The 136524-nt window shown below is 41.8% G+C and overlaps 4 protein-coding genes across 5 annotated transcripts in view; 1 reads left to right on the forward strand and 3 right to left on the reverse strand.

The window, feature by feature from the left end:
- Mocs2B (Molybdenum cofactor synthesis 2B) overlaps positions 1-38951 on the reverse strand; it is a 148116-nt gene extending 109165 nt beyond the window's left edge. The window contains exons 1-2 of one of the 2 annotated variants that reach the window (XM_068362975.1): positions 38756-38951; positions 10498-10766 (exon numbers count right to left, since the gene is read on the reverse strand). The gene's annotated coding sequence lies outside the window, so the exon portion shown is untranslated. Of the gene's footprint in view, positions 1-10497; positions 10767-23814; positions 23836-38755 lie in introns of those variants that run through there. The other variant, XM_068362976.1, reaches the window with a different exon arrangement.
- On the reverse strand, positions 10472-37074 carry Mocs2A (Molybdenum cofactor synthesis 2A). Its single transcript, XM_068363185.1, has 2 exons — positions 37010-37074; positions 10472-10766 (listed from the first exon to the last, which is right to left on the reverse strand). Exons 1-2 carry the CDS (start codon positions 37072-37074, stop codon positions 10472-10474), a joined length of 360 nt encoding a protein of 119 aa, XP_068219286.1.
- An 11110-nt stretch (positions 38952-50061) lies between the features above and the next one.
- On the forward strand, positions 50062-98141 carry LOC137630885 (ras-related protein Rab-9A-like). The gene is made up of 7 exons (XM_068362418.1): positions 50062-50266; positions 60498-60554; positions 73350-73499; positions 83846-84037; positions 92090-92248; positions 95125-95211; positions 97986-98141. The coding sequence occupies exons 2-6, from the start codon at positions 60501-60503 to the stop codon at positions 95200-95202; spliced, it is 633 nt and encodes a 210-aa protein (XP_068218519.1). The 5' UTR covers positions 50062-50266; positions 60498-60500; the 3' UTR covers positions 95203-95211; positions 97986-98141.
- Positions 98142-133857: 35716 nt separating this feature from the next.
- The window catches only part of LOC137631222 (hatching enzyme 1.2-like), a 17142-nt gene continuing 14475 nt past the window's right edge, over positions 133858-136524 (reverse strand). Inside the window, 4 exon segments of the mRNA XM_068362987.1 lie at positions 133858-134112; positions 134532-134648; positions 135653-135719; positions 135721-135852. Of these exon segments, the coding sequence (XP_068219088.1) occupies positions 133991-134112; positions 134532-134648; positions 135653-135719; positions 135721-135852 (438 nt within the window). The 3' untranslated portion in view covers positions 133858-133990.

Raw genomic sequence — 136524 nt, forward strand, 5'->3', positions numbered from 1 at the left:
GCTGCCTCACTTCACTTAGAGGTAGGACTTGTCTTGGGGGACAGGGCTGGCGGGCAAATATGTGTAAATAGCTAAGGTTTGTATGGTTAGGAAAAATACAAATTATCTCCAAATTTGTCATTTGTTCCGTAACCGAAATACAAACCACGCTATTTACATAGGGTGACTTTCCCATAGGCAGGGTGGAAAGTCCCCAGCCTTACTGGCTTTGGCTTACCCGGGGACTCAGAATCCGAGTGAGCAGCACTTCGAGAAAAAGAGTCCCTGTGCCTCGCAAGTTTCTTGCTACGCAAGAAACGAGCGGCCTACATAAGTTGTGTGTGGAGAGATGAAGTGTGACTCGTCCTAGGAAGTTGACCTGAAGTCCTTTATATGGAATTCTAGGCTAGGACATCCCCATACCACCTCGTCAGGGTATGGGGGACGCGACAGTATTGTACTTAATACTAGGAACACAAGGAAGCATGGTTTACCTGCAGAGGTTTGGGGTCAGCTATGCAGAGACCCATGATGCTGCATTCCCCAAGAGAGGGGAGGATGAAGAAAGAAGTAAGGGCCAGACATACTCTTTCATTCACGCAGACTAAAACCGGGTAACAGTGCCCTCAACCTTCTGCTACTTGTCCATTAAGGAGCCTAAGGTTAGACCAGCTGTTGTGCAGCCACCACAGGGCCGATAGAAAAAGTATCGAGGCTCCTGTGGGTCACGTCCTGCAGGTAGTGGGCTGTGAAGGTCGTCTGACGCTTCCAGACTCCAGCTTTTAGCACCTGCGTCACAGAGAAGTTTCTCTTGAAGGCCAGGGACGTGGCGATGCCCCTGACATCATGTGACCTAGGGCGACGTGACGGAGGAGGGTCTGGATTCAAGGCATGATGGATGGTCCGTCGAATCCAGGCCGAGATGGTATTCTTGGTGACCCTCCTCTTTGTCTTTCCCGTGCTCACGAACAGGGCTCGCACCTGGGGACGAACTGCAGCTGTTCTCCTCAGATAACGTCTCAGACTTCTTACTGGGCAGAGTAGCAGATGATCTGGGTCATCTGTTACGGAACGGAGACTCACAACCCTGAAGGAGTCGAACCGTGGGTCCGGCACTCCAGGGTTCTGAGTCTTGGCAACAAACTCAGGGACGAACCTGAACGTTACCTCCCCCCATCCCCTTGAATGGGCGATGTCGTATGAGAGACCATGAAGTTCACTGACTCGCTTGGCCGAAGCCAGAGCGAGCAGGAATACCGTCTTCCAAGTCAGGTGTTGGTCAGAGGCCTGGCGTAATGGTTCGAACGGAGATCTCTTCAGAGCCCTGAGGACCCGAACCACGTTCCAAGGAGGCGGTCTCACTTCCGACTGAGGGCAGGTAAGCTCGTAGCTACGTATGAGCAAGGTAAGTTCCAGCGAGGAGGAAATGTCTATTCCTTTCAGCCTGAAGGCAAGGCTTGAGGCTGAGCGATAGCCTTTCACCGCCGAGACCGAAAGGCGCATTTCCTCCCGCAAATAAACGAGGAACTCCGCTATTGCTGGAATAGAAGCATCGAGGGGAGAGATACCCCTCCCACAACACCAACCACAGAAGACTCTCCACTTCGCCTGGTAGACCCCTGCAGATGACTTTCGCAGGTGTCGAGACATCCTTTCCGCAACTTGTTGCGAAAAGCCTCTCTCAGTGAGGAGACACTGGATAGTCTCCAGGCTTGAAGCCGAAGCGATGCTACGGCTTTGTGGAAGATGTTGCAATGTGGTTGTCTGAGTAGCTCGTGTCGTGGGGGAAGCTCTCTCGGGGGTTGCATCAGGAGCTGCAGAAGGTCCGGAAACCACTCTGCATGATGCCATAGCAGAGCTATTAAGGTCATCGACAGGTTGACCGATAGTCTGGTCTTGTTGAGCACCCTTCTCATCAGACAGAACGGTGGGAAGGCGTAGACGTCGATGTTGTCCCACCGTTGTTGGAAGGCATCTTGCCAGAGTGCCTTGGGGTCCGGGACTGGGGAGCAGTACAGCGGCAGCTTGAAATTCAAGGCTGTTGCGAACAGGTCCACTGTCGGGGAACCCCACAAAGTCAGGACTTTGTTGGCTACCTGAGGATCCAAAGACCACTCGGTACTCACTATCTGCGAAGCTCTGCTCAGATTGTCGGCGAGCACATTCCTTTTCCCAGGACTGAAGCGAGCTGATAGACGTATCGAGTGGACTTCGGTCCATCTTAGTATCTCTACTGCAAGATGGGATAGCTGTTGTGAAAAGGTACCTCCCTGCTTGTTGATATAAGCCACTACCATGGTGTTGTCGCTCATCACCACCACAGAGTGGCCCGCCAGGGTCTGTTGGAACTGTTGAAGGGCCAGGGAAACGCCCTTCAGCTCTAGCATGTTGATGTGGAGGTACTTTTCTGATTCTGACCATAGGCCTGAGGCCCTCTGGTTCAGAACGTGGGCCCCCCACCCTTCTTTTGATGCGTCCGAAAACAGCATCAAATCCGGGGGAAGGACGAGAAGACCCATTCCCTTTCGAAGATTGTCATCGGTCAGCCACCATTGCAGGTCCGTTCGTTCCGCAGGTCCTATCGAAACCAGGAAGTCCGGGGAATTGATGCCTTGATCCCACCGGGACTTGAGCCGCCACTGCAGGGATCTCATCCTGAGGCGGCCGTTGGGAACCAGACGGGCCAAGGAGGCTAGGTGACCTAAAAGACGTAACCACGATTGGGCTGGAAGATCTTCTCGACTGAGGAAAGGCTTTGCAACCCTCCTCAGCCTTGCTATCCTGTCATCTGATGGAAAGGCTCTGTGGAGATTGGTGTCTAATATCATACCTAGATATACCAGTTGTTGTGTTGGGAGCAGAGAGGACTTCTCGAGATTTACCACGATCCCTAGATCTTAGCAAATTCCCAGAAGCCTGTCTCGGTGTCGAAGAAGGGTCGACTCCGAGTCTGCCAGGATCAGCCAGTCGTCCAGATAACGAAGGAGATGGATGCCGTTCCTGTGCGCCCACGAAGATATCAGTGTGAACACTCTGGTGAACACCTGAGGTGCTGTGGAGAGACCGAAACACAGCACCTTGAACTGGTAGATCTTGTTGTCTAGGCTGAATCGTAGGTACTTCCTGGAAGACGGATGGATTGGGATCTGGAAGTACGTGTCCTTCAGATCCAGTGTGCACATGAAGTCTTGCGGTCTCACTGCAAGTCTGACCGTGTCTACTGTCTCCATGCTGAACGAAGTTTGCTTGACAAACTTGTTCAGGGCTGAGAGGTCGATGACGGGTCTCCAGCCTCCAGACGCCTTCTTTACAAGAAAGAGTCGACTGAAGAAGTCTGGGGAGCCGTCCACGACCTCCTGGAGAGCCTCCTTCTTGAGCATGGTCTCGACTTCTGCCCGAAGGGCTAGCCCCTTTGCCGATCCCGTGGCATAGGCGCTCAACGACACTGGATTCGCTGTCAGGGGAGGTTGAGATGAAATGAACGGGACGCGATATTCTTGTCCGATCACAGAGATTGTCCAGGAATCGGCACCTGAGCACGCAACTTTGTAGGCATCCCCCCACAGGTGGACACGCTGGGGGATTGCCAATCCTAGCGCTTGCGGCCTCGGCCACTCCTCCTAGGATTTTTGCCTCCCCTGGAGGACTTTCCGCCCTTCTTGTCTTTGACAGGAAAGGGCTGCGGTTTAGACACCTTGGTCTTAGCTGCCGGAGCCTGCTTCGGTGTCCTGCGAGGCTGCTGTTGTTGTTGAGGAGCTGGAGGTTTGTAGGGCCGAGATGTAAGGGCCTTCTGGAGGAGCGAATCGTGACTCGTCTTCCTCCACCTCTCAGCTGTCCGTTCTACGTCCTTGGGCTCAAACAGGTTTCCTCCAAGGATGGAGATTCCTCCATCCTTGGAGGAAACCTGAGCTTGCTGACATCCATATCGGGGACCTTCGGGTGGAACCTCTCGGTCACCGCATCACGACGCTTGAGAATCGAGTTAGCCCACAGGTTAGTGACCTAGTGAGCTAAAAACTCGATGGAGCGCGTGCCCGAGAGGAGGAAAGTCTCCAGCGCCTTCCTATTGCTCTCCTTGGACAGGTCCTCAGAGCGCAATAGGATGCCCAGAGACCCTAGCCAGACATCCAGCCACGAAGTGGCCTGCATGGCACACTTCGCGACCTTCTCCTGGCTCAGGATCTCCGACGCCGAGAATGTCACCTGCCGGGCGTTGAGTTTCTCTAAAGAGAGCCCCTGGTGAGCTCTTCCATGGAGTGGTGGAGGGGAAGAGCTAAACAAGGCTCCTCCATGATCTCGAAGTACCTCCTCTGCTGCACGCGAGGAGGTGGGAGGAGCTTGTTCCCGGCAGAAGAACGGCTGGAGGAGGCAAGCTCGGAAAGCTGGCCCTCGACCTTGTCCCTGGCGCTCTTCACCCCCTGGGACCAGGACAGGGCTGCAATGGTCTTGGGGGGCTTCTGAATGCCATAAACCTGGTCAAGGACCGTATCCTTGCCTTCGCGAGGGGCGGTCTCGGGGTCCTTGAAACTATTGACTTGCCTCATTAGTCCAAGGACCTGCCAGAAGGCGTGCTCCGATTCGCGCTGCTCTCCTCCTTGTGGACTGGCAGCTAGGTCTCCTGTCCCCATTGGCTCTTCTTGGGGGGAAACGCGGACGTTCTCCCGGGGAAAGGTTGGCTCTGGACGAAACCTCGACGATGATTTGGGTAACATCTTCGAGTCCTTGGGCTCCCTCCTGGGAGGGATACAGGACTCCAGCAAAGAGGTCTGCAAGGTCCCTCCTACGCGAGACGTTTCTCTTCCTTGAGGTGGGGTTCCTCCCATTGGTGCCGTGGGAGTGTGTCTCACCTCACTGGATTCTCCCGAGGACAGGAAAGGTTCGTCCACAGGAGAAGGAGAAAATGCCTGCGAGGGGGAAGGGGCCTTCCCGACGGACCTCTTGGGAGCCAGCTTAACTCTGGGAGAAGTCACCGCGAAATCCACTCCTCTCCTTCTCTTCAGCGGGGGCGAGGGAGCCTTTGGTTTCAGTCCCAGATCAGCGAGGGCTGGCTTCATAGCCTGCACCACCGCTTTCATCAGGGAACCAAACCAATGCTGGCGGCTGACTGACGCAGTGTCAGCGACCCCGCTGGAGGGAAGGGGATCGGTTGATCCTTCGGAGTGGATACTACAGGGCCTGCCTGGAAAGAAGAAAGGGAAGAAAAATGTTGTCCAGACCTCTCCGATGACTCTTCCTGCTCCTGGGCGCGTGCTCAGCGCTTCCGCGATGGTGATCGCGAGGACGATGTGAAAAAAAATTAATAAAAGTTGGGGAAAATACAAACCATTTCCACATATAACAAGCTTGGGTTATGTATGTTTTAAAGTAACTCTCATTATCAATTCCCTTTTGTCATAATGTCTGATATTCTGCCCCAGTACTGTACTATAATGATTTTCCATATATTCACTGTAAAGATTTCAATTTTTTTTAAATAGGTTTACATATTTTGCCAGCAACAAATTCATTTATTTTTATAACAGAAAGTCATGAATAGAAGCATTATTTATATTTTTAAGGGGTATTGTAATATTTTTTGGTCCTACCAGTTGTCTAACCACATTTGTTTTTGCAGCACGCCCTACTCTCTGTAGGGTTTTAGAGAGGCAACTAGAAGTTGAGTTAAGACGTGGCACAAGAAAAAATGATGGGAAGGGTACTGAATGATTCCTACAACTGAATAGGGTTAATCAGCTTAGTATAAACTTCCTTTACCCTACTGAATGAACAGTGTATAGAAAAGTGAGTAAATCCATCCCTGGAATTGAATGTACAGTATCGCAAAATGGGATTACAGTATCTCGTTTGATAGAAATAAATGATGCATTGCTCAAAATGGGTGAAACGGGAGAAGGGGAAGATATGAACTCAATTTTCAATGCTCAGCTAGAAGATGTTGTCATTAGAGAAGTTTTGACATCAGGCACGGCCTTTCTTCAGTATTTTCAGTTCAGTTGAAAAAGAGCTTCGACAGTTGAAAACCTTGCGAATCCAAGATTTCATTAACAAGGATCAAGATATTGCTACTCCACATCACCAGATCACAAAAGGTGATTCCATACTGGAACTTAGTGATGGACAGTTTTTTTAAATGTTTGCCCCAGAACCAAGTGAACGTAAAGGAGCCTAAAACCGTCTTTTTGCGGAAGACCACAAACTTTTAAGTGTCATAAACATTAATAGTAAACTGGAACTATTGAAATGGCATACTGGTACTTGCCCAAATAGATCCACGGTTAGGTGTGTCTTTGTTAATACTTGTACTGAATAGGAACACTTATGAGTGTCCCCCCAGTGGAAATCTTGATCGGTTAATTTGTTTATCTTATTACCCGGATGCTGAAGTTTGACGTAAAGGAATGCTAATTTTGCCTTTAATTTTCTATTTGGATTGATGGGTCCATGCTAACATAACCCTAACAATTTTGTCAAATAAATATTATTTTCTTGTGTTTTATGAATACAGCATATCATTCCTGTTCCTACACCAATGTGCCCCCCTTCCCCAGCCACTGTTTTTTAAGATCTCGTAAGTACAGTAATTTATCATAATTCTTTCCTCCCACACTGTGTTCCGTTATTAATTATAAGATTCACTTTCACCTAATGTTCCTATACCTTTATTTATAAGCCAGCTAGCCCAATGAAAGGTATGATAAAAAGTAAGATTCTAGCTGGGTCCCCTTGCCCAGTATAAATCAAGGGGTGGTGCCCAGAGCTCCGTTCTCTTGACCTGTTACTTAGGTTTCTTTGAGTATTTCACCGTTGTATACAGAATTTGTTGTGTAGTGAACGTCGGGTTGTGGTCGGCATTCGGACAATAGGCAGTTCGGGTCCTACCTCTGGCCACAGTCTGCAAACCACTACAACGATCTGGAAGTACGCGGCCCCGGTACCTCGCAAGGCTGGGCGCGCTGCGAAAACCGGCGGGAATCGCGCGATGGCAGAATCGCCGGGGCGCGCGATGGCAGAATCGCCGGGGCGCGCGATGGCAGAATCGCCGGGGCGCGCGATGGCAGAATCGTCGGGGCGCGCGTTGGCAGAATCGCCGGGGCGCGCGATGGCAGAATCGCCGGGGCGCGCGATGACAGAATCGCCGGGGCGCGCGCGGGCGACCGTTGGCGCGCGGAGATGAGGGCGCGCTGGCGAGTTAGCGCGTGGGCACGTGAGCGCGCGGGCGAGTGGGCGCACAGGTGAGGGTGTGTGTGAATGCACAGGTGAGCGCGAGTGCCTGGGGCGATCAGGAGAACGATGGCGCGTAGGCGAACGATGGAGCCTAGGCGAGAGTAAGCGCGTTGGCGAGCGATGGGGCGTTGGCGAGCGATGGCGCGTTAGCGAGTGATGGCGCGTTGGCGAACGATGGCGTGTTGGCGAGCGATGGGGCGTTGGTGATCGATGACGCGTGGAGCGCGCGGGCGACCGACTGCGCACAGGTGAGTTGGCGCGTGGGCGAGTCGGAGCCCTGTGGCGATCATACGCGTGGACGCATTGGTGAGCGTTCGCGCGCAGGCGAAGGATCGCGCAGGCGCATAGGAGAACGCTGGCGTGTAGGAGATCGCTGGCGCGTAGGATGGCGCGCCGTGGCTGATGTTCTCAAAGGTGAAGTCTCGTGGGCGGGTTCAGGAGATGACTTGTGGGCGCGCGGGCGCGCATGCACTTTGGTGCACGCTGGAGACTGGAGCGCAGGCGGCGGTCGACGCGTACGGGAACGCTGGCGAGGCAACGGAACAATGTCCTTGGCTGCGCCCAGATCCGAAGATCGTGGGCGCGCTGGGCGCGCATCAGGAACTGGGCGCGCAGTAGTGCGCTGACGCACAGGAGGTTGACGGCGCTCAGGAGACTGTTGACGCGCAGCAGGGGCTGAAGTGCGCGTGCGTGCAGGAGCGCTGGCGAGAAAAGTCTGACGACTCATCTGCCGTAGAGCGCTTGCGCGCAGGAGGGCGCTGGCGAGCAAGAGAGCGCTGGCGAGCAAGAGAGCGCTGGCGAGCAGGCGAGCGCTGGCGATCAGGAGAGCGCTGGCGATCAGGAGAGCGTTGGCGAGCAAGAGAGCGCTGGCGATTAGGAGAGCGCTGGCGAGGAGAGTCAGGAGACTCTACAGCAGGAGAGCGCTGGCGCGCAGGAGAGCGCTGGCGAGCAGGCGGGTGCTGGCGATCAGGAGAGCGGTGGCGCTTGCGCGCTACTGAAGGGCACACAGGTGAAACCTGGCGCGGAAGGGCCTCACCCACATTGTGGGATAAGCCCTTTTGCCCCGAAGGGACCGGTGCTTGCGTAGGCAAGGAAGATCTGGCAGGCGCAGGATATCGTGAACGATCTGCAGAGAGGTCTAGTGGAGTTACTGCTACGGTCTGCTCCCGACGAGAAGAGTCCTTCACAGGGGACGACGAGGATGACGACCCGAAGAGGAGGCACCTCTTAACTCCCTTGTAAGGAGAAGGAAGGCCTCGGCGACGAAGAGGAGGGCGAGCCTTACGGCGAAGACGACCTCGAGGCAGGGTATCACCGTCGTCGGTCCTCCAAAGAGGAGTCTCTGTTAGTGCACTCCCCCGAGGGGGAGCAACACTCGCAGGAGAGACCGTTGGACCCAGCTTCCCCCTCGAAGGATGTTCGGAGGGGGAACCTGGGCCTTCAGCAACATCCGCAACAGTAGCAGCAGGGGTTTGACCCGACCCGTCGGACGCCTCTGCCACAACAACGTCGACAATAGCTGGTATTACCGGCGACTGTTGGACAGCTGCCCCCAACAGGGCTTCCTTGGAGGGCATGCCCTTAAGCCCCAAGGACGAAGATAACGAGGACGAGGAGGAAGAGGAGGAGGAGGAGGAGGAGGAGGAGGAGGAGGAGGAGGAGGAGGAGGAGGAGGAGGAGGAGGAGGAGGTATCGTGATGATCACGCTTGCGACGTTGTTTCGTAGTAACGCAAGCGAGGGGCGAAGTAGGCTCCGCAGGAGCTGACGTTATTACCTCCGCTGACACTTCAGCGGCCGCCGATTGAGCTGACGGGATATCGGCGAGGTCCGGAACTCCCGAGGGTTCCAAAACAGAAGGGACCTGAGGTAAAACTGTGCCTGCGAGGAACTGGTTCCACACCTCCACCGAAGGAGAACCAGGAAGTCCAAGGACAACATACCGCTCGCACGTTATCTGGAAGAGAAGCGGTAATAGAATTATTTTCGATGACGGAAGAAACTATCCCACTGGGGGGGGGACTTGATACTCCTGCCCCAGGGGAATGGGTGTTAAGTCAATGATGCCGCTCTTTCTTGACTTCCCCCCGGAGGAAGGAGGCAAGGAAGAGTCTGAAGGAAGAGATTGAGAGGCCGAAGAAGAGGCCCGAGACTCCTTACCTTTCGACGGCGAACCTGGAGGTAATGAATCCTTCTTGGATTTCTTCTTCTTCCTCTTCATGAACTTATCCCACTGCGTAGGCGACCATTCCTTACATACTTGGCAGGGGGCGCCTTCAGCACACCTATGACCTCTGCATGAAGGGCATAGGGAATGAGGGTCCACCTCCGGTGGTGACATAAATGTGCCACAAGAGTTCGGGGGAATCCCGGGACATTTTCTCATATTAGAGGACATCACATCTAATTTAAAGAGTAAAAGAAAAAGTTAATGAAAAAAAAAAAAAAAACAATTAAAGAAAGGCTAGTCTGCCAGTCAAACAAAACCAGGAGCAGAGGTGTTACCACTGCGACGGCTAGAATTCGATTGAAGGTACTCTGTAGCTACCGGCCGGCAGTCCCCCACCCCCACCAGGGGGATTAACTATCGGCCCGGTCGTTAATGACCTTGTTAAGGTTTTCTGCCGTATTTTCCAGCTCGCGCTAGAATATCTCCTATAGTAAAGAATGAGGGTTTGTATTTAGTGTAGGAACAAAGTGAGGGTTCAGCAGCAAGAGTGACCATGGTATAAGGACACTCTACATATCATTTACACCTCAACTACTGAAAACAGCTATTGCAAAAGATATACAGTATCCTATGCATGGGAGATTGGAAATCATACTACATCAGAACAAACATCAATTAAAAATCTACCAGTAGCAAATTAGTTCATTAATTCCAAGTAATTAAGGAAACAGCAATTAAACCAATACAACATGATTAAGAAACAAAGAAACAACTCTATGAAAAATTAAACTTCTATGGCAAGCTAAACCAAAGTATGAAAAGTATATTAAAGTTATAAGTGAACCAAAATGAAACATAACTGGTTATGAAACAATACAGTATTACAATTAATAAAATCCAGAAATCAGGACAAAACAAAAAATAAGCTTTCTGAAAGATAGCTTTCACAGAGTGGTGACTAAATAGATTCAGTTTATAAGGTCACTTAGATAGAGGATTTCATTATACACTGTAGCACTATCAATTATTCATAAGAGATTGTTTATATCCTTCAGTCATTTGAGCTTAAGACCTTTTGGCAATCTAAAATAAAAACCAAATCATGAATGGCCTGCAAAAGATTTACCTCCACTAATGGGTGGAATAATAGCAACTTCGTCTCCTGCAGAGAGTGTCAAGCCTTGCCCCGGCTCACAATACTGTTGATTATGAGAGAGTATTACACTGTCCTTGATACTAGAGATTTCACCAAAGGAACGCACAACTTGAGAAAGTAGCTCTTCGGGCGTTGTGTTCACAGGTACAGTTAGAACGGAACGATCAACTCCTGCCAAATCTTTAGCACCAGCAAAGAATAGAATGTTGACTGATACCTCACTTTCCGTCATTTGACCTCTGTGGAAAAGAAATCTTTTTAAAAAAACTTATAGATACTGTAATACAAATTAAATAAAAACATACAAACTTACATAGTATGACTAATTTTACATAATGTATGCCAAGGATGATAATACAATGGACAAAATTTTTGTGAAGAAAAAAATTACTCCCCCCCCCCCCCCCCCCCCCGAGCAACATCACTGCTTATTTTGTTTTTCCAATAGTGTAAAAACTGTATCCAAATAGACAAGTACAGTATATTAAGAGCTAAAGGCCCATTTAAAGGAGAATAAAACATTCCAAAAAGGGTATGTACTACGACTAGTATGTCGAACAATCTCACACCACAACTATATCTTTGGATTTGAGTTCCATTCCATGTACAAAGGGTAGGAATAGACCAATCCATTAAAAATCCGAGCATTTTAGCCTCATCACATCATCAATATTATTGGAGGTTTCTATGGCAAGGTTAAACGTTTGATAAGTATCTTCAATTCTCTTTAATCTTGTGTATTTTCTACCTGAATTCCTATCTGCCCTTGTTATTTTTTCATGATCTTTAAGATATTGCCACTGGTTAGCAACTACAACTTATCACTGAACTAATCACCTTTCTTCTCTTGTCATCAACATTTGAAATTACAATTTCCTAACTTTTGAATGCCACAAATGTTACCACCTCATTTATCATATGTTTTTCCCAGCATTCTACAGCAAATGAATCTTGAAATTTTTCTCAAATTTCTTTGTACAGTAGTCCTTACACTTGTAAGAGGCTTCAGGATTCAAGCCTTCTGTTAACCCTTTTACCCCCAAAGGACGTACTGGTACGTTTCACAAAAGCCATCCCTTTACCCCCATGGACGTACCGGTACGTCCTTGCAAAAAAATGCTATAAAAATTAGTTTTTAATATTTTTTGATATTTTTTTTAGAAAATTCAGGCATTTTCCAAGAGAATGAGACCAACCTGACCTCTCTATGACAAAAATTAAGGCTGTTAGAGCAATTTAAAAAAAATACACTGCAAAATGTGTCGGGAAAAAAATAACCCCCTGGGGGTTAAGGGTTGGAAATTTCCAAATACCCCGGGGGTAAAAGGGTTAAGTAACAAAGAAAATCCTTCAAATATAGCCTGCAGCTGAGTACTCTTTTAACCATTCCTGGAGTATGATTCATTCCCATTAAGAGCAGCACACATTAATATGACATATTGGTAGATAATTTGTATTTTTCCTAACTATACAAACCTTTGCTATTTATCAGGGGTTATACTTTTGGCGGAGCTGAGATGACGAGCCATTAAAATTTAGAGGGTTAACTACCCACACTTCTAGTTAGGGGGGGTAGGAGGGGTAGCTTGCTACCACTCCCGTTCACACACCTGTGATTTGGTCACTTTGCTTGGAGGTAGGACTTCAAGGGGGATAGGGATGGCGGCCTAGTTTGTATAAATAGCTAAGGTTTGTATAGTTAGGAAAAATACAAATTATCTACGAATTTGTCATTTGTTCCGTAACTGGAATACAAACCACGCTATTTATTAGGGGTGACTCACCCATTAGGAAGGGTGGACATCCCTGCCAATCTGGCTTTTGGCTTAACCCGGTGGCTCCTTATCTGAGTATGTCAGTACTCAAAAATAAGGAGTACTCCTTATTTTTGAGTACAGTACTAAAACCTTACTACGCAAGGTCCGCGGCCTACACAAGCTGTGTTGAGATATATAGAAGTGTGACCGTCCAGGTAAAGTTATTCCGAGTCTTTAGAAGGAAAATGTTATTTTTATAATAAAATAAATTTTTGAATATACTTACCCGGTGATTATAATAGCTGCAACTCTGTTGCTCGACAGAAAACTCTAAGGTAAAATTCGCCAGCGATCGCTACACAGGTTGCGGGTGTGCCCAACAGCGCCATCTGTCGTCCAGATACCCAGTACTCAATGAAAACAAAGAACTCAATTTTCTCCTCGTCCCACTGCGTCTCTATTGGGGAGGAAGGGAGGGTCCTTTAATTTATAATCACCGGGTAAGTATATTCAAAAATTTATTTTATTATAAAAATAACATTTTTCAATATTTAACTTAGCCGGTGATTATAATAGCTGATTCACACCCAGGTGGGTGGGTAGAGACCAGCAAAATATGTTTACATTATTATGAGCTAATAATTTTTATTTCATTTTAGAAGTTATCAAAATAACAAAAACAAAATAAATAGGTACCTGGTAAGGAAGTCGACTTGAACAATTACTCTGCCTTTTTAAGTACGTCTTCCTTACGGAGCCTCGCGATCCTCTTAGGATGCTGATCGACCCCTAGGATCTGAAGTATCAAGGGTTGCAACCCATACAACAGGACCTCATCAAAACCCCTAATCTAGGCGCTTCTCAAGAAATGACTTTGACCACCCGCCAAATCAACCAGGATGCGAAAGGCTTCTTAGCCTTCCGGACAACCCAAAAACAACAATAAAAACATTTCAAGAGAAAGATTAAAAAGGTTATGGAATTAGGGAATTGTAGTGGTTGAGCCCTCACCCACTACTGCACTCGCTGCTACGAATGGTCCCAGTGTGTAGCAGTTCTTGTAAAGAGACTGGACATCTTTCAAGTAAAATGACGCGAACACTGACTTGCTTCTCCAATAGGTTGCGTCCATTATACTTTGCAGAGATCTATTTTGCTTAAAGGCCACGGAAGTTGTTACAGCTCTAACTTCGTGCGTCTTCACCTTAAGCAAAGTTCGGTCTTCCTCACTCAGATGTGAATGAGCTTCTCGTATTAACAATCTGATAAAATCTGACCAAGCATTCTTTGACAAAGGCAAGGATGGTTTCTTAACTGAACACCATAAAGCTTCAGATTGGCCTTGTAAAGGTTTAATACGCTTTAAATAGAACTTAAGAGCTCTAACAGGGCATAAGACTCTTTCTAGTTCATTGCCTACGATCTCCGATAAGCTGGGGATATCGAAAGATTTAGGCCAAGGCCGAGAAGGCAGCTCATTTTTGGCTAGAAAACCAAGTTGTAGCGAACAAGTGGCTTTTTCTGACGAAAATCCTATGTTCTTGCTGAAGGCATGAATCTCACTGACTCTTTTAGCCGAGGCTAAGCATACCAGGAAAAGAGTCTTAAGAGTGAGATCTTTCAGGGAGGCTGATTGTAACGGCTCCAACCTGTCTGATATGAAGAATCTTAGTACCACGTCTAAATTCCATCCAGGGGTAGCCAAACGACGCTCCTTGGTAGTCTCAAAAGACTTAAGGAGGTCTTGCAGATCTTTATGTTTGGAAAGATCTAAGCCTCTATGCCGGAAGACCGATGCCAACATGCTTCTGTAGCCCTTGATAGTGGGAGCTGAAAGGGATCGTCCTTTTCTCAGGTATAAGAGAAAAACAGCTATTTGAGCTACAGAGGTACTGGTCGAGGATACAGAAACTGACTTGCACCAGTCTCGGAAGACTTCCCACTTCGATTGGTAGACTCTAATGGAAGCTCTCCTTGCTCTAGCAATCGCACTGGCTGCTTCCTTCGAAAAGCCTCTAGCTCTCGAGAGTCTTTCGATAGTCTGAAGGCAGTCAGACGAAGAGCGTGGAGGCTTTGGAGTACCTTCTTTACGTGTGGCTGACGTAGAAGGTCTACCCTTAGAGGAAGACTACTGGGAACGTCTTCTAACCATCGAAGTATCTCGGTGAACCATTCTCTCGCGGGCCAGAGGGAAGCAACTAACGTCAACCTTGTCCCTTCGTGAGAGGCGAACTTCTGCAGTACCTTGTTGACAATCTTGAACGGTGGGAATGCGTAGAGATCCAGATGTGACCAATCTAGGAGGAAAGCATCTATATGTATTGCTGCTGGGTCCGGGACTGGAGAGCAATAGATTGGAAGCCTCTTGGTCAGCGAGGTTGCAAAGAGATCCATGGATGGTTTTACCCCAAGTAGCCCAAAGTCTCTTGCACACATCCTTGTGGAGGGTCCATTCGGTTGGAATTACTTGCCCTTTCCGACTGAGATAATCTGCTATGACGTTCAAGTCGCCTTGGATGAACCTCGTTACTAGGGAGATGTCTTGACCTTTTGACCAGATGAGCAGGTCCCTTGTGATCTCGTACAACGTCAGTGAGTGGGTACCTCCTTGTTTGGAGATGTACGCCAAGGCCGTGGTGATGTCCGAGTTAACTTCCACCACTTTGCCTCGAAGGAGAGACTTGAAGCTTTTCAAGGCCAGATGTACTGCCAACAGCTCCTTGCAGTTGATATGCATGCTCCTCTGACTCGAGTTCCACAGTCCTGAGCATTCCCGACCGTCTAGTGCCGCGCCCTAGCCCACGTCCGATGCGTCCGAGAAGAGAACGTGGTCGGGAGTCTGAACAGCCAGGGGAAGACCCTCTCTTAGGTTGATATTGTCCTTCCACCAAGTCAGACAAGACTTTATCTTTTCGGAAACCGGGATCGAGACCGCTTCTAGCGTCTTGTCCTTTTTCCAGTGAAAAGCTAGATGGTATGGAAGAGGACGGAGGTGTAGTCTTCCTAGTGACACAAATTGTTCCACGGATGACAGCGTCCCTACCAGACTCATCCACAGCCTGACTGAGCAGCGTTCCTTCTTCAGCATCTTCTGGATGGATAGCAGGGCTTGATCTATTCTGGGGGCTGATCGTCTTGTTGTTCAGCAACGTCCTCATCAGAGGGTTCCTCATCCGAAAACTGATGAGGAAACGGCAACGGAGTGGGCAACGTCTGGCTCGCTGAGTCCGGTCGCACTGGTGGATGCGTGACGGAGCCGGACGCAATATCATGGAACTGCTGCACAGTCTGTGAACTGTCAACAACCATGGGTGCGCGAGGAAGCACAGCGTCAACCCGAGACTGTCTAGACCGTCTGGGTTGTGCAGTCAACACCCTACCGGGTTGCTGAGGTTGACGCACTGCGTCAAAACAAGTCACCTCTGCTGGTTGTTGAACGTCCTGAACGTCAACAACCACCTCCGAGCGTCGCTTAACGTCAACGTGCGGCTAGCAACCCACACTGGGTCGCATCGGTGGAGGAACCACCTCAACTGGCAGACGCGAGTAGGTTACCTCAGCGTCAACAGGCCGCACAACCGACCGGTTGGAAGGTTGTTGGCCAGAAGGTTCGGTAGCAACCTTCTCCGCATTAAAGTCCTCTATCAAGGACGCAAGCTTGGACTGCATGTCTTGCAGCAAAGCCCATTTAGGGTCTACGGTAGCAGGTGTGGCAACAGACGGGGTTAGCGGCTGAGGCGGTACCGTTTACCATCCCTGAAAGCCTTGTTATGCGTGACATAATTGTACAGCAAAACTTCAAAGGCTCGAAAACAGCTGTGAAGTTGACCTGTAAACAACTTGGAGCGTCTCCTGGCCAGGCGCCAGGGAGAGTCTACGAGAATTGAGAAGTCTATCTGGGCAGAGGCATGAACTCCCAAGCCGAGAACTTCTCTCGTGTCATATCAGACTCTCGCTCTATAAACCAGTTTAAAAGAAGGGAAAGCAAAGGCTGTATCCCCCAAACTCCTCCTGGTGAAAAACCAGTCGCCTAGCCAACGTAAAGCTCTCTAGGAGAGCGAGAGAGCACTAGCTTAAAAACAACGGCTTCGAAGTAGCTAGGCCTAGTGTAAGCTCTGACGTTTAGGCGAACGAGGAGCAGCAGTTACAAAAAGATCCGGACAAAGATCCTTAAAAAAATCATCATGATTTAATTAAAGTCCATAGGAGGCTAAGCAGCTTTAGGCTCCTCTCCATCTGACAGAGTCCTCAAGGGAATATCAGTAGGAGGGGGAACAGCAACTTCCTCATCTACAGGAACCTTGCCCGATAAAAGCTGAGTCTCAAGCAAGGGAGAGACCTACCGTGGTGGCAATGCTTTACAAGCAGAGTCCACACTCACTGGTGCATTAGTAGCGGACCAGAACGCAACGTCATGTAACTGCTTGACAGTCTGTGAACTGTCAACAACTGAACTGTCAACCACAACAGGTGCGCGAGGACGCACAGCGTCCACTCGAGACTGATTTGACTGCCTAGACTGAGCAGTCAAAACAACTCTAGAATGCGGAGGTTGATGCACAGCGTCAAAACAAGTCAACTCCGATTGTTAGTGAACGTCTTGAACGTCAACAGGAGCCTCAGCAAGTGGCCTAACGTCCAAATGCGGCTGAAAAACCACACGAGACCGCATCGAGTGTGGTTCTAAACAACCTGACTGACGTGACTAAGCTACGCCAACGTCAACAGTAAGCACAAAGGAACGTTAGGTTGGCCTGAAAGCCAGGATATCGATGAGATAAACGGCTAGACTCAACGGACTAATCGGCAAAATAGTCTTCCATAAGGGAGGCAAGCATATACTGCATGTCTTGCCATACAACCCATTAAGGATCAACGGAAATGGTTGTGGTAAGAGACGAGGGTAACGTCTGTGACCGCAACACTTTGCCTACAAAAAGAGACTCTCGGAGTCTGTGTTACGCTTTTGTTAGGCAGCGAGCAGTTATCCGATGACTGCAAAGGGTCAGAGCTGTCCTAATGGTTGTAACCAGGACGCTGGACCTGTCCTGAAAGGACTGACTTTCGCTTAAGGGCTTCGAAACCTTGTGACAGGTTTCTTATGCGAAAAGCCTTCGGATGACGAGGAGAAACAACGTCTCTCTCGTCTTATGGTAGGGGAGATCTTGGTAAGATACACCCGATACCATAGAGGGAAAACGTCTGTTCGTTGGTCAAGGCCTCTCGAACCCATAAGTCGTTTGACATTACTTCTCCCCTGGGCTTGGGAGCATGTAAGAGGTCCCGGACTAGGTGAACGACAGGCACGAACAGACGAACCCTCGGACGCAACACTGTAACACTTTGCGCATATCACTTTATCACTTCGATTTTCTGTTTTGCACTTATTTCACTGAAATTTTTACTGATTTCTACCTGAAACACGCAATTCTACCCTTCATTAAAAGGTAGTAATTGCGAAATCAGTCGTATAATGCAAGCTCATTAATACCAGCAAAAAACAGAAAACATATTTAAAGATAAAAAAAAAAATCAGTGGCTGGGAAAGAGACTAAACACTAGTTCATATAACTACGTTTTCAATCTCTCACCGCACATAGCCTGGGGACGAGAATAAAAAACTAAAACGTTTTATCCTTCCTCCCCGTACAGCGACTAGGGACGAGAGTAACACGAGAACAACGTTACCCGCTTGAACGGAACGTTTTCTCTCCTCTCTCTCCCTCCGTCTCTATCTCTCTCTCTCTTTCTCTCTTGATTTCGCACCTAAGAGAAGAGCCCAATTATATTTCGTCAAAAAAAACATGTTATTTGACTAAAGGAAAAAACTGAAAGGTTTTTCAAATAAAAAGTTCCTTTAAAATAGAATTTAAAACATTTAAGCTAAGAAAGAATGAACAAAACGTCAGAATCGATTTACTCTTACTGCAAAGTGAAACCGTGATACACTCTCTCTCTATCGTAACGATAGAGCGCATGTTGAACGTCCTGAACGTCAACAACTGCGTAGCATAAATAAACTAAACGTTAGTTCATCTTTGAAAACAGTACGAAGACTATCAAAGAAATTCTTTCATAAAATTTAAAAAGTTTTAAATCCTTAGCTCTTTAAAAGCTAATTACGATATAAAGGGCTCAACGTTGATTAACTTCGGTTTCCAAGTTAGGACCGCCTACTCTCAGGAAAGGTCTATATAAACAAAACATTAAAATTATTTTTATATATTTATAATAAATGGAAAGTTAATCGAAGAGGCCTAATAAAGGCGGAGAGATATAAAATATATAGAGGAAAATCTATAACGTGATATAATTACTAAAAGCCTAAACACACTTCCGCTAAGGGAAGGGTCGGCCATTTAAAAGTGAAAGAAAGTCCATACTCTCTGTGTCACCATAATTAAATCTATCCAAAACGAGTTCAAGATTTAAGATGAAGATAAAACACCTGCATAGCGAAAGCTCAAAACTAGAATAGTGTACTTCACCAATTAGTTGTGAAAACAAATCCAGTTTAGCAACAGCGAATAAGCACGTCTTGTCGGGAGCACGACAGAGAGAAAATTGAGTTCTTTGTTTACATTGAGTACTGGGTATCTGGACGACAGATGGCGCTGTTGGGCACACCCGCAACCTGTGTAGCGATCGCTGGCGAATTTTACCTTAGAGTTTTCTGTCGAGCAACAGAGTTGCAGCTATTATAATCACCGGCTAAGTTAAATATTGAAAAAACTGTTGTAACCAAGACTTTCCCAATACCACCTCGCTAGGGTATGGGGACGCAACAGTATTAGTTTAAATACTAGGTACACAAGGGAGCATGGTTTATCTGCAGTGGTTTGAGGTCAGCTTGTGCAGAGAACCCAGGATGCTGCTTTCCCCAAGAGAGGGAAGGATGAAGAAAAGAATAAGAGCCAGTCAAACCTTTTCATTCACACAGACTAAAACCGGGTAATAATGCCCTCAACCTTCTGCTACTTGTCCAATAAGGAGCTTGGTGTTAAACCAACTGTTGTGCAGCCACCACAGGACCGATAGAAAACATATATTCTCCTGTGGGTCACGTCTTGCAGGTAGTGGGATGTGAACGTGGTTTGACATTTTTACATCCCAGCCTGAAGAACCTGCGTCACTCAGAAGTTTCTCTTGAATGCCAAGGATGTAGCTATGCCCGACATCATGAGGTCTGGGGTGACGTGAAGGAAGAGGGTTTGGATTCAGTGCATGGTCTATGACCTTGCAGATCCATGCTGGTATTGTGTTCTTGGTGACCCTCCTCTTGGTCCTTCCTGTGCTGACGAAGAGTGCAGGCACACGAGGACGGGGTGCGGATGTTCTCTTAAGGTACAGCCTCAAACCCCTCACTGGACAGAGTAAGAGATGATCAGGGTCATCTGTTACAGAACGAAGACTCAAAATCTGGAAGGAGTCGAATCATGGATCCGCTACTCCCGGGTTCTGAGTCTTGGCAATAAACTCAGGCACGAAGCTGAATGTTACCTCTCCCCATCCCCTTGAATGGGCGATGTCGTATGAAAGACCATGAAGTTCACAGACTCGTTTGGCAGAAGCCAAAGCTAGCAGGCACATCGTCTTCCAAGTTAGGTGGCAATCTGTTGAATTGAATTGAATTGAATATAGGATTTAGGCATTAAGCCAAGCACTGGGACATCAAAGGCCATTCAGCGCTATATAACGAAAATCATTCAATCATATCTGTACACTCACACCATTTAGTATCATTTTAACCTTTAATACAAATCGTAACACTTTTATACAATAAAATCTAGATGTGAAATAAATAGGGATTAAAAGGGTAAAATAAATAAATAAATTAATAAAAACAATTATAGCTCGTAATATAACCCAATACTTCGTATAAATTTTCTCAAGTTCAGGGTATTACAGTTTTCCCCCAGTATATCTCTTAAAGGTTTGTCCTGGAGTAAATGTGTCCTCCTCTGAAGATTAAAAACAGGACAATCGACTAAAATATGTTTAACATCCATTGTCACTTGACAGGTATTACAAAGAGGGGCCTGTCTCCCTTCCCCACTCTTCATTAAATAATTGTGCGTTGCATGTGTATGGCCAATATGCAGCCTAGTTAAAATAATGGTATCCCTTCGCTGGAGGAAGCAATACCATCTCTCAAGGACCGGGGTTGGCCAATATTAAATTCATCTACGCTACTACTTGACGATCTCTCGGGAGAGACCCAACGAGTAGGAGCTTCGGAGGAGAGTCGGGAGACGGAAGAAGAGGCCTTGGGTTTTTCCCCTTTCGAAGGAGCCTTCGAAGGAGAAATATCTCGCTTAGACTTCTTCTTCCGCCGTCGCCCAAAGCTCTCCCACTGGGAGGCAGACCACTCCCTACACTCACTACACTTATTGTTACAATCACACCGTTGACCTCTGAAAGCGGGACGAAGGGTGTGGGGGTCGTTCTCCACCGCCGACATAAAAGTTCCGCAGGGCCGGCCGGTGAGTCCAGAGCAGGACCGCATGCTTGCAAAAGTCAAAACACAAGCACACTCTAGAACAAAGAAAAAGCAAAAACAGATTAATGGCAGTCCAATAAAGGTGAAGGATGAAGAGCGGCAACGTCCGTTTACCATCTGAGCCAAAAGTAAAGTGAGCTAAATTACAGGTGTGAATGGGAGCGGTACCAAGCTACACCCCCCTACCCCCCCTAACTAGCGGTGTGGGTAATTAACCCTTGCTAAACTTCAATGGCTCGTCATTCCAGCTACAACGAAAGTAATACCCCTAATAAATAACGTGGTTTGTATTCCAGTTATGGAACAAAATTATATTTGAGGGTTTTTAATAATACGCAAAATTGTGTAGAATTGTAGATCTTTCACATGGATGCAACCTCTTTCCTATAAATATATTAGTATGTGATGTGCAAATGAATAAATAATTGCCCCCTTTTTTTTTTTCCAGAGCAAAAATACCAGATTTTCCGACCCACTTATGTTGACGTTTTTCATTGTTACGATGTAACAAATAAAAATAAGGAAAAATTGAAGATATCATTGCAAAGCCGATTCAATTTCCAATAAAATGAATAAATAAAAAATATACGTATCGAGGGAAAAATATGACAAATTCGGGGATAATTTTCATTTTTCTCTAACTAATACAAACCTGGAGTTATGTGGATTATATTTCAGCGACAGCTGAAAGGTAGCCATTAGACTTTAATTGTGAGGTGGCAACCCTGACTAACCGCTTTAGCAGGTAATCTCGGGGTGAGGCAGGAGAGCACCCGGAGGGCGAGTCATGAGGGACAGGCCTCGAAAGACTAACAGGAGTCAGTTTCACCCTGGGTGATGTTACCGCATCTGAGACTCTTCTTTTTTTCTTCAAGGGAGAAGCAGCCAATGTTCCTTGCAGGAGATCTGCTGGTGCCGTCGGATGTTGCGAGGTCTCCGAAGTGCAAAATGATAAAGCAGGCCCTGAAGCTTGAACAACTGCTCTGACCATGGCACTCAACCAAGGCTGTCTGCTGACAGTGGCACTGTCAGAAAGAGCTCCTCAAGAGAAAGGGATCCACGGATCCCTGTAAGGAGTCTCGACCGATGATTGACGCGGTGGATCCGCCTTCGAAGATGGAATCTTCGGATTCTTGAACCCTTCTGTGGGGCCTCTTCCCTTTTTCCCGGCGGGCGCAGCGTAATGCTTTTGCAGGAAATGGAATGGTGACCTGTTGAAATTTTTGCCCTTTAGTTCTTTTAGACTCTTTCGCAAGTGCGCAGGAGAGTGCTCGCCACTGGCGAGCACTGGTGAGCAGGCGAATGCTGGTGCACAGGGGACTGCGGGTACACAGGGGACTGCGGGTGCGCAGGTAAGCGCTGACGAGCTGGAGAGCGCTGGCGTGCAGGAGAGCACTTATGAGCTGGAGAGAACTGACGAGTAGGTGAGCGAAGACACGCAGGAGCTCTGGTGAGCGTGGTTGAGCTGGCAAGCGCTGATGCTTAGAACGGCGTGAACGCGCTGGAGAGCACCGGCGATCATGGGGCATTGGAGAGCGCTGATGCGCTGGAGAGTGCTGAAGCAGTGAGGAGCGCTGACGCACTGGAGCGTTGACGCGCTGGTGTGCTGTAGAGCGCTGACGAGATGTTGGTGAGGGGGATCGTGAGCGATTCACAGAAGAGTCCAAGGCCAAAGTCTGAGGACTAGCGGCAGCGTCATCAAGAAAAGGTACAGGAACGGGCGAAGGTCGTGGGCCAGAAGACGATAGAAGAGGATGCTCCTCTGCAGGGGAGGGCTGCGAAGACGAGGCTGAAGAGACGAAGAGGCGCCTTGTCACCGATGATGAAGGGCGACCTCTTAGGGGAAGGGAGGGCGGGCCCTGCGAGATCGATGACAACCTCTGGAGGGACAGTGGATCAGCAAGCTGACCTTTAGAAGCAGTAGTCCTCCGCAGAGAAGACTCAATGAGTGAACTCCTCCTCTGAGGAGAAACACTCGCAGGAGACACAAGACGGAAGATTTTCCTCCCCTATTGAAGGATGATCAGGAACGAGGGAAGCGCAGTCGGCAGCAACAGCTGAAGTGTCTGAAGAGGCAGGGACAATGGCAGTGGCAGCAGAACGCCTAAGACACCACTACATCGACACACCACAGAGGATCCACCTCCGAAGTTGACGAAGGCTGCACACTAGCACCGTGGATGGTGAGCTCCAGCAAGGAGTCCTTGGAGGGCGCACCCGGAAGCCCCAAGGACGACCACACCTGAATAAAAGGAGAAAGACACAAGGCCTCACCCTGGGAGAGAGGTGGGGCTGCTTCGCCAGGGGAAGCAACACTATCTCTCGAGGACCAGAGTTGTCCATCAATTGAAGGGCCTACGCTACTACTCAACGGTCTCTTGGAAGAGGCCAATCGAATAGGAGCTTCGGAGGAAGGTTGGGAAGCTGAAGAAGCCTTAGGTTTATTCACTTTCGAAGAAACCTTTGAAGAAGATATATCCCGCTTTGATTTCTTCTTTTGCCGGCGCCAAAACCTTCCCCACTGGGAAGCAGACCACTCCCGACACTCGCTACACTTATTTTCACTATCACACTATTAACCTCTGCAGGCGGGACAAAGGGTGAGACGATCGGTGTCCACTACCGACACGAAAGTACCGCAGGGGTGGCCTATAAGTCCAGGGCAGGTACGGATGATCGGCAGAAGTCAACAAAAACCCACACTAATAAAGAGAAAGCACAAACAAAAAGCATTAATAGCAGTCCAAAATAACTTGGTGAAGATAAAGAAAGGCAACGACTGTTCACCATCCGAGCCAAAAGCAAAGGGAGCTAAATCATAGGCGTGTGAGTGGGAGTGGTAGCAAGCTACCCCCCCCCCCACCCCAACTCCCACTAACTAGCGAAATGGGTATTTAACACTTGCTAAAATTTTAATGGCTTGTCCTTTCAGATACCCCTAATAAATAGCATGGGTATGTATTCCAGTTACGGAACAACTATAAAATCAGTCTATGGCTTATAAATTTTACTAAAAATAACTAGCCTCACTATAACAGCTGTGGTTTTGAAAAGACTAAACCTCGTGATAATTATAAATCCACTCTCAGCTGAAGCTCATGATTAATGCTAGTCATGCTGATAATAGATTCCTTTGTCCTTTGTCCTATGTCCTCTCTCTCTCTCTCTCACAATACTGTAGACTCACTCACACACACACACACACACATCTCTCTCTCTCTCTCTCTCTCTCTCTCTCTCTCTCTCTCTCTCTCTCTCTCTCTCTCTCTCTCTCTCTCTCTCTCTCTCTCTCTCTCTAATCCATGAGAAAATTTATAAATGCATTATATCACACTAACATTTAAGATTCTTATGATGGAACAATGGAACTATAAATTATACCTATTAACCAGAATTCAGTTCCTAGTAATATTAAAAAAAATCTCACAGGAAGCAACATTGTGAGACATTCAGAAGTCTATATCTTAAGGAGCAGCAAGCCTGGATTTTGTAATGGAAGATCAATCTTAAACAACCTTTTAGACCCCAGTGTTTTTGATGAATCAAAGTGAATGAAGAATTTACTTCAGTGAAATTATACTTTTATCCTCGGGTTAGATTTCGCTAGTCATCTCTATCTTGAGCTTTTAATCGAATACTTCTCCATTCATCATCTCCTACTCCGCGCTTCATAGTCCTCAGCCATGTAGGCCTGGGTCTTCCAATTCTTCTAGTGCCTTGTGGAGCCCAACTGAACGTTTGGTGAACTAATCTCTCTTGGGGAGTGCAAAGAACATGTCCAAACCATCTCCATCTACCCCTCCCCATGATCTCATCCACATAAGGCACTTGAGTAATCTCTCATAGCTTCATTTCTAATCCTGTCCTGCCATTTAACTCCAAATATCCTACTGAGGGCTTTGTTCTCAAGTCTACTAGATCTATTGGAGATTTTGTTTCATTGTCATACCATAACTCATGTCCATAGACTAACACCGATCTCACTAAACTGATATATAGTCTGATTTTTATATGTAATTTCAGGCAATTTTATTTCCAAATTTTACTTAACCTAGTCATTGTATGATTTGCTTTTCTCAATCTTTCACTGAACTCTAATTCTAAAGACCCTGTATTGGAGATAAGAGTTCCTAAATTCTACCTCATTAATCCTTTCTCCATCAATTATTTCTTTTTTCAGGTTTTCTGGCATCCTGACATCTAAGGTCATCGACGCCGATATCGTTTATTGTAAATAAAGAATAAAAGAATATTCAATTAAAACCATAAAAGCAAATATGTCATTTTAAAAGCTAAATAGCTTTCAGAAGACCTGTTTCTGAATTGAAGCTAAAAATACCACTAGCATGGTAGGACACATGTCCAAGAATCTTGGCAAGGATTAACCTGCCACCCTCACCTCAAGCCTCAAACAGATATATATTTCTCTTGCTACTATAAGCGGAGCATTCGGTCAACAAATGCCTTGCTGTCAAGGGTACCAAACAGTCGTAACTATATGGCTGGTATTGTCTAGTAAGCAGAAATTCATGTGTCAAAGAGTAGGCTCCCACTTTCGGAGCATATTATACTTCCAAGGAGATATAACATTCGTTATTTCTCGCATCTCATTTCTAACTAAACTACCCCAATGCTGTTGCCAATTATTGGAAATCAAATTCTTAATGGTGGGTAAACAATCATCACAAAGAATGGGATACCTTCTTGGTAGCAACTCGTCTGCAGCATTCTTAGCCAATAATTCTGCTCTCACATTTCAAGACACACTCCTTGCATCACTGAAAGTGGTAAAACTACAGGTATTCCCCTTTCTCCAACGCTATTTTCCCAATAGCAATCAGTATGCCACATAGTTCGGCCGTATTGAAGATCATAGTTCCTAAATACTTGAATAATTGTACCTCATTAATCCTTTCTCCTTCCAATGATATTTCATCTTCCATTGCATACTCCATTCTCCTCATCTCTGTCTTTCTCCTATTTATCTTCAGCCCAATCTCATGTGATATTTCATGCACTCTGGAAAGCAAGCATTGCAAATCCTGTGGTGTTCTGCTAATAAGGACAGCATCATCAGCATACTCTGGGTGTGCTAAATTACTATCACCAATCCAGCCCAATCCTTCTCCACCATCACTAACTGTTCTACGCATTACAAAATCCATGAAGAGAATAAACAATATAGCTGACAACACATTACCTTGGAGTACTCCACTGTTCACTGGAAATTCATTTGAAAAGACTCCATTAACACTAACTTTGCACTTGCTAGACTCATGAACAGACTTAATCAAATTTACATATTTATGAGGAATTCCATATTAACGCAAGACTCTCCACAAAACTAGCTGGTGCACACTATCAAAGGCTTTTTCATAGTCCACAAATGCCATCAAAAGGGTATTTCTATATTCCACTCATTGCTGTACATGTCTCAAAATGAAAATTTGGTCAGTGCAACTTCTATGTTTCTAAATCCTGCTTGATTCTCTCTATGCTTTTCATCAATGGAAAGGCTATAAAATGGAAAAAAAATATACTACTGCTCGTGTGTGAATATTTTGGCTGCAGTATACAAATAATCATTGTCATTAAGGAAACTATGCACACCTTATGTGAAAATGAAAATGAAGGCAAAATTGTACTTCATGGATTACATGACAAAAAATCAGTAATCTTCAAAGTAATTTCTATTTTTCTTAGCTATACAAATATAGGTCCTTAAATTAGGAAGATTCTTTCAGCGAGACCTGGAGACAGTCATTAAAAACTTAAGATAGTACCTGGTAATCCATCTAGTGAAAGGTGGGGGGGGAGGAGTCTCACTCCTTTTTGCAGCAGGGAGCTTCACTTTTGACCTTTTGGCCCTAGAATGAGAAGGATAGTTGAGGAATGAATTTGAATTAAAGAACTCCAGTTTGTATAACTAAGAAAACTACAAATTATTTTAAAATTTGTGATCTTTTCCTATCCAATACACAAACCCTCATCCTCTAAAATAATAAGGAGACTCACTGCTTGATGGGTTGGAAGTCCCCTTAGAACTGAACTGGATGGGTCATTTTCTTTTCTGGAACTGACCACCACTTGTCCTCCTGTATAGGAGCTAAGCAGTGACCCCAGTAAAATTCTATCTGTCTTTCATAAGGAAGAAAGACTGATAGGGCCTGGCCTATACATGGGTGCATGTACACAATCAAAATAGAGATATCCTTCCCCATAGGTGATATCAGTTTGGAAAGATATATCTGTATGATGATCAATGGATTGGTATAAATTACACCGTCACCTTGTTAAGGGGGGGATGGGAGAGGTATTTCTTTAGCCATAAAGAATGAAGCTCAAAAGTATAACTTATCAGCATCAAGTCCAATACAGTAAGTAACGATTCGACTGCTTATTCCTCAAGAGGGAGAACAAAAGAATGATGGCGAAGAGTCAGTCAGTCATTCATTCATTCATTCCAGAATTATAGTACATCAACGTGTTACCATAGACGAGCTCCATTCTGTCTTGTGTGGTAACTGGGCTGGAATAGGGGAGCAGAACATGGGGAGCTTCCTGTTTTGCCAGGTGGAAACCAGGATGATCTCCAGAGAGCCCCACAGGGCAAGAAGCCTCTCTGTTACATGAGGATGTAGAGACCACTTTGATCCTACAACCTATTCCTGGCAACAGATTGTCTGCAAGCATATTCTTCTTGCTCCAAATGTACATTGCTGACCAATCTATAGCGTGAAACACTGCCCAGATATGCATCTGCTTTGTAAGCTCGCAATGAGGGCACGAGACCGTGCTCCCTTGCTCGTTGGTGTAAGACACAACATTGGTGTTGTTGCTAATCAACAGTACTGAGTACCTCCTCAAATGCTAAGTCACCCTGCGATTTTGAGGATGTTGATGTGCAGATGTATTTCTTATCTGGACCAAACACAAAAGACTACCATGTCATCTTGGTGTACTCCCCACCCTTCCATCTACGCACATGAGAACAGTTGCATGTCCGGAGGTGGAGAGTATAGTGGGACTCCTCTGGTGAGGTTTTCCTTGTCAAGCCACCAGGTCAGATCTACCCAAACCTCCTGCACCATTGAAAAAGGACAGAATTGGAGATCCATGTCGACTGACCAGTGATCTTGATCCTTTAGACACCACTGAAGATCTCTCTCGCTCGTGGAGGTACCAGTGTAGAACGAGTGTCTCCAAAGAGGAAAGGTGGCAAAGAACACTGCCAGTACTGAGCTGGTACAGTATTTCTGTCTTGAACACGAACGGTCCTGCAACCTCCCTGAGCCTGCTGATATGATCGTCTGAAGGAAACACTCTCGCTGCTGCCGTGTCTATCAGCATGCGCAGGTACTTCAACCTGTGCTTGGGTATGAGATTTGTTTTCTCCCAGTTTATCCCAATCCACAGATTAGGGCAAAAACCTAAAATCCAATCTCAATCCTGAACCAAATGCCTCTCCAAGGAGGCCAGGATCAGCCAATCATCAAGATTCATTAACAGACATATTGCTGGAAAGTGGGCCCAGGCAGCTACCAAGGTTGACAAAGGGTGATTTAATGATTTTAAGTTTTCTGGCATCCTGACATCGAAGGACATTGATGTCAAGACACACGGCTGAACACCTAGGGAGCCATACACAGTCAGAAGCAGATTCTTGAACATGTACACCATATCGTAAAGGGAGAAGTAGAGGTACTTTCAAGAGGGCTGATAAACAGGTAATTGAAAATACAAGTCTTCACATCCACTGATAACATGAGGTCTCCCTCTCTAACTGAAGACAGCACAGAACGTACTGTTTCCATCCTGAACTTCGTTTGACGTGCACACTTCTTCATAGAAAAGAGGATAATGACCGGTCTCCAGCCACTAGTTGCCTTCTCCACCTGGAGATAAGGAGTCTGGTCTTGAACAACTTTCAACATGTTCTTCTCCAAAATCCCTTTCATATCCGCCCAAAAAGACAAGGCTTTCGGCAATATCGGCAGTCCTGAAAAAGTAACAAGTAACAGCCCTGGAGGACAATCACTACCCACGGCTTGGCCCCGTGTCTCTAAGTTTCTCACTGGCGAGACAAGCATCCCTCTACTCTCAGCAGCAGGAAAGGGTGAATCCCAGCATGAGACTTTACCTCTCCCTCCCTTCTTTCTTCCCATTACCATCCTTCTTGAAAGGCCAGGGTTGGGTTGCTCGAAAAAGATGTACACACACAAGCTCTTTTCAGAATGGGAGGTGATGATCGAGGTCTCAGAGTGGGCACAGGGCCCTTTTACAATCCCAATTCTGCAGGCTTGGCCACACCCATAATCCAGATCAACAATCCCTATTCACTTCTGGCAATAAAAAAAGAAAATGAAAACATCTGGCAAGGAGCTGACAGTACATGCATACTCATCAATGGCCAAATCAAAGATGAAGTTCAAATAAAATGGGAGTTTTCCTATAGGAAAAATCTTATCTTTTATTAGAAAATGTTGTTCTGACCGGAACTATAATAAAACTAACCAGGCCTTATAATCATCGAACCCTTCCATCTTACTCTAACCTAAGACACTGCATCCTTATTCATAGCAGGGGCTTCAACTTTGTGTGACCCTCCAATGGTAATATTTCGGTAGAGTCCAATCCAGCTATTACCACTTTTCAGTACATAGGAGCTTGAGATTTTTCTTTTTTCGTGAGCGATGCGATCGCACGGCAGAGCAAAATCCCTTAAGGACTATCAAAATATCACAGAAATCTAATGGTTTTTGCTCTGCCGCGCACTCGCTTTGTTCGTGAAAAAAGAAAAACATCAAGTTCCTATGTATTGGCAAGTGGTAATGGCTGGGTGGGGCTTTACCGAAATATTACCCCTGCAATAACCAAGACTTAGGGGTATTATTGTACTGTATTACAGGGTAATGTAACCTATGGAAAAACTACTTTAGGTATTATTGTACTGTATTACAGGGCAATGTAACCTAGGGAAATAACTACTTTTTTTCAATAGAAAAAATTCCGCTCTCTTCGAAAATGACTCGTTTCAGAAATATACGTATATATATATATATATATATATATATATATATATATATATATATATATATATATATATATATATCTATATCCAACGATAATGGGGGACCCCCAGTGGGAACTCGGGGTTTTGGGTGGGGAATACATACTGGGGAAACGGTATATAATGGTAAAACAAGCCTTTTCTTCTATATGCATTACCTTCTTGGATGTATAATAAACAAAATACGGTAATATTGAGCTGCGCAAACTAACATTAGCAATGTTAGTGTAACATGCTAACATTGGCAGTGTTTTTAATTTATTTTTTGTCATTTTACTGGTCGGTTGTGGTTGCTCTCGTTCGTTCGTTTGTACATAGCGGGAAACTCCTCCCCCCTGTGCATAGACTCCTCCTCCACCAATAGGATTTCTTCTTCGCTACCCGCTAAATTTAACTATTCGACTTCACCCGCTTTATTCAAGTACTGTATATGACTTAATCCAGTATAACTATACCATTCCATTTATGTAATACCCTCGTGAACATATTACGTTTGACCCCAGTATTATTCGTTTTATTATCCGATACCTTATAAAATCACCTAATTTTATATTCCCATTAAACATAAAAAATTTCAAATAATTTTTATTTTTCCTAACATACTTACCGAGAACTACTTTCTTATAGGAGATCACTGGTTATCTCTCTCTGCGACCAGAGTTTTGAATATATACCCCCCCGCTTCGCGCTCTCAGTAGCTTTTACCCCCGGCATCCAGGAATGTGCCCCGAGGGTAGGATTAACGGTAGGTCGCCCGTTAGTCGGGTCACGTTCGTCATTAAGTTCTATTGCATTAGCATCATGCTAGTAAGGGAAGAAGGCACTCGGGGAAGGTAGGGAGGGCCATTACCCGAAAGTAGTTCTCGGTAAGTATGTTAGGAAAAATAAAAATTATTTAAAATTTTTGATTTGTTCCAACACGAATACTTACCTTCGAACTACTTTCTTATAGGAGACTTACACTTTAGGAGGCGGGAGTGCCAATCTGACCCACTGACCCAGTCGTGGAGGCCAACAGGCCTCAGTATAACGAGACCTACCAGAGAGCGGAAGCGAGGGTAATTATTCAAACAATTCACGTTAGTGCCTAGGAACTCACCTTTTGAAACTTCTTTCGACGTTTCTTCTCGACGTGTAGTCGTGAAGAATGAGTGATTCCTGGGAACAGACGGTACTCCCCGAAGAGGCAAGTAAGCAACTGGGTAGGAGGTAGGAAAACCGCACTTGTGCCTACCGGTCGCTAGTCTTGAAAGTGCCTGGGGTTTACCGTTACACCGCTTGGAGGGCGGAGATGACTGTTCCAATGGAGTACCCGTCCAAGGATTTTCTTGAGTAATCCTTGAGGTAGTGGGCAGTAAAGGTTGACTGGCTCGACCAAGTACCTGCTCGCAGGATTTGCCCTACTGCCATGTTTTTCTCAAAGGCTAAGGAGGTGCTCAGGCCCCTGATGTCATGAGGTCTGGGAGTGCCTGGCACTGCTATGCCAGCTTCCTTGTAGGATCTGGCGATCACCTGCCTCAACCAGAAGGAGATGGTGTTTTTGGAAACTTGTTTCTTATTAATACCCGTGGAAACGAAGAGGCTCTTGACCTCCGGTCGGAGATGCGCTGTCCTTTCCAGGTATTTTCTAATTGTTCGCACTGGGCACAATTTTAAGTCTTCTGCATTACCTGTCTTCGGGATGGCAGGAATCGAGAAACCTTCAAACCTCGGGTCCCAGACTGCTGGGTTCTGAGTCTTGGCCACAAAAGAAGGTACGAACTTGAAGGATACTTCTTTCCACCCCTTTGAGTGAGAGACGTCGCATGACAAACCATGGATCTCTCCCACTCTCTTGGCGGACGCCAAGGCCAGCAAGAAGACGGCCTTGAGGGAAAGGTCTTTGTCCATGATATCTTTCAAGGGCTCAAGGGGGGACGACACAGCATCTTCAGGACCAAGGCTAAGTCCCACTGGGGCACTCTCCTCGCCTGAGGGGGGCAAGACTGCTCGAAGCTTTTGATAAGCATCGCTATGTGTCTCGAGGCCCCCAGGTCGATGCCCTTCAGGAGGAAGACTTGGCCTAAGGCGGCCCGAACTCCTTTTATGGCTGGGATTGACATCCCTACTTTGTCTCTGAGGAACACCAGGAACTCTGCTATGTCTGGGACAGAGGCCTTAAGAGGTCTAATGTGTCTCTCAGCGCACCACTTTGTGAAGGAGGCCCATTTTGCCTGGTATATTGCCACTGACGACTTTCTCAGGTATTTCTCTTAGCCGTGGAGTGAGAATAACCTTACTTCTTCAGGAGCCGCTGGATAGTCTCCAGGCGTGAAGGTGAAGGGAGAGTGGGTTGTCGTGGAACTTGAGGAAGTGAGGCTGTTGCAGAAGGTCTGACCTGGCGGGTAGAGGCCACGGCGGGTGACTCGTTAGGTCTTTTAGGTCTGCAAACCACTCCCTCTCCGGCCACCAGGGCGCTACCAAAGTCATCTTTAGGTTTCGGGCGGCCCTTACTCTGTTGAGCACTTGCCTTATCAACGTGAAGGGGGGAAAGCGTAAACATCCAGGTTGTCCCACTTGTGCTGAAAACCGTCTTCCAGGGCTGCTTTTGGGTCTGGCACCGGGGAGCAGTAGACTGGGAGTTGGGCATTGAGTCTCGTTGCAAAGAGGTCCATCACCGGGGAACCCCAACGCTGAATGATGAGCCTGGCTACTTCCGGGAGGAGGGACCACTCTGTCCCTACTATCTGGCCCATTCTGCTGAGGCCGTTGGCCAGAACGTTTCTCTTCCCGGGAATGAACCTTGCTAATAAGACTACTTGATTTTCTTCTGCCCAATTCAGAATCTCTATGGTGAGATCGCACAACTCCCTCGATTTTAAGCCCCCCTGCTTCTTTATGTAAGCTACTACCGTGGCGTTGTCGCACATCAACGCCACGGTGTTTCCTTTTAGCAGACTTGCGAAGTGTAAGCATGCCTTCTGGACTGCTTTCAACTCCATGACATTGATGTGGAGTTGCTTTTCCCCTTCCAACCAGGTGCCTCATGCCGTCCCGTCGAGGAGGTGGGCTCCCCACCCTTGGTTGGAGGCGTCTGTGAACAGGAGCAATTCTGGAGGGCTGGTCCCGAAGGGCATCCCCTTGAGGGAGTTCGACTGGCAGTACCACCATTCCAGGGAGGGTCTTGTGTCTGGAAGGACCCGAACTAGCACTTGTTGTGAGTGTCTGGCACCAGAGGCTCTTGAGATTCCATTGGATGGATCTGAGTTTTATCCTCCCCTGTGGAACTAGTTTCTCCAACGAGACCAGGTGGCCTATCATCCTCTGCCAGTCTTTCGCTCTCCTTGGCTGTTCCGATAGGAAGGGCTTGATGATGTGCCTGAGGTTCTTGATCCTGTCCTCCGAAGGGAAAACTTTCCCTTGAATGGTGTCCAATGTCATCCCCAAATAGTTCATTCTGTTGGACGGGGATAGATTGGACTTCTTTGGGTTGATGACGATACCCAGATCTCTGCAAAACTGAAGGAGACTTCTCCCTTGTTCTTCCAAGAGGACCTTTGAGGCGGAAAGGAGCAACCAGTCGTCCAGGTATCTGATAAGGCGGATGCCCCGTTCGTGAGCCCACACTGATACAGTCGCGAAGACTCTCGTGAACACCTGGGGCGCTGTTGACAGACCGAAGCAAGAGTCCTGAATTGCAGGATCTGGGAACCCCATTTCACCCGGAGGAACTTCCGACTCGATGGGTGGATCGGAATTTGGAAGTATGCGTCCTTGAGGTCGACGGTCATCATAAAATCTTTCTCCCTCAAGGACAGCAGAACTGACTTTGGAGTGTCCATCTTGAAGTCCGTCTTCTTGACGAACTTGTTGAGAGCCGACAGATCTATAACTGGCATCCACCCCCCCGTCGCTTTCTCTACCAGGAACAGGCGACTGTAGAAACCAGGTCCTGGGAGAGGAACTTCTTCCATGGTGCCCTTCTCCAACATGGAGGACACCTCCTCTTGAAGGGCGGTCCTCTTTACTGGATCTTTGGGCGCTAGCCATTCCGTCCGGTTGGCCGGAATAAGAGGGGGTGGATTCGCCAGGAACGGGAGTCTGTAGCCCTCCTTTAGGACAGACACTGTCCAAGGTTCTGCTCCTTGGGCCTTCCATGCTTGCCAATGTAGTCTGAGGCATCCCCCAATCCGAGGCTTGGGCGGGGATAGGGGGCCTCCCACTCTACCTTCTTCTAGAGGAGCGGCCTGATCTGCCTCTCCTAGAGGCGGAGTAACCCGACCTGAAGGAGCTTGAGGGTGCTAAAGTACCTCTGCGGGAGGGTTGCGGAGTTGAGGACCAGGAGGAAGAGGGGGCTTCTCTCCTCGTAGTGCTGGAAGAGGCTTGGGGCGTAGCGGCGCTGTCCGAGACGGACCTCTTGTATGGAGGTCTCCTTGACGCTGCCGGCTTGGTGACGTTGCCCTCCTTCCTCTTCGAGACCTTTTCCATCAAGGCCTCTAACTCTTTCACTGGAAAAAGAGACTCTCCCCACAGGGGGAGGCTGCGAATTGCTCGCGCCTCCCTGTCCGGTACTTTCCGGGACACTTTGGTGAGAACCGTGTCTCTCTTACGGAGAACCCAGTTGGCTGTAAGGGCGAGAGATTGGTAAGAGATGAATTTTAGGGTTTTACCCCCGGAGGTAATGAGGTCCCTCATCAGGCTTTGCTGGTCAGGGTCTTCGGGGTCGTAGGAGGCTTGCACACCCACCAATGTGGAAGCCCACCAGTCTAGCCAAGAGGAGACGTTAATTAGGTCTCGCAACATCTCCTCCATCATGGAGGCCTCTGCAGGTGAGAAACAGACTGGGGCCGAAGAAGCTCTGTCGTCAGAAACGCCTTGGCTCAGAATGTCCACGGCCGTCTCCACTTTACAAGGTCCTGGGCGACGACCCTCGGGCATATAGACCTTCCCTTGGTTCTTGAGGCCCTGGAGTAATTTAGAGGCACTTTGGGACTTGGGAGCCTCGGCATTGCCGGCTACCACTTTGTCTATGAACTCTTGCCCCAGAACTAGGTCTCGGGCCAGAGGGAGTGCCAGGGAGGACTTAGGCTGGGAGGGAGTCTGCATAATCCTCAGAAGACTCGACCTCCAGGAATCCCCATCTGTCGCTGTAGGTTCTGCTATTCCGTGGTGCCTTCTTATCAGGCTAACCACTCTCCTATAGGCGGAGTCTTCCGTCGGGGAGCCCTCTCCTCCGTCAGCCGAGGCCTCAGCCTGGGGCGGGGGAGGCGGTTTACCGGGCACGCCGACCGGACGCCTGACCCTGGGGGCCAGGGGCGCCGTCCTGCCAAGGTACTGGACCTCATCTGCAGGTAAGACCGGACCAGTGGCTCGGGATAGTGTAGGTACCGCTGGATCAGCGGGGATTCTCGTTCGCCCGAAGGCTTTGGGTGCTGAGGGTGCGGTTCCCGGGGGGTGACCCGACAGCGGGAACCGTTCCTTCCGACCTGAAGGCCGCACCAGCTGGGCTGGTTCGGCCTGGCTGCCTGGAAAGAAGCGCGTTTCCCCCCCCCCGCTGGGCGGGGTGAACCGGAGGCCTCGAGGACTTATGCCTAACAGAGAGGTCTTTTCTGAGAGCCAGGTCGCGAGGGTCAAGGCCGTGCTTGGAGGGCGGCCGCCTTGGGGACCGCTCGCTGGACCGGTGGTCCGGGGACCGAAGCACCTTCGATTCCCGCGACGAAACGTAGACCCAGGCTCCCCCGGGAGATACACTCCTCCTATACTTACGGCTCGGGGAGCGGGATTGTTTCCTGCTGTAACTAGAGCGCGACCTTGACCTGGAACGTTCGGTCCTGGACCGCTCCCTCCGACGGCGGTGTTTCACCTTGACCTCTTCCTCTGACGAGGAATAGATGTCCGAAGAGCCAGACGACACTGCGTTCACCACGTGTCGGCTGGAAGCGGGGACTGCGGGGGACTTCTTCGGACGTTGAATGCTAGAGGTCGAGGGCTGGAGGAAGTCATCGGGAACTTCCGTGGGAAGGGTCGGGAACGAGTCCAATCGTTCCATGTCCGGGAGCCAGGGATCCAGGTCTACATCCATCCTCAGGGGAGACCTACCCGGCGTCTTCGGGAGCCTCCAACCGTAGGCATCGTGACCTGCAGGTTGGACTTTACTCCGGTTATCTTCCCCTAAAGAGGAGCCGGAAGCACAAGCCCACGAGGGCGGCGGTGACACTGAAACTGCGTTATTACCCCACACGGGGTCATCGGAGGAAGCGTGCCCCCCGAACACGAGGGCCGACTCTCCGGACGCACTACTAGGACCTTCACTAGCCCTAGAGGGGCCTGCCACTGCCTCTGCACTAACACTGGGCTCCTGGGATAGGACGCCTTGTTCATCCCCTACGCTAGACTTACCTCGTCCCCTACTTTGTGTAGGTGACGGCGAAACCGAGACCCCGTCGGAACGCTCACTGGGCGACGGAATCGGCGAGGAAACACTAACTTTCCTGGGGGAACGTTTCGCTGATTTCCTTTTCTTAGTACCATAACGTACCCACTGAATATCGCTCCAGTCCACGCAATCGGGGCACGTGTCTGCTGACGAGCACACTTTACCCCTACAGGAGGAACAAAGGGAGTGAGGATCCACTTCGGGCTTGGAGAGGAACGCTCCACACGATTTCCCGGCTCTAGGCCCAGGACAACGGCGAACCAGCTCCATAACGCACACAACGCACGACACAAGCACTTATGGAAATGAATGAAACACTGGGTAAGCACACAGTTGAAAAGTGAACGCACAGGAACACTTGGGAAAGCACACTATAAAAACGCAAGTTGCCACGCTGGGAACACGTGGGGCACTGGACGCACACAAAGGATCGACAGAGATACGAGAGCGAGAGATGTTCACCTCTCTCGACCAGAGAACTTAATGACGAACGTGACCCGACTAACGGGCGACCTACCGTTAATCCTACCCTCGGGGCACATTCCTGGATGCCGGGGGTAAAAGCTACTGAGAGCGCGAAGCGGGAGGGGGTATATATTCAAAACTCTGGTCGCAGAGAGAGATAACCAGTGATCTCCTATAAGAAAGTAGTTCGAAGGTAAGTATTCGTGTTGGAACAAATTATTTATCATACACTCTATTTTATCTTTCTATACTACTTTTAAATATTTTGTTATTACCTTGTCACGCCCCGATTCCATATAAATACATGCTCTGGACAAGTTTCCCATTCTAGTTCATTCATGTTTACTCTCTAGACTCCGTTGCTTTTCCGTTAACCAATCACGAACCCATACGTATGGAGAGTTTGCACAGGGGGGTTAATATTTCCCAACCCCCACCTTCCAACAAACCCTATTCCGTGGAAACCTTTGTCCAAGGCAGGTCTTTGTTAGTTCAAGTGACGTCTTTTTGCGTATTATACGATGAAAGTTTTAGAAAACTGTAATGACTGCAGTAATCCATACTTGAAAGTATTTTGGTGAATTCCAATGTTGATAATTTTCTTAAATCTCATAATGTAATAGCCCAACGTTTACCGTGTTCCAAGTGCAGTACTAAATTAAGACAAAGAAGTTAGGACGTCATAGGCTCACAGTCACAACAGCCCGGTGACCCAAAAGTTTCTTTGTCACGGTCATAAAAGTCATTAATTTCTTTAATTTTAATATGTTAGTTTTACTATTTTAATAGCGTGCACAGCTCAACATTATCGCTTGCCAGTGCATACGAGCTTGATATTTTATTTTCCTGCGAGCGTAACCGAGCCAGTGGCGGAACAAGAACCATTATATTTAGCGTTGCTAATGTTAGCGTAACATTGCATGTTAAGAGTAACATTGCTAATGTTAGAGTGCGCAGCTCAACATTACCGCTTGCCAGTAAATACGCGCTTGATGTTTTATTTTCTTGCGAGCGTAAGCGAGCCAGTGGCGGAACAAGAACCATTATATACAGTGTTGCTAATGTTATCGTAACAGTGCTAACGTAAGCGTAACATTGTTAATGTTAGCGTTCGTAGCTCAACATTACCTTTTGATGTTTTTGTTTTCTGGTGAGGGAAGCGATCCCGAATTGGAACAATACCCATTATATTTAAATATTTTAACAGGAAATATATGTTTTCCTGCAGTAAGCAACGTGATTTAGCCGGTTTTCACCTTCATTTTAACAGCAACAACAACACCCAGTTCAGCTACTTAAAGTTAGTCGAACTGGTTGTTCTGTTTGTTTGCGGTTGACATGAAGGACAAATTCGGTCAAATCGCGTCATTTACTACTGGAAAACATATATTTCCTGTTCGAAATGAGAATCTGTAATACAGTAAAACCTTATCCCATTCTCTTCGAAAATGACACTCGTTCCTGTCGGAAATGGACAGTTTTCAAAATATTAAAAAAGTTTATCCAGATATACTGTTTTGTATTTTCCTCCGGTTATTATAATTTCAAGAAGGTAATGTATAGAGAAGAAAAAGCTTGTTTTACGTTTATAAATCGATTCCCCAGTATGTTTTCCCCACCCAAAACCCCGAGTTCCCACTGGGGGTCCCCCATTATTGGAGGATATAGATGTATATATATTTCTGAAACTATTAATTTGCGACGGGAACGAGTGTCATTTTCGAAAAGAGCGTAATTTTTTCGATTAGAAACAGTAGTTTTTTTCCTAGGTTACATTGCCATGTAATTCACTACAATGAAACCAAAAAGGTGTCTCAAAAACCTTAAAATGGCCTTGCACCTGTAGGTAATAAACCAAGTTCAAGTAACGGGCGAAATACTAATCATACAATAAATTAAAAGTGTCTTCTAATATGAAAGACTGTGATTAATGATACTACCCTACGCTACGTATTTTCATCACTAATTTGCTTACCAGGTAGGAATTTAGGAACCCAAATAAAATGGACAAAATATCTTACCTTTTCCTTCCTCTTCTCCCGATAAGTTACGAGCTTAGCTATGCTGAAGCTATGGAATTTTTAATAGGGATCTGCTTGACATTTACGAAGCCACAAGGTCACTTTAAATTCATGCCAGACGTTGAAATAGTGAGATCTAGAAGTAAAATAGGTGTAACTTCTAAATCTCTAATACAAAATTTTCTTCTTCTCACGTCTAGTTTCAGACAGTGAGGTTCAGGGATTGCCTATACAACGGTGCTTTTTCAAGTGCTCGTGTAGTTTTTCGTCCTTTATTATTATTATTAAAAGGAGGAGTTTTACCAGCCCAATGAGTCAAGCTTGACTCTCACAGGGCTGGCCCGAAAAAAAATCGGGATATAAAGAATTATAAGATTATCAAAAATTCAATTGATAAGGAAAAAAATAAATAAATGAAAAAAAAAAATTATACATATGTATATACAGTATATACTTATAATCTTTAAACATTCTAAATATGGGTGAGTAGATGGATGAGTAGATATATATATATATGAAATCTGAGTGATAAAAATAATTAACTATATATTAAATCTATGTAATTTAAAATGAATTAGTAAAAAACTTAGGTAAAAATTTAGATTTTATCAATAATACGTGAATTCCTTAAAAAGGTTAAAATTCTAGAAGCAGAAAAATTACTTGATTCAGTTAAAATGTCAGAAAAAGTTAAATATTTTTATTTCTACATACAATGCATTTCTCTTTACTTCTTTGTAATACATTATCCTACTCACGATGGCATGGATTATATACAAATCAATATCGAATGAGATACTGTTTCATTTTAATTTCCTAATATCCAAATGATACGATTACAGACAATAATGATTATTACAAATGTAAAGAAGGTAAACCCTTGAAAAAAATGACATTCAAATAAGGACAAACTGAAAGCATATTAAGGTAAAAGAAAACCCGTTTAACTTGCAAAAATCACTCATGATTATAGATAATATTAAGGTTGGGAACCAGAATGCGTAATAATTTGACTTTTAACTATAAAAAAAAAAATCTATGAATAGACCATAATGAATGAACACCAATGATGGAAAATCCTTTCAAAAGCGAGTAGCCGAATATCAATAAAATGCATATCTTAAATAAATATCACCATAGAAATATGATAGGGTTTGTGTGTTATAGCATTACGATATCAGACTTACAATTGTCTATGTAAAAGTGTCAGGGATTAATAATTATAACGTATGAAGTGAGAGAGGCAAGAGAGCGTGCTAGAAATAGGAATGAATGGCGAGCGATTGTGACGCAGTTCCGGTAGGCCCTGCTGCTGCCTCCGATGCCTTAGATGACCGCGGAGGTAGCAGCAGTAGGGGATTCAGCATTATGAAGCTTCATCTGTGGTGGATAATGTGGGAGGGTGGGCTGTGGCACCCTAGCAGTACCAGCTGAACTCGGTTGAGTCCCTTGTTAGGATGGGAGGAACGTAGAGAGTAGAGGTCCCCTTTTTTGTTTTTGTTTCATTTGTTGATGTCGGCTACCCCCAAAAATTGGGGGAAGTGCCTTGGTATATGTATGTATGTATGTATGAAGTTACAGATCATAATGTCGGCCAAATGGAAAAATTAATATATCTGTAGGAATATTCGCTCATTATTTTGTATGGATTTACAAGGTACATATTAAAAAAAATATATGTAAAAATACAATGGGATTAGACCTATACTTCGATATATCAGTCACATACTTCTTGAAATATAACAATACGTAAGAAGATTCATCAAACTCTTAACACTTTGAGCTAAAATGTGGAACTGATATTCACAGGAGCGGGAAAAAAAAATTACACCAAAACTATGTAATCATAAAATGCATATTTATTTATGACAAATAAGATGGAAGAGTTTAAATGTATATTAAAAAAAAACATGGGATGGCATAGATTATAAAATAAAATAAAATTGTTATGGACATATTGAACTAGACAGCCAGGAAAAAAAAAACCACTCGAAATGTATATGCCTTCCTTTTGTAGGCTATAAATGTTGTTGGGAGGATTGATAATACAAGAATGTATTTTATGTAATTATTAGGAAAATGTAAAGCTGTTCAAAATGGAAGGAAACTTCAATATAAGTAAAATTCTTATTATAAATATTCTGCTCGGTATCCTAACTGAAAGGACTAATATTCAATAGTTTAGTGCAGCTTTAGGAGAAGGGCATAAGGTGAGAGAATGGGGTGGAACTGAAGAATTTTCGATTTGATGAGACTCGGAAAGAAATTGCTATCAAAGTCTGAAATTATATAAATGAATTGTCTCGATGTTGAAATGGAGTGAACTTCGCAAAAGATAAAAAATACTAAAGCCTAATTCATAGAAGTATATATATTCTTACAAGACAGCAATGTATGGAAATTATAATCCGTATTTAAAAAGTGTATGTTATTATTATTATTATCATCATCATTAATTGCTAAGCTACAACCCTAGTTGAAAAAGCAGGATGCTATGAGCACAGGAATCCAACAGGGAAAATAGCTCAGTGAGGAAAGGAAACAAGAAAAAAATATATTTCAAGAGAAATAACATTAGAATAATATATCCTATATAAACTATGAAAACTTTAACAAAACAAGAGGAAGAGAAATCAGATAGAATAGAGTGCCTGAGTGTACCCTCAAGCAAGAGAACTCTAATCCAAGACAGTGGAAGACCATGGTACAGAGGCTATGGCATTACCCAAGACTAGAGAACAATGGTTTGATTTTGGAGTGTCCTTCTCCTAGAAGAGCTGCTTACTATATCTAAAGAGTCTCTTCTACCCTTACCAAGAGGAGAGTGGCCACTGAAAAATTACAGTGCAGTGAAGAATTGTTTGGTAAAAGAATATTTGATCAACCAATGACACTGTGTAGTCAAATCTTATCTAATTTTAGGTGTTAACCATCTTGTGTTTAACCTGGTTACAATGGCTAAAAGAGCAAAGTTTCGTTACCTGAGTTTGTGAGTTGTATTTGACTAATGGAAAGGTTTCAATGGAATGAGTGAGAAAAATAATTGTTCTGTTGTGTAAAGGCAAAGATAATAAGAGGTGTGCGGTAGGATTTTAACTGAGAAAGTAACTCAGTAATGAGGTTGATAGTGGAAGAACTGTATGGGCTTCAACGAAGAAGAAGAAACAGTTGTGTGAGGAGTTTAGAAATAAATGGAAAAATTGCAGATGGCATACCCACCAAGATGAAGTTTATAATTGAATAAATAGAGGAGTAATGCAGAGAGTTTAAAGAATGTATGGCACAGACGATGGATTGCTGAGAGCCATTAAAGGTTTTTATAATGGAAGTGAAGTGTGTATCAGAGTATATAGGCAGGAGAGTTGCTGTTTTAGTGCGAACGTGGGTCTAAGACAAAGCTGTTATATCTTAATATCTGTCTAACATCTTTATGTATGGATTGATGTGAGAGGTCAGAGAAAAGGAAGAGGGTGTAGAAGTGAAGCTACGTGATATAAAAATGAATTCTGATAGTGAGGTAGAATGGTTTATGCTTGCAAGTAATAAGTTGTTAATTGGTGATAGTGAAGAAAAACTGCAGACGTTGGTAAGAGAGATTAAAGGTGTTTGCAAGAGGAGACAATTTGGAGTACACGTGAGCAAGCGTAAAGCAATGTGGGTAAATGGAAAGAGTGATGGTGTAATGAATACTAGTATGAATGGTAGAAACGTGAAAATGGTTGATTTGTATAAATATTTTGCATTAGATATAAGGGATGGTTGCAAGATGAGAGAAGAGGCGAATCACACATTAAGAGAAATAAAATGGCAGCAGGATGTGTGCAGAAGTCTGAAAAGGAACTAGGGTTGTATGTGGAATACAAGATGGCCATATATAAAGGTACTGTTGAACCCATTCTCCTTTATGTAGTTGATGTGTGGATTTTGAACGCAGTTTTAAGATAAAGATTGATACAGTCGCGATTAACAGTTTACATAGTTAATGGTCAAGGAGAATTGATGAGGGTGAAAAATTAATATGCAGATATATTTTGATTCCGGTTCATAGACTCCTTAAAGGAGTCTATGTTCCGGTTATAAAGAATGGACTAATGTTGTGGAATTTCTTACTACAAAGAGGGTTGATCTATACTCCAGCAATGAATGGATGAACGTGGCAGAGACAATTTGATCTTCTCAACAGCCATCCCTTGTTAGGGAAAAAGTCTCATTTTCATATATATTTAATAGCTTCAATAACCTTTTAATTTTTAAACTTGATTAAATTTTCCCATTTTGAGAGCAAATTAAGAAAACTGACACTTTTCGTAGATTGGAGGGTTAGCATCCCCACTTTAAACTAACATTTGTCAGCTGGTCGAATCCTGTGCAAATGGCGAAATCTTATCGCATGCATTCGTGAATTAGGTAAGGCTTGCTTTGTGGTGATAGGTGAATACCAAATCTTGTGAGGAAGCCGGGAAGTTAGGCCAATGTAACTGTTACAATATAAATACATACATACATATACATGATATATATATATATATAAATATATATATATATATATATATAATATATATATATATATATATATATATATATATATATATATATTTATTTATATATATATATATATATATATATATATATATTTATTTATATATATATATATATATATATATATACACACATATATATATATATATATATATATATATATATACTATATATATATATATATATATATATATATATATATATATATATATATATACACATTATTACGGCTGGCGAATTACATAAACTCCCGAGCTCCAAACTCACCTATTTATTTTCAAATACATCTGCTACACTTGAATAATACCCGTGCTCTGAGAATATTACATAACTCCCAGACGACAATATACATGGACACTGAATATCCAAAGGTGTCTTACGCTACTCTAAGAACAAAACTGGGAGATTATTTTATAAGAACTATTCAAAAACAACCTCTTACTTTGGTTCTCAGTCAGGGATTATGAGCAAGCACTATTAATAAATGTAGGTGATCTAAATAATACACACTTTACAAAAATAAATATATTCTATAAAAAGTTACAACAATAATAAAAAAAAAAATACACCAAAATTAATTGACTGGAAATATTAAATCTGAATAAAACCTTAGGCTAAGAGAAAAGAAAGACTGAAAAAATTATAAAATCACTTGTTTAACTGGAAATTAATTTTATAAAAATATTTAATTTTAATAACTAATGAAAATACTTAACACTTTAACACTCTAATGATTAAACACTAAATGAAATTTACATAAATGTAACTGTTACACTTATGTCTTGGATTACATAAGGTAACCAAACAGTTAAGCAAAATAAATACACTTCACTGTTTAAACTAAATCTCACAGGGCCAGTTACAAAAATTTATGACAAAAGTACTTACATTAACCCAATACACTTGAAATAACATTCAATGGATTCATCAACGTTTGAACACACTGTACATGATATACAGTATGGTGGATAGAAATTGTTAATCACGTTTGACTGTAAAACTATATTCATACTTGAGAGGAAAGAGGACGGATGAACTTTGGCTCTTTCAAAGGGACAGGCTGAATCTCTTCTGCTGCTTATGCATTCCTGAAGCTATATATACGAACTTGATTAGTCTAGAAAATTCTAATAGATCATTCTAGTGGCGTGGGGGGCAAGGCCTAGCGGTGTTAGGTTGCCAACATAGTAAATTGAACAGGGGAACAAACCTTGCTTGCAAGGCAACCCTCTCTCAGCTAACTCCGCCCACCTCGCCCCTCGAAACAATAAAAAAGAGTAAATCTATTTTGAGAAGTTTCATACATTATCTAACCACGTGGAAACATAAAAATTGCGTAAACCCTCGTATTCATACCTTGTATGGGTCATACAGCATACCTAAACGAGATTACCTAAGACTTAGTAACAAAATATGTGAAATAAAAAAGTTAATTCTTAAAAAGAATGTAAATTAACATGTAATGAATTGAATGAAAATACAATTACCTGAATGACGAAAGTCTTATGTAATTTACTTACTGCACATTAATTAAACCTACATGAGTGGAACTCTCCTTACGAGCTGGCTATATTTACTCTTATACTAGACCAGCATTGTAAGATATATATATATATATATATATATATATATATATATATATATATATATATATATATATATATATATACAAGCGGTGATCAAAAAGTTTGGTAAATGTGTGAATATCTATTAAATTACGAACATTAACATGATTTGTCACTAATCTCCTTCAAAGTACTCTCCTTCGGCACATACACATTTACTCCACCATGCCTGCCACTTTTGAAAACATTCCTGGAAGTCCTCTTTCTTCAATAACTTTATTTGCTTTGTCGTGTTCAATTTGATGTCTTCAATGGTGTCAAATCGTTTCCCTTTCATCGTTGATTTCATTTTCGGGAATAGCCAGAAGTCGCATGGTGCCAAGTCGGGAGAATACGGTGGATGCGGAACTGCAGTGAGATTCTTTCCAATTCAGAACTCACAGTGGAAAACACCTTCATCCCCAGCACCTAAGAAAGCATGAATGTCGAAGTCATGCTGATTGCATTCTTTGATATGGAAGGATTAGTGCATATTAAATTTGTTCCCAGAGGCTGTGCCGTCAATGCTATTTTCTACGTGGAAGTTCTGAAACGCCTGCGAGAATCCATTAGACGTAAAAGGCCGGAAAAATGGAGAAATGGCTGTCTGCTGCATCATGACAATGCGCCCTCTCACACGTCACTGCTTGTTTGGCAGTTCATGGCTGGAAAGAATCTCGCTGCAGTTCCGCATCCACCGTATTCTCCCGACTTGGCACCATGTGTATGTGCCAAAGGAGAGTACTTTGAAGGAGATTAGTGACAAAACATGTTAATGTTTGTAATTTAATAAATATTCACACATTTACCGAACTTTTTGATCACCCCTCATATATATATATATATATATATATATATATATATATATATATATATATTCAAAACTTATGTCATGAATGAAAATATCATATACGTACTACATAAAGCACCGGATTGGCACGATCTTTCACCATAACTTTCAGGCACTAAAGCAGCATTAGGCTATTTTCTCCAAGAGATTGTGGTTCCAGAGATAGAAATACAACAGCCATTGTCATAGATCTCCTTCAACTACCGATTGTGTATGAACTCATTGAATATTAAACTTAACTCATTATTCATTCCATACCCTGCATAGAGGGCACACCAGCAGTACATTGAACTCTCTTACACAAATGTTCCATTCGCTCCTATCTTACACACATTCTTGTGCTTCCTGAATATCATGGGACTTCATTTGCAATATGTATTTCGCACTGTTTGCCCAGTCCTGTATAGGCCTTCACCCCCTACCTCTTGCTAGCCTATTGTCATGCATTCTTTTCACATGACCAAACCACCTCTAAATACTCTGGTCCATCTATGCATTTACACTAAATTTTTTCTAGATATTTCCGCCTTTTCCAAATGAATCCATTCCTCTTAGACACTTATACAAGTCAGTTTATCTTATGGGCTTCAATATTTCCTTCATATTAATCATTTATTTTCATATAAGAGAGTTAGCTAATCAATCTCAAATATTCCCACTTTTGTTTCCATACATACTTTAGTACATTCCTAAGTATTTAGCACATAGGCCTACTGCTTTCTTCCTAGCAGAACATGTTGTTCAACTAAATTTCCCTCATATTTACCACCATCTACACTGTATCTGCTCTCAAAGCCTTGCACAAATCAATCAAATTCACTCTGTCACCATTCTTACAAACTTTCATTGTTCTACCTTCCTGATTTCAGTTTACCCTCACAACTTCAATCTTGTTCACAGTTACTCTCCACTTTCTCCTTTTTCCAATACATTAAAACCCTTTTACCATTTTCGGCAACTTCTTTTTTTTTTTTTTCTTATTGTCCCTGATCGGCATAGTATCACCTGCAAACACTACCCATTCAACATTCCATTTTCTTATCCAACAACTTCTCACTTAAACCCTTTGTTATTTCCTACAACACTAAATCCATATAGATGCTAAGCAGCCACATAGACAGCACTTTCATCTCAGATACACGTTCACAACAAACCACTCTCTCTCTCTCCTGGCTAAATACGCTGATACATTATTACTGGCCAAGCTACATCCCTAATTGGAAAGCAGAATGCTACGTTCCTATGAGGCTCTAAAACTAAAAGAAGCAATATACAGAAAAAAAAAAACAGTTCAGTAACAAATAAACAATTAGGTAGTAGGTTGGCCATGGTACCATCCACCCGTTGAGATATGAGATACTACTGCTAGAGAGTTATGGGATCCTTCGACTGGCCAGACAGTATTACATTGGATCCTTCTCTCTGGTTACGGTTCATTTTCACTTTGCCTACACAGACACCGAATAGTCTGGCCTTTTCTTTACATTATCTCCTCTGTCCTCATACACCTGACAACACTGATTACCAAACAATTCTTCTTCACCCAAGTGGTTAACTACTGTGCTCTAATTGCTCAGTGGCTACTTCCCCCTTGGTAAGGGTAGAAGAGACTCTTTAGCTATGGTAAGCAGCTCTTCTAGAAGGACCCTCCAAAATCAACCATTGTTCTCTAGTCTTGGATAGTGCCATAGCCTTTGTACCATGGTCTTCCACTGTTTTGGGTTAGAGTTCTCTTCCTTGAGGGTACACTCAGGCACACTATTCTATCTGGTTTCTCTTTCTCTTGTTTTGTTAAAGTTTTTATAGTTTATATAGGAAATATTTATTTAGATAATGTTACTGTTCTGAAAATATTTTATTTTTGCTTGTTTCCTTTCCTCACTGAGCTATTTTCCCCGTTGGGTCCCCTGGGCTTATAGCATCCTGCTTTTCCAACTAGGGTTGTAGCTAAGGAAGTCATAATAATAATAATAATAATAATAATAATAATAATAATAATAATAATAATGAGAAATGATAAGAACGTGAAATATATTAAGATAAGTGACAACTTAAAATATGTAAGGCATATATAAAAAATGAAAAGAACTGTGTCCACTTTCTCAACAGAAAAGCATTTGAAAAAAGTTTAATCTGTTGAAGTTCAACCGAACAAACCACCAGAATAGGAAGATCATTCCACAATCTGGTCAAAATAAGAACAAATTTTTAGCATACGGTGAAGGACAGAACCTTTTGACAGAGAAAGCAAGGCTGTTTGTTAGAATTAACTGCAAAGCCTGACTAGCACTACGTAGCCTACAGGATGCTACAGTCTGAGAATATCTGAATGCAAAGGATGGTCAGAATAAAGACAAATCCCATGTAACATGTACAAAAACTAATTGAACGACGGTGCTAGAGATTAATATCCAGACCAAGGCCAATATAGGGAATTTCCACAGATTCCGTGGAAATTCCACGGATTCCGTGGAATATATTGGCCTTGATCCAGACTATGGATATGAAGGACTTAATAGACCAACAAATTAAGGTGAGAATCAACAGCAAACGCCCAGACTGGAGAACAATATTCAAAATTGAGAAGAATGAAAGAATTAAAATAATTTTCTCAGGATATATTGATCACTAATATCTTTTGGATTTTTTTTTTCTCGCTATGACCATCTTTAGGGCAATTGAAGAAGAAACAAATTGGGTGAGTTTATCAAAAGTATATTTACAATCAAGAATCGCACCTAGAATTTCAAATGAGCTGTACACGGTTAATGATAGTGAGTAATTGTTAATACAAAAAATCTGGATATTGAGGAACGACTATCCCTCGACATAGACCTACTTACAGTCATAATTTGAGGTTTGTTAGGGTTCAACGTCATCTCTCATAATTTGCACCACATACAAAATTTAGCCAGAGCTCTATCGAGAGATTCGGCGACCACAGGTTTGCATTAAAAAGATGGAATTGATGTCTTATTTGCATAAGCAACATGCTTGTTTTCACGACCAGACAACATATGTGTATATATATAAAATTTATGGGTTGATGCACCATTCAAGGAATACTAAATATTCCACTTTCATCATAAAAACTCTTAACCAACCTTAAACAGCCTATAATCTATACCTTATTTGCTCTACATTTTAACTCTACCGATAGTATCATATGTTTCTAAGTATAGGCTAAGTATGCTTAATAAATTTTCCTTTAAACAGTTTACCCAAATGTTTCATAACAAATATTTAGTCCACTTTTCATCTTTGTTTAACTCCACAGCATTTCCCCTATCAGATTTCGACTTACTACTTTTTCTATCAAACTCTTACCATACACATTTCTGGGTGTGGGCTACTGAGTTACATTTGTCACCTTGACATTCATACATATTGCTCATCTCGCCTATTCCTTTAGAACTTTTCCCTCCTATCTTACAAACTGAGCCAGACACAGTCACAGTATCTCTACCTGACTGTAGTATCTCTCATAATCAAAACACCTTTTACCTTTTTCAACTTCTCAACTGCTTTTCACGCATGTTCAATATTCACTTTCAATAGCATTCTTAAAGCAAAACTATGGGATCCCTTTCAAGTCTAACAAAAGTCTGCTTCCCCAAATCTAGAAATTACGCACACCCTCTGCCCAAGAATGAAATCATTCAGGGCAGCATCTCCGGCTCGCATGTCTTATTCAGAAAATAATCTGTTCATTATCCTTCCGTCTAATGCAAATCACGTTTGTGATGTAATATACTGTACAAAGGGAAAAGAAAGTGTCTGTCTGTCTCAGATTGCCCTACCATTGTGTAAAACACGGGCTCTTGCTTTCGGCAGCCCGTAAATAGAAAGTGACAGACAGGATCTGAATATTATCATAAGGAGCATTCATTATCAAATCTTTTATAGTTGAATAGTATCTTCATATAATGTGACAAAATACAAATTTAAATTACATAAATTTATTTCTTAAAATTATTATTTTTTCTTATTAAAAACAAATAAAGTGAAAATACGTACCAATTGCAGCATATTTGAGGTAATTTGTCTTAGAAAAGAAAGTGACAGCCAAGATCTGAATATTATCATAAGGAGCATTCGCTATCAAATCTTTCATAGTTGAATAGTATATTCAAATAATGTGACAAAATCCACCTTTGAATTACATAATTTTACTTCTTAAAATTATAATTTTTCTGAATAAAAGCAAATAAAAATGAAAATATGTATCAATTACAACATATTTGAGGTAATTTGTCTAATACCTTACATAGAACGCATCTAATGTTACGTGCGTTTGTAGGCGAATTTGTGGTGAGATCACCTGATACTGTGATTGTAAACAAATGAGAACGAGAGTATTCGTTTAGTGGGAGGGATGTACTTATTATTTACTATATTATACGACAGTTCTAAGTAGAAATTGACCGTTGATGTATATTACGTCAGTTTCTAGCGCATATTACTTCGCATTCAGGGCTGCCCAGACCAGTTTCATCGCTTTCGTCATCTAAAATAAAGGTGAAATGACGTACTTTCTTTTCCCCTATAGATTTCATATAGCATTAACTTTCCCAGCCTAGCTCTTGATGCATGTATTTTCACTCATAATAATTTATTCAGTGCTGTGTATTACTAGCACTATGTTTTTGTGTGTAAAATTCTAGAACACGGGACAACATTTGTAATACGAAAAAAAAATTTTCCTACTGTAAAAAGTAAAAAGTGTGCTTTCGACGAATTTGACCTTTATTTCCACTACGAATAGGGCGTACATCCGTTATGGACCATCTTTCCCGACGGGACACATCTGAGAACCTGGGACTTTGGGTATGCGAAAACAGGACAAAATATGATTAATTACTTTCGAGATTTGTAAAACGGTACAGAACCTAACAAACCCACCTAACCTAAGCTAGTAGTTTTCAGGTCACAGACCTAGTTGTGGGGCAAACCCCCAGACCCCCTTCCCAGGTCACAAACTCAATGTAAATGACAAATAGATCCTTACCAGAATTGCACTTGCGACTTTAACCTTTAAGGTATAGCACAATGAGCTTTTTAAGAACATATTCACTACACCAGGAGTACCGTGATAGTCTCCGTGAAATTTTGCTATAACATCGAAATAGCCATGAGCAGCCATCCCACTTTGTTACGTTGGGCTCCATAATGCATACCCGACACTTGACACAGCTACAAAGGAATTGAGTTGTCCTTTTTTTTTTCAATGATAAGGATTGTAAAATATATGCATTTTACAGTGTTAGGAAAAGTTACCCTTAGCTAAGGCTTCATCTTTGATCAACAGGAAAACTGAGGAAATTGGTACCTGTTGCAGTTTTGTTTACTTTTTTATGTGACTGTCTAAATGTTCTACACAACTGACTAGGTGAAAGTGTATAGAATAGGGTAAATTTTTGTATCAAAACAATATCTCTTACGGCTTTAAAAAACGAGTTCACATTGTAATTGTAGGTGTTTTGAACGAGTATGATAATGATTTCTGGCGGAAAGCCATAGTTTTTGAGTTATGGTGGGTCGACTATCGAGTGATAGTAATGAAAAATGGTCAAAACACTGGAGTTTTTGTTTGCCAGGACTTCGGGCTCAAAGAAAACATGACTTTCCATCTCATTTTCTACTGTGTTGTTCGTGCAGCGTTCATCATTCTTCAAATACCTCCATAATTAATTGAAGTAATGATTTAATGTTTTTTGCTCTGCTGTATGCTCGCTTCACTCGCAATTAAACATTATCTCACTGCTCCTATGTTCTGGCAAGCGGACTATGTTTCGCCACACACGTTAGCCCGTGGGCTAGTATTTCGATGTTAATTATCACATATATAAAGTTATAGTTTTATTACGTCGGTTATTATTACTCAGCAATTCATGATAATGGGTTTAAACAAATGTACACGTAATGATTTATTGAAATATCCTAATTAAAATTGTTTTGGGAAAATTTTGTTAATGTAAAATAAAAACTAAAATAGGAGGTGGGTAGTTAAACCTTGTTTAACTAAAGTTTCAACTATTTGTTTTAGCTCCGCCGAAATAACAATACTATATTAAAGAGGTATAGGTTTGTATGCTAGGGAAAATGCAAATGACTCCGAAATTTGTCATATTTTTACCTTGCTTGAAGTTGCTGAATTTGAATTTGTCTAGGTCTAGCCTTGACTTCTTTGTGCCAAATTGCGTGGCTTTACACCGTGGATTACATAAAACTTTCTAATGATTATGGACTGTTTGGGGGAGAAGACAGGAATAAAATAGCAAATCGTGGGTTTTGGAGACTCAAAAATGAATTAATTACACCAACAGGAATTGACAAAAATATTTAGTAATTCCACATTATGGTCGAGTTCTTTGTGATATATTACGTTTTTTTGAACTTGGGAAAAATAATAAAAAAAACATTGATATGTGTATTGAACTTTCAACATAAGAATGTTCAAAGATGAGAACCTGTGGAGTAAATTGAAAATTAATCATATTAGTGCAAAATCAAATACAAATTGATTATCTTGTAAAGCCATTTTATTTTACTATAAACCAGTAGCTGTAAAAATTTTGATACATATGTAGGCTTACTAACTGGCAATAGGGAGTTTTGGTAAGGTATTGGGGATTATGAGCTAGATATCTAGGCTAATTATGTTGGACTTCAGAACTTTTTAACTTAGAAATTCACTCTTGGAATGCATCTTGTTCTTGTTTAGAGGACTTACAAGGAAACCCATGGCAACCATTTAATAAGGTTAAATAAGTATCCAAGTGAGAAACCAATTTTTAGGAGGAGGGAAGATAAATGCAATGCAATACTGTACTTACAAATTCTATGTCACAACATACTGTAGTCACTCCAATGAATTCAACATTTGTATATGACGATAGTTACATTATACAAATAGATATGCATCCTAACCTAACCCAACCCTTACCTGGTCAGGGAGGACCCACACCTAACCTGACCTGGGACACTGTAAATTAATGTAAATTACAGAGATGACCCCTAATCTAACCTAATGCACCAGGTCATTACCTGGTCGGGGGACTGAACCCCTTCCATACATATAAATACTCCATCAAAACTGACTTAAACTTTAAATTATTTTACATTAAAAGAGGGATTCTTAAACTAACTGGTAGGTTTTGCCCTTTAGAACCTGCTCTTCATAGCCTTACCTCGCTTGCTGTAAATTGAATAAAATTAATTGGGTGCATTTTTACTTGTCTTACAACACCATGTTCAGTACGTCAGTCAAAACTAGAAGAAAAAAAATTCTTGATTATTGTATAGTATTCTATTTTAATAAAACTTTATGCTACGTAGTCACAAACATTTTGTAACATGATTGGGCTACTTTGAAGAAAACAGTCATTTTTAAATATTTAACTTAGCCGGTGAATATATAATAGCTACAACTCTGCGGCTTGACAGAAAACACACTCAAAAAACTCGCGAGCGATCGCTATGAAGGTTGCGGGTGTGCCCACCAGCGCCAACTGTCGGCCAGATACCACTCTTGTATGTAAACAAAACCTTCAATTCTTCTCTGTCGACGTTGACGACAAGACGTATTCATACTCGCTGTAGAACCTGGAGTTTTCTTAACATATTTGGTGAAGTACTTCATTTTGGTTTGAGCTTTCGCAGTACAGGTGTTTTATCTTCAACTTAAATCTTGAACTCGTTTTTGGATAGATTTAATTTTTAATGACTTTGGATTGTTTTTTTTTTTTGGACTTTCCTTGACTTTTAAATGGCCGACCCTTCCCTCAGTACGGAAGTGTGTTAAGGCTTTTAGCAATTATCTTATCACGTTATAAATTAATTATAGATTTTCCTCTATATATTTTATATCTCAACCGCCTTTATTAGGCCTCTTCGATTAGCTTTCCATTTATAATAAACATCAAAATAAATTTTAATGATTTGTTTATATGCGACCTTTCCTGAGAGTAGGCGGTCCTAACTTGGAAACCGAAGTTAAACAACGTTGAGCCCTTTCAATCGTAAATAGCTTTGAAAGAGCTAATGATTTAAAACTTATTAAATGAATATTTTTTAATAGATATTTTATGAAAGATTTTCTTTGAATAGTCTTCGTACTGTTTCAAAGATGAACTAACGTTTAGTTTATTTATGCTACGCAGTTTGCGCTCTATCGTTACGATAGAGAGAGAGAGTATCACGGTTTCACTTTGCAGAAAGAGTAAATCGATTCTGACGTTTTGTTCATTCTTCTTTCAAAGCTTAAATGTTTTAAATTCTATTTTAAAGGAACTATTTAATTGAAAAACCTTTCAGTTTTTTCTTTTGGTCAAATAACCTGTTTTTTTGACGAAACGTAAGTGGGCTCTTCTCTTAGGTGCGAAATCAAGAGAGAGAGAGAGAGAGAGAGATAGAGACGGAGGGAGAGAGAGGAGAGAAAACGTTCCGATCTTTATCTCGTCCCAAGCGGGTAACGTTGTTCTCGAGTTACTCTCGTCCCTAGTCTCTGTACGGGGAGAAAGGATAAAACGTTTTTAGTTTTTTATTCTCGTCCCAAGGCAATGTACGGTGAGAGATTGAAAACGTAGTTTTGAATGAACTAGTGTTTAGTCTCTTCCCCAGCCACTGATTTTTTTATCTTAAAATATATTTACTGTTTGTTGCTGGTATTAATGTGCTTACATTATACGACTGATTTCGCAATTACAACCTTTTGATGAGGGTAGAATTGCGTGCTTCAGGTAGAAATCAGTTTTATTCATACCTAATGTGAATTGTTAAAAAATTCGATTTCAGTGAAATAAGTGCAAAACAGAAAATCGTAGTGATAAAGTGATATTGCGCAAAGTGTTATCAGTGTTGCGACCGAGGGTTCGTCTGTTCGTGCCTGTCGTTCGCCTAGTCCGGGACCTCTTGCAAGCTCCCAAGCCCAGGGGAGAAGTAATGTCGTACGACTTATGGGTTCGAGAGGCCTTGATCAGCGAACAGACGTTCCCTCTATGGTATCGGGTGTATCTTACCAAGATCACCCCTACCATAAGGCGAGAGAGACGATTTTCTCCTCGTCATCCGAAGGCTTTTCGCATAAGAAACCGTGGAACAAGGTTTCGAGGCCCTTTAAGCGAAAGTCAGTCCTTTCAGGACAGGTCCAGCGTCCTGGTTTTAACCATTAGGACAGCTCTGACACTATGCAGTCATCGGAAGACTGCTCGCCGCCTAACAAAAGCGTAACAGACTCCGAGAGTCTTTTTGTAGGCAAGGTTTTGCGGTCACAGACGTTACCCTCGTCTCTTACCGCAACCATTCCCGTTGATCCTAAATGGGTTGTACGGCAAGACATGCAGAATAAGCTTGCCTCCCTTATGGAAGACTATTCTGCCGATAAGTCCGTTGAGCCTAGCCGTTTATCTCATCGAGATCCTGGCCTTCAGCCACCCTAACGTTCCTTTGTGCGTCCTGTTGACGTTGGCGTAGCCAAGTCACGTCAGTCAGGTTGTTTAGAACCACACTCGATGCGGTCTCGTGTGGATTTTCAGCCACATTTGGACGTTAGGCCACTTGCTGATGCTCCTGTTGACGTTCAGGACGTTCGCTAACAATCGGAGTTGACTTGTTTTGACGCTGAGCGTCAACCTCCGCTTTCTAGAGTTGTTTTGACTGCTCAGTCTAGGCGGTCAAAGCAGTCTCGAGTGGACGCTGTGCGTCCTCACGCACCTGTTGTTGTTGACAGTTCACAGACTGTCAAGCAGTTACATGACGTTGCGTCCTGGTCTCACGCACCTGTTGTTGTTGACAGTTCACAGACTGTCAAGCAGTTACATGACGTTGCGTCCTGGTCCGCTACTAATGCACCAGTGCGTGTGGGCTCTGCTTGTAAAGCATTGCCACCACGGTAGGTCTCTCCCTTGCTTGAGACTCGGCTATTATCGGACAAGGTTCCTTCAGATGAGGAAGTTGCTGTTCCCCCTCCTACTGATATTCCCTTGAGGACTCTGTCAGACGGAGAGGAGCCTAAAGCTGCTTAGCCCTCTATGGACTTTAAATAAATCATGCTGATTTTTAAGGATCTTTGTCCGGATCTTTTTGTAACTGCTGCTCCTCGTTCGCCTAAACGTCAGAGCTTACACTAGGCCTAGCTACTTCGAAGCCGTTGTTTTATAAGCTAAGCTCTCTCGCTCTTCTAAGAGAGCTTTACGTTTGCTAGGCGACTGGTTTATCACCAGGAGGAGTTTGGGGGAGACAGCCTTTGCTTTCCCTTCTTTTAAACTGGCTTATAGAGCGAGAGTCTGATATGACACGAGAGAAGTTCTCGGCTTGGGAGTTCCTGCCTCTGCCCAGATAGACTTCTCAAACCTCATAGACTCTTCCTGGCGCCTGGCCATGAGACGCTCCAAGATTTTACAGGTCGACTTCATAGCTATTTTCGAGCCTTTGAAGTTTTGCTGTACAATTATGTCATGCATAAACAAGGCTTTCAGGGATGGCTCCAATGATCTGACAGCCACGTTCTCTGCAGGAACAAGTCCCTCAGGGATGGCTCCATGATTTGGCAGCCATGTTCACTGCAGGAGTACGTAAGAGGCAAGTGCGCTCAATGTGTTCAATGTCAAGACAAACTTCACGATGAAGTCTACCAGGCTGTCTTGACAGCATTTATGGAAGGCGACTGGATGGTCTCTCTCGACCTTCAGGAGGCATACTTCCACATTCCTATACACCCGGATTCCCAACCGTTTCTGAGGTTTGTTTACAGGAATGTGGGGTACTGTACCAGTTTCGAGCCCTGTGCTTTGGCCTCAGTCCTGCGCCTCTCGTGTTTACGAGGCTCATGAGGAATGTGGCAAAATCCCTCCATCTATCGGGGATCCGAGCCTCCCTGTACTTGGACGACTGGCTTCTCAGAGCATCGTCCAGTCTTCACTGTCTGCAGGATCTACATTGGACGTTGAGTCTGGCCAGGGAGTTGGGACTTTTGGTCAACCTAAAAGTCCCAACTGATCCCATCCCAGATTATTCTATATTTGGGGATGGAGATTCGCAGTCAAGCCCTGCTCGAAGTCCAACTAATGCTGAAACGAAACGTTTATTCAGTCAGGAGTTGGAACAGTCTCGTAGGGACACTCTCATCCCTGGAGCAGTTTGTCTCACTAGGGAGACTACACCTTCTGCCTCTCCGGTTCCATATAGCCTTTCACTGGAACTAGGACAAGACATTAGAGACGGTATCATTCCCAGTCTCCGAACCAGTAAAGGCATGCCTGAAATGGTGGGACAGCAATATCAGTCTGAGAGAGGGACTATCCCTAGCAGTCAAGAACCCAAACCACGTGTTGTCCTCAGACGCGTCGGATTTGGGTTGGGGTGCGACCCTGGACGGTCGGGAATGCTCGGGTCTGTGGACCTCAAGTCAGAAGAGCATGCACATCAACGGCAAGGAGCTATTAGCAGTCCGCTTGGCCTTGATGATATTAGAAGGCTTCTTCGAAACTTAGTGGTAGAGGCAACTCAGACAACACCACAACTTTGGCGTACATCTCCAAGCAAGGAGGCACACACTCCTTCACGCTGCTCGAGATCGCAAGGGACCTTCTCTTATGGTCAAGAATTCGAGGCATCTCCCTGTTGACGAGATTCATCCAGGGGGACTTGAACGTCTTGGCAGACTGTCTCAGTCGGAGGGGTCAGGTGATACCCACGGAATGGACCCTCCACAATGACGTGGGCAAGAGTCTTTGGGCTACTTGGGGTCAACCCACCATAGACCTCTTTGCCTCCTCGTTGACCAAAAGGTTACCAATCTATTGCTCTCCAGTCCTAGATACAGAAGCAATCTACATAGACGCGTTTCTACTGGATTGGTCTTTTCTGGACTTATATGCATTCCCACCATTCAAGATAGTCAACAAGGTACTGCAGAAGTTCGCCTCTCACGAAGGGACAAGGTTGACGTTGGTTGCTACCCTCTGGCCCGCGAGAGAGTGGTGCACCGAGGTACTTCAATGGCTGGTAGACTTTCCAAGAAGTCTTCCTCTAACGGTAGATCTGTTACGTCAGCCCCACGTAAAGAATGTCCATCAAAGCCTCCCCGCTCTTCGTCTGACTTCCTTCAGACTATCGAAAGACTCTCAAGAGCTAGAGGCTTTTCGAAGGAGGCAGCCAGTGCGATTGCAAGAGCTAGGAGAGCTTCTACCATTAGAGTATACCAGTCGAAGTGGGAAGTCTTTCGAGACTGGTGCAAGTCAGCATCTGTGTCCTCGTCCAGTACCTCTGTAGCCCAAATCGCAGATTTTCTTTTACATCTGAGAAAGGTTCACTCCCTTTCAGCTCCCACGATTAAGGGCTACAGGAGCATGTTGGCTTCGGTCTTTCGACATAGAGGCTTAGATCTTTCCAACAATAAAGATCTCCAAGATCTCCTTAAGTCTTTCGAGACCTCTAAGGAACGTCGTTTGGCAACTCCTGGATGGAACTTAGACGTGGTCCTAAGGTTCCTCATGTCAGACAGGTTTGAGCCATTACATTCAGCCTCCCTGAAGGATCTCACCCTCAAGACACTTTTCCTAGTGTGCTTGGCTTCGGCTAAAAGGGTCAATGAACTTCATGCCTTCAGTAAGAACATCGGCTTTTCTACAGAAAAAAGCCACTTGTTCACTTCAACTTGGTTTCCTGGCCAAAAATGAACTGCCTTCTCGTCCTTGGCCTAAATCTTTTGATATTCCTTGCTTATCAGAGATCGTAGGCAACGAACTGGAAAGAGTATTATGTCCTGTTAGAGCTCTTAAGTTCGATTTAGCTCGTACTAAGTCATTACAGTGAACCCTCGCTACTTCGCGGTTCGACCATCGCGGATTCACCACTTCGCGGATTTTTTCCATAACCCATATATATACAGTAATATATATATATATATATATATATATATATATATATATATATGTATGCATGTATTTATGTATATATGTAGGTATGTATATGTGTATACATATATATATATATATATATATATATATATATATATATATATATATATATATATATATATATATATATATATATATATATATATATATATATATATATACATATATATATATATATATATATATATATATATATATATATATATAATATATATATATATATATATATATATATCTAAAGTAGGAAGATGTGATGTAGTTCTAAGGGAAAAGTATGGGAAATATGTCTGGGTAATAAGCAAAGCTCTACCTCCAGTTTGTTTCTACATTATGATCAGAGATAAATGTAAACAAAACATTGGTTGCCATTTTTTATCGTGCTTTTTAGCATGTTTAGGAAATGCATGATATAAAATCACCTTTAATATTTGTGCCTGTTTTAGTTTAGGGTACTGTAGTACATGCATTAAGTGTTCTGTACATTAACAGTACTACGTACAAGGGAAGGTTTTAAAAGTCTGAATATACATGTTGAATAAATAGGTAAATATGGTGTCACTACTTCGCGGATTTTCACCTATCGCGGCCGCGACTGGAACCTATCTACCGCGATAAACGAGGGTTCACTGTACGAGGGAAATCTGAGGCATTATGGTGCTCAGTTAAGAAACCTTCATTGCCTATGTCAAAGAATGCTTTGTCATATTTTATCAGATTTTTTTAATACGAGAAACTCATTCTCACTTGAATGAGAAAGACCGATGTTTGCTTAAGGTTAAGACGCACGAAGTTAGAGATATAGCAACCTCCGTGGCCTTCAAGCAAAATAAATCTCTGCAAGTATTATGGACGCGACTTTTTGGAGAAGCAAGTCAGTGTTCGCGTCATTTTACTTAAAAGATGTCCAGACTCTTTACGAGGACTGCTACACACTGGGTCCATTCGTTGCAGCGAGTGCAGTAGTGGGTGAGGGTTCTACCACTACACTTCCCTGATTCCAATATCCTTTTAATCTGTCTCTTGAAATGTTTTTAATATTGTTTTATGGGTTGTTCGGAAGGCTAAGAAGCCTTTCGCATCCTGGTTGATTTGGCGGGTGGTCAAAGTCATTTCTTGAGAGCGCTCAGATTAGGGGTTTGATGAGGTCCTATTGTATGGGTTGCAACCCTTGATACTTCAGCTCCTGGGAGTCTTTCAGCATCCTAAGAGGATCGCTGGGCTCCGTGAGGAAGACAGACTTACAAGGCAGAGTAATCGTCTAAGTCAACTTCCTTACCAGGTACCTATATATTTTGGTTTTGTTATATTGATAACTGTCAAAATGAAAAAACTCTTAGCTTATACGCTGTAAACATAATTAACTCTGGTCTCTACCCACCTCCTTGGGTGTGAATCTGCTATTATATATTCACCGGCTAAGTTAAATATTTAAAAATGATATTTTAATTATAAAATAAATTTTTGAATATACTTACCCGGTGAATATATAATTTAAATGACCCTCCCTTCCTCCCCAATAGAGACGCAGCGGGACGAGAAGAATTGAAGGTTTTGTTTACATACAAGAGTGGTATCTGGCCGACAGTTGGCGCTGGTGGGCACACCCGCAACCTTCATAGCGATCGCTCGCGAGTTTTTTGAGTGTGTTTTCTGTCGAGCCGCAGAGTTGCAGCTATTATATATTCACCGGGTAAGTATATTCAAAAATTTATTTTATAATTAAAATATCATATTGCATAATGCACTCGTTCATAATTCATTTACACAGCATTTTTTCCTTTTAACATTTCACTGTATTTTATATTAATTCAATTTTCTTTTATTGGTAGGAAATGAATAATAGTCACAGAAGACAAAACAGTCGAGGAAGATCAACAGTTTTAAAGGTAAGATATTTCAGATTTACATTACAGTACAGTACCTAATTGTACAAATTAATAGAAATAAGAGTAATGTTTACAAGGGTAAGAGGCAAAATTTGTGGTTTATAACTGAATTTGTATGTAGAGTAATATACTTCCCTATATCATTGAAAAACGATTGTCTTTTATAACTTTTATATCATCAGCAAGAAACAGATATTTTGTACATTCAGTATCTCTTACTGTACTTTCAAATATCAATCCATCAATATTCAAATACAGTAGAATATTTTGTATGTTATCTCTTGCTGTACTTTCAAATATCAATCCATCAATAGGAAGTTCTGCTTCTTCCTCAAGGGAGAAAGTTTTACGGTTCAAAGTTTTCTGCTTCAGATTGTCAACCCCCACCCCCCACCCCCCGTGTTCACCCATGTGTTCACACTAGTCTTGTCTTGGGCACATGTCAAGGGCATTCGTCTACTGAGGTACCCAGACAATTGGTTGATCCTGTCCTCTTAGAGACAGTTCTTTCAACATTGGCATGAGCTTCTCTCCTTTTACCTCAATCTGGGTATCGTAGTAGGTCTAGAAAAGTCCAACCTCATACCCTAGCAGAGGACGGAGTACCTGGGAATGTTGATAGATACCTAAGTAACGGGGTCTTCCTACTGGACGATTGCATTAGCAGACTCGGGAAAGTAGCGCAACCATTTGTGTCCCAGCAACAATTACAGTACCATCTTGACAATGGCAATGGCTACTTGGACACCACTCATCCTTGGAGAAGCTTGTTCAACATGGGCTCCTCCACCAGAGGTCCCTTCAGTGGTGCCTTAAGAAACACTGGTCAACAGCCACTAACCCACCTCTTCACCTGCCTCTAGTAGAACAAGAGGTAAGGGATAATCTAATCTGGTGGCTAAAGGATACGTACCTCATCAAGAGACTTTCCTTAACGTCCCCTCCTTCAGAAATGCTGCTGTTCAGAAGCATCAAAGGAGAAATGGGGAGAATAACTTAGGAATCAAACCAGATTGGGGTGCTGGCCCAAGGAAGTTAAGAGCCTGCGCATCAGCCTGTTGTAGTTGAAGGCAGCACTCCTGGCGCTGTGAGCATTGCAATAACGTTTGAGGGGACACTCAGTAGCGTTGATGAGTGACGACACTACTATTGTCACAGCACCTCTGTGAGTTGGTAAAGAGGGCTCACTCTTGGGCACTAGGCAACGTAGTGGAGCTGTCGGCATGATTCATCATGTACAAAAGGAATGCAATCGCTGACAAGCTCAGTCAACAGGGACAACTGTTATGAGCAGAGTAGTCCTTTTATCCTCTAGTGGTGAAGAGTCTTTTGACTTTGCGGGGTTCCCCGTCAATTGACATGTTCGCCAGGGGCCTCAACAGAAAATTGCATGTGTTCTGTTTGCCAGTCCTGGACCTATCACCTGCACTTAAGGATACATTTCAACATCTGTGGGACAGTCTCCAACACTATGCTTTTCCACCCTTTTGCCTGAATTGAAGGGTAGTTAAATAGATAATGATTACCCAGAACCTCAGATTAACCTTAGAATAAAGTGACCCAAATGAGCACATGCCAAATAGTACCCAAACATAATGATGCTCCTAATTGAAGAACCAAGAGAACTACCCCACTAGCCCAATCTGCTTTGTCACCCACACCTGCAGAGGTACCGTAAATTGGACCCATCCCTATCACTTTATTGGTGGAGACTATCAAGCATCTCCTCCAATTGAGAGGCTTTTTGTGAGGCCCTGGTTGGGAGATATCAGGGTATCTTTGAAATTCCTCAGCAGCAGTCTACCAGGCAAAGGGGACACTTCTGTGATTGGTGCCCTAGAAGGGATACTTTTGCGGTCATTGCCTCTGTTCAATTGATTGCGAAGTTTCTCATCTACCTTCGCCAAGAGAACCCCTTCTCAGTCTCAGCGGAGAAAAGCTATCGCTCAGTCTTGGGCTCACTTTTTAAACTGAAAGGTGTAGACCTTTCCTCATCTTGAGAATGGTTGATACTAATGAGGAGAAATCATTTCCTCCAAAGGAACTCAGACCACTGGCATGGAATGTCACTAGAGTTTTAAGGTCTTTAAAGATAGCCCTGTATGAATCTCACAGGACAAGAAGCATCTCTTCTAAGATAGTGGTCACTACGTGTTTATGGATAAAAGTAAGAATGTCAGGCTTTTTTTTCTTTTTCTTGTCACCCTTTCTTGGGGGCAGCAGTTGTGCCATTATTCACTGGAATGAACATTTATGTGGGTAAGCTACCATACTGAGTAAATATTCTTCATAAGGAGACAAGTATTTCCCTCCCGCATTTTCCTGCAAGGATAGGAATGTGAGCCCGTCACTTTTAATAGCAATACATTTCAGATTGTAAATTCTGATAAGGATATACAGTGATACCTCTGGATACGAAAGTTTCTGCTTACGAAAAATTCAGGATACGAAAAGCGATTCGAAGATTTTTATGCCCCAGTATACGAATAAAATTTCAGGATACGAAAACCTTACGAGATCCCAACTTGTCGCCGAGAGTAATTTTAAAAAGCACGCGCCGCCAGACTTTGAACTTGGGTAGACTCACTTACAGCCTCCCGCTCACCCATTGGTTATCTCCCTACTCAGATGCTAGCTGACGCCATAAGATCCTGCTTTCCTATTGGTCGGCAACTATCCCAGCTTGCTTACGCACGGGCGTTCATCTCTCTCTCTCTCTTTTCGTTCCGACCGCGGTATCGTTAACAGACATTGTGTGCTTTCGCTTGTTTGACGTAGTATTAAATACTGTACAGTACATTCGTACGCCACGTGTTATCGTTGTTAAACATTCGTTACTGTGCACTGTACTGTATTAGTGTTTACTATACATAGTGCTGTATATAACGTACGTAGTGTATTATATTACGTATTACTGTAGCCATGGGTCCCAAGAATGTTGCTGAAGGAAAGAAGAAGAAGACGATGCTCTCGATGGAGACGAAACTTGAAATCGTAAAAAAGTACGAGTCTGGCATGCGTTTAAGTGCGATCGCCAAGGGGTATGGCCGGAATCCGTCTACGATAGGCACCATCCTGAAGCAGAAGGCGGCCATCAAAGCAGCGGCACCTTCTAAGGGCGTCACTATTTTCTCCAACAAGAGAACCCACGTGCATGACGAGATGGAGAGGCTGCTGCTTGTGTGGATCAAAGACAAAGAGATCTCAGGAGACACCATCACTGAGACTACAATTTGCCAGAAGGCCTCCGCCATTTTCGGTGATCTCGTGCGTTCTCAGGCCGAAGAAGGGGCAGGAGAAGGAACATCCCAGCAGGAACCCCCCAGCAGGAACCCCCAGAGTTCAAGGCTTCTCGGGGGTGGTTCGAGAAATTCAAGAAAAGGACTGGCATTCATTCAGTGGTACGGCATGGGGAGGCAGCCAGCTCGGACACGAAGGCCGCTGAAGCCTTTGTTAAAACGTTTGACGAGTTGACTCTGCAGGAAGGCTACAGTTCGCAGCAAGTTTTCAATTGCGACGAAACTGGGCTTTTCTGGAAGAAAATGCCTCGTCGGACGTTCATAACGGCGGAGAAGAGGCTACCCGGACATAAGCCCATGAAGGACAGGCTTACCCTTGCTTTTTGTGCAAATGCCAGTGGGGACTGCAAGATAAAGCCCCTGCTGGTGTACCATTCTGAAAATCCCCGAGCCTTCAAAGCCCACAAAGTCATCAAGGAGAACCTTTCCGTGATGTGGAGGGCGAATGGTAAAGCCTGGGTAACGAGGCAACTTTTCATTGATTGGGTGAATGTCTGCTTCGGTCCCACTGTCCGAAAATATTTGGAAGAAAAGCTCCTCCCTATGAAATGTCTGCTGGTGTTGGACAATGCTCCAGCTCACCCTCCTGGCCTCGAGGAATATCTTCTAGCCGAGTATTCCTTCATAAAGGTCCTGTATCTACCGCCTAACACCACCCCTCTCCTCCAGCCCATGGACCAGCAAGTTATTTCAAATTTTAAAAAATTGTACACAAAGCATCTCTTCCAGAGATGTTTCCAAGTCACAGAGAGTACAAACCTCACTCTGCGTGAATTCTGGAAAGATCACTTTAATATCGTGATATGCCTCAAACTCATCGATCTCGCTTGGCAGGAAGTTTCGAGGCGTACCCTGAACTCATCTTGGAGGAAGCTGTGGCCTGATGCTGTCTCTGCACGAGACTTCGAGGAGTTCGGGAAGCCTGGAGGCGAAGCCGAGATCGTTGACGATCCTGAACCCATTCAGCAGTCTGAGGTGGCTGACATCGTACATCTTGGTACGTCCATGGGGCTGGAAGTTAGCACCGAGGATATAGATGAACTTATCGAGGAGCACCACGAGGAGTTGACGACGGACGACCTGAAGGAGTTGGAGACGATGCAAATGAGTGTTGTTCAAGAGCAGTTCTCTAGCGGTGATAAGGAGGATGTTACACCTTTGAAAACGGCAGACATTAAGGAAATTCTCGCATGTTTCCATAAAATGGCAGACTACGTCGAAAAGGAACATCCAGAAAAAGTTTATACCAACCGTGCGCTTCAGCACTGCAATGACGTTTGCCTAACGCATTTTAGAAATGTGTTGAAAAGTAGGCAGAAACAAGCTTCAATGGATAGTTTCTTATTAAAGAGGCCAGCGGTATTAGTAGGCCAAGACGAAGGTGAAAGTGAAGAAAAGAAACAGAAAAGAGGAAGTGATGAAGAAGTAGAAGGTGAAAGTAAAGAAAAGAAACAGATAAAAGAAAGTGATGAAGAAGTAGAAGAAATTTAGAAAATATGAAAAATGTAAAGTTATAAAAAACCCAAAAAAAAATTCAATTTTAAGTTTTATGTTAACGTTAAGTGTTAAAGTAATTTTTTCTTTCATTTTATAGTTTTCTATACGTAATGATAAGTGTTAATTATTTCTGCCATTTTTTTATTTCGTAAAGTTTAAGTGTTAATGTGTTAAGTGTGTAAATTACTGTACGTAGTCTGTCACTTGTTACGTTTTCTGCCTTATGCCATCCTCCTCTGCCGCGACTTCGCTATCGGACATCGTCTCAATCAAAAGGTAAGTTTCAACTTTTTTGTTACACTAATTAACTGTAACCTTTTTTTCAGGGTATCAATCCTTAATTTAGGTGTACGTACAGGTGACTTTTAAATATTAAACTTAGCCGGTGAATACAGTATATAAATAGCTGACGTCTCCGTCGGTCGACAGATTCCAAAAACTCGCGAGCGATCGCCATGAAGGATGCCGGGTGTGCCCACCAGCGCCGACTATCGGCCAGATACCGCATATACTTCTCAACCAAACCAGTTTTTCTCTGTCGGTGTTAAAGACAACACTGATTCCGCTCGCGCTTGACCTCGAGTTTTCTACCGATTGGTGAAGTACTTGGTTTTGGTCTTATTGCTTTCGCTGTGTTGGATTATTCAATACTATCTTCAAAAGAAATACTTTTGAAAGGAGAGGAAAAGTTTTTGCCCTTGCTTTTTTAATCTCGCTCTGGTTTTTCCATAGAGAAAAGATGGCCGACCCTTCCCTCAGTGTACGGAAGTGTGTTAAAGGCTTTTAGTAATTATTTTATCACTTTATAAATTATAGTTGATATTTATAGATTTACCTCTATATTTTTTATATCTCACTCGCCTTTATTAGGCCTCTTCGATTAGCTTTCCATTTATACTAAACATCGAAATAAATTTTATGTTTTTGTTTATATGCGGCCTTTACCTATTCTTTGTAGGCGGTCCTAACTTGGAAAACGAAGTTAAACAACGTTGAGCCCATTCAACTTTTATTTTTGTTTAGATTAAAACAGTTGCTCTGTAAGAGTGATGAGATGAATATTTTTAGAAAATATTTTAAGAAATTTATTCTTTGAATAGTCTTCGTACTGTTTTTCAAAGATGAACTAACGTTTGGTTTATTTATGCTACGCAGTTTGCGCTCTATCGTTATGATAGAGAAAGAGAGAATCAAGGTTTCATTTTGCAGAAAGAGTAAATCGATTTTGACGTTTTGTTCATTCTTCTTTCAACCTGAGGTTTTTTAGATACTAATTTAAAGGAACATGTTAATTTTCAATTTCTGAGTCCTTTCAGTTTTTTCCTTTAGTCATATAACCTGTTATTGACGAAGGGTGAGTGGGCCATTCTCTTGTGAGTGACAAGAGAGAGAGAGAGAGAGAGAGAGAGAGAGAGAGAGAGAGAGAGAGAGAGAGAGAGAGAGAGAGAGCGATCCGATCTTTATTCTCGTCCCAAGTCTCTGTACAAGGAGTTTGGGAGCGAGTAACGTTGTTCTCGCTTCAGTTTTTTACTCTCGTCCCAAGTCTCTGTACGGGGAGAGAGGATAAAACGTTTTAGTTTTTATTCTCGTCCCAAGGCACTGTACGGTGAGAGATTGAAAACGTAGTCCTTAGTGAACTAGTGTTTAGTCTCATCCCCAGTTACTGATCTTTTTAACTTTATATATTTCCGTTTTATTCGATATATATATGTATACTGTATGTTTATTGAGTTTTGCATGTGTGTTTCATTTTGTACTAATGTGCTTACATTATACGACTCATTTCGCAATTCTAATCTTTTGATTTAAGGGAGAATTGCGTGCTTTAGGTAGAAATCAGTTTTATTCATGTCTAATGTGAAATTATTAAAAAATGTGATATCAGTGAAGTAAGTGCAAAAAACATGTTCTGTGTTGCGGAGGGTTTGTTTGTTCGTGCTTGTCACTTGCCTAGTCCGAGACCTCTTTCAGGCTCCCCTGCACCAGGGAGAAGGAATGTCGTAGGACCTAAGGGAGTGAGGAATGTAAACCAACGAACAGACGTTCCCTCAAAGGTATCAGACGTTGCTCGTCAAGCATGTCCTTGCCATAAGACAGGAAAGACGAAGTTTCTCCTCGTCTTCCAATGATTCGTCTCTTTAAAAGCCTGGGCGTAAAGTTTCGAGACGTTTGAAACGTTTATTAGTTCCTTCAGAACAAGTTCAACGTCTTAGCTGTAGTCATCATAAGAGTCCCGTTCATAGCGATGACGTTCATGTACAGACGTTTCTGCCACAGACTCGACGTGACGTTGAGCGGTAGACACCGTAGACACAACGTGACGTCGAGTGTCAGTCACCGTAGTCATGATATAGCATCGATCAGCAGTCACCGCTGTTACTACGTGACGTTTGAACGTCAGCCACCGCAGTCACAGCGTGACGTTGAGCTGCAGACACCGCAGACACGACGTGACGTTGAGCGGTAGACACCGTAGACATGACGTGACGTCGAGGGTCAGTCATCGTAGTCACGATATAGCATCGAACAGCAGTCACCGCTGTTACTACGGGACGTTTGAACGTCAGTTACTTCTGTCACGACGTGTAGTAGAATAACATTCTCTGCAGTCACAACGTGACATCGTCCCTCCAACTTTAACTTCTGTTCATATACAAGTTGATGTAGCCTGTCAGGCTTTTCCTTCACGTCATTCTGAATATAAATCTCCTTCTCGCAAGACTTTAGATTTATCAGATGATGTGCCTTCTGAAGTTGATGACCCCCTTTCAACTAATGTACCTTTGGAGAGTCATTCAGAAGAGGAGTAACCTAGGGTGGTCCAACAATCCCTTGTTTTTTAATTATGAATTTCTTTAGTGAAATTTTGTCCTACTCGTTTTGTAACGGCTGCTTCGCCGTCTGAGTTTACTCTTGGCATGACTTTCTTCGACTCCTACATTTACGAAGTCAGTTCTCTCTTGTTCTTCCAAGAGGGCCATGCTCTTACTGGGAGACTGGTTGGAATCCAGGAGAAGTTTAGGAAAGTCTGCTTTTGCTTTTCCTCCTTCTTAATTAGCTTCTCGCTCGGGCGTCTGGTGTGACACAGGAGAAGCTCGAGGAGAAGTTCTCGGCTTGGGAGTACCTGCCTCTGCCCAGGGAGACTTCTTAAGCCTAGTGGACTCTCCTCGTCGTCTAGCCATGAGACGCTCCAAGATTTTATGGTCTGCTTCAGAGCTAGACCATCTCCTGTTAGGAGTTTTTTCGAGTGTTTGAAGTTTTTTATTTGTTGGATTGGTCACTGGGAGCCTTAAGTAAGAAGGTCTCTCCAATTGTCCATGTATTGCTGTACAATTATGTCATGCATGAACAAGGCTATCAGGGATGGCTCCAATGATCTGGCAGCCACGTTCACTGCAGGAACAAGGCTATCAGGGATGGCTCCAATGATCTGGCAGCCACGTTCACTGCAGGAGTACTTAAGATGTAAGTGCGCTCAATGTGTTCATTGTCAAGACAAAGTTCACGATGAAGACTACCAAATCTGTCTTGGCAGCAGTAAGGGAAGGCGACTGGATGGTCTCTCTCGACCTTCAGGATGCATACTTCTACATCCCGATTCATCCAAACTTTCAACAACATCTGAGGTTTGTGGACGGGAAAGTAATGTACCAATTTCGAGCACTGCTTCGGCCTCATTCCTGCTCCTCTTGTTTTTACAAGGCCCTTGCAAAATGTAGCAGGCTTTCTACATTTTTTGAGGATTCAGAGCCTCCCTTTATTTTGACGACTGGCTAATCAGGGCGTCGTCATTAAATCGCTGTCTGGAGAGCCTCTAATGGACATTAGACCTAACCAAGGAGCTAGGTCTCATAGTGAACGTAGAGAAGTCGTAACTTACAGTACTCCATCCCAGACTATTCTTTATTTGGGAATGGAGATACAGTGTCGGATTTTTCGGGCCTTTTCGTCTCCCACAAGAATGGAACAAGCTCTGTTAAAAGTCCTTCACTTGCAAGAGAAAAACAGTTGCTTTGTAAGAGTTTGAACGAGCCTCGTGGGAACTCTTTCATCGCTGGGGAGACTCAACCTTTGCCCTCTCCAATTTCACCTAAACCATTGGAACAAGGAGAAGGGCTTAGAGAGTATCTCTTTCCCAATCTCCAACTCAGTCTAGACATGTCTGACTTGGTGGGACAGCAACATCAGACTTCAAGAAGGTCTTTCTCTTGCGATCAAGAACCCAAACCATGTGTTGTATTCAGATGCATCGGATTTGGGTTAGGGAGCTCCGCTGAACAGTCTGGAATGCTCGGGTCATTGGTCCACGGATCAGAAGGAACTCCATTTAAGGCAAGTAACATCTCTCCTTTGGCGAGATTTGTGCAAGGAAAAATGAATGTCTTGGCGGACTGCCTCAGCAGAAGAGGACAAGTCATCTCCATGGAGTGGACGTTGCATAAGACTGTGTGCGAGAAGCTATGGATGACATGGGGTCAACCCACCATAGATCTTTTTGCGGCTTCACTGACAAAGAGGCTCTCGACTTACTGCTTTCCAGTTCCAGAGGCAGCCCACATAGACGCTTTCCTGCTGGACTGGTCTCACCTGGACGTTTATGCCTTTCCACCTTTCAAGATCCTAAACAAGGTGCTGCAGAAGTTCACCTCTCACGAAGGGACCAGGTTGACGTTGGTTGCTCCACTCTGGCCCGCGAGAGAGTGGTTCACAGAGGTACTTCTATGGCTGGTAGACGTTCCAAGAAGTCTGCCGTTACGGATGGATCTCTTGCGACAGCCTCACGTAAAGAGATTTCATCAAAGCCTCCCCACGCTTCGTCTAACTGCCTTCAGACTATCGAAAGACTTGAGCTCGAGGGTTTTTGAAGGAGGCAGCTAGAGCGATCGCGAGGGCTAGAAGATCCTCTACCATCAGGATCTATCAGTCGAAATGGGAGGTATTTAGAGACTGGTGCAAGTCTTCCTCTATTTCCTCTTCCAAGGGCCTCTGTAGCGCAGATTGCAGATTTTCTGCTTTATCTGAGAATCGGTTGCTCCCTCTCTGCATCCACCATTAAAGGCTACAGAAGCATGTTAGCTTCTGTTTTCAGGCATAAGGGTTTGGATCTTTCTAATAACAAAGATCTCCAAGACCTGCTTAAGTCTTTCGAGACTTCCAAGGAGCGTCATATTTCGACTCCTGCTTGGAACTTGGACGTGGTCCTACAGTTCCTTATGTCAGACAGGTTTGAACCATTAAATTCAGCCTCCCTGAAGGATCTTACCCTCAAGACACTTTTTTTTGGTGAGCTTGGCTTCGGCTAAAAGGGTTAGTGAGATACATGCTTTTAGCAAGAATGTCGGCTTCTCCGCTAATAAAGCAGTATGCGCTCTTCAACTTGGTTTTTTGGCCAAGAATGAACTTCCGTCTCGTCCTTGGCCTAAATCATTTGAAATCCCCAGTCTTTCTGAGATTGTGGGGAATGAAGTTGAAAGAGTGCTGTGCCCCGTTAGAGCTCTTAAATTTTGTTTATCCAGAACTAAACCGCGACGAGGTTGTTCAGAGGCTTTATGGTGCTCCGTTAAAAAGCCCTCTTTGCCCATGTCTAAGAATGCGTGGTCTTATTTTATTAGACTTTTGATTCGGGAGGCACACACTCATTTAAGTGAGAAGGATCATAATTTACTTAAAGTCAAGGCTCATGAAGTTGAGCGATAGCAACTTCTGTAGCGTTTAAGCAAAATAGATCCATTAAAAGTATTATGGACGCGACCTTTTGGAGAGGCAAGTCGGTTTTTGCTTCATATTACTTGAAAGATGTCCAGACTCTTTATGAGGACTGCTACACACTGGGACCATTCGTAGCAGCGAGTGCAGTAGTGGGTGAAGGCTCTACCACTACATTCCCTTAATCCCAATATCCTTTTAATCTACTCTTGAAATTTTTAATCTTATTTTGGGTTGTACGGGAGACTAAGAAGTCTTTCGCAATCTTTTTGATTTGGCGGGTGGTCAAAATATTGTTTCTTGAGAGCGCCCAGATTAAGGGTATTGATGAGGTCCTGTTATAGGGGTGTTCACCCTAGATATAGCAGCTCCTGGGAGTCTTTCAGCATCCTAAGAGGATCGCTGGGCTTCGTGAGGATAGCGGACTAATGAGGCAGAGTAATTATCAGAGTCAGCTTCCTTACCAGGTACCTATACTTAAGTTTGTTTTTTGAATAGTTGTCAAAAACTCTTGAGCATATACGCCTTTATTGTTTTAATACTGGTCTCTACCCACCACCATGGGTGTGAATCAGCTATTTATATATTCACCGGCTAAGTTTAATATTTAAAAATGATATTTTCATTATAAAATAAATTTTTGAATATACTTACCCGGTGAATATATAATATTAAAGGCCCTCCCTTCCTCCCCGATAGAGACCCTACGGACTGAGAAAAACTGGTTTGGTTGAGAAGTATATGCGGTATCTGGCCGATAGTCGGCGCTGGTGGGCACACCCGGCATCCTTCATGGCGATCGCTCGCGAGTTTTTGGAATCTGTCGACCGACGGAGACGTCAGCTATTTATATATTCACCGGGTAAGTATATTCAAAAATTTATTTTATAATGAAAATATCATAATACACCTTCACTGATCCAAATGCTTAACATACAGTACCGTAACTTTTATACAGTAGTAAAAAAAACGGACCATTTTCTTAGGGCTTGGAGGGGATAACTAGGCTATAACTACATTATTGAATAATCTCATGGTGGTTTCTGGAATGGATTAGGCTGTTTTTAACGGTTGGGTTAATTATTGAATGATAGAAATGGCTGCATTGCATGTTTATTACTACAGTTTAGCGTGTTTATGAAAGAAAAGGTGTCTTTTCGTAAGGCTTGGAACGGATTAGGCTATTTACATGTAAAACGCGACTCAGGATACGAAAAAACCAGGATACGAAACCGTATCCTGAACGGATTACTTTTGTATCCTGAGGCATCACTGTAGTTTCCTCTGCAACTGTCTGTTCCCAAACAGAAACTTAGCCTATCACCTGATATTATTTTCTCAAGTTGATAGGAGGCACATTAGAGTCAACACTCTTGCACCTCTTTGGGTCCTAGTGTTGTAACCTCCCAGGATTTTAAACCACTTAGTTAGGTTATAGGAACTTTCTCCTTAAGAAACAACCCAGTTTGGTGATAAGAACTTTCTCCTTAATAAAACAACCCATTTTGGGTATAGGAGCTTTCTCCTTAAAAAAAAACACCCAGTTTGGTTATAGAAAATTTCTCCTTAGAAAACTGCCCAGTTTGGTTATAGAAACTTTCTCCTTAAAAAAGCCACCCAATTTGGTTATAGAAACTTTCTCCTTAAAAAAGCCACCCAGTTTGGTTATAGGAACTTTCTCCTTTAAAAAAAAAAAAAACCCAGTTTTGTTCTAGGAACTTTCTCATTAAAAATCACCCAGTTTGGTTATAGGAACTTCCTCCTTAAAATAAGTCACCCAGTTTGGTTATAGGAACTTCATACTTAAAATAAGTCACCAGTTTGGTTATAGGAACTTCCTCCTTAAAATAAGTCTCCTATTAAAGGAGAATAGTTTATATCTCTGTAGGAACAAATAAAATTTTTTTAAAGCAAATTTTATTTGTCTAAACTATACAAACCCGAATCCTTTAGGTCACACTTTCTAGGTGAGGGTCAAAGTTACTACTGTGTGTGCTGGCAGGGGGGTTGGGGGAAGGAATGGGGCTTTACCACCCACCAGTAACTACCAACACCTCATTATAAAATTTAACAGCCGAGCTCCAGCTTCGCTGAAATCATGCTCCTATTGAAGGACTCAGGTTTTTATAGTTAGGAAAAATAACAAAATACTTTAAGAATTTGTGGGGTTTTTTATACACTTTTATTTTTTTTTGCATTTATTCCCTAAATCTTGGTGGAAAGCAGCTAAAGTTTATAAGGTATCGTTACTTTATGAAATGTAACATTTGCTTCAAATATATATTTTTTTTAGGTTGTGATTCTTGGCGATGGAGGAGTTGGGAAATCATGCCTCATGAATCGTTTCGTTACCAACCGCTTTGATGAGCATTCATTTCATACTATAGGTGTTGAGTTTCTAAATAAAGAAATAGAACTGGGCGGAGAAACTTATACCCTACAAGTAAGTGTTAAGCCTTAACCTGTGTATTTTTTTTTATACGGGAACAGTCAAAGGAGCTACATTACTGTACTAGCAAAGTGGAGTAGATTTGTTTATCAATTCATTAAGAAGTTCATGCGTTTTGTAGAAAGAATAATGGAACCATAAATACACAATGTTATATTGATTGTCTTTTTGACTTATGATAGAGGGTGTCATAGATCAGCAAAAGTTTCATGCCTGGAACAGGGTGTTAATAATTATTCAATATATGAGTCTTTCAGTCGAGAAACATGCCAAGTGCCATTTTATTATTATTATTATTATTATTATTATTATAATAATAATAATAATGATAATAATATTAATGATGAAAATAATATAATAATAATGGTAATAATAATAATAATAATAATTATAATTTTGATATTGATAATAATAATAATAATAAAAATATTAATAATAATAAAAATAATAATAGTAATAATAATATTAATAAAATGGCGCTTGGCATGTTTCTCGACTGAAAGACTCATATATAAGAAATTGTTAAACTGTATGCCTTTATGATGACCTTTCTGTGTCCACTATTGGTACACAATTAAGTTTGATATACTTTTACTGTTACCAGTAGCTGTTTGCTAGATAGAATAAATATTTCATGTTTTTAATTTGTATTTCCAGTTAGTGTAAAATTAAGGGAAATTAAAATTTATTTAACACAGCCCAATCAGTTTACATCTGCTTAATCCTCTCATTAGTAGCACTTATGGACAACTATACTGTAGAAGACAAAGAAAGAAAAAGATAAAAGTCCTTCATATGGCAAGTTATCCATCTTGTGGCACTGGTGGCGATCAAGTCATTTCCTGTGTCCATTAAGCAAGTAGTAAAATCTTACTTCTTTTGTGTTGGGTATGGTTAAATTTAAAGTTTTCTTCATTGAAAATTTCATGTTTCTAATTTTTAAATATTTAACTTAGCCGGTGAATATATAATAGCTGCAACTCTGTTGCTCGACAGACACATACATAAAAAACTCGCGAGCGATCGCTATGCAGGTTGCGGGTGTGCCCACCAGCGCCAACTGTCGGCCAGATACCACTCTCGATGTAAACAAAACCTTCAATTTCTTCTCTGTCGACGTGTCGACAAGACGTACTTTTACTCGCTGTAGAACCTGGAGTTTTTCCCATCATATTTGGTGAAGTACTTTAATTTGGTTTGAGCTTTCGCAGTACAGGTGTTTTTCTTCAAATAAATCCTTGAACTCTTTTTTGAATCGGATTAATTGTTGATGACTTAGATCGTTTTTTGGAATTTTCCCTTGACTAATTCAAAATGGCTGACCCTTCTCAAGTTCCCAAGTTTCGAAAGTGTAATGCTAGGGACTGTAAGAGGCGTCTTCCAAAGGCTTCTCTCGACCCTCACACTGTTTGTTCCAATTGTCAGGGTAAAACCTGTCAATTGGGAGATCGGTGTGAGGAATGCGTGGGCCTTTCGGAATTCGATTGGATCGAATTTGATAAATATACACGCAGACTAGAGAGAGATAGGGTAAGGAGAAGTTCTTCTAGGTCTGTAGATTTTTCCTCTCCACATGCCCCTGAACCTAATCCTTCCCCTGTAGTGGTTGTTCCTAACCCCCCTCCTAGCACTCAGGAACCGTCTATGCAAGACATGATGCGTGCTATTCATGCCTTGGGGGAGAGAGTTGAGGCTTTAGCAAGTGACCGGAATCAACTCATGGCGGACGTGAAGGAACTCAAGTGCCAAAGTGCCACGACGGATAGTGTCAAAGTGCCTAGTGTTACGCAAAGTGTTGTGAACAGTGTTGCGACCGAGGGTTCGTCTGTTCGTGCCTGTCGTCCACCTAGTCCGGGACCTCTTGCAAGCTCCCAAGCCCAGGGGAGAAGCAATGTCGTACGACTTATGGGTTCGAGAGGCCTTGATCAGCGAACAGACGTTCCCTCTTTGGTATCAGGCGGATCTCGTCAAGATCGCCCCTACCAAAGTAAGACGAGAGAGCCCATTTTTACCTCGTCGTCCGAAGGTGTTTCACGTAAGAAACCTTGGACCAAAGTCTCTAGACCTTTAAAGCGTAAGTCGGTCCCTTCAGGACAAGTCCAACGTCCCGGATGTAGCCACTGGGACAGTTCGGACCCGTTGCCGTCATCTGATGACTGCTCGCCGCCTAAGAGAGGCAAAGTTGTGCCGTCTCATTCGCTAACCCCGTCTGTTACCGCACCTGCTTCCGTAGACCCTAAATGGAGGACTACAACGCTGAGAAGGTTTCCGTTGAACCTACTGGCCATCAGCCATCCAAGCGTTCTGTTGTGCGTCCTGTTGACGTGGATGTAGCTTTCTCGCGTCAACCAGTTGGGGTGTTACCTCCACCGATGCGACCCAGTGTGGATTTCCAGCCGCACGTTGACGTTAGGCAACGCACTGATGTGATTGGTGACGTTCAGGACGTTCATCAACCATCAGAGTTGACTTGTTTTGACGCGGTGCGTCAACCTCCACAACCCGGTATGGTGTTGACTGCACAACCCAGACGGTCTAAACAGTCTCAGGTGGATGCTGTGCGTCCTCGCGCACCTGTTGTTGTTGACAGTTCCCAGACTGTTCAGCAGTTCCAGGACGCTGCGTCCGGCTCCGTCACGTATGCACCAGTGCGACCGGACTCTGCGAGTCAAACGTTGCCTACTCCTTTGCCGTTTTCTCATCAGTTATCGGATGAGGAACTGTCAGATGAGGACGTTGCTGAACCACAGCCTGAGGATCAGCCTTCAGAATTAGATGAGCCTAAAGCAGTTCAACCATCCTTGGACTTTAGAAAAGTCATGGTTGTTTTTAAAGAGTTGTTCCCTGATCACTTTATTTCTGTGGCTCCTCGTTCGCCGCCGTCCGAGTTTGTCTTAGGCGTTCCTGCTACCATGCCTGCCTTTACTAAACTCGTTCTCTCTCGCTCATCCAAGAGAGCTTTACGGCTGTTAGGGGATTGGTTAGAGACCAAGAGGAGTTTAGGGAAGACGGCGTTTGCCTTCCTCCCATCTAAACTCTCGTCTAGATCGAGCGTCTGGTATGCCACGGGAGAAGTTCTCGGCTTGGGAGTTCCTGCTTCTGCCCAGGGCGACTTCTCAAGTCTTGTAGACTCTCCCCGCCGCCTTGCCATGAGACGCTCGAAGATTAGTTGGTCACCCTCGGACCTGGACCACCTTCTTAAAGGCATATTTAGGGCGTTTGAAGTCTTTAACTTCCTGGACTGGTGTTTGGGAGCCCTGAGTAGGAAAATCTCATCTGCCGATAGGGATGTTTCCTTACTCATTATGTCCTGCATGAACAAGGCCGTCCGCGATGGGTCCAACGAGCTTCCCGCTTCATTCACGTCCTGAGTCCTTAAGAAACGAGAGTCTCTGTGCTCTTTTCTGTCAGCAGGAGTGACGCCATGCCAAAGATCTGAGCTACTCTTTGCGCCCTTGTCTAAGTGCTTGTTTCCTGAAGTCTTGGTTAAGGAAATTGCCTTGTCTTTAGTGCAGAAGGACACCCACGATTTAGTTGCGTCCTCGGCTCGCAAAGCTCCCCCTTTGCCTGCCTTGTCTGCTAGACCTAGGATAGACACTCCAGCGTCCAGGTTTATCCCGCCCTTTCGTGGCAGAGCCTCCAGCAGGGGAGGTGCTCGTGCCGAAGGGAAGAGAGGAAAGAGGAAAGGATCCAAGTCCTCTAAGGGCAGAGTCTGACTGCCCGCAACTTCAGACAGCAGTAGGTGCCAGACTCAAGAACTTCTGGCAAGCCTGGGAGAAGAGAGGCGCAGATCAACAATCTGTGAGGTTGCTCAGAGAGGGGTACAAAATCCCTTTTGTACGCAGACCTCCTCTAGCGACGTCCCCCATCGATCTCTCTCCCAGGTACCGAGAGGAAGAAAAGAGACAAGCCCTGAAACTGGAAGTGTCTCTTTTGCTAGAGAAGGGAGCGGTGGTCAAAGTCTCGGACCTTCAATCACCGGGGTTTTACAACCGTCTCTTCCTAGTATCAAAGAAGACAGGAGGTTGGAGACCGGTGCTAGACGTCAGTGCTCTGAATGTCTTTGTCACAAAGACGAAGTTTACCATGGAGACCACAAAGTCAGTCCTAGCAGCGGTCAGAAAGGGAGACTGGATGGTCTCTCTAGACCTAAGGGACGCTTACTTCCACATCCCCATGGATGGTCTCTCTAGACCTAAGGGACGCTTACTTCCACATCCCCATTCACTCAGACTCCCAACCTTTTCTGAGATTCGTCTTCGACGATGTGGTGTACCAGTTTCGGGCCCTGTGCTTTGGCCTAAGCACAGCTCCTCTCGTGTTTACGAGGCTTATGAGGAATAAGGCAAAATTCCTCCATTTATCGGACATCCGAGCCTCCCTTTATTTGGACGACTGGCTTCTCAGAGCCTCTTCCAGTCATCGCTGTCTGAAGGATCTCAATTGGACTCTAGATCTGACCAAGGAATTGGGACTCCTAGTCAACTTGGAAAAGTCACAGCTGGTCCCATCCCAAACTATTCTGTATTTAGGGATGGAGATTCACAGTCAAGTTTTTCGGGCTTTTCCGTCGGCCCCCAGAATAGATCAAGCCCTGCTCGTCATCCAGAAGATGTTGAAGAAAGAACGCTGCTCAGTCAGGCTTTGGATGAGTCTGGTAGGAACGCTGTCATCCCTGGAGCAATTTGTCTCGCTAGGAAGGCTACACCTCCGACCTCTACAATTCCATCTGGCTTTTCACTGGAAAAAGGACAAGACGCTAGAGGCGGTCTCGATCCCGATTTCCGAAAAGATAAAGACTTGTCTGACTTGGTGGAAGGACAATATCAGCCTACGAGAGGGTCTTCCCCTGGCAGTTCAGAAACCCAACCACGTTCTCTTCTCGGACGCATCGGACTTGGGCTGGGGCGCGACGCTGGACGGTCGGGAATGCTCAGGTCTGTGGAACTCGAGTCAGAGGAGCATGCATATCAACAGCAAGGAGCTTTTGGCGGTTCATCTGGCCTTGATAAGCTTCGAGAATCTCCTTCGAGGCAAGGTGGTGGAGGTCAACTCGGACAACACCACGGCCTTGGCGTACATTTCCAAACGGAGGTACCCACTCATTGACTCTGTACGAGATCGCAAGGGACCTGCTCATCTGGTCAAAAGATCGAGGCATCTCCCTAGTAACGAGGTTCATCCAGGGCGACTTGAACGTCCTAGCGGATTGTCTCAGTCGGAAAGGTCAAGTAATTCCAACCGAATGGACCCTCCACAAGGATGTGTGCAAGAGACTTTGGGCGGCTTGGGGTCAACCCACCATAGATCTCTTTGCAACCTCGCTGACCAAGAGGCTTCCAATCTATTGCTCTCCAGTCCCAGACCCAGCAGCAATACATATAGAAGCCTTCCTCCTAGATTGGTCACATCTAGATCTTTACGCATTCCCACCATTCAAGATTGTCAACAAGGTACTGCAGAAATTCGCCTCTCACGAAGGGACAAGGTTGACGTTAGTTGCTCCCCTCTGGCCCGCGAGAGAATGGTTCACCGAGGTACTTCGATGGCTGGTAGACGTTCCCAGAAGTCTTCCTCTAAGAGTAGACCTTCTACGTCAGCCACACGTAAAGAAGGTACACCAAAGCCTCCACGCTCTTTGTCTGACTGCCTTCAGACTATCGAAAGACTCTCGAGAGCTAGAGGCTTTTCGAAGGAGGCAGCCAGTGCGATTGCTAGAGCGAGGAGAGCGTCTACCATTAGAGTTTACCAATCGAAGTGGGAAGTCTTCCGAGACTGGTGCAAGTCAGTTTCCGTATCCTCGTCCAGTACCTCTGTAGCCCAAATAGCTGATTTTCTCTTATACCTGAGAAAAGTACGATCCCTTTCAGCTCCTACGATCAAGGGCTACAGAATCATGTTGGCCTCGGTCTTCCGGCATAGAGGCTTAGATCTTTCCAACAATAAAGATCTGCAAGACCTCCTTAAGTCTTTTGAGACCTCTAAGGAACGTCGTTTGGCTACACCTGGGTGGAATTTAGACGTGGTCCTAAGATTCCTCATGTCAGACAGGTTTGAGCCTTTACATTCAGCCTCCCTGAAAGATCTCACTCTTAAGACTCTTTTCCTGGTATGCTTAGCCTCGGCTAAAAGAGTCAGTGAGCTTCATGCCTTCAGCAAGAACATCGGGTTTTCGTCAGAAAAAGCTACTTGTTCTCTGCAGCTTGGTTTCCTAGCCAAAAATGAGCTACCTTCTCGTCCTTGGCCTTAATCTTTCGATATTCCTAGCTTATCGGAGATCGTAGGCAATGAACTAGAAAGAGTATTATGCCCTGTTAGAGCTCTTAAGTTCTACTTAACTCGTACTAAACCTTTACGAGGCCAATCTGAAGCGTTATGGTGTTCGGTTAAGAAACCATCCTTGCCTATGTCAAAGAATGCTTTGTCATATTTTATCAGATTGTTAATACGAGAAGCTCATTCACACTTGAGTGAGGAAGACCGATCTTTGCTTAAGGTTAAGACGCACGAGGTTAGAGCTGTAGCAACTTCCGTGGCCTTTAAGCAAAATAGATCTCTGCAAAGTATCATGGACGCAACCTATTGGAGAAGCAAGTCAGTGTTCGCGTCATTTTACTTGAAAGATGTCCAGACTCTTTACGAGAACTGCTACACACTGGGACCATTCGTAGCAGCGAGTGCAGTAGTGGGTGAGGGCTCAACCACTACAATTCCCTAATTCCATATCCTTTTAATCTGTCTCTTGAAATGTTGTTTTTATGGGTTGTCCGGAAGGCTAAGAAGCCTTTCGCATCCTGGTTGATTTGGCGGGTGGTCAAAGTCATTTCTTGAGAGCGCCCAGATTAGGGGTTTGATGAGGTCCTGTTGTATGGGTTGCAGCCCTTGATACTTCAGCTCCTGGGAGTCTGTCAGCATCCTAAGAGGATCGCTGGGCTCCGTAAGGAAGACGTACTTACAAGGCAGAGTAATCGTCTAAGTCGACTTCCTTACCAGGTACCTATTTATTTTGGTTTTGTTATATTGATAACTGTCAAAATGAAAAAACTCTTAGCTTATACGATGTAAACATATTTAACTCTGGTCTCTACCCACCTCCTTGGGTGTGAATCAGCTATTATATATTCACCGGCTAAGTTAAATATTTAAAAATGATATTTTAATTATAAAATAAATTTTTGAATATACTTACCCGGTGAATATATAAATTAAACGACCCTCCCTTCCTCCCCAATAGAGACGCAGTGGGATGAGAAGAAATTGAAGGTTTTGTTTACATCGAGAGTGGTATCTGGCCGACAGTTGGCGCTGGTGGGCACACCCGCAACCTGCATAGCGATCGCTCGCGAGTTTTTTATGTATGTGTCTGTCGAGCAACTGAGTTGCAGCTATTATATATTCACCGGGTAAGTATATTCAAAAATTTATTTTATAATTAAAATATCATTTCTCAAGCCATACCCCAATCAGGGTTTGTACCCAGTGGTCCCAATTTCCTTTAATATTTACAAATATTTTCATCACAGCCAGGGAAAAGTGTAAATGTCTACTTTTTCCATGCTGGTCACTGTAAATACACCTGGATTCTTAGAATAACGTCTCTTCATTATTGCTGAATTTTTTGCTAGGAATAAACATTCCATGGTTATTCGATGAATTCAGTTGCCTTTTATTACTCATTAGAATTAAAAGAAGGGTTACTAAAGGCTGCAGTAGAAGTATATGGGATATCAGAGAATCGGTACAGAAAGAGACAAGGTGGTGGAATCAGCATGTACAAATGGCAGTGGAAGAGATGAAGAAAGTCTTCAAGCCATGGCAGAGAACAAGTAGAGAAGATGATAAAAGATGTACACATGGAAAAGAGGAAGGCTAAGAAGTAGATTGGAAAGGCAGTGAAGAAATGTTGGGAGGAATGGAATCAGAATCTCAACACAGGAGAGAGAGATGAGAAAATATTCAGAATACCAATTTGGCTAAGAAAAGATGGAAAAGTTATGAATAGGGCAACATATGGTATATAGAAAATGAAAATGGTAAAATCAAAGTTGAAAATGAAATAAATGCATACCAGAATGATACTGTATAGGCTGCTTAAGGCCCTGATCACCTCCAAACAAAAATATTAATAAAACAAAAATCCTATTTACTTAGTAACTAGATATTTTCAGGGTACCATTGCCAACACTACTGTATATAAGCATAAGAACTCAATATGTATGTTCTTTGTCCGTTCATCACTCTGTATATATGTACGTCATCACATGTGAATTGCAGTCTTGATATTTTATTTTCACACTTCCTTTTTTAACATGAAAATACTCAAATATCATATAAACATGTAATTGAGCTTTTCCCAAAATCTTGAACAGATCAAGATATAAATAAATAGATGAATATCCGTGACATCGCGCTGAATTTTTTTTTTTTTTAATTTTCTCTAGAGATATTATTTATCACTTTATATAAAAGTGCTTCATTACACAATAAATGCAAAACATATATACTTGAATATGTGTAGTTTAAAAAATTATTCATTTATTTTCTAAATTTGAGCAAATATTTGAAGTGGAAAAAAGATAGTTATGAGTAATCATGCTTCAAAGTTTTCAATAACATGGGTGAACTTTTTATGACACGATACCTTGGTTATTGAAGTTATTATTGGTATTCTTTTTGCATGTGACTTTCTAAGGAGTTATATATCGATATTAATTTAATTTGTCCTGGTTTATTATAAACAGGAATGATTACTGTTTACTTACCCCCCCCTCTCTCTCTCTCTCTCTCTCTCTCTCTCTCTCTCTCTCTCTCTCTCTCTCTCTCTCTGTGTGTGTGTGTGTGTGTGTGTGTGTTGTGACGTCAAATAATTGAAAATTAGTTTTATTTAACCAGCAATAGTTGCTTTCCCTAATCTACTGTTTGAGTGAATCACAGCCTTAAGTTAGCAAAAGAGTGAAAAGATGCCAGATATCACTAGATTTTCAGGCAGGAAATGAAATGAAAATACCGTAAAAACAAGCCGAAATAAACAGTACTTCAAACGGGCATGAGGCTTATTCTTGCGCTCGACCCTTTAAATAGGTTACACCCCAGTTACACCCATATCCCTTTAAAGCTACGTGACAAACGAAAATTGCCGCGGAATGTTCAAACAAATTTTGCGCTGTATGCTTGGGTAATTATAGAGTATAAATTCATTAAAAACTCAATTAAATTTTTTTGAAAAATAATTTCTTCAAAAGAGGTGATCCTGGCCTTAATGAATAAAATTTATATGAACTCGAGGATGTTGACATAATAGAGGGACCAATAGAAAACATAACAGCTGGAGATGTTTAAGAGGGCCCTCAGGAAGATTGAACACAGGACCATCTGGAATTATAAATGACTTTATTAAATCAGCTGGATATCCTATCATCTGTAAGCTCACTAGAGTACAGTATAAAACTTGCTAAAAGCGAGATAAAACTAGAAGAACTGGAGAAAAATGTTAAAGTATAGTAATGGAATGCACATGCGAAAGGGATGCACTAAATTGTGAAAGCTACAGGGAAATAAAATTTCTTGAACATCCTCTGAAAATATTAGGAAAATTGCATGAGAAAAAGCTGAGAAAAATTGTAATAAAGGCCAAGAAAAGTGTAGAGATTGAAATCTGTTGGTCTGGTTTTATGCCAGAGATCAATAACAGAAGCAGTGCTTGTAATGAGACTAGTGCATGAATAGTACCTTGCAAAGAGCAAGAGATTTTACCACATATTTGTAGGTATTGAAAAGCCATTTGTGAGAGTTCCAAGGCAAGTAATTAAATAGTCATTAAAAAGGAAAGGGTTTACCAGAAAGCTCCATGGAGTTACAGCTATCACTATCCTAACACTACATTTAAACTGAAAGTCATGACATGTGCATTGGAAGAGTTAGAGTTAAATGTTAAGTGTCCATCAAATATTAGCACTGAGCTCTTTGCTCTTCATTGTAGTAATGAGGAAGATACAAAGAAGTGCAAGAAAGGGAGCCCCAGGGAGTTGTATGCAAATTCATGACTTTACAAGAATTGCCTCCCACTTAACCTTCCCCCCATACCTCGCAGCTATTTGAGACTGTAAATACAGTAATGACTAAGTCTCCTACTGGAGGTCCTATAAAGCTTGTCTACATGGATTGGCAGATAGAATTGAAAGATCTTTTCTCTTTCTTATTATATGGAGTGAAATTATTTGCATGGATGCATATAAGGTTATTGTAAAGTAATGGGTTTGTATATGAAAACATTAGTTTAGTTTTTAAAAAGTATATGTTTTAATTCATTCATGTACTGGAATTTTGTCTTTTATCCTCAGATTTGGGATACAGCTGGACAAGAAAGATTTAAAAGTCTTAGAACACCATTTTATCGGGGTTCTGACATGTGTATTTTAACTTTTTCTGTTGATGACCCGCCAAGCTTTAAAAATTTGGATACATGGCGGAAGGAGTTTGTGTACTATGCAGATGTCAAAGCAGATTTTCCATTTTTAGTAGTTGGAAATAAGGTACAGTAATTTCAATATTGTATTTTTATCAAAATATTAATAACAAATTTTCAATATTAAACTTACCCGATAATCATGTAGCCGTCAACTCCGTTGCCCGACAGAATTCTACGGAAGGGATACGCCAGCGATCGCTATACAAGAGGGGGGTGTACTCACAAGCGCCACCTGTGGCCAGGTACTGCAGTACTTCTTGTTGACACCACTTCAATTTTTCCTCTGTCGTGCTTCCGGCAAGACGTTCATGGATACGCTTATAATTTTGGAGTCTTGTTCACGGTTTTTGGTGAAGTATTGCTCTAAGATTTCAGCTTTCGCTATTCAGGAAGTTTTATTATTAGCTTAGCTAACTTTTGGAATTAATTTGATTAATTATGGTGACGAAGAGAGTATGAACTCTCTTTCACCTTTAAATGGCCGACCCTTCCCTTAGACGGAAGTGTTGGTGTCTAAGAGAGTATAGACTCTCTTTCTTAATTTTGCTTAACAAAAGTTTTAGATTTATTTCATATCTCTCCGCCTTTTATAGGCCTCTTCGATTAACTTCCTTTTATTATAAACTTATTAAAATTAATTTTTATATTTGTTTATATTCGACCTTTCCTAATAGTAGGCGGTCTTTTCTTGGTACCGAAGTTAATTAACATTGAGCCCGTCATTTCGGTTGTTCCTGTTAACATATTATGCTATTTTAATGTTTTTGAAAGAATTTCTTTGATAGTCTCGTACTGTTTTCAAAGTTGAACTAACGTTTTGTTTTGTCTCTGCAGTTGTTGACGTTCAGAACGTTCAACTTGCGCTCTATCGTTACGATAGAGAGAGAATTTTCACGGTGTCACGTTGCAGTAAGAGTAACCGTGTCTAGCGTTTTGTTCATTCTTTCTTAACTTAATGGTTTTAATTCTAATAAAGGAACTTTTCATTTTGGGAAATATTTTCCTTTAACAATAATATGTTTTAACGATATATATGATTGGGCTCTTCTCTCAGGTTCTAAGTCAAGAGAGAGAGAGAGAGAGAGAGAGATAGAGACGGAGGGAGAAAGAGGAAGATAAACATTTCGTTCAAGCGAGTAACGTTGTTATCGTTTTTGCTCTTCTCCCTAGTCTCTTTAGGGGAAGAAGGTAAACGTTTCTAGAGTTTTTTCTTGTTCTCAAGCTTTATGCGGTGAGAGATTTTAAACGTAGTTTATTTGATCTAGTGTTTAGTCTCTTTCCAGCCACTGAATTATTTATCTTTCATTAGATTTTTCTGTTACTTTGTAATTCTGTTTTCGCAATTACTAACTTTTGAGAAAGGATAGAATTGCGTGTTTCAGGTACAAACCACTTAAAGTTTCGAGTTCAGTGAAATAAGTGCAAACAGAAAATCAAAAGTGATAAGTGATTAGCGCAAAGTGTGTCAGTGTTGTGCGTGAGGGTACTTCTGTGCGTGCCAGTCGTCCTCCCAGTCCGGGACCTCTTGCAAGCTCCCAAGCCCAGGGGAGAAGCAATGTCGAAGGGCAAAAGGGTTCGGCAGGCCTTGATCGGCGCACAGAAGTATCCTCGGTGGTTGCGGGCGTGTCTTTCAGAGACGTCACTCCCACCCGCAGACGATTGAGCCCTTATTTTGCTCGTCTGCAGAAGAAATTTCGGGGAGAAAACGCTGGTCTCAGGTCTCAAGACCTCTTAAACGTAAAGTCCAGACCTATGCCAGACGTACGAAGTTAGAGTTCAACAACCCGGATGCAGTCATTGGGTTAGCTCTGACTCTCCTCAGTCATCAGGTGACTGCACACCTCCTAAGAGAGGTAAGGCGATGCCTCAACAGACCTCATCTTCTATTAAGGCTTTGCCTCAACAGACCTTATCGTCTGTTGATCCCAAGACGACTTTGCTGCAGTCCATGCAGTCGCAGCTTGCGGTCTTAATGCGTGAGTTTCAGGCTGAGAAGGTTACACCTCCTCCTGCGAACGCTCCGCCTCTCCGCAGTCCAGTCTGCCAGGCGTACGAAGTTGAGGTTCCTCAGGCTACCTTACCGTGTTCTGAGTTGCCAGTTACCAGCGGTGTGCAGCAACCTCCGCCTCCTCCTGCGAGAGCTCCGCCTCACCGCAGTCCAGTCTGCCAGGCGTACGAAGTTGAGGTTCCTCAGGCTACCTTACCGCGTTCTGAGTTGCCAGTTACCAGCGTTGTGCAGCAACCTTAACCTTCCTTAAGGCAACCTCAGCAATGGGAGCAGGAGTCTTATGCCTTACTTCCTCCGCTTCCGCTTGCGGTTCCACCAGCGAGGCAACAATCTCTTGAGGTACGACAACCTCTTCCATCAATGAGGCATCCACCTCAGCACTCGCTGCAGCGACCTAAACCCTCCTCAAGGCAAGAGTCTCAACTCCTTAGGCTAGCACCTCAGGAACCTCTACTCGCGAGACAAGAACTGCGTTCTGCGCAGCCGCTACCTCAACTCTCGCAGCTCACACCTCAGGAACCTTAACTCGTTCCTCAGGAACCTGCTACTGCGCATCCGCAACCCTTACAGCAAGCGCAACTCTTGAGGCAGCAACCTCATGCTATGAGTCAGCCACCTCAACGCATGCATCTGCCATTTTTTCCTCAACTTGAGCTTCTTCCCATTCAACTTGGGAATAACAAATGACAATAATAACACCTCATTACTTTCATAACTTGCATTTGTAATCATATACATGTATGCCTACACAAACATTATGATAATGGAGGTTATTTGTATTACTTATATAAAAATATATATGTATTCCTTGCAATATATTTTTAACAAATCGCAAAATATGGCAAAAATATCTTCTAAACAAATGAATCACGAGTTATGAATGTAAGGTAATATTATGTTGATATTAAACCCCATGCAAGCATGCATGAAGTAATGCAGTGTTGCCAACAGGGCGAGTTTCCCTTTCCTGAGGTGAAGTAGATTATAGTACATTTAGTGTAGCTTAATTCTACGATTATCATGCCGGCTATCAAATTCATCAACAAAACAGTTTAAATCAATTCCCTCGGCACGTGCACTTTCAATGGACGGTAATGCGATATTACTCACTCTAGCACTGGTCATGGAATTTCTGAGAAATGTTACACGCCATGCAACACGCTCTGCTTACCTTACAGCATGCTCTACATACAGCATGCTCTGCATACAGCATGCTCTGCATACATGATGCTCTGCATACCTTACCGCATGCTTCTCAGTCACACATCTTTGGTTGTTGCCAACTCACTAGACTGTCAAGCAATTTCATAACGTTGCCTTCTAGTCTGCTGCTTTTGCACCAGTGAAACCCTCACTGAGAGAACTTAGCTTTTCTCGGATATGGTCCCTGTAGATGAGAAAGTGCTTTTCTCCCTCCTTCTGATATTCCCTTGAGGACTCTGTCATTTGGAGAGGAGCCTTTAGCTGCGTAGCCTCCTATGGACTTTTATTTAAGCATAACATGCTCCCAGGGAAGGTAATGGTTCCACTTCAGTCGCTAACCCCGTCTGTTACCACACCTGCTCCCATAGACCTTGAGCTGTGTTGCAAGACATGCAGTCCAAGCTTAGTCCTTGTTAGAGGATTTTTTTGTTTACGGAGTCAGTGTGTCACTGGGAAGACGTTCAACAACCAGCAGAAGTGACTTGTTGTGACGCAGTGCGGCAACCTCAGCAACCCGATAAGGAGTTGTCTGTACGACCCAGACAGTCTAGACAGCTTCGGGTTGTCACTGTACTTCCTCGCTTCCCCATGGTTGACAGTTCACAGACTGTGCAGCAGTACCATGATCTTGTGTCCGGCTCCGTCAGACGACTGGCTTTTAAGAGCTCCCACAAGTCGTCGCTGTCTGGAGATTCTCAGATGGACTATGGATCTGACCAAGGAACTGGGCCTCCTGGTCAATTTTGAGGAGTCTCAGCTCGTCCCATCCCAGACCATTGTCTCCCTGGGTATGGATCTTCAGAGTCGAGCTTTTCGGGCTTTTCCGTCGGCCCCAAGGATCTTCCAAGCCCTAGAATGCATCCAGAGCATGCTGAGAAGGAACCGATGCTCAGTCAGGTAGTGGATGAGTCTAACAGGGACACTTTCATCGCTGGCCCTGTTCATCGTGTTAGGGAGACTCCACCTCCCCCCCTTCAGTATCATCTAGCTGCTCACTGGATAAAGGACATGACGCTAGAGACGGTCTCAGTTCCTGTTTCCGAAGAGAGGAGGTCTTCTCTCGCGTGGTGTAAGAACAGCTTTCTTCTCAAGGAAGTCTATCTTTGGCTGTTCAGAAACCCGACCGCCTTCTCCTCTCGGACGCATCAGACACGGGCTGGGGTGCGACTTTGGACGGACAGGAATGCTCGGGAACATGGAATCAGGAACAAAGGACACTTCACATCAATTGCAAGGAGTTGTTGGCGGTTCTTCTGGCCTTGATTAACTTCAAGTCCCTCCAGCTTAACAAAGTGGTGGAGGTGGACTCTGACAACACCACAGCCCTGGCTTACATCTTCAAGCAGGGAGGGACTCTTTCGTGAAGTTGTTCTAGATCGCAAGGGACCTCCTCATCTGGTCTAAAGATCGAAAGCTCACGCTGGTAACGAGGTTCATTCAGGGCGGTATGAATGTCATGGCAGATCACCTCAGCCGGAAGGGTCAGGTCATCCCCACAGAGTGGACCCTTCACAAGAATGTTTGCAGCAGACTTTGGGCCCTGTGGGGTCAGCCAACCATAGATCTGTTCTCTACCTCGATAACCTAGAGACTCCTGTTGTATTGTTCTCCGATTCCAGACCCAGCAGCAGTTCACGTGGATGCTTTTCTGCTGGATTGGTTCCATCTCGACCTGTATGCATTCCCGCCGTTCAAGATTGTCAACAGGGTACTTCAGAAGTTCTCCTCTCGCAAAGGGACACGGCTGACGTTGGTTGGCTCCGCTCTGGCCCGCGAGAGAATGGTTCTTAGAGGTACTGCAATGGCTGGTCGACATTCCCAGGACTCTTCCTCTAGGAGTGAACCTTCTACGTCTACCTCACGTAAAGAAGGTACACCCAAACCTCCACGCTCTTCGTTTGACTGCCTTCAGACTTTCGAAAGACTCTCAAGAGCTAGGGGCTTTTCGAAGGAGGCAGCCAGAGCGATTGCCAAAGCAAGGAGAACATCCACTCTCAGAATCTATCAGTCTCAAGGGGAAGTCTTCCGTAGCTGGTACAAGACCAATGCAGTTTCCTCAACCAGTACCACTGTAACCCAGATTGCTGACTTCCTGTTATATCTAAGGAAAGTAAGATCCCTTTCAGCTCCTACGATCAAGGGTTACAGAAGTATGTTGGCAGCGGTTTTCCGCCACAGAGGCTTGGATCTTTCCACCAACAAAGATCTACAGGACCTCCCTAGGTCTTTTGAGACCTCAAAGGAACGTCGGTTGTCCACTCCAGGCTGGAATCTAGACGTGGTCCTAAGGTTCCTTATGTCATCAAGATTTGAACCTCTCCAATCAGCCTCTTTTTAGGACCTCACATTAAAAACTCTTTTCCTCGTGTGCTTGACAACAGCTAAAAGAGTAAGTGAGATCCACACCTTCAGCAGGATCATTGTTTTCACATCTGAAACGGCTACATGTTCCTTGCAGCTCGGTTTTTGCTAAACGAGCTTCCTTCACGTCCTTGGCCTAAGTCGTTCGAGATCCCAAGCCTGTCCAACTTGGTGGGGAATGAACTGGAGAGAGTACTTTGCCCAGTTAGAGCTCTTAGGTACTATCTAAAAAGGTCTTAACCTTTACGAGGACAATCAGAAGCCTTATGGTGTGCTATCAAGAAACCTTCTTTTCCAAGTTCTAAGAACTCAGTTTCTTACTATTCAGGCTTCTGATTAGAGAAGCACATTCTCATCTGAAGGAAGAAGACCTTGCTTTGCTGAAGGTAAGGACACATGAAGTGAGAGCTGTGGCTACTTCAGTGGCCTTCAAACAGAGCCATTCTCTGCAGAGTGTTATGGATGCAACCTATTGGAGAAGCAAGTCAGTGTTCGCATCATTCTATCTCAAAGATGTCCAGTCTCTTTACGAGTACTGCTACACCCTGGGACCATTCGTAGCAACGAATGCAGTAGTAGGCGAGGGCTCAGCCACTACATTCCCATAATCCCATAACCTTTTAACCTTTCTCTTGAATACTTTTTATGGGTTGTACGGTCGGCTAAGAAGCCTTCCACATCCTTGTTGATTTGGCGGGTGGTCAATTCTTTCTTGAGAAGCGCCGAGGTTAAAGGTTGTGATGAGGTCCTTTAGTATGGGTTGCAGCCCTTGATACTTCAGCACCTTAGAGTTGTTCAGCCTCCTAAGAGGAACGCTGCGCTCAGTAAGGAAGACGAACTTATTTAAGGCAGAGTAATGGCTCAAGTCGACTTCCTTACCAGGTACTTGTAATTTCATTGTTATTTTGAATAACTGATAATATGAAATACGGGATACTTAGCTTCTTGATATACATGTACACTGGTTTTCACCCACCTCCCTGGGTGTGAATCAGCTACATGATTATCGGGTAAGTTTAATATTGAAAAATGTTATTTTCATTAGTAAAATAAATTTTTGAATATACTTACCCGATAATCATGATTTAATTGACCCACCCTTCCTCCCCATAGAACCAGTGGACCGAGGAAAAATTGAAGTGGTGTCAACAAGAAGTACTGCAGTACCTGGCCACAGGTGGCGCTTGTGAGTACACCCCCCTCTTGTATAGCGATCGCTGGCGTATCCCTTCCGTAGAATTCTGTCGGGCAACGGAGTTGACAGCTACATGATTATCGGGTAAGTATATTCAAAAATTTATTTTACTAATGAAAATAACATTTTAAAAACTGTTTTAAAATGCTGGTGCAATGGAAGATAAACTATTCAAAATAGTATTGTAGTTGCCATATGGCTTTTGACATGAATATAAATACTGTACATACAGGTGAGTGAACTACTCTGCTAAGGTTTGTTTTTATACAAACTTGCAACAAGTTGTTTTTATTTCAGTACCATTTATGTTCCATTGGCAAACAAAAAGCAAGTTCCCATAGAATAGGAGAGTTCTGTCAAAACCTGAAGAGAGAGATATTTTTCATGTTCAAGATGTTTCGTAAAAGTGTTTGAAATTTGAGACTTAGAAATAGTATAATTTCAGTCTATTCACTATTAAAGTTTTATAGCATACAGTAGGCTATAGATGAAAGGTTTATTTTTAAATCCTACTGACTTATATTAGAGGCATATTCATCTCATTAAGTACTTCTAGGGACTGTCCTCTTAGGTTAATAATCTGTGAGGCTATCTGTTCACCATTGTGTCATGTGAGGATTATACTTGGTTCAACTATTTTACTTGTTCATATAAATTATAAGCAATAGCTTTAGTTTAAGTGGTTTTCCCCTAGGTAAATAAACAGCATAGTAACGTACTACTACCAACCAAAAGGTGAGACTTCCCTTGGTAGGGGGAGCTCTATGTCACACCTGCCAAACTTTTTTTCTCTTCATTCTGACACAAGGTAAATAATAATGAATTCATATATTGTCGTGGCAATTTCTAGTGATCAAACCTTCAAACTGCTAAAAGAGGATACTTAAATTGTATGAGTAGAAAATATGAGCTGCACACCATGTTTACAGCATTTATAAAGAAGATAAATATGTCTGATTTGAGCCTTTGGGTATATATCCTGCTTATTTCAATGAAGCTTAGCTTCCTCTGCAAAGCTTACAATGTCTATTATAAAGAAATTAAAGTTCCCATTCTTGCTCACTCCTATTGCTTCCCCCCTAGGATATTATGGTTGCACACTCATACTGTGGTGTTCTAGGGTTAACTAACTAGGCATGGCTATGCTGCATATTTTGTGCCGATTTATCACTAATTGTACTGCTTGTGTCATTTACTATTATCGATTGTCAGTTTTGAGTTTTAGTATTTTTTCTTTGTTAGGTAGTTAAAATTTATGATGATATGTCTTCTACTTGTTTTAAAATTTGTTTGTGTGCTAAATGTTCAGAAATTTTAATAATTCTATTTTTCCACATTTTTTACTACAGATTGATCTTGAAAGAAAGGTGACTGTCGAAGAGGCAGAAGCTTGGTGTAAAGAAAATGGAGATTTACCGTATGTAGAAACTTCAGCCAAAGATGCAACAAATGTTGATACTTCTTTTATGATGTGCCTGAGACGATGGGCTAACATTGAAGGACGACAGGTACAGTGCTTTTATTTCAAGATACACAATCATATGCATTTTGAGCAGCTGCTAAATTGTATTTAATTATGAATCTTATATATCAACATCTTGAAAATCAAATTTAGCATACAATGTGCCTCACACAGCAGCAGCATATATTACGATGGGGCTTTTGTATCGTCTTTTAAAACCACCTGCTCAAATAGGACTTGCCTGTTGTACTGGTGGAAGGCTCTACTTTGATATGTATATTTTTCATTACTGCACTGTATGATAAAATCAATCTGTGATAGCCTTTTCACGAAATATCTTTATTAAAGGGTTTTAACGATGAGTTTTTCCTAAAAGAATAAAACCTGCCATTTCATTAAGAGTATCTTAATCACAAGCCAATTCAATCATTGAATCTTGTTAAAAAAGTACATATAGTAAATTGAGGTAGGTATATATAGGGGGTTACCTACACACTAACCTATCTGCATGCCTTCACTTTTGTTTGTACAGTTTGTGTCAGCTGATACGAGTTGTTTTAAGGATCTTCCTCGTCAGGAATGTGTGGATTTATTTCCCTCAAAAGGGGAAAAGTATGACTCTAACTAGAATAATTACACACTTTAAAGCCAATACCTCTTGATGCCATTTCTTATGTGACACTTTTTTTATTCTGTTGGGACCACTTGCCATTTTTCTACAATTTCTGTCTGGTACAGGGGTTGTTTGTGGAGGAGTTTGGATGACCAATTCCTTCTCTATTCTTGGATAAACAATTCATTCTCTATTCTTTCTTGCTAACTGTAAACATTCCCCATATGCTCATCGACACACCCCTGGAATCTGTTGCTTTTGCTCCTGAAACACCGGACCAGATTCGCAATTTCCCATTGGAGTCTCAGGAGTTGCTGCAGCCTCTCTGGCCAACTCTGGGCCTCTCAAGAAGTACTGCATTGGTTACCTTTTTGGTGTGCAGTAATTAGCGACAACCAAATTCTTCTCCTAGTGTTCTATCTGCTACTGTGGTCCCTTTTATTGACATGCACCTTCCACTGCTGCCAATTGTTCAGCTGCTTTTACTTCCCGACATTTGACAGAATTCTGCCTTGATTTTTAGGTTCTCTGTCATGCTGGTAGAGATGTAGCAGGTGTAAGACACTTTTTTTTTATCCTTGGATTCTACCACCCTCCTTTGCTCATCTTCTGTCTTCAAACCATAAGATAGGGAGATAGCTTGGACTTCATATACTCTCCCATAAGAAGACTAAATGAACTGTGCCCAGTTGCACCATGAAGTTAAAAGTGATTGAATAGCAAGATGGAAGAAAGAAGGGACCACAGTAATGGAGGGAGGATAAAAAGTGGATGTGGCTTGGAGCCTTAGGGATGCTTCAAATACCCTTTATTGATTCCTACACTGTACTATACGAGATGCACTGATAGGACTAACCCCCCCCCCTATGAGTTATCTTTCCTTTTATCGCTGTAATCCTCAAGGACTGCAGAATAATCTTTTGAAGGTTAATAATGATGTAAATGATATTAAATAGTTATATAAAAACAACAAACAAGAAAAATAAAGAGCACAGCAGTTTTATGGTAACCAACCAAGCAGGATTTATGGTTTAAAGGTTACCATGAGGGTGATGGGACGATGACATAAGAGTAGACCGACCATATGTACAGATAACTTGCCCCCCCCCCCCCCCCCCAATACTAGAACCAAGGATAGCCAAATAATGACTGCTGACAACTCACTTAACAGGTAGACCTTTTGACTTCCCAACCCCCTCCCTAACTTGCAAAAATTGTGAGGATCCAGATACTAAAAGAAACTATTGAGATTAACTCTTTTACCCCCGGGGTATTTGGAAATTTCCAACCCTTAACCCCCAGGGGGTTATTTTTTTCCAAGCACATTTTGCAGTATATTTTCTTCAAATTGCTCTAACAGCCTTAATTTTTGTCATAGAGAGGTCAGGTTGGTCTCATTCTCTTGGAAAATGCCTGAATTTTCTCAAAAAATTATCAAAAAATATGAAAAATAATTTTTATAGCATTTTTTTGCAAGGACGTACCGGTACGTCCATGGGGGTAAAGGGATGGCTTTTGTGAAACGTACCAGTACGTCCTTTGGGGGTAAAAGGGTTAAACAAGGCTCGAATTCCTGGCCCTGACCCATGGATGTTTTCCAATAGCTTGTCCAACACATTTTTCCAAAATAAAAGTAAATTGTTAGTGTATCTGAGTATCCCAATGCAAGGGAATCCAAACCAAATATTGAAAATGTCTGTGATATGAAACCCATAATGTTTTTATTTTGGATAGCTAATAAGATGTAGTCAGTTACTTATTTGAGACCATGTGTGAAAAAATTCAAAATATTAAGAAAAACTCTACCTTAACCCTTTTACCCCCCAAAGGACGTATTGGTATGTTTCACAAAAGCCATCCCTTTACCCCCATGGACGTACCGGTATGTCCTTGCAAAAAAATGCTAAAAAAATTTATTTTTTCATATTTTTGATAATTTTTTGAGAAAATTCAGGCATTTTCCAAGAGAATGAGACCAACCTGACCTCTCTACGACAAAAATTAAGGCTGTTAGAGCAATTTAAAGAAAATATACTGCAAAATGCGCTGGGGAAAAAATAACCCCCTGGGGGTTAAGGGTTGGAAAATTCCAAATAGCCTGGGGGTAAAAGGGTTAAAGAAAGGTTTGATATTTCAGTATGATTTGCTAATTTCTTTTAAGCTAAGCAAAATTATTTTAGGAACTTACATGCAGGTAAAAGAAAACAAGTTACACTAATGATGGCCTGCACAAGTTATGCATAATAGGTGCTTTATTATTGTTTTTAAAAGCTAAATTATTTTTTGCTATTATAATTATTTTCTTCCAGGAAAGACTACCTATGCCAGACACTGTACAGTTAGATAGCAGTGGGTCACATCATCATTTTTGTTCTTGTTCCTCATAACCAAATACGGTAAGTGTTACATTATTTCTGTGAAATTTAGAGACTTCAGATTTTCAAACTACTGTATATAATCTTTACAAAATTTGATTAAGAGTGGGGTTATCTCAAGACATACAATTATTTTACATACATGCCTCATACTAAAATAACCATAATGCCTGATTACCATATTAAAAGTGACAAATTCATGTGTACTACCAAAATTCAGCAACAATTAAAAGTGAGACCATCTTGCACTTACTTGCCAAAACCCTCTCTCTTCTATAATTGATGTCATCTGGTGCTTTTCCAAATTTCAACTAAAGCATTGTTTCATCACAATTGTAATAAGTTGATATAGTATATAGTGCTGTATTGTATTTTTCTCATCCAAGTTGATATAGTTATAGTGCTGTCTTGTATTTTTCTCATCCTGATTCTTTGCAATCAATTTTAGTACATCAATGGTATGATTGTGATTTAGATGTTTTTAGTGGTTATTGTGTATTGTTTTAACCAGATTTCTATCACCAGGAAATTTTCTGTATTGATGCAAATGTGTTCCATAATACTATATTTTAGTTGTGTATCTAGTATAGTTCCATAAATATGGAATCCACCATAAGCTGTGATTACAAAAATTGCATGAAATTTTCATAAAGTTGCTGAATAGATTGTGTAAAAAAAATAATACATTGCTTCGTTTTAAAGTTATAGTCAAGCACAGTTGATAGGAAAGTAGTTGCAAAGGACTTCAGCATTGTTACAAATCCTTCTAACAAGTCCTTCTTAAAATTAATAAGTACACCTTTTGGGTGCTGTTACAGACTTTCATGAGCTAGAAGCTGCGAGTAGTTTACTCACCTTTCCCAGATATAGCAACATGAAAAACATAGTCCGCTATGCTCATGGAAGAATATGGATTGCTATGGTTTTTTCCTTTCTCCATAATGAAAAAACTTTCATAGGCCATTGTGATGTCCCATCAGAATGTTGGTCAACAGGATATACTTCTTTACAGAGCTGCCGAAATAGCTTTTGATTTTATCCAAGCTTCCGTGTTATTACAGATCTGGCAAGTTTTTATTAACATCCAGTTACTAAACTTTCATTCCAAGTTTATTCACAGGCAAGATTTGGGCCTAAGTTTTTAGCCGGACCGTAGTATTAAATGCTGAAGGTGGAGAGTAGATTTTCCCTATTATTTGTTAGGAGATACTAGGCAGGACTAGATTATCACAGATACTACTATCCAAAGGAATGGGTATGACAAAGTTTTGGGAATTTGTAATTACCATTTCTGGTAGTATTGAAAGCTGTTAAGTAGACCCTCTCATTTGTACTGAAGATCATTCAAAGACAAGCACAATGAATCCATAAAGTAGGCATTATATAAACCTTAAGCTGAACACAGTCTTTCTAATTTCATTGCCCAGGTTTGCAGGGGAGAGTTTAACTGTCAAATGAGGATAGTTTCTAGTATAAAAAATAAAATTTTAATAACTTGAGAGAGTTTGGTAAATTCTCACGTTCTGAACAACTACGATCTAAGTCACTGTTGGCCACAACACAACACAAAAGGAATGAGGATCTTTATCCTCTAGCAATAACTCACTTGAACATGTAACACAAATGCATCTAAACACCAGTAGACGACATCCCTGATTAAGCTAAAGCAAAATTTCAATATTATAACCGCTCAATCTGGAAGTGCAGACTGCTATGAAAGACCAATCTACACTCTACGAGTGACAGGAATACTGAGTCTTATCCACAACACTAATTACAATAAAACGCCATATAATCGGCAATAGTGTATTTGGAGGCTTAGTCTATTGGAAGGAGGGAGAATGGGAAATTTAGTTTCTAATGATATACGTTGACACAAGCGAGCTTGTTAAGCGCCCCCTTCAGATGACCCCGCTACCATCGTACTGTCACCCTATTCACCATCAATATATTCTAATAAGTGTTATTGAACTTCAACTGTCAGTTTCCTACCAGAATCGACAACAAAAGTGAAGGGATCTCTCTCTTTCCGTTTATCCAGTTTCTCTACTATGAAAAGTTATCATAACTCAGTATCAGAAAATGAATCGGCTCTTTCAATATCTTTATCACTGAAGGATTCGGAAGTAGAATTCTCCTCATCCAATAGCTTATTAATATCCAAGTCCTCTTCTTCTGGTAATTATTTAATTTCTCCTTAAGAAATATGCCTCTTCTTGCGAAAAGAAAAAAAGCAAAAGATTGAATTATTACGAAGAACGTTTGAAGTGTACTGAAAAAAGTGAGCCGTCTAGTGTCAAGCGCTCGACTAAAAAAAACATTGACTGGCAGCCTATTACTTTCTACTTAAATCTTACATGTGCTGAAAGTGTTGCCAAATGATGTTCCTCCACTTTCTATATGAGTAAACATATTACAGGGATGACAGCTTGAAAAATGTGTGTTTAAAATAATAAATGTAATATTACGTGGAAAGTGATACAGAGTAGATCGTAGTAAATGTATCATCATGTGAATGACGCTTACCAGGTTAAGGAGGAATAAGACCAGCTTCTGAATAGGAATAATGTAAGTGTATCTGCCACTTCAAGTCAGAACTGTTGGAGAAAACAAGGTAGTAAGAACACTTTGTTTGTTCTTAAAAACTAAACCTTGAGATGCTAGTGCCCCCGTGCTTATGATAATTTTGAAGGGAGGCCACATGGCCACCTACAGGTCTAATAATGTGTTGAAGCTTCTTAAAATAAAGTTAATGTGTTAAAAGTTTCAATATTTTTATCTAATTTTCATTACAGATAGCTAATTCAGGTGGAGCTTGTAATGGATGAATTGATAGACTGCAGACTGAAATATGAGGTGTATGGGATAATCCAGTAGGCTTAAGACTTCTGATGTTGGAGAGGAGATAATTTATAGAATTTATAATTAATATGTGATAAAACTGAACTTAATTATATTTTATATTCACCACCTGCTAGTGATAATATTGTGTAGAATGGGATTTTTTTAAAGGCTAGTTATTTATTATTTGTGATTTAATGTAAATTTTCTTCTGAGTGAATCAGAAAATTATATTGTAGAATTCTACTGCAAGAACAATTTCGTTAAATATAAGTGCTAAGGCAGGGCATAATATATACATAAATAAGGCCATTTCACACTAGATGCTGAACTTTAATGTGATGCCAAAAATCATTACACAAGATATTATGCAAGCGATGTTTATTTGAGAATGACTAGTTTTACTTTTACACACAGGAGATAAGCTACAGCAATTATTGTCCTTATAACTGTGAAAATAGAGGAATTCTAATGTACTTATACTTGTGAATTAATCTATCTATATACCAAGGCACTTACCCCAATTTTGGGGGGTAGCCAACATCAAACAAATGAAAAAAAAGGGGACCTTTCCTCTCTATGCTCCTCCCAGCCTGACGAGGGAATCAACCGAGTTCGGCTGGTATTGCTAGTGTGCCACAGCGTAAATGCAGCGTAAACCACAGATGAAGTATGTCAATTATACAACTATGAAGTCAAGTGTTTGGCCAATTTATGAAATAGCTCCACATAAATCATGAGAGAGAGAGAGAGAGAGAGGAGAGAGGAGAGAGAGAGAGAGAGAGAGGAGAGAGAGAGAGAGAGAGAGAGCCTTACCTTATTGCCTTATTTTTTGTTTGGGTTCCCCCAGGTCCCTCAGTGTGAGGCACCTCGTATATCCACCAGAGAGTTGCTAATACATCTTCCGGTGTATTTTGCATCTTCCAGTCTTGGATGGTCGGGATGCATCTTAGGTATTTATCGAGCTGATTTTTAAATGCATCTACGCTCACTCCTGATATTTTTCTTAGATGAGCTGGCAGCACATTAAATAGTCGCTGCATTATCGATGCTGGTGCGTAGTGGATTAATGTCCTGTGCGCCTTTCTCAGTTTACCTGGAATGCTTTTTGGCACTATTAATCTACCTCGGCTTGCTCTTTCTGATACTTTAAGCTCCATGATGTTTTCAGCAATTCCTTCTATTTGCTTCCATGCTTGTATTATCATGTAGCGTTCTCTTCTCCTTTCTAGACTGTATAGTTTTAAAAATTGCAGTCTTTCCCAGTAATCAAGGTCCTTAACTTCTTCTATTCTAGCAGTATAGGACCTTTGTACACTCTCTATTTGCGCAATATCCTTTTGGTAGTGTGGGTACCATATCACATTGCAGTACTCGAGTGTACTACGCACATAAGTTTTGTAAAGCATAATCATGTGTTCAGCTTTTCTTGTTTTAAAGTGTCTGAATAACATTCCCATTTTTGCTTTACATTTAGCCAACAGTGTTGCTATTTGGTCGTTGCATAACATATTCCTATTTAAAATTACACCAAGGTCTTTAATTGCTTCCTTGTTTGTGATTGTCTCATTATTAGGTCCCTTGTATGCATACACCATTCCTTCTCTGTTTCCATAATTTATTGATTCGAATTTATCGGAGTTAAATACCATCCTATTTATCTCCGCCCATTCATATATTTTGTTTAGATCTCTTTGTAGTGAGTTCCTATCTTCATCACAAGTAATTTCTCTACTTATTCTTGTGTCATCGGCGAAACTTCTCACTACGGAGTTTTCAACATCACAGTCTATGTCTGAGATCATAATAACAAATAGCAGTGCATCTAATACCGTACCTTGGGGCACACCAGATATTACCTGGGCGTCATTTGCAACCACTATCTGTTTTCTGTTTTGCAGGAATTCTTTTACCCATTTTCCTATCTTTCCCACAATATTATGCTTTCTCATTTTTTTCTCCAATATGTTATGGTCTACCTTGTCAAAGGCTTTTGCAAAATCTAGATAGATCACATCTGTGTCTTTTTCATTTATCATATTATTGTATATGTTTTCATAGTGAGCTATCAGTTGGGTCTGTGTACTTTTTCCAGGTACGAAACCGTGTTGACCCATATTAAACAAATTATTTTTGACCAAATGGTTCATTATTTTCTTTTTTATTACCCTCTCATACACTTTCATAATATGTGATGTTAGACTAACAGGTCTATAGTTGCTTGCCTCTAGTCTTGATCCACTTTTGAAGATAGGGGTTATATAAGCTAATTTATGTTTAACATATATCTCGCTCATATCTATACTCTGTCTTAGCAGTATTGCAAGTGGCTTCGCGATAGTGTTTGCAGTTTTTTTTAACAAAATCGCTGGAACTCCATCTGGTCCGGCTGCCGATCCATTTTTAATTTCGTTTATAGCCGTGACAATATCTGCTTCATTAATATCTATATCCGTTAGATATTCAACATTTTCTTCTCTCATTTCTGTTTCATTATTCTCATTCGCAATTCTTGGCGTGAACTCACTCTCATATTTTTCTGCTAATATGTTGCATATTTCCTTTTTTTCATTCGTTAGCCGTCCTTCAATTCTTAGAGGGCCTATTTCTATTCTCCTTTTATTCATCTTTTTTGCATAGGAGTAAAGTACTTTGGGGTTTCTTTTTATATTTTGAAGTGTCCTTTCTTCTAAGTCCCTTTTTTCATTTTCTTTCGACTGTATAATCTTTTGTTCTGCATTTTCTATCTTACATTTTATTTCCCTCATTTTCCACACATTTTTTTCTTTTGCAAGATTTTTCTTCCACTTTTTAATTTTCTGAAATAAGATCCTTCTGTCTCTTGGTATGCACGTCTTTTGTTTATTGTTTTTTTTCGGTACATATTTTTCAACAATTTTCTCCAGTATTTTGTACAGTATATCCGTATTTACCTGTATATTATCACTTATAAATACATTTTTCCATTCTTTATTCAGTTCTTCATTTATTTCTGACCATTTTATATTCTTACTGTAAAAGTTGTATTTTCCATATCCTTCCCAAAGTTTTGTGCTTTTATTAATTCTGTGATCACTTGCTTTGGAATGAACTATCAATTCTATGACATTGTGGTCTGAAATTCCCGTGTTATACACTATTATTTCTTTAACATAATTCACCTCATTCACAAATACTAGATCTAGGACATTTTCCTTTCTTGTTGGAATGTGGTTTATTTGTTGCATATTATGTTCTAATAGCATATCTTGAAGCTTTTCAAATTGCCTCTTATCTTCTGCGCTACTATTACTATCTTTTTTATATGTATACATACAACCACTTTCTTCTATCCGTTCTTTCCAATCCACGAAAGGAAAGTTAAAATCTCCGGATAGGAGTATATTCCAGTCTTTATGGTTTCTACATATATCATCTATTTTTTCTATTATTATGTCAAACTCCTTAGTGTTTGGGGGTCTGTAAACTACAATATTCATTAGTTTTTCAAATTCAAATTCTACCGCAATCAATTCACATTCTGTGTTGCTGTATTTTTCACATACTTTTCCTTGATTTATGTCTCTTCCATATATTGCGGTTCCCCCTTGATTCCTATTTTTTCTGTCTGATCTATAAGTTTGGAAACCCTTTATCTGGTCATCACTGCCAGTCTCTTGGGAATACCATGTTTCACTTATATTTAATATATCTATTTTTTCAATTTGGGTTAGTTCTTCTAAGAACTCTATCTTCCTTTTGGAGTTACTCGTGACTAAACCCTGTGCATTCATTACTATTATGGTTTGTGTTTCATCCCCATTATTTAATATTGGTAATAATATGGATTCTCCCATGCTTCCTTCCTGTTCTGATATGATGTTCTTTTCTTCATTTCCCGGAATTCTGCCATTAAAAAATCCAACTTTTCTATTATATTTGCTCTTTCGCCTTCATATTTATTTGTGTGTGTATACCTGCAACTGTCCCCATATCTGCACCAGCCCCTGGCATTATAGATGCATTCTTTGTAGTTGGGCTCTAAATGTGAAGGTTTGGGTTGAAAGCCCTCATATCTTGGGGCTCTTGGTTCAAAGCGCGGTTTATACACGGCCTGCTTTTTTGTTTCTTTTTTTGTTTCTTTTTTGCTTTCATTTTTCTTTTCAGTTTGCTGAGTTTTCTTACTTTCATTCATGGTTGCAGGATGCATATATCTACATTTTTTGTTGTAAATGCATCCTTTTCCTTCTTTTAGGTTTTTGCATATTTTTGGATGGAGATCTCTGCATTCGTCTCCATATCCGTCTAAATACGCACATTTACCATATATTTCATAATTATGGCATATCTTTGGATGCTTGTAGTAGCATCTTTCGCCAAATCTGCAATTCCCTCTTTTCAGCATATTGCAGACTATATCCTTCTTTTCTATTTTTTCTTGTTCTTGCTCTTCCCTAAAATTATGTAGGTCCGGGTAGAGTCTCTTGGGTCTATTATTTGTTTCCATCTGGTAATTTATTTCTTCATAAGTATGTTGTTGGATGGCATCATAGGTTATATCAATGATTTCTTCTGCATCCTTACACATATCCTGTTCATTGTTCTCTTCTTCTTCTTTTTCTTCTTCTTCTTCTTCTGTTTCTTCTTCTTCCTCTTCTTTATCTTCAACTATTTGCAGATTTAGTCTCGACTTAATTATATTTTCTATCCAGACTAAGCATGTTGAGCAGAATACCTTTGTGTCTTTATTTTTTATTTTTTGCTGTATTTCAGCACATGTGGGATGTGTTGGGACATGACAGGCATCACATTTTCTAATCAATTGTTGAGGATTATTAATGGAATACCATATCTTACATGTATTACACCATTTTGGCATTCTTTTTCCCATTGCATCAATCAGCATATTCACCATATTGGACTTCTTATTGTTCTTTGATGGAATGTGTTGATTGATGTAGACTTTCTTTATAAGTCTCTTTATCACTTGGATTTTCTTTGGAATTTCTTCAATTATTTTGCTGATGTTTTCCGCAGATTTGCTCCAGTTTATTGGATCATATTGTTTCAATATGTCTGCGAATATTTTTCCGTCACATTGGTTGACGTTACTAGTGACCTCTGTTATCAGACGGTCGAGCTCCTGTTTCGCCAACTCATGGAATTTATTTTTCCTGAGTCCAGCGATGTCTCTCCAAGCCTTGCCCGTGTTGTACATAGCCATCTTGATTAGATTTTTAGTAATTCACAAGATAACTATTCTATGCCGACGTTTTATCCCACTTCTCCGACCTCAAACTAATCACTGACTATTCACGAAAACTTGTAGCTATATTGCACTCGATAGCCTTTTGTTATCCGCGTTAAATCATGATATTTATAGGTTCGCAAAAGTGTAATCACTAACCGGCACACAGATACAAAACTGCGAGAGAGAGAGAGAGAGAGAGAGAGAGAGAGAGGAGAGAGAGTAGAGAGAGAGAGAGAGAGAGAGAGAGAGAAGGGGGGGGGGGCTAACTTCCCAGATAAATTATAGGTAGCCAACAAAAAAATAACAAGCAAACATAGGTCATGGTCATACATTTCAACAGGTTGAACTCTTCCTTGTATTTTGAAAATTTGATGAAACATACGAATAGCCAGGTAACAAATTTATTACAAAAGAAAAATTGGTATAATATAATAAGATTGTGTTATTGCCTTGCAAGGCAACAAATGAGAAAGCAATACTTTTTTGCAACACCTCAAACCTAATGAAAAACTTAGGAAATTGGTAAGTTACCAAGTTGCTCATATAGTTTCTCTATTTCCTAAGTTTTTCATTAGGTTTGAGGAGTTGCAAAAAGTAATGCTTTCTCATTTGTTGCCTTGCAAGGCAATAACACAATCCTATTATATTATACCAATTTTTCTTTTGTAATAAATTTGTAGCTTCTCATCCTGTGTGTGTGAACTAGACAGCATGGGAATCAGCATTTCTCCATTAGCAACATAACTTGTATAGCATGTGGTGTGAATTGGCATTTATCTCCAAATTGTTGAAAACAGGATCTGACAAAAAAAAAAAAAAAAAAAAAAACTCAATTTGGAATCTTGTTTTCCTGTCTGTTTCTTATGCTGTTTATTTCTTTAAGTACTATTCAGCATTTATATATTTCTTATCTGAATTTTTATATACTTTACCGGTAGACTTGCTTCTTTAGTAAAAAAAAAATTGTCAAATGATTGTAAGCTCCTTATATCATTAGAATAGGAAAGTGGCGATACCACCTCATTTTCATAACACTAACTTCTTTGTGCAGTGTATTTTAAACTCCTATGAAGTAAGAGAATAATTTGAGTAATTACTTCAGCAATTTTATTGTTTACTTATTCTAGTTCAAATGTTATGGTATTCAAGAAATATTCAAGCTTCTACATACTGCTACAATTCACTAATAATCAACATTATACAGTATACCTCTTCACTATTTTAAGTTGAAATACAAAATGAATTTCAGATTGATAGCATGTTATAGGATGTAGAATATAAGCCTTCATTGATCACAGGGATATCTCTTAAATCTCGGCCTTTATTGCTTCTTATTTTAAGAACAGACATAGGGGGATGGTTTTTCATTTTGAATAAAAAATAGGGTCATACTGAGATACCTTAAATGATGAAGCAATTATCAGAAGACTTTTCATTTTCACAATCTAATTGGCAAAGCTCAGATATATGTAACAAAAAAATGGCCAATGATGAAACTGGCAAAGTTAGTCATAAATACATAGAAAAATCTATTGTAATGATGAGAAAGAAATAATGGATAAACTAACAATAATTGTGAAAGAAATACAATAAGAACTTATATAATTACAATAGAGGTAATATGAAGAAAATAGATTATAAAAGCAACTATATTATATTCCCAGCAAGAATGTATGTAATACAATAATATCCTTTTCACATTTTAAAGTGCCTTTATTAACTAAACATCTCTCTTTGGTGCAGATAAAATAACCATTATGAGAAAAATACCATCATTGAAGTGATGTACTAAGTAATGATACAATTTAGAATTTTTGTATGTAAGAGTACAGTACAAAATAGTAATACTACAGAATAAATGAAGCAAGTGGCCAATTTTAACATACAAATTTTGAATTCGATACAGTATTGTATTAGAAAAGCTGAAGTCGGTCGAGAAATGTCCAAGTGAATACACTTTTCAATTTTCATTAAGGCAACTAATACCGTGAGCTATTTCAAAGTGGTATAAGCCTTTGGATTTAGCCTAATGTTTCCAACTTACTAAGAAAGACTAAACTGACTTTATTCTCGAAGTTGGAGATGATTCCCAATTTTCTTTCACTGAAATGTGCCGTCTTTAGAGAAAATACAGTACTTCTAAAAAATAACTAAATCAGGAAGAAAACTTCTAGTCTGTGGTAATACATTTGTTAAAATATACAGTAAATATAATTTAACTGATTGTACTGGATGATAAGTTAAAGTATATTCTAAAAGAAAGTTATTTACAATCTATAATTCCTTCAAAATAGTAGAGATTGCAAGTTCCTAATTTTTCTCACAAATTTCATGAGGATGTGAATCCTGTCTGCAGAACTACTGGTTAGGGATATGAAAAATTAAAATATTAACCTATTTGAGAAGCCCCTCAAACTGTCTTAACTGATACCAAAGGGAACTTGATATAAGACCCACCTCAAAATTTGTGTCAATGACCAGGTGCATGGTTTCAAGAAGATATGTACCTCAGGGAAAGAAATATATTGTAGAAGAATCCGTTTCCCCCTAAATATTTAGATTAATTGCAGACTGCAAGTCTTGCATGAGTACCCTTAGACAATGGTATGATGACTAGGGCTACTATAACTAATGAGATGAAGTTCTATATCCCCCTCCCTTCATATTGCACTTTTTTAAAATCTAGACTTTTTTTTTTTACAAGTCACAGCTTTGAACTCATAATTTACAACTTTTTAACATTTATATGCCTCCTATTTGTCTTCTTTCCTTTTCTAGTGATTAAGGAGCTCAAGTATTTCAATGTATTTAAGTTTTTCTTTCTTATATTTACCTGAACAACTTGCAAACCAAAAATCTATACTCTTTAGTTGCTGTCAATACTATAAAAAATTGCTTTCTTAGGGAATAATTTGTTCTAATTCGTATGATCTTTTTTTTGTGTATTACAGTAAAACTGTAAACCAGAAAGCTTGGCCTGTCGAGTAGATGAACTTGTCTGAATTTAAGTGCAGATGTAACCATTTTTGAATTTTAAACATAGAATGTTTTGTAAATATTGAGTGCTATTTTAAGTGTTTTTTACATGGTTTCACTTTCAATGTTCTTGCCAAAATAGGATAAAACAGTTCTTTATCTTGCATATTTAAAGCTAATTTCCAAGAACTTGAGCAAGTAGGATTTTCTGTAGATTCATGTTTATGTATCTAGCATCTTTCCAATGAAATGTGTAGAGCTTTACTTATTACATCATATTTCTAATAGGTAGAGTATACATCGAGACATTTATGGTATACAGTATTCTTAATATTGCACCTTACCAGGATTTTTAGCGATACAGTATGTTTATATTGCGGAGAATAGTCAGCAGTGATTTGTATTAAACCAGGTACAGGCACCCAGGTGAAATACAATGTTTTACAGCATTGTTTGTATATTTGTAAGAGCTGGCTGTGAAGGGCTTTAAAAGTAAAGGGCTATGTTTAGAGTTAAGACTTAGAGTCATTCGTATCAAATGTTTGGACATGATCAAATCCTGCACTGATTTAATATTTGTTTCTGAATTCTTCCAAGTAAATAGGTTAACTGAATGACTAATAATATTGAGACAATCTCTTATTGTCTGCATGGGCTTCTTTAGCTAGATTATTAGATTTGATAACAAGGGTTCATCCTCGTTCTAGCTTCTAAGAATCCGTACAGGTTGAGGTAACATGGTTAATTTAAATAAGGGTGTTTTTAAAACTATTTTGGTTTCTCCATAACTTTTTTTTTTATGTACAGCAGTGAGGCTATGCTTTGAAGTAGATGATTGCCACTGCATAGAAAATAATTTGTAAATTACCCTAAAGCCTAGACATTACAATGCTGGCCACAAGATAGCAAGGGTAAAGAGCTTGAGTAATTTGTTTTTCTTTCTAGAAAAAACAAAGCTCATGTTCACTGTCCTAAAATATCTCGGCTCCATGAGAATACATGGACAGTAGTTAACATATTTATTTGTAGTTTAGTTCTCCACGAACCACATTTATCAACACTATAAAAATAATAATAACGGGTTGTGTTAGCCTATTGGAAACATCCAAACCTGGCATTCTGTTGGACTGGGGTTTGAGACCTGCTCAAGCTTGATAGTTTCTCATGGTGTCTGCCCTAAGGTTTAGGGAAGTCTATAGGTCTACTTGCTGAGTCATCAGCAGCCATTTCTGCTTAGGACTTCCCTGGTCGTAGCTTAATGGAGAGGGGGGGTTGGATGCTGATCATATGCGTATATGGTCAGTTTCTTGGACATAGTCCTGTGTCTTGCCTCTGTCATTCATGAGTGACCTTAGCACCATTAGTTGTCAAAATAACACATTTATTTGTACTATTAATTCAGTTTTGTTTCCTTTAACTGAAAATAGCGATACTTGTTTAATATTCTTTGGTAGAGCCTAAGAAAGTTCATCCTTCCCATTTTGCTCTACACACCCATCTTGGTGGCCCTAAAAACAAATTGGCTTGCTTAAGATAAACACTCAATAGAAATACATACTCTCCATGCTCATCTATTATTATTAATAGCTAAGCCACAACCCTGGGTGGAAAAGCAGAATGTTATCAGCCCAAGGGCTCCAACTGGGAAAATAGCCCCAAAGGGGAAGGAAATAAGGAAACAGAAAGAATAATGTGCCTGGGTGTACCCTCAAGCAAGGTGGCCCTAAAAACAGACTGACTTGCTTAAGATAAATACTCAGTAGGAATACGGTTATACAATATCAGCAGATTTGTCAAATTAAACACTGAAAAGTCCACAATAGTAAAACATATCTCAATCTTGTGTTACTGATACTAGAAACTGACATTTTGAGAACCATGTAAAACATACTATTAGCTTCTACAATATTCTATTGTAACAAGACGGAACATTTAATTGTTGAAAATTTATTGTCTACTAAAACCCTAAATGCAGAAATGGCAAAATCATGAAGAATAAGTGGAACTCTTACAAATTCACCAAGATACAGTATACATTACTCTATTATTAAAGTACAGAATCTAAAATACCAAAAAATCCCATGTTTAATGACCATGAAATAGCAAAAATGTCTACCAATAAAATGTTATATTCCCATAGAAAAGAATTTAATATTGTGCTAACTTATCTTTATGCAACAAATCATTAAACAACTAGCACCACTAGCTAATTCTTTTTATTTAGTTATAACTTACTTTAACAAAATTTCTCCTTAAACTTAGAGCGATAATTAAATTATTCCAGCAGTCAATCACAGTGGAGACTCGAGTAATATAACCCGTTACTTTCTAGTCTCATTTACAAAATGTTTATGTAATCTATATATCGTATTAGTCTCATTTATTAACCATTTATGTAATTATTGAAATGCTTTTTGTTAGAATCCCTTGGTTTGTACAGATGTCCTAACATATTCTCACTCAATCGAAAGTTTGATCCTTATTTAACAGGTTCAAAACTTAGATGCATTATCCATCCAGAAGATAATATAGATACCTCTGATTAATTTCTTTAACATACAATAAACATCTGACACTAGATGGATGTACTTCATTTGGAAATCATTGTACAATTACAAAAAACATTATTATTTACAGAAAACCAAGAAATGGGACATTAGAATGTTAATGATTCCATAATTTTGCAGCTCGCAGAATGACTAAATTCTGTTCATGAACTCCAATTATGACGGTATCCTCACACAAAAAAACTAGTAACCTATGATCTTTGGTCTGAAATTCTACGAATAAATAATATTGAATCTCCATCCTATTATAACCCTTTTACCCCCAAAGGACGCACTGGTACGTTTCACAAAAACCATCCCTTTACCCCCAAGGACGTACCGGTACGTCCTTGCAAAAAAATGCTATAAAAATTTGTTTTTCATATTTTTTGATAATTTTTTGAGAAAATTCAGGCATTTTCCAAGAGAATGAGACCAACCTGACCTCTCTATGACAAAAATTGAGGCTGTTAGAGCAATTTTAAAAACTATACTGCAAAATGTGCTGGGAAAAAAATAACCCCCTGGGGGTTAAGGGTTGGAAATTTCCAAAAACCCCGGGGGTAAAAGGGTTAAGAAGCTGTTACATAATAAACTTCATGAATAAGGATTACAATATTTGCTGATATATAACAACTAGGAATTACTTCCACCTGTCAAGTTTTGTTTTAGCTTTTCTCTACCCATTAATTCTGTCTTGGTTGATTTTTTATAGCTGCTGCTAATTTTATTTACTAAAGTGGTTCACGAATGACCCCCTGTTAAAAATATGGCAAGTCTTAAAATTAGAGCTCCCTAAAAAATCATAAAAGATTGATTATTCCAATTAAAAAAAAAATCCTCACTACTGTACTACTAAGTATTTTCTATATTTGAAAGAGCAAATCCTATAAGATTGCACCGAGAGAACAGACCACCTTTCAAATATTAGGTGTTCTAAACATTTGATATGATAGAGTACAGTATAGTTATAATAATACTTTGTATTTTTTCATGCACTACTTTCTTCAATACCCATGTTCTTCTGGATTTAAAGTACAGTATAGTTTAAGTACAAGGCTTACTAAGAGGAGGCAAATTGACTCCTTCCTATTGGAGAATAAGACCCCAGCTCCTAAGGTGTCATTTATAGGCAGCTAACCTGCCACAAGTTTTTTTTTCGTATTTGTCTGTCCCCTCCCATAGATAACTATATATCAGCCTCAGTAAATTGCAGCATTATGGTTATTATAACTGGTTGCTGCAGTGTGTATGTGGGATTTTTTGTTTGTTTGGACAAATATCCTTTAGAAATATACAGGAATCTGTTCCTAGCTTTTATATAGACACAGGGTCCAGTGAAAATGAGTTTTAGTAAAGTAAAAAGTTGATTTAGAATATCAATAGTACTGTTATAGATAGTGGTTTTACATTTGATAATATAAAGTATGTACTCGTGTGATAGTACCGTGATAACCTTGTTCCATTTGTATGTGATAGTACCATGATGCCCCTGCTCCCTTGTACCTATCCTAAATTATCATTAGAGGCTAAAATTCAGAACTTTTAGAATTCTGTATTACTTTAAGCCTATATAAAAACTATATTCTTTACATATAATAAACTTTTTGATGTTCTTAACAACAGAAACTTATTCTATTCTAGATCATAGCATGTATGATTCCGAATTTCATTGCACGCTATTAACCTGAGATGATAGTAGACTATTTGCAATATAGTACTTCTCACCTTTATATAGTACTATTATCTTTGTGTACTCTCATAAGATTTACTGGTACGATTTTGCTTGTGTAAAATCTTATTTAATTAGAAAAGTCAGTTTTATTAATTATCAAGCACCTTAATGCTGTCTAATCTTATGATGCATGATTATAAGGTAGTTAATTACAAACCAATATTAAAAGCAAGACTAAAATATTACAAGTAAAATTTTTCATTTGTATAGGAATGCTACTTTATTCTTTCTACTGTTCAGTTTATTAACTGGTTATGCTCAATATACCAACTGAAGGAAATTATTTTTTTTACGTTATGCACTGACAAGCTATAGTCGATGTGAACCTCATACGAAAGAAGTTTGTCATAATGTTGGGACATGAAGGCATAGTGTAACACATCAGTTTTCTGTATCAGTGTGATATTTGTATATGAGGAAGTGTTAAAAAGTATTTGAAAACTGTAACGGTGTATAGTTCTCAAGTTATCATTTTTATTATTCATGAATCATTCATTGAGATGATATTGCAGTGAATGATTATTTATTACCATTCATTATATTTGGTATAAATATGTATTGTGCATTAATAATGGTGATAATTGTCATGCAGTAGCATAATTTTTTTTTTCTATTCTCTTGTAACCCTGAAGATTTTTGTTACTTGCAGGAATGCTCAAAATTATTTTGTAAATTTTACCTCCTGTTAGTCTGAAAACATTTTCAGACCATCCTATTGATATAATGTTAGCATTTGGCATGGGGATGACTTTATTTTTTCTTTCTACGACACTCATTCACTTCCTTAGTTTTCCAATTGAGTGATGTAAGCATATTATGAATAATTTTGGGCAAAGTAGCTTACAAAATATTTGGAGGTATGAATCTAATTAAAAAGAAGTAAAAATGGACTTTGTAAATAAATACTATAAAATATAAGGTTCAATTAAAAACATAGTAAGCTTAAAACTTATGTAAAAAATATAGTTTGCAAATGCAATACTGTATGTATTGCTTAAACAAGAAAGCTAATACATATGTTATATGTAATTCCCATCCCTGACATATTTACTTTCTTTTTTACGCCTTACGGCTGAAAACCTAAACCTGTCGCAGATTCGGGAGTGTCCCTATGGGAAAAAACATAATTATATATGAAAGAAAAGTTAATTTTCACTATGGGTAGCAACTGACTTTTTTTGGCAAAGCACATTACATATCTTCAACCAATAAATATGATGTATACTTGTTTCAGTATAATAAAAACCTCCTAGATTTAAACCCAGTGGATACTGTATGATAGGAATGAGTTACTGTTTGTATGTGTAACAAGAAAACGTTTACTTGTCAGTTACGATAAGGTACTGTACTTGTAAGGCTATTTTTGTGAAATCTACCAAGGGTTATTGCATGGGATAAATCCTAAAATTATACTTCAAACATTGGAAAGTTGCTCAAGTTTTGATGAAAACATTTTACTTTATATGCTAGTCAGGTAACGTACCTCACACTGCAACCGCCAAATTTGACCTTTTTCATTACGGGGAAGTTGCTCGTTTCTTTTTCACGACCCAAATATTTTACCATCGGAGAAACAAGTTTGATTTTGAAAGAAATCACAATCACGACATATTCTCTACTCATAAATGAATAGAGATCATGTTATTTAGGCAACACGTAAAGACGTAAAGGCAAAAATGGCGAATAGGTCAAAATACCTCGTGAAACGGAAGTTTATACAATATACTTTATGCCAATTTTACATCTTTAAAATAACTTTTACCTTTCCTGAACAAAAGTTTCCTGTAAATACATTGCAAATAAAAATTAAGCTTTCAACTATGGAAATAAAATTGGTAAATAGATTAATTTTTGACTACTGTATAAAAGCAAAATTCTATAAAACCCACTTATTTTCTAAGTTGACAGTATATTTAACTGTTAGTATTTACCATTACTGCAATGTGTATAACAAAAAATACCCAAAGATAAGAAAATCCATAATATGTATAATGTGTCAACTATTCATTTGAAGCATGAGTACCTAGTCCTAATAACCTCATGATGATCCAATTCAAGCTGTATATAGAATTACCGGTATGTAGTGAAGACTTTTTGTTACGGTCTCCAATTCAGCAAAATTTTGTTAGAATAACCAAAGTACTGTATTAAAATCAGTCAAGCTTAGAGCTTTGTGTATGCAAATCAGCATGGAAATCAGCTTGGAGGGTTACGGATGATAAAATTTCATAATTAGGTCCTTTTATTTTCTTGAGTTTTAGTGTTGCAAAAACTTCAATTGCAGAAATATATCATTAAAGGATAGTAAATTAGGTGAACATGCTTCAAAATGATTAGTGGGTTTAGTTTTAATTATCTATAAGATATCAACTAAGAGAGCACATTTCCTTTTTTTGTTGAAATTTTATTTATTAATACATAGTGTAATTATAAGGTTTAAATGGAGACATCTTTTGAAATTAGTTTTACTCTAGAAAGTTATATTATATAATATTGTTTGTTTCATAGTTTATTTCCTATATTGTGAATCCAATTATTGCACTGTATATATTTTTGTAGTTTTAGATCATCTTTTGACTTCTGTAAAAAGAAAAAATTCCTTTTATATCTTATTATAAAAAACACTTTTGTGTATGTGACCTATTTGTTGAGACCAGTCTTTTTCAGCAGTGCCACTAAAAGAATGATTATTTTGATATTTTGATATTTTTCATAATACAATTCCTACTATACTTCTTTTTTTTTTTTTTTTTTTTTTTTTAAAGAAAATTATAGTAATAAACAAGAAATTTGGAACTGATGCCACCACTTTGAAAAGATTTCTGTGTATTTTATTAGGAAAAGAAATTGCCTTTGTATTTATAACATCATGTCATCATTTTAACTACATTGTATTTGAAGAGTGCTATTGTTCTTCATTATCATCATCATAATTATATTATTATTATTATTATTATTATTATTATTATTTGCTAAGCTACAACCCTAGTCGGAAAAGCAGGATGCTATAAGGCCAAGGGCTCCAACAGGGAAAATAGCCCAGTGAGGAAAGGAAAGTTCAAGAACAATAATAACATTAAAATAAATCTTTCATATATAAACTATAAAACTTCAAAATAACAAGAGGAAGAGAAACAAAATTTGCTCTTCTTACTATCATTGGGCATTAAAAGTATCAGTTTGTTCTTTTACATCTTTATTTTTCCCATTCTCTTCCTCTCATACTTCCAGATATAGTGTTTTATCCTTTATTATCATTATTATTATTAAATGATAAGCTACAACCCTAGTTGGTAAAGCAGAATGCTATAAGCCCAGGGGCCCCAACAGGGAAAATAGCCCAGTGAGAAAAGGAAATCAGGAAAAATAAAATATTCTAAGAACATTAAAATAAATATTTCCCATATAAACTATAAAAACTAAAACAAAACAAGAGGAAGAGAAACTAAATAGAACAGTGTGCCCAAGTGCACCTTCAAGCCAGAGAACTCTAACCCAAGACAGTGGAAGACCATGGTACAGAGGCTATGGCACTACCCAAGACTAGAGAACAATGGTTTGATTTTGGAGTGTCCTTTTGATTTTGGAGTGTCCTTCTCCTAAAAGAGCTGCTTACCATAGCTGAAGTCTCTCTTCTACCCTTACCAAGAGGAAAGTAGCCACTGAACAATTACAGTGTAGCAGTCAACCCCTTGGGTGAAGAAGAATTGTTTGGGAATCTCAGTGTTGTCAGGTGTATGAGGACAGAGGAGAATCTTTAAAGAATAGGCCAGACTATTCGGTGTCTGTGTAGGCAAAGGGAAAGAACCGTAACCAGAGAGAAGGGTCCTATGTAGTACTGTCTGGCCAGTCAAAGGACCCCATAACTCTCTAGCGGTAGTTATCTCAGCGGGCGGCCGGTGCCTTGGCCAACCTATATATAATACTTTATATATAAGCAATATGATAAGTCAGAACACGGCATCATTGTCTTTTTACTTGATAAAACTAGGTAATTACTGTTGTATTGCACTTCATCCAGCATTCTTTAAACTCCTTGTAATCCTTATCCTTAAGGATTTAAAAAATTTAGGATGAAGATCTGAAGCAGGCTTCCCCCCCCCCTCCCCCAAAAAATATGATTTCATCAAAGGCAGATTTTTTTTCTATTTTTACCCGTTTATGCAATCTTAAATATTTTTCTTAATAGTCATTCTAATAAGGCTGCTGTCTTCATTCCTTTCTGTTAAAGAGATGCAATAAGACTTATTGTCACCACCAAGATTCTGTTTACTATAGTGAAATAATCTTTGTGGATTTCCTTGTGTCATTTCTTGGCTTAATTAGATTTAACTAATCTTTGCAGTTGCTATGTGATATTTATCCTTCAGTCTTCTTCATCATTCAAACTTTTTTATGTTTTACTTGAGCTATCTAATACTGAATGTAAAAAACTTCCATGATAGCAAAAGTCCACACGGAGCTCAGTTTTAGCAACAATGTGTACATGCTTTTAGACTGAGAAATTATTTTACTGATAAGAGTAACAGAACATGCAATTTGTTCCTACATTTTTGTTGAACATTTATTTATTGTTTGCATGGACTACATAATAAAGCATTCACTGTAGTAGTTTTTCATGTTAAAACATATCTTATAATGCAGTTTTGAAATTAATATTTTTAACTAACTATAAATTTAAAAGAACTTTATTAAGACTGAATTGTTATGTTGATTGCATTATTTCTTATGGATTGTGTTTAATGGTACCACATTCCTTTTTTATAAGAACAGTGCAATAGTTTCCCAGATGTTGCATAACTGATCTTCAAATGTATTTAGTAAATGATTTAGAAGAATCATTTTATCATATCAATTGTAGTTAGGGGTTTTTGTTGAATACCATTTTTAGAATTTTCTACATTGAAGAATAATTCTTCAGAGAATTATAGTCTGGTCTGCTTTTACATATTTGCCATTTATATTTATTCATCACAACATATTTGACGATGAATTAAAGCTTCTTGTCATAAATAATTTATTTCAACCAAAGATCCATGGTGTTTTAATTTGCCTTTATAAATGTACTTGGACAGATTTTATATAGTGTATGTTTCCCGTTCATCGCAACTCTTTAAAAGAAATCTTTTTCATTTTAAAAATATTATGGGAACTTCTATCATGAATTTTACAGCCCATTTGTTTTTTTAATTAGAAGTTGATCAAATGTCAGTGAAAAGATACAAGTTTTATATAAAATAATCAAAGTAATTATACACAAGTGCTCATATAAAGAATGAACCTTTTTTCACATAATGGTATGTATATTGTTTGCTGCACTGCACTATTGTATTCTTAAAAAAGGCAGCGTGACTCTCATCTAATGAGTGTTCCATTGCTAAAGGGTTGCCTGAAGGAACCTTGTTCTTGCTTATGTTACCCATTCTATAATGGGTTAAAGCCAGTATAATTGCTAAGAATTTAGCCTATTCATATAATGTCTTAAAATGACAAATTCGAAGATAATTTGTATTTTTCCTAACCATACAAACTTTAGCTATTTACACAGGGTTTACCTTTTAGCGCAGCTGAAATGGCGAGCCATTAGAATTTAACGAGGGTGTATTACCCCCGCGCTAGTTAGCGGGGGGGTAGGGGAGTGGTAGCTAGCTACCCCTCCCCTCCCTCACACACAGATGAATGCTCACTTTCACTTAGAGGTAGGACTTGTCTTGGGGGACAGGGCTGGCGGGCAAATGTGTGTAAATAGCTAAGGTTTGTATGGTTAGGAAAAATACAAATTATCTTCGAATTTGTCATTTGTTCCGTAACCGAAATACAAACCACGCTATTTACACAGGGTGACTTACCCCTTAGGTAGGGTGGAAAGTCCCCAGCCATACTGGCTTTGGCTTTACCCGGGGACTCAGAATCCGAGTGAGTAGCACTCGATAAAAGGAGTCCCTGCACCTCACAAGTTCCTTGCTTCGCAAGGAACCATGTGGCCTACGTAAGCTTGTGTGTGAAGGAAGAAGTGTGACCCGTCCTAGGCAGTTGACCTGGAGTTCCAGAAGGAACTCTGGGTTAGGACGTTCCCAATACCACCTCGTCAGGGTATGGGGGACGCGACAGTATTGACTCAATACTTGGAACACAAGGAAGCATGGTTTACCTGCAGAGGTTCGAGGTCAGCTATGCAGAGACCAGGATGCTGCTTCCCCGTAGAGGGGATGATGAAGAAAGAAGAAAGGGCCAGACATACTTCTTTCGTTCATGCAGACTAAAACCTGATAACAATGCCCTCAACCTTCTGCTACCTGTCCAAAAAGGAGCCTGAGGTTAGACCAGCTGTTGTGTAGCCACCACAGAGCGATAGAAAACGTATCGAGACTCCTGTCGGTCACGCCCTGCAGGAAGCGGGCTGCGAAGGTCATTAGGCGCTTCCAGACTCCAGCTTGTAGCACCTGCGTCACAGAGTAGTATTACTCGAAGGCGAGGGACGTTGCGATGTATCCAACATCGTGCTGTAGGGCGACGTGACGGGGGAGGGTCTGGAGACAGGTCGAGATGAATGTCCTTGAGTCCGGGCTGAAGAGGTATACTGGTGACTCTCCCCCATGTCCTCCTTGTGCTCCCAAATCGGCTGCAACTGAGGACAAACTGCAGCTGTTCCCAGCGCTAACCTCTCGATTCCTTTACTGGCAAGAAAGAGAAGGTCTTGGGACATCAGATACAGAATGGAGACTCGAAATCTTGAATGAATCGGACCGAAGGGCCGCGACCCCCAGATTCTGAGTCTAGCCAACAACTCAGGAGCGAGCCTGAATGTTGCCTTCCCCTCTTCCTTAGAAAGGGGGGAGTCGTAAGAGACCAAGAAGATTGCTTACACACTGGCCGTGGCCAGAGTGAGCAGGAGACCCAAGGCGGAATACAATCCGAGGCCTGTCGTAAAGGGTCTTGAGAAGATCTCTTAAAGGACTAAAAGTCCGAGCCATGCTCCAAGTTGGAGGTCTTCCTCCGACTAGGGCAGGGACGATCGTAGCTTCGCATGAGCGAGGATAGATCCAGCGGGCAGGAAAAAGTTATTCCTTTAAGCCTGAAGGTCAGGGAAAGGCTGAGCGATAGGCTTCATTGCCGAGAGCGGAAAGGAGTTTCCTCCCGCCGAAAGGCAATAAGACCGTTATTGCTGGAGAAGAGGCCTCAAGGGAAGAGGTATATCTCCCACGGCACCAACCACCTTAGACTCTTCACTTTGCCTGGGAGACCCCTGTGGATGACTATCGCAGATGACGCGACCTCCGTACCGCGACTGTAGCGGGTTGTCTCTTCTTGAGGAGGAGGCGTAATGTCTCCAGGCATGAAGCCGAAGCGACGCCCCGGTTCGGGAGAGATGTCGCAGTGTGGTTGCTTGAGTAGTCTGCCCCGTGGGAGAAGCTCTCCCGCGAGTTCCGTCAGGGGAAGCAGAGGGTCCAGAAACCGTTCTGCGCATAGTCCCAGTGGAGCTCTCCCATTGAAAGGTTGACAGACAACCTGGTCTTGTTGAGACCCATTGTCCACAGACAAAAGGGAGGAAAGACGCAGGCGTTGAAGTTGTCCCACCATCACCGGAATGCATCTTGCCAGAGTTTCGGGGTCTGAGACTGGGGGGAAGAATAGCGGAAGCTTGAGGTTCCAAGCTGTCGCGATCAGGTCCCCCAGACCAGTACTTGCTGGTTACCCAAGGTCAAAGACCCCCAGGTACACTCTCTCTACGAGGCTCTGCTCGGATAGTCTGAGAGAACATTCCCCTGCCTGGAATGAGAGAGCCGATGGTGGTATTGAGAGAATCTCAATCATCCCGGTATCTCTACTGCAAGATGTGAAGGTGTGAAAATGCGTCCCCTGCTGGTTAGAATACGCCAGAATCATGAAGTCGACGCGCACGGGGCGACTCGGCAGGAGCTGTAGGATCTGTAGAGGGGCCAGACTAAGGCCCCTAAGCCTGCCTGAATGATGGAGAGGTATCCTTCAGGTCTTGACCATAGGCCTGGACCGGAACATGCCCCCCCCTCGGACGAGTCCGAGAACAGCATCAAGAATGTGGGGAAAGGACGAGAATATCCACTACCATCAAGAGGCTCCATAGGTCAACACCCATTGCAGGTCTAATAGTTCCGCTGGTCCCATAGGGGCCAGGAAGTCCGGTTAAACATTGCCTGAAGCCACCGGAACTTGGATCGCCCCACATGGAACTTATCCTGAGGCGACCGTTCGGACTATAGACGGGTCAATGAGGAAAGGAGAACTAGGAAACGTTCCAAGGTAGGGCTGAAAGCTCTGCTTGACTGAGAACAGGTACTGCGACTCTCCTCAGTCTTGCCACAGTCAACCGAAAGGAAGGCTCGGAGGATGTGGTAACAGAATCTGGCGTCCCCAGGTGGTCACCCATCCAAGTACCGACGTTGCTTAACCTCGCTGGACGGACGAGAAGCGGGGTTTCCAACGTGGTAAGGCCGTTGACTCAATATCATGGCCAGATACTCCAAATGTTGAGGCAGAGGAAGAGAAGCCTCCAAGCAAAATACCATGAGCCCACACTCGTGGTAAGCATCCGGAAGCTTGTCCCGGCGCTGAAGAAGGTCGAACCCGAGCCTACCGGAGTTGACCAGCCCTCCAAACAGCAGAGGAGGCGGAAGCCTGCACCTGAGCGGCCAAGAGGAAGGCAGGGAGAGTTCTCTGGGGAAACAAACATGCTATGCCACGGCGGGATAGCCACACTGCATCATAAGCAGGAATACTTGCAGTCTAGGCTGAATTCGACGAGCACCCTGGAAGATGGAAGGAATGGAAACTGAAAGTACCCGTCCTTCCGATCCAGGGTTTAAGGAGTCCTGTCGCCTCGTTACCAGTCTGATCGATTCTGCTGGTCTACGCTGGCGAAGTTTGTTCGACAAACTTGATCAGGGCTGAGAGGTCGACTAAGGACATCCCCTCTCAGATCCTTTCTTACAAGAAAGGATCGACTGAGGAGGCCGGGGGTGAAGCCGTCGATGATCCTAAGGAAGACCTTCGCCTAAGGTATGGATCATTCTGCCCAACCGGGCAACTCTGCTGACGCTATGGCATAGAGGTTCAGAGACACTGAATTCGCTGACAGAGACGGCAGGCGCGATATCCTTGGCTGATCACAGAGATTGTGCGGGAATGGGCATCGGGAAGCTGTCATTCGGATGAGTAACCTTAAGCATTCTCCCAGAGAAAAACCTGCAATCCTAGAGTTCGTGAACTCCTTTTAGGACTATGCCCCCCCGGGGGAGTCTCCCGTGCCATCTGTTCCTGACAGGAGGAAACTGCAATTGGACACCTTGTCCCAGTTGTCGTAGCCGATAACTTAGGCCGACGTGATTGAAAGAAAAGGGCGCTGGAGCCCTGCAGAGTCTGGAAGAAAGCGCCTTGGAGGAGTGAAAACGGAAGTCGATTTCCTCCGCACAGCCGCTGTCTAAGTCTCTGTCCTTGGGCACAAACAAACTCTTCTCAAGGATGGAAGGGTGTCTGAGGTCGTCGACCTCCACAGAGGAGACACCCGAAGGAAGCCCTCAGTCAGCGCGTCCAGATGGTACAACATCGAGCTTGTCCGCAAGTTAGATACTTAACGACGAAAGGCCAAGGTGCCTGAGCTCGAGAGGAGGAAAGTACCCATGCTCTTCCTGTAGCTTTCTTGAACCAAACCTCGGGCCGTAACCGAGGAGGGAAAGAACCTGGTAAGCTCTCAGAGGAAGGGGTAAGCAGTCACCCCTTGTCCGATGGAGAAATCTCGAACGGAAAGCCCCCCCGCCAAAAATCCTTCCAGGGAATGACGGGGAAGGGCTAACCAGGTTCAGGAAAGAGGAGTGTTGCTCAAATCTCCCTAAGTTTCTCCTATTCTTGCAAGTGCCATGCTCTGCGTTTACGGGGTGAGGCCGTGTTCTGGAAATACGCTCCAGAAGAACTCGCCAGGCTGGCCATGCTGCGAAAACCCCATTGGGAATCGTGGGCGCAATCGCCCTGGAGCTCGCGTGACGGTAATTCAAAGATTTTTCGCGTGGGCGAACGGGGAAGCGCCCATGCGCGGTAACGCGAGCGAAGGAGCGCAGAAGGAGGGCGAGCGTGGTAGGAAGGGCGAGAGCTGGTGGTCGGCGAGCGATAACCCATAGACGAGCAATGGATACTGCAAGAAATAAGCCGACGTTTGTGTGAAAAAACACTGTAGGTTCGCGCGACGGAACACCATCCGTCCGCGTGATGGAAAACCGTTGGTTTGCGCGTGGGCGAACATTGGAAAGCATGGGTGCGGACACGCATGAGCGTAGACGTGCAGGCACGTGGGCGTGTGGGCGCGCAGGCGAATGGTCGCGCGGGCGCACAGGGAAGCGGTCGCGCGGGCGCACAGGGAAGCGGTCGCGCGGGCGCACAGGGAAGCGGTCGCGCGGGCGAGCGGTCGTGAGGGTGGGCAGGTGGATGAGCGCGAGTCCGAGGCGGCGAACGCAAGCTTTAGCGCGATGGCGAGGAAACGCGCTGCCGCGTGGGCGAGGAAGACCGCTGGCGATATGGATCAACAAGCGATCGGTGGTGAGCTGGTGAGCGCTAACGCGCAGGTTGGCGATGGCGCGTTGTGTTATGCCGACGCGATGGTCGAGCAGCATGCGCAGGTAAGCGATCGTGCGTTGGCGAGCAATATGCGAAGGTGAGCGATCGCGAGCAGCATGTGCAGGAGGGAGATCGCGCGATGGTGATCAGCATGCGCAGATGGGCGGTTGCGCGATGGCGAGCAGCCTCTGCAGGTGGGCGATCGCGCGATGGCTATCAGCATGCGCAGGGTCGCGCGATGGTGATCAGCATCCGCAGGTGTGCGGTCGCGCGATGGCGACCAGCATCCGCAGTTGAAGGTCGCGCGATGGCGACCAGCATCCGCAGTTGAGGGTCGCGCGATGGCGATCAGCATCCGCAGTTGAGGGTCGCGCGATGGCGATCAGCATCCGCAGTTGAGGGTCGCGCGATGGCGATCAGCATCCGCAGTTGAGGGTCGCGCGATGGCAATCAGCATCCGCAGTTGAGGGTCGCGCGATGGCGATCAGCATGCGCAGGTGAGCTAGTAGCTGGCGAACCATGTTCCTTCAGAAGAGTTGGAGAACGTTGGCGTGCCGGCTGTAACACACGTGGGCGAACCGGAGATCGCCGAGAGACAGGTGATCGCTGGCGAGCTGATGATCGCTGGCGAGCTGATGATCGTGGCGAGCTGATGATCGCTGACGAGCAGAAGGCTACGCGTGGAAGCCTGCGTATAGAAGAAGAGTCCTTGACCCCGACCTGAACCGAAGTTCTAGATCGCGAGGGCGAACGTGGGCGCACAGGGCGCGTAACAGGAACCAACAGAAACAGCAGGGATGATCATCATGAAAGCGCTGACGAACAGGAGAGCGCTGATGAGCAGAAGAGCGCCTGTGCGTTAACACTGAGCAGGAGCAGGAGAGAACACAGCAGAAGGGCGCGCAGGGAAACCCTGACACGCAAGGGAAGAAACCCCGTGGGAGGCAACCCTTTGCCCCGAAGGGATCGTTGTCCGCCGGGAGACTGATGTCCGCGGAAGACCGCTGTCCGTCGGGAAGACCGTTGTCCGTCGGGAAGACCGTTGCCCGTCGGAAGACGAGATCAGACTGCTGTCCATTTGCACCAAGGCGGAAGATCGAGAAAAAGGAGTTGTAGGCTGCAAACGGAGATTCAAAAAGGCGCCTCAAGCACCCTTATAGGGAGATGAGAGGCCCTTACGACGAGGCGGACGGTGGGCCTTACGGCGAGGGAGGCCAACAGCAACAGAAGAAACCTCCGAAGAGGAGTCTCTATGAGTGTACTCTCTCGCGAACGAAAGAGAAACATTTCGTAGAAGAGACTGGTCAGCAGTGACCTAAAAGGAGCAATCCTCCGAAGAGGAGCTCCTGCAGTTGCCCAGCCCCTTGAGCGAAACTGCAGGTGTGACCGCTCAGCACCAAGAGCATAGTCCCACGAAAAAAAGGCAAGAGGAGAACCCTCCATAAGGGGAAAAACTCAAGCCTGGACAGGAAAAACTTCCCTCGGAAGGAAAGTTACCTGCCCAAGGAGGCAAGCCTCCTGAGAGTTCTAAAATGAACTGGAGAGCTGTCCGTCGTCACGGGAGTACTTCCAGTAGAAGGAGACACGCCCCTGACGAAAACACAAGGGGGGAGGCAGCAACAGCCGAATCCCCAGGACTCAACAAGACAGCTCACACCGTTGCCATATTACAGAAACGAACTAGATCGGTAGCTGTAAAAAAATAAAACAAAAAACATTAGTACACATTCATTCCCCCGGGAAGGCTCCGAAGAGGAATCCCGAGGGAAGGAAACAAGAATTACACAACAGGCACGTGCCCTCACAACCACTTACACTCACGGAAGGAGAGCTGTAACCAAAACAGAATTATAACAATTATAATTATGTAACTATGTAATTATGTAATTTAAAAATGAATGAACACTAAAGAAAGAACGAAAACCCCGAAAGGAATCGTTCTACAAAGCTGAAAAATCAACAAATACAATTAGATTCATAAACTAATTGAGACAAACGTACGGCGTAGCAACCCCCCCACACGGAAAGGAAGCTACAAGGGCGTAGTAACACGTAGTAAAAGGGTGAACGACCTCAAGAGAGAGAGAGAGAGAGAAAGACATGTCAAACTCGATCGCCACCCATAACGCCGTGGCGGCCAACTGCCGAGGACACCACGTAGATAAGTACACTACACACAAATCTGAAAAGGAAACTTACTAATTTCTATACTCAAATATGTATACAAACATGAAAACATGTTTACATATATATTGAGTAAATGAAAAGTAAGCGATTAAGTAAAGACAAAACAAACAATGGCTGCCAAGAGAGGACCAAGACAGAGACGTATGTCACAGTCCGAGCCAAAAGTGAAAGTGGGCATTCATCTGTGTGTGAGGGAGGGGAGGGGTAGCTAGCTACCACTCCCCCTACCCCCCCCCCCCACTAACTAGCGCGGGGGTAATACACCCTCGTTAAATTCTAATGGCTCGCCATTTCAGCTGCGCTAAAAGGTAAACCCTGTGTAAATAGCGTGGTTTGTATTTCGGTTACGGAACAAAGAAGTTTTCATTATTGCATTAATATCATGCCAGATACTAGAGGTTGTTCAAGTACATGAGAGCTTAGTTCTGAGAGTAGGACGCTTAGCATTCTATCTGGCTTGGGTGCCAAAATAATTAGGGCTGCAGTTATTGCATCCTTGTAATGCTCTCAGTCCTATCAAGAGAGTTGGCTTAAACTAGTGCCTTGTTATTAACATTATATTGGTGCCCCTTTAGTTAAGGGGAAGTAGTGGTCATCAGGTAATTTGCATTATTAATGGAGGAATAAACTACATACTTAGCGACTGATCTAATCTCATATTGAGATTACCAAGTCTTAGGCAGTGTTTCAGTTGTCCAATGAATGGCCATTTTACTACATCTTGTTGGTATACAACTAAAGGCAAGCCACAGATACAAGGTGACTCCATAAGACTGTAAGGACAGTCGAAAATATGCCTACTGTGAACATTCTGGCTTAAATAAAAAGGGACTGTGATCTCCTTAAAGTGATTACAACATTTAAAACAAATGGAAAAAAATACTTTGTCAAGAAAAAGATTGACAAATGTCCAATTTTTTGAAAAAATTAATTTCTCATACAAATTCATACTTATAACTACTCATTTATCAGGACAAAATTTTGTCAGATTTTACAATTACTGTTACAAAGAAAAAATGGCACTCTGCCAATATCAATATGGATGTGTTGGCAGATCTGTTTCAATTACTTCTATGACTTGTTATTCATTTTATCTGATCCAAACACTGGCAGACAAGGAAATCCCTTTTGAGTAAATGTACAAAAGAATGAATGCTTAAAAAAATGAAGTTTTAGAATAATTTTCTCTCTCTCTCTCTCTCTCTCTCTCTCTCTCTCTCTCTCTCTCTCTCTCTCTCTCTCTCTCTCTCTCTCTCTCTCTCTCTCTCTCTCTCTCTCTCTCTCCAAGTACAGTAACACATTTTTAAACTAAAACTACAATTCAACTAAACTATAAACTTATAAGTTAAAGAAATTCACATAAATGATCACATCTGCAGCTATCATAGACCTTAGTGTCTAACAATCTTTATAAGCAAACAAGGCCTGTTTCAAATAATGTTTGGCAAACACATTTGGTATGCCATTGAGCTGCTGCAAAAAACTTTTCCAAAGATAAATGTTTGTAGAAATTAGATGTGGTAGGCTAATATCATGAGCTGTAACTGTTAAACTTTGAATATGCTTTACATCTCTATATTTATGAGCTTTGAAACCTAAAACTTCAATGAGGAATAACATAGCATTCCTGGATAGTAGTCAACTCAATATCCTGATTCCATAAAATGAATTAGGAATGTTCCACCAAACGGACTTCCTATCCTATCTTAATATACGTTTAATTCCTTAATAGGACATAAAAATCTGTCCATTGAATAGCTATTCACCTTCTGCGCTAATGCTGGACCATAAAAAAGGACAAGGAAAACTTATTCTTGAAATAATTTTTTGCACTTGAAACTTGCAAAAACTGATAAAACTACAGTATCTTATTTTCAAGCACCCAACATGCCTGGATAGTGCCTGTACCTCACTACCAATAAATGTTATAACCCTATAATTTGTGTAGGTCCCTCTATAGCATTTATATTAATAAAACAAAATCATTATTCCTCTCATCTATTCCTCTGGAACCATTCCCATAGCAAACCATACCTTAAAATCTCAGGTAAGCCACTTGATTACAATATAACTATCTATAGCATCTTACTACGGAGAAAGTTCGATAAAAAGGTGGAAAGATTGATAAAAAGGTGAGAGATGAACAAGCAGGATTTTATTAAATGTAGAAGTCGTACTAACCCAATTTTCATTTCAAGATATGTACAGCAATGTGTAGAAAATAGAAATCCTCTTTTGACGGCATTTATGGACTATGGAAAAAGCCTTTGATATAGTGCACCGGACAATTTTGTGTGAGTCCTGCGTTATTATGGAGTTCCTCCTAAGTGTGTACTTTTGATCAAGTCTGTTCATGAGCATAGTAAGTGCAAAGTTAATGTTAGTGGAGTCCTATCAAATGAATTTCCAGTGAACAGTGGAGTACTCCAAGGGAATGTGTTGTCACCTATGTTGTTTATACTCCTCATGGATTTTGTAATGCACAGAACAGTTGGGGGTGATGGAGAAGGATTGGACTGGATTGGTAATAGGAAATTAGCTGACCTACAGCATGCTGATGATGCTGTCCTTATTAGCAGAACATTATAGGATTTGCAATGCAGGCTTACCGGAATGCATGAAATATCACATGAGGTTGGGTTCAAATTAAGTGAAAGAAAGACGATGAGAACAGAATATGCAAAGGAAGATGAAATATTGGAAGGAGAAAGGGTTAATGAGGTAGAATCATTTAACTATTTAGGAACTATGATCTCTAATACAGGGTCTTTGGAATTGGAGTTTAAATAAAAGATTGCAAAAAGCAAATCAGACAAGGGCTAGGTTAAGTAAAATTTGAAAATCAAATCGCCTGAAATATGTTATTTTTATTAATAAAATAAATTTTTGAATATACTTACCCGGTGATCATATAGCTGTCAGCTCTGCTGCCCGACAGAAAAACCTAAGGACAAAATACGCCAGCGATCGCTTTACAGGTGGGGGTGTACATCAACTGCGCCATCTGTCGAGCAGGTACTCAAGTACTCCATGTCAACACAGAACCAATTTTCTCCTCGGCCCACTGGGTCTCTATTGGGGAGGAAGGGAGGGTCCTTTAATATATGATCACCGGGTAAGTATATTCAAAAATTTATTTTATTAATAAAAATAACATTTTTCATTATTAAACTTAGCCGGTGATCATATAGCTGATTCACACCCAGGGGGGTGGGTAGAGACCAGCATTACATGTTGACATTATTATGAGCTAAGTATTTTGTATTTCATTTTAGCAGTTATTCAAAATAACAAACATAAAATAAATAAGTACCTGGTAAGGAAGTCGACTTGAAGAATTACTCTGCCTTTTTAAGTACGTCTTCCTTACGGAGCCTCGCGATCCTCTTAGGATGCTGAGCGACCCCTAGGATCTGAAGTATCAAGGGTTGCAACCCATACAACAGGACCTCATCAAAACCTCTAATCTAGGCGCTTCTCAAGAAATGACTTTGACCACCCGCCAAATCAAGTAGGATGCGAAAGGCTTCTTAGCCTTCCGGACAACCCAAAAACAATAATAAAACATTTCAAGAGAAAGATTAAAAAGGTTATGGAATTAGGGAATTGTAGTGGTTGAGCCCTCACCCACTACTGCACTCGTTGCTACGAATGGTCCCAGAGTGTAGCAGTTCTCGTAAAGAGACTGGACATTCTTAAGATAAAAAGACGCGAACACTGATTTGCTTTTCCAATAGGTTGCGTCGATTATACTTTGCAGAGATCTATTTTATTTAAAGGCCACGGAAGTTGCGACAGCTCTAACTTCGTGTGTCCTTACCTTCAGCAAAGCTTGGTCTTCCTCATTCAGATAGGAATGAGCTTCTCGTATTAAGAGTCTGAAAAAATAGGATAAAGCATTCTTTGACATAGGCAAAGATGGATTCTTAACTGAACACCATAAAGCTTCAGACGGGCCTCGTAAAGGTTTTAAATAGAACTTAAGAGCTCTTACAGGACATAAGACTCTTTCTAGTTCATTTCCAACCATACAAAAAGTTTGGAATATCGAACGATATTGGTCAAGGCCGAGAAGGCAGCTCGTGTTTGGCTAGAAAACCAAGTTGTAGAACATGTAGCCGTTTCGGATGAGAATCCGATGTTCTTGCTGAAGGCATGAATCTCACTGACTCTTTTAGCTGTGGCTAAGCATATCAGGAAAAGAGTCTTAAAGGTGAGATCTTTCAGGGAGGCTGATTGTAGCGGTTCGAACCTGTCTGACATAAGGAATCTTAGTACCACGTCTAAATTCCAACCAGGTGTAACCAAACGACGCTCCTTCGAGGTCTCAAAAGACTTAAGGAGGTCCTGTAGATCTTTATTGTTGGAAAGATCTAAGCCTCTGTGACAGAAGACTGATGCCAACATGCTTCTGTAACCCTTGATAGTGGGAGCTGAAAGAGATCGTTCTTTCCTCAGATATAAGAGAAAGTCAGCTATATGAGTTACAGAGGTACTGGTCAAGGATACGGATACTGACTTGCACCAGTTTCGGAAGATATTCCACTTCGATTGGTAGACTCTAAGGGTGGATGTTCTCCTTGCTCTAGCAATCGCTCTGGTTGCCTCCTTCGAAAAGCCTCTAGCTCTCGAGAGTCTTTCGATAGTCTGAAGGCAGTCAGACGAAGAGCGTGGAGGCCTTGGTGTACCTTCTTTAGTGTGGCTGACGTAGAAGGTCCACCCTTAGGGGAAGTGTTCTGGGAACGTCTACTAGCCATCGAAGTACCTCGGTGAGCCATTCTCTCGCGGGCCAGAGGGAAGCAACTAGCGTCAACCTTGTCCCTTCGTGAGAGGCGAACTTCTGCAGTACCTTGTTGACAATCTTGAACGGAGGGAATGCATATAGATCTAGATGTGACCAATCTAGTAGAAAGGCATCTATATGAACTGCTGCTGGGTCCGGGATTGGTGAGCAAAATATTGGGAGCCTCTTGGTCATCGAGGTTGCGAAGAGATCTATGGTTGGCTGGCCCCAGGTGGCCCAAAGTCTCTTGCATACATCCTTGTGGAGGGTCCATTCTGTTGGAATTATTTGTCCCTTCCGACTGAGACAATCTGCCATGACATTCAAGTTGCCTTGGATGAACCTCGTTACTAGTGAAATGTCTAGACCTTTTGACCAGGTGAGGAGGTCCCTTGCGATCTCGTACAATGTCAGAGAGTAGGTCCCTCCTTGCTTGGAGATGTACGCCAAAGCCGTGGTGTTGTCCGAGTTCACCTCCACCACTTTGCCTTGAAGGAGAGACCTGAAGCTTTCCAGGTCAGACGTACTGCCAGTAGCTCCTTGCAGTTGAAATGCATTGTCCTTTGACTCGAGTTCCATAATCCCGAGCATTCCCTACCGTCTAATGTCGCACCCCAGCCTACGTCCGATGCGTCCGAGAAGAGAACGTGGTTGGGAGTCTGAACAGTCAGGGGAAGACCCTCTCTAAGGTTGATATAGTCCTTTCACCAAGTCAGACAAGACTTTATCTTTCCGGAAACCGGGACGAGACCGCTTCTAGCGTCTTGTCCTTTTTCCAGTGAAAAGCTAGATGGTATAGAAGAGGACGGAGGTGTAGTCTTCCTAGTGACACAAATTGATCCACAGATGACAGTGTCCCTACCAGACTCATCCACAGCCTGACTGGGCAGCGTTCCTTCTTCAGCATCTTCTGGACGGATAGCAGGGCTGGGGGTTGATCGTCTTGTTCAGCAACGTCCTCATCAGAGGGTTCCTCATCCGAAACTGATGAGGAAACGGCAACGGAGTGGGCAACGTCTGACTCGCTGAATCCGGTCGCACTGGTGGATGCGTGACGGAGCCGGACGCAATATCATGGCACTGCTGCACAGTCTGTGAACTGTCAACAACCATGGGTGCGCGAGGAAGTACAGCGTCAACCCGAAACTGTCTAGACTGTCTGGGTTGTGCAGTCAACACCCTACCGGGTTGCTGAGGTTGACGCACTGCGTCACAACAAGTCACCTCTGCTGGTTGTTGAACGTCTTCCTAGTGACACACTGAACGTCAACAACCACCTCCGAGCGTCGCTTAACGTCAACGTGCGACTGGCAACCCACACTGGGTCGCATCGGTGGAGGAACCACCTCAACTGGCAGACGCGAGTAGGATACCTCAGCGTCAACAGGGCGCACAACCAACCGGTTGGAAGGTTGTTGGCCAGAAGGTTCTTCTCCGCATTTAAGTCCTCTATTAAGGACACAAGCTTGGACTGCATGTCTTGCAGCAAAGCCCATTAGGGTCTACGGGAGCAGGTGTGGCAACAGACGGGGTTAGCGACTGAGGCGGAACCATTTACCATCCCTGGAAGCCTTGTTATGTGTGACATAATAGTACAGCAAAACTTCAAAGGCTCGACAAAAGTTGAGAAGTTGACCTGTAAACAACTTGGAGCGTCTCCTGGCTAGGCGCCAGGGTGAGTCTACCAGAATTGAGAAGTCTATCTGGGCAGAGGCATGAACTCCCAAGCCGAGAACTTCTCTCGTGTCCTATCAGACTCTCGCTCTATAAGCCAGTTAAAAAGAAGGGAAATCAAAGGCTGTATCCCTAAAACTCCTCCTGGTGCAAAAACCAGTCGCCTAGCCAACGTAACGCTCTCTAGGAGAGCGAGAGAGCACTAGCTTAACAACAACGGCTTCGAAGTAGCTAGGCCTAGTGTAAGTTCTGACGTTTAGGCGAACGAGGAGCAGCAGTTACAAGATCCGGACGAAGATCCTTAAAAAATCATCATGATTTAATTAAAGTCCATAGGAGGCTAAGCAGCTTAAGGCTCCTCTCCAAATGACAGAGTCCTCAAAGGAATATCAGTAGGAGGGAGAACAGCACTTTCTCATCTACAGGAACCTTGTCCGATAAAAGCTAGGTTATCTCAGCGAGTCTCTCACTGGTGCATTAGTAGCAGACCAGAAGGCAACGTCATGTAGCTGCTTGACAGTCTGTGAACTGTCAACAACTGAACTGTCAACCACAACAGGTGCGTGAGGACATACAGCACTGGTGCATTAGTAGCAGACCAGGAGGCAACGTCATGTAACTGCTTGACAGTCTGTGAACTGTCAACAACTGAACTGTCAACCACAACAGGTGCGTGAGGACATACAGCACTGGTGCATTAGTAGCAGACCAGGAGGCAACGTCATGTAACTGCTTGACAGTCTGTGAACTGTCAACAACTGAACTGTCAACCACAACAGGTGCGTGAGGACATACAGTGTTCACTCGAGACTGCTTTGACTGTCTATACTGAGCAGTCAAAACAACTCTAGAATGCGGAGGTTGACGCACAGCGTCAAAACAAAGCAACTTAACTCCACCCTCCTGTTGTTGTGGTAACTCGCGAACGTCAACGGAGGGTAGCGTGCGTCTGTGAACGTCAACGTGCGGCTGGCAGGGTACACTGCGCATGGGTGGTGGAACTCTCACAGGCGGAGTGCGGGAGCAGGTAGCCTCAGCGTCTACTGTATGCACAACCGTGGTTGATTGTAGGCTAACGGGTGCAGCGTCAACCTTCTCCGCACGATACTCCTGCATAAAAGATGCTAACTGTGTCTGCATAGACTGTAGCAAAGACCACTTAGGGTCTACAGCAGCAGGTGCGGCAACAGACGGTGTTACTGCCTGTTGCGGTACCACTTTGCCTCTCTTAGGAGGTGTGCAGTCGTCGGAAGACTGCAGCGAGTCCGAACTGACCCAGTGGCTACAACTGGGCCGTTGGACCTGCGCAGAAGGGACCGACTTGCGCTTAATGAGCTGCGAGACCTTGGTCCATGGTTTCTTACGAGAAACCTCTTCCGCAGACGAGAAGTAAATGGGCTCTCTCGTCTTTGTGGGGGTGGGGCGATCTTGGGTAGATACGCCCGAAACCACGGAGGGAAACGTCTGTTCGTTGATCAAGGCCTGACGAACCCATAAGTCGTTCGACATTACTTCTCCCCTGGGCTTGGGAGCTTGCAAGAGGTCCCGGACTAGGTGAACGACAGGCACGAACAGACGAACCCTCGGACGCAACACTGTAACACTTTGCGCATATCACTTTATCACTTCGATTTTCTGTTTTGCACTTATTTCACTGAAATCGAAACTTTAATACTAGCAAAAACAGAAAACATATATAAAGATAAAGAATTCAGTGGCTGGGAAAGAGACTAAACACTAGTTCAAATAAACTACGTTTACAAACTCTCACCGCACATAGCCTGGGGACAAGAATAAAACCCTAGAAACGTTTTACCTTCTTCCCCGTACAGCGACTAGGGAGGAGAGAAACACGAGAACAACGTTACCCGCTTGAACGGAACGTTTTTTCTCCTCTCTCTCCCTCCGTCTCTATCTCTCTCTCTCTTTCTCTCTTGATTTCGCACCTGAGAGAAGAGCCCAATTATATATCGTCAAAAAAACATGTTATTTGGCTAAAGGAAAAAAACTGAAAGGTTTTCCAAATAAAAAGTTCCTTTAATTTAGAATTTAAACCATTTAAGTTAAGAAAGAATGAACGAAACGTCAGAATCGATTTACTCTTACTGCAAAGTGAAACCGTGATACACTCTCTCTCTATCGTAACGATAGAGCGCATGTTGAACGTCCTGAACGTCAACAACTGCGTAGTCTAAAAAAACTAAACGTTAGTTCATCTTTGAAAACAGTACGAAGACTATCAAAGAAATTCTTTCATAAAACATTAAATTTAAAAAGTTTTAAATTCCTTAAAGGCTAAATACGATATAACGGGCTCAACGTTGATTAACTTCGGTTCCAAGTTAGGACCGCCTACTATCAGGAAAGGTCGCATATAAACAAAACATAAAAAATTTATTTTTATATGTTTATAATAAATGGAAAGTTAATCGAAGAGGCCTAATAAAGGCGGAGAGATATAAAATATATAGATCTATAACGTGTTAAGCAAAATTACTAAAAACCTAAACACACTTCCGTCTAAGGGAAGGGTCGGCCATTTAAAAGTGAAAGAGAGTCCATACTCTCTTTGTCACCATAATCAAATCTATCCAAAACGAGCTCAAGTTTTGAGATGAAGATAAAACCCCTGCATAGCGAAAGCTCAAAACTAGAATAGTGTACTTCACCAAATAGTTGTGAAAACAAATCCAGTTAGTAACAGCGTATTTAGTAGGTCTTGCCAGTGGCACGACAGAGAGAAAATTGATTCTGTGTTGACATGGAGTACTTGAGTACCTGCTCGACAGATGGCGCAGTTGATGTACACCCCCACCTGTAAAGCGATCGCTGGCGTATTTTGTCCTTAGGTTTTTCTGTCGGGCAGCAGAGCTGACAGCTATATGATCACCGGCTAAGTTTAATATTGAAAATATAAAAATCAGGGTATATATCAGTTTAGTGAGATCGGTGTTAATGAACGGACAAGAGTCGTGGTATGACAATGAAACAATATCCAACAGATTTTGTAGGCCCTCAGAAGGATATTGGGAGTTAAATGGCAGGACAGGATTGGAAATGAAACTATAGGAGAGATTACTTGAGTGCCATATATAGATGAGATCATGGTGAGGGGAAGATGGAGATGGTTTGGGCATAATCTTCGCACTCCCAAAGAGAGATTAGTTCATCAAACTTTTAACTGGGCTCTACAAGGCACTAGAAGAATTGAAAGATCCAGGTCTACATAGCTGAGGACAATGAAGCATGAAATAGGAGATGACGAATGGAGAAGTATTGATTTAAAAAGCTCAAGAAAGAGACGTCTGGCGAAATCTAACCGAGGACCTTTGTGTCAATAGGCGTAGGAGAGGATGATGATGATGCACACACACACACACACACACACACATATATATATAATATATATGTATATATATATATATATATATATATATATATATATATAATATATATGTATATATATATATATATATATAAATTTAATGGAAGTAATTAACAGCATGCTATTATGTATGTTTTTAAACATAAATTTAGTTAAGCAAAAAAAAAAAAAATTCTTTGAAAATGACTGAATGATGTTCACATTTCTATTCATGTTTGAAAATGATAACTAAAAGTCCTTATCTTTCTCTCCTTATCCTCCTTCGAGAGTTCAGGGAAACCATTTGCAATAATACATATATTTATAATAACAATCAATCTTATAATCATCATAACCATATTGATATGTTGATTTTCTTTATATAATTAATTGCATCTACCATACCAAAAAAATACTAAAAGGCTGGTTAGTCTACCAATATACTGTTTACTAGTGGTTCTGCTTATTATGTCAGAGAAGACAATTATGTGAAACTACATCAAAGTGTGAGCTATTCAGCTGATACAAACATTATTAACAAAGTATTAGAAAATTCCATTACTAACATGCTTAAGTAATAGTACAGGTATTACTAGAAATGTGTACTCTGATCATTTTCTTGAATATATGAAAACGATCATGATCTTTTGAAGAGTTTCGGAGGCTTCCAAGAAAGCTAAGGAACATAAATGGAAAAAGGGTTCCAGTACACCAGAGTTAAACTTTTATTGATCTTAACCGCTACTGTACTACAATTACTATTTCAATTTCTAATATTACTTCTTTTCCTCTGAACATCTAAACTGACTCACTTTCAGTGCACTCGCTGTCCTTGATTGATACTCGTTTGGTGCAAATCCTTGCATAAATATAAGAATCCCTATTTACACCGGCCACAGGACTTTTTGCAACAGGAGTTCATGTAAGCAGGATTGCTGGAACAGTAGCCTTTCGCTGCCCAGTCAAAGCAGTACTCGTTTTCGTCAACACAACCACCAGATTCTGGAAGGCAATACAAAATAATTAATTCTTTCAAGGTAGGAATGAGGACAATGACTATAAATAAACGTATTCCGACATGATTTAATAATAATAATAATAATAATAATTTTATTAATAATAATGATTTCAATAATAATCATAATTTCAATAATTTTAATAATAATAATGTTACCAACTTTAATAATTCTAATAGTGATTATAATTTTAATAATAGTAACAATTTCATTCAAATAATAATTTTAATGATAATAATTTCAATAGTAATGATAATGATGGGACTCAACAAGCAGTTGGATTTATCAAAATAATGTGAAACTGGTTAGGCTGATTGAATGATATAGAAATAGTACTTGGAAGTGGAAGCAAAGGGGTAAGTTGAATGTAATGATACTATACGACACCAATACACACAAACTCACCGCAAAAACCACAAGCTCTTCTACAACTTTGCTTCATGAATTCAGGGTTGCGTTCACACTCTCCACTGGCTGACCAACTGCCGCAATTGCCTGCGATGTCTCCGCAAACATCGGTGTCTGGAGGAAGAGATTCACGAATTACTTCTAGTCATGTCATTTTAAGCGTGGAGGAGAGAGAGAGAGAGAGAGAGAGAGAGAGAGAGAGAGAGAGAGAGAGAGAGAGAGAGAGAGAGTACAATAATTGTGCTCTTATTCCTTTTATTTGAAAACAAGAGTAAACACGAATATCATAACTACAGTACAAAGGTATTCTGAGTCTTGGTTGAAAAAATAATTTGGTATAGAGAGAGAGAGAGAGAGAGAGAGAGAGAGAGAGAGAGAGAGAGAGAGAGAGAGAGAGAGTACAATAGTTGTGCTCTTCTTCCTTTATTGACAACAAAGAAGAGTAAAAATGAATATCATAACTACAAAAGTATTTTGAGTTTTGATTGGAAAAATAATTTGGTATTGAGAGAGAGAGAGAGAGAGAGAGAGAGAGAGAGAGAGAGAGAGAGAGAGAGAGAGTACAATAATTGTGCTCTTATTCCTTTTATTTGAAAACATGAGTAAACACGAATATCATAACTACAGTACAAAGGTATTCTGAGTCTTGGTTGAAAAAATAATTTGGTAGAGAGAGAGAGAGAGAGAGAGAGAGAGAGAGAGAGAGAGAGAGAGAGAGAAAGAGAGAGAGAGAGAGCGCGAGTTGTGCTCTTATTCCTTTTATTTGACAATAAATAAGAGTAAAATGAATGTCAAAACTACAAAGGTATTTTGAGTCTTTGTTGAAAAAAATAATTTGGTATTATGAGAGAGAGAGAGAGAGAGAGAGAGAGAGAGAGAGAGAGAGAGAGAGAGAGAGAGAGAGAGAGAGAGTTCAATAATTGTGCTCTTATTCCTTTAATTTGACAACAAAGAAGAGTAAAAATGAATATCATAACTACAGAAGTATTTTGAGTCTTGATTGAAAAAATAATTTGGTATTGAGAGAGAGAGAGAGAGAGAGAGAGAGAGAGAGAGAGAGAGAGAGAGAGAGAGAGAGAGAGAGAGAGAGAGAGAGATAAAAACTTTTCAAAACTCACCACAAGTATTGCACGATCTCTTACAATTGACACGCATGTACCCTGGGTTGCTATTACACTGACCCCCCCGATGCCCAAGATGAGCAAAAGGTATTAAGGTCAATGCAGTCCGTGGGTGCTGGAGTTGGCTCAGGGGTGGTGGTTGTAGAGCGTACAGCGCCAGGACATTTGTAGAGAAGATTCAAGCTCTTCACGTCAAGCTGGTGATGAAGACGAATGTTATTACATTTTTGTTTTCTGAAACCCGCGAGTTTTTGTTGTTGCTGTTACTATTTTTATCCTTCTTCTTCTTCTTCTTCTTCTTTTTCTTCTTCTTCTTCTTCTTCTTCTTATTATTATTATTATTATTATTAGCTAAGCTACAACCCTAGTTGGACAAACAGGCTGCTGTAAGCCCGATAGCTCCAACAGGGAAAAATAACCCAGTGAGGAAAGGAAACAAGGAAATAAATACACTACAAGAGAAGTAATGCACAATTAAAATAGAATATTTTAAGAACAGTTGTTGTATTTATTCCTTTGTAAGAAAGTAATCATTGCCTCACAGAAGGAAAATTAATGGACTCATCATGTAAAGATAAAACAGTCCAGTTTTTCTTTCGAAATTGAATCGTTTTGAACAAAGACCGACATTGTTTCTCATTGATTGATATAAAATACGTTCCAGCAATGTGATGATCTCAAACAAGTAGAATATTAAGGATACACATATTAATTGACAATCGATCACAGTAATATAAAGAATTTATTTACGTACTCCCAAGAGAGACTAGTTCACTAAATTTTCAATTGGGCTCTACAAGACACTAGAAGGATTTGAAGACCCAGGCCTACATGACTGAGGGATATGAAGCGTGAAGTGGACATAATGA

Source organism: Palaemon carinicauda, chromosome 39, assembly GCF_036898095.1.
Source record: "Palaemon carinicauda isolate YSFRI2023 chromosome 39, ASM3689809v2, whole genome shotgun sequence".
In the NCBI taxonomy this organism is placed as follows: domain Eukaryota; kingdom Metazoa; phylum Arthropoda; class Malacostraca; order Decapoda; family Palaemonidae; genus Palaemon; species Palaemon carinicauda.

What these genes read in the sequence shown, in the direction of transcription:
- Mocs2A (XM_068363185.1), bottom strand. Translation starts at nt 37,074, where the DNA reads ATGAATGAACTAGAATGGGAAACTTGTCCAGAGCATGTATTTATATGG. An exon ending in TGGAATCGGGGCGTGACAAG is followed by an intron (nt 10,767 to 37,009) that starts GTAATAACAAAA and finishes TCTTTTCCACAG; the next exon opens with AGGTCAAATGACGGAAAGTG.
- LOC137630885 (XM_068362418.1), top strand. Translation starts at nt 60,501, where the DNA reads ATGAATAATAGTCACAGAAGACAAAACAGTCGAGGAAGATCAACAGTT. An exon ending in TTTTAGTAGTTGGAAATAAG is followed by an intron (nt 84,038 to 92,089) that starts GTACAGTAATTT and finishes TTTTTACTACAG; the next exon opens with ATTGATCTTGAAAGAAAGGT. An exon ending in CTAACATTGAAGGACGACAG is followed by an intron (nt 92,249 to 95,124) that starts GTACAGTGCTTT and finishes ATTTTCTTCCAG; the next exon opens with GAAAGACTACCTATGCCAGA.